Here is a 118,196-nt window from a genome sequence, read left to right as displayed (position 1 = left end):
CAGTGGACTTCACTGCACCATCTCCAGCCAATGGAAGCCCACCCAGTGCAGTAATTAGTGGCGTCCAGGCCTCAGGCCTCAGGCATCACAGCAGGAAACGGAAAGTGAGCGTGTTCCGGACTGCGATGAGCTGGCAGTGGCAGTAATGTGAAGAGTTCATGGCGGTGCTTCTAAATGGTGAATGGGGTCAACGGGAACCCCACCCCATCCCACCTTGCGGTGGGACCTCTCAGGTATGGGGTCGAGCCGCTACGGCACCATCGCACAGGGAGGGGTCGTGTGCAGCCACCTGGAAGCCTCGTCGCGTGCCACCCCTCGCCCCGGAGCGTGATGAGGACAGACAGCGCCCTTACTCAGTCACTGCAGCTCATTATATAATTAAAATTATTGACAGCGGCTTTTCAAAAACAAAAAGGAGAGAAAAAGCTACAGGCTTGTGCAAACAACTATGTTCAACAGGCGTGTCGCCGAGAACCACAACACTATGATATAATTAAAATGTTAAAGGTAATGCTGAAATATTTTAGCCATAGTGACCTACCTAGCTTATAGCTGCATATTTTATACGCTCTCTAGCCTATAATATTATTATTCTGTTGCTTAGCTGCAGATTCCTTCCCAAGCACTTTGCTCATATATGTAGCTGCGTATATATAGACGTAATATATTTTTAGGTATATTAGGTAACTTTTTGAAGGGTACATCAGCAACCTCCCCTTGCAGTTGGGTTTGAACTGGGGATAATCACGGTGCAAGTCCCCTCCTTTAACCAGAGCGCCACCTGCAGGGAGACCCAGTAGGAAACAGCAGAGAGCTGTGGTTCCAACACCTGAGTGTAATCTGGGCTCTCCTTCGGTTCCAGATAAGCACTGGGGGGTGCAGTGAGCCTTTGTCGTTTGGCTTTCCTCGTTACTGGGGAGTCCACCATGAAGGAGAGTCTCTCTTTCTCTCTCTCTCTCACACACACATATACACACACACATTTGTATTGATATCTTTGTGGGGGACCGTCCATTAATTTCTATGGGCAAAAACCCTATGCCAGCAATGGCAACCATAACCCCCCCACCCAGCCTTGACCTGTAAGTATCCACAAAACACAAGACTTTTGTGAGAATTTTAGTTTTCTGATTGCAGCTACAGATTTTTATAAAAATAAGTTCTCCCCCCGAAAAAAGTGGTCCCCGCAACGTCAAAATAACAGGTTTTTATCATTCTGTGGAGCTATGTGGTCCCCACCCTCTTCACCCCCCCCCCCCCCCACACACACCAGACCATAACATAAGTTGGATTGCTCTTTGATTTTCACTACATTTAATGACATTCCTTTATTCCAGAATTTTCCAGACGACCCCACCCCCAAAAGGGTGGAATGTCATACAAGCCTGAAGTGCTCATATAGGTCTGGTCTGGCTGGCAGTCACTCAGCACAATGCAGGCCCACCCCATACACACCAACCCTGCAGAACACAGGCCTATGTGGTCTCACGCTGTGCACAAACCCTCCTCCTCCCCCATGTTCTGTGTAGTTCTCAAGCTCAGAGCCAGTGGGGGGGGGCTTTGGGATCCACAGATCCTGCGAACACATGCATCAGTCAGAGGGATCTGCCACTATATGCTGCAAGGGTCGTCTCCACGCTGCACGACTGCTCCCGACAATCTAGGGTCATCTTTTTATTTACGTGTCTAAGGTTTGTGAACCTTTGTCAGCCTGTCACGTCCTGTAAGACACCGGCTCACGCAAGCAGTGACAGTTGTAGGTGCCGGCAAATAAAGGATCCCAATGGCTGGCTGTCTTAATCCTGTTGTCATGTTTATCAGGTTCGGGGGATGTAGTTCGTCAGCCGGGCCGCCTTGGATGGCGTTGGTACGGTAATGAGTAACATAATCGGCTGCTGACTTCAACGTCAGATGCCCGCCCACTCCATCCATCCATCCATCCATCCATCCATCCATCGTCCTGTCACTTCTGCCCCCATTCATTTCCTATCCCTGGCTCGAACCCCAAAAAACAACTGTAATATGCCGCTGGTTTAAGTGAAAGGAAAAAACACAAATTAAACGGAAAAAAAAGAGAAAAAAAAAATCAGTTGTGGGGTAAAAGGCTTTGCATGAGGAGAGATTAAAGGAAGGCTCAGCCTGGGATTTGTTTAACTTTCTGTGGCGAGTTTAAAAAGAAGTGAAATAAAAAAAAATGTAAGCGGAGTGGGGAGAGAAGTTTTAGTGAAAGTCGTACGGTGGAGAGACGTATGGCAGGACTCTCTACTGAAGTGCGTGTCTTTTCTGATAAGTCACATGAATAAATTGTTGAAGCATGTCCACCCCCTCTCTCTCTCTCTCTCTCTCTCTCTCATTGCTTCACGATCTTCATCCTAACAGGAAGTTGTGCTTTTATTTTTCGACGCTAGGCAAACGGGAATGCGGCGCTGATTGGGGCACGCCGGCTGGAGGCAGTGGGTCGCGTGTGCAGATGCCCCGGTGCAGACTGCCTGCCCTCCAACCCCCCCCCACCCCCCCACCGCAGCAAGCCGGTCTGTTCCATTTGTTCGGTCGTCCTCACGCTATGTAGCGTGTCATGAGATAGCAAGCCAGAAAAACAACAAAGTCGGGCACTTTTCGGAGTACTTACTACTTACTTACTTACTTTCATATAAATGTTCCGTTTCTCATTTCTACTCAAGGTCATTTGTTTTTATTGATCACAAGTTTAGCGACCGCTGCTATGGGGTTCCTGTTTGAAGCAACAATAAAAGGCCAATGGGCATCCCCTCTAAATGTCCAGGCCACCCCCCCCCCCCCCCCAATCCACTGAACATGTCCTCCTCTGTGTTTGTGATCGAGTGTCTGACGCTTAGGCTTCCCGCACCCTGACATCTGTGACCCGAAGCGCTGGGCCATTTCACACGCCTCACCTTTTTCACAGACGTACAGCTGATGCCATCTTAAAAGCCCTAAGTCCCCCCCCCCCCCACTGCGGTGTAACAGCTGGTATCCTCCCTGAAATTCAAACCTGCTGTCGCTGGGTCACAATTAAAGTTTCGTTAAGCCACCTGGTTCTGAACCAGCCGCTGCTGTTCTCCCCATTCATCCTCTTACCTTTCGCTACACGCAGGTCACACACGCGCCACTCGCACACGCGGCACTCGCACACGCGGGCACTCGCACACGCGGGCACTCGCACACGCGGGCACTCGCACACACAGGCGGCACTCGCGCCACACACGCGGGCACTCGCACACACGCGGGCACGCACAAAGCTCTGTAGTCACACACACACTCTCGCTATTCTCCTGCATCTCTGTATTCTGCTCTCTTGTACTTCACGATGAGCACAGAAGCTGGTAAATCTCCAGATCCACCCCAATACCGGATGGTGTGGAATCAATGTGGCTCTCAGCTCACCATGATCTGACACACAACACACACACACACACACACACAGCAACGATATATCAGCTAAGCCCAGGTATCTCATAAGAATCCACTCCCCCGACAATTTTCTTCACTATTTCCCGACATTGGCAAACCCCCGGCTCCAAAAAAAAATTTGTCAGGCATCTGGGATCTGCGGGCTTCGGAACGCCGGACCCCCCCTTTATTCTGGTATTCTGTGGCCCACTGGTTCCCGGCACTCGGACCCGCTGCCGTTACGACATGGGCAAAGTCGACAGCTTTGTTTTACTGTGGCCTCAAACTTTCCGTCCCGAGAGCCCACCCCCCACCCACCCCCCCGCCCCCCTTGCCTGCGGATTTACTTTTTCCAGCCCCCGCTGTCATCGCTGCCCCTCAGCCAAAGACTGTCTTACCTGTGATGTCCGGAAGTTGCCGGATCACACTGGCTAGCCTGTGCAAACGCGGAAAGAACTGGACCATTTTCTAATAAAAAAAAATAAAAAATCCAGAAAAAGCTTTGTGATTCCTGCCACCAGTCTTACGAAGGGAGCTCCTGGTGTTTTTTTTTTGGGGGGGTGGAGGGGGAGCGGTCAGAAATGTAATGCTGTGCTGTACACCAATGATTCTCTGTTGTGGTTAAATAAGCCCCAACCCCCCGTATCTCTGAGAGGCACCATGTGGACAAAGCTCTTGCTGCGATGTTTCAACTGCCATGCCCAACCCTCCCACCCCTGCCCCTCCCACCCCTGCCCCTCCCACACCTCCAGCCAGACACCTCTGGTTGGCGTCCCACGGGGGGAATCGTCGTGTGGCAGAACAATGGCAGCCCAGGGGCACCGCAGTGGCAGCCGGGCGGAGGGCGCGCTCTCTGCATGGGGTGGGGGGTATTGGTGCAGCAATGCATGCTGGGAGTACCAGCCTCTGGTGCAGATGGGGAGCGGCAGAGCCCCTGCTCTTGTGGTCTACCTCATTCAGGGGCTCCTTGGGTCCTGTTGCTACTCTTGCTCCTATAAGCAAACATCACACTCTACCAACCATGCATTTTCCAAATCTTTTCTGTATTCCCACTTTCCAAACTGCTTACAGTGCCTGTTTCAGCCTGGTTTGTACCCCCGTCGCTATTTGACCTACAGCCCCCCCCCCCACCCCCCGCCCCCCCACCTTTCCACTCTGCCTCCAGGGCTTCTGCAGCAGAGGGGAAGTGAAAAGCTTCAACACCCACACAGCTGTTACCAATGCTTTCGTCCCCATTGCTCGGCAACAGAGAACAAAAACACAAGCCCTCCCACCCCCCCTTCCTCCAAACAGACATACACACGCGCCCACCCCCCCCCCCCCCCCCCCCCCGCCTTGTACCCTCTCCCCTTCCCACAATCCGACATCTCGCAAACTCCCAAAAACTCTATGGCTTTCATCCCCCAACAAGGGGCAAATCGCACGGACACGTTGTACGGATATTTCCAGAAATAAATACGACCCGAACATCTGCTGGGCACCGAGAAAGGCCTGTGGGGGGGGCCAGCCCTCTCCTCAATCAGCCCCATCGTGCAAGACTGCCGACACCTCCGTCTTCCATTTGTCCCCAGTTACCCTTAATCCATTATGTGGATCTCAGTCTGACACAGTCTCTCTCGCCCAACATAGCGAAGCTAACAGCCGCTGTACTGAGAGTAACTAAGCACACACCTGGAGCAGCAGAAATATCACCGCGGCATGCGCCTACACCAGATCTCACTGTCTAGCCTTTTATAAAAATGTTTTAAAACAGACCAAAATAAACAGGGTCGGCGGTAGCCACGGAGACGAAGTTCCGGCAAGCAGACAGCCAGCCAGAGAGGGTTTCACCGGGGAATCTGCCACTGCAGCCTCTTCCAGCTCATACATACATGACTGCGTCGAGAGAGGAAATATTTTGCCCTGTGGTTGCAGTGTGGTCACAGGATAGGGGGGGGGGGGCTTTGTCACAGCTCTCCACCTACAAGAACCAACAACCTAGAAGTTTAAAATTTTTGTAGAAGAAGCTTTAATCTGAACAGAATCACACAACACGGAAATACTCACTATATATGCAGGTAATTTACTGACACTACGCAGGGATATAATTGCGCATATGAGATGAGCTACGCTGATTAAGAACTTGCAGTTATTATGCCTGATATTTGGAAATGCAATTAAAAAAATTTGCCACGTTCAGGCTTAACCACTACTCACCTACTGGCTCTCTAGTGGAACTGCAATAGAGCAGTTAAACCCTAAGAACGTTTAAAAAGTCAGCAAAGATGACTTTAAGAATATGACAGGAAAATGAGAAATATAATGAATTTTAAACAAAAGCAGCGTTTCTGGGGGATGGAGCCGTTTATACAGCCTTTAAATAGTGCAGGGTTGCTGTTCTGTCACCCTCACAGGCCTGACCTAGTGTCTGAAGACAGGAACCCAAGTGCCCTTCGAATGGTGGTGGTGGAGGGAGGGGGGTAGCATTTACAGGATTGGTACTCGGCTCAGAGGGTTGCCGGGAACAACCGGAGGCTGTGGAGGGCAGGTGGGCTTCTGGCCACGAAAGTGTGTGTGTGTGTGTGTGTGTGGGGGGGGGGGGCTTTCCAAGTCCTCATTAACATACACATCCAGCGTTAACACAGACCGGTACATGCTGAACCCACAAGGCACCAGAACCCCCCCCCCCTTTTCACCCAAAACATCTCTCCTGTTCATCAGAAATCAGTTCACTAGCAGCTCGGGCGTAAACAGAGATGCTGGACCCCTGACATAACGTCGACTCGGGCCCCCTGCAGTAGAATTGACCGACGGGGGAGAGGGGGTTTAATGTCTTAATGTATAAAATATGTGCTCCTGTATTTCCTGTAGAGCATTGTGATAAGGTCATGGGTTCAAATCCTAGGAAGCAGACATAACGGTAACGGGCCCCTGTCAGCCTGGCCCTCACCGCCCGCTGGGGGGTGCTGGTAGGGGAGGGGATCAGGTCAGCACTGGCCTATATCAGATTTGATTGTGGGTGAAGGCCAGTTACTGTTTCACAGTGGTTTAGAGTTACCCTTTAACCATCAATGACACGTGGGTCTCCTTCATTAAAGGCTGCCAGCCCTAACGCTCCACACTGGCTACCTCCGCTCCGGCTCCTTCAGCCCTGCCAGCGCCGCCATCCGTGGTGTGCTCTCGGATCATTACATCAGCACCTGGCCACCACACCGGAGACACAGACGGCGTGTCAAACTCCCACCTCTGTCAACGTGCACAAAGCTGCGGAGATACGTCCTTTCCACCCTCAACAGGCGGTGACAATCCTGGGCAACCCTACGAAGGTTCCTGTCCTGTCCGCACGGGAGACCCGTTAAGGGGCAGAGGAGCACGAAAAGACAAAAAAAATCACATCCTTCCATACTGCACAGGGCCACGGAGGACCTGGGGCACATCCAGGCCCGACAGGGAACGCGGCTTGGTGCCAGTGGTTGGATGCTGTGGAACAGAAGTTTTCGGTAAATATTGCAAATAAAAGTTACAAAAAAAAATAAAAACTCAATCCTTGTTTTGGCAGTGATTTGTCCAATGGGACCTACAGCTATCAAGTCGACATAAAAAAAGAGCTTTATTTTGACAAATCACAGGCATTTACACCCTCCGCAGGTAGTGGTGACACACCATCTCTGGAAGAACAGCTTGATGCTTTGAGCCCGGGCTGGTTAGCCTTTTAATTTAGGTAATAGTCACTCCAGCTGACATTTGCGTCTTTCCAACTGAACGGTAATAATCTTATATCGTTTTAATCAGTGCAAACCACTGACCGGAGCTTTTTTCCACTCCTTAACCCCAACAAAGTCAACACCTCTGTTCCATTTTTATAATGGAAAAAAAAAAAAAAATCATACACCCAGCCCTGCTTGGCACAATAGTGCAACAGGAAAACACCCGCATGCGAGTCAGAGGATGCAAATTCCATCAATTAAGATGGACATTCAAAAATAATTAATTGCCGTAGAGACCATTGTAGCTGGTAAAAACTCTCTCAACCTTTGTGGCTGAGATGGACATGGAGATGGTCACCGAGACGGACATCTGCCACACTCCGTCAGTGCCAGTCATCTTCATGGCTGCAGAAAAAAAAAATACTGAAGAATAATGACATCACAGCCGCTAAATCAGTGGTTCTCAAACCCAGTCCTCGGGCCCACTGCCCTGCTTGTTTTCCTGCTATCCCTCCCCCTCACACAAGTCCCAGCTGTCTTTCAGCTTCTGATTACCTGGATCAGGTGTGTTCAGTCAATCAGCAGTGTGTGGGGCAGGGATAGCTGGGAAACAAGCAGGGCAGTGGGTCCCGAGGACCGAGAACCACTGCGCTAAATGAACCCAAGTCCTTCACCAGCCCTGTTTCCCATGAGGGTAATGCCCCCCCCACTCTTACCTGCCAGGCCACTCTCAGGTCTGCTCAAATACTACAAGCCACACCCCTTCCCATTAAAAAAAAAAATAAATAAAAAAATAAAAAAAACGGCCATCAGTGGTCAACTGAGGCCATAACCCGAGCACCAACACTGAGGATACAAGCCACTCCCACTCGATTCCCATCAGCCAATCAGAGCGTGGGTCAGCGAGAGGGGAGTTCCCGGAGACAGCGGGGCTGATGAAACATGGAGCAAGTAGGCCATCAGAGAAACAACAGTCTGAGCTCACTCTCTCACGCCCCCTGAGAGCGAGGGGGGCGCGAGCACGCCCCACCACCCCCCCCCACCACCCCCCGACGCCCACCCAAACTGTCAACGGCTAAAGGCGCAGAAAACAACCTAAGGGGAGACTCGATTTATTCCACCTTCAGGGGGCTCTGTCTGGTCTGGCGTCGCAGGCAGCCAGAGATACAGGGAGAGACATTCATTGTCTGCCATGACTAGCCGACCTGCAGGGCATAATGAAGTCTAGACGCGTGTGCGGCTTTGTATCTGCCAGGATCGGGGACGCGGGCAGGAACAAACTCCACGACACCTTAACGTCCTAATGGCCGTGATAAATAGCAGGTTCCGCTAATCACCCCCCCCCCCCACACACACACACACATCGCCACCGTCATCACCACCCTGAGGACGAATTACTACAGAGGGAGGGGCTTAGCCACTAAGCCACCCGAGCCATCTTCCCAAGGCTCCCTGATTTACATGTTTAATTTGATTTTAAAAATCCACAAGGGCCCCCCCAAGACATTATTAGCACAGACACACAACCTGAAATGAAATGGCAGCAATAAAACTCAAATATACTGCAGCCACCCGAAAGTTCCAAATTAGAGAGATCCGTCACGGCGGGTTGAGTTTACGCCACGCTAACGCCATCCAATTAATATGGGGAGCAACATAAACTGGGCTCCCTGGTGATCCAGACACCGTCATCTGCTGGGAAATCGAAGGAAATATATCCGGCTTCCTATCCGACACAAAATAAAAGCTGAAAACGTCCTGCGTTATTCGCTAGGCTTCTTCCCCACTTCAATCTCCTTCTGCGTGCTGAGATTAAATCACACGCGGTACCTCAACTACATTATCCGAGCGCAGACTGAGTAATCGCCCCGCTCTACAGCCGGTCTCTGACAGGGGGCGCTGCCATACATCTCCTTAATTAAGCATCCTGTTGCGGGTGACCCAAAAATCCACACCGCCCCATTAAATCGACTCAAAACGGTGAAGAATAACCAACAGCGACTGCTACTCTTTCACACAAAGAGGGCGGGATGATTCAGCTCCTCGGAAAGGAGTAGGTGGTCACAGAAAATGCCCCGGCCTGTCCCCAGTGGCACATCTACTGTTGTGTGCTGGAGCACTTTGAAGGCATCACGGGAGGATTCATCTCCAGCATCTACTCAGGATTCCGATTCACTGATCAAGTACTGCTTCTTTTTTCGTGAAGGAAAACCAGCCATGTGAGGAATCGTAGAGACATGTGTTACCATGGGCTGGTCTCTTTCCCATCTTACCTGGTGGCCGGGACCCTGGTCACACTGCTGGTGACTGTGGAGTGTGTTGGGGCAGCAGACCACACCCTCATAACCCCAACCTCAGTCCCTGGGGAGGCCTGCAACGCTCACAAACCCTTCAGCTGGATTAACTGTGAAATCAGATGCACCTGCCTTATCCTGCAGCATGGATCCTGAAAGTGCCCCTTTGATCCATCATATGGAGGGGGGGGGGGGGGGGAAGCATCAGTGTGGTCTTTGGCACCACTGTGTTCAGAGACAACAGAGTGCAACAGGTTTGATTGTAAATTCAACTTTACTTTAAACAAAAGCAACTGACCAAAAATCCAACCATGGAAACCTGGTCCATAGCATCCACAGCCGACACCTCCAACTACGCGGAGCCTTGTTGGGAATTATATTCCCAGTAACGGACAGCAGCTCCAGTCTGGGGTAACTGACAGGGGCCCCTGTGGGAGGAGGGAAAAAGTGCCCTGGATCCTACCACAACACAGACACGATGGAGAGCCTGTTCGCAACACACAGAACCTAACAGTCTATCTCAACTTTTAACTCGCCTGGAGCGACAGTAGTACAAGACCAGCAAAGGAAAAACGATTTCATTATTGCGAGAAACCACAGCCTTACAAAACTCTGTTATATAATAGTACTACAGCAAATGTGTCCTGTTTTCACGAGTAAGGGGTGGGAAACATGCTACCGTGCAGACCGAGATGACATGCATGGCACCAGAAGACCAGTAATATCGCTTTATATTGGTTTAAACCTATATTTCAGGCCAGCCTAATAATATACACATACATACAGTTTAAGTGCACTTGCGATCTCTGTTACATAAAGCTTTAATGACAGCGTTTGTGAGCATTAACGACTTGTCTAAACATTACTGCTGAAGTTACATCAAAATCCACTCCGACTTAAATTTTAAATACAGTAGACTGACCTGCGACTTTTTAAAAACAGTCACACGAACAAACATGGTGCCCCCCCGTACCGTACCCTCCCGTCCCGTTGTAATTCCTTGACCCAAATCGGAATCAGACAAGACCGGGATGATGCCCTCGTAGATCGCAGGCTTTAGTTACTCACCCTTTCAGAGGGACGGTCCAGTGTGAATGCGACGCAATTAAAAATAACTCATTTAAAAGAGAGCAAACAAAAATACCACGCAGCGCTCGCAAAGTGGCACGGAAATATGATCCTCTTCGATGTCCTGCTGTATGTAACCGCTGGCCACGTTTTTTTTTTTTTTTTTACATTAAAAGCACTTCGATCGGACCCCTTTCATTCGCACCCCTCCACACGGCGTAACAAGTCTTGGCGATCGTACGCTGCCCTGGAAGAGGCACTGGCACCGCCAGCAGAAACGCAGCCAGCAAGCCCAGGGCATTTTAACTTGATTGATCGTTCGGGCGACGAATCGGATCGCTGTGTCTCCGCATTGGGTCTCGCCCACATCGCGCTCAGGGTCCAATGGGATCCCACCGTGATGGAGCGTCTCTTAATTCCGACAGCCTATCCAACTCCGCTCTAAAAAGGCTGCTTCTTTCTCCCTGCTGTAATTTAAAACGTACAGTAACAACGCCGATCACCCTCTTGTATTGTACTGTACCGAGCGCACTGAATTTATGATAAAGATTATAATATATTACAAAAACAACAGACCCCCTTCTGTCCTTCAGTTGAGGGTTAAGAACGAAAAACACAATGAACGCTTTCAACTAGCTATGCGAACATTTAATTATATTAAAAACGAATGTTTTACTGTTTTAATAAAGGAACCCGAAACTATTCATTTATAAGCTAAATTGGGCGCACATTTTATAGGCTAAATTTACACACAACTAGTGCCTGATGTAAGTTCATGTAAGGTTCATACTGTCAATTGGTTATTTTAAGCATCTTACCCAACCAGCTGAAAATACAGTATGAGTTTTAGACTTGCTGCATTAAAAGCACAGTATGACACTCTTCCTGTAAGCGCAAGATGTGTAGCCACTTGTCTTGTTTACACGCACTTGGTTCCTGAACTTTGCCCTCTGGAAATTTCTATTTTTATCCGCATTGTGTACTTCCTCCTTTTAACCGAAAGTATAAAGCTTGATTTGTCTGTGCTTTGTGCGATTTCCAAATTACATTTTGAGACAGCCTGAATACTACAAATGGTTGTTTATTTAAATCACAATCTTGTCTTTCTCGCACGAGCGCTTGAGTCGCACCGGATACTCCCCGTCATGATTTTGCCTGCCGATCTCAGTAAACTGAGAGGTTACAGGCGATCGCGCATTTTTATAACCCGACCAGCGATCGCCGTCGCACGGTGCACAGCTGTCAGGGTACCGGCTGCAGATACACAGTTACCGAGCACAATGCACACGACCGTTAGACGCTCCGGCGACAGAAGAAAGAAAGTGGCGTACTGTGGCACGGTGCCCGCTGAGAGCCTGGCTCCGGCTCTTTTGTCCGTAGTTAAATCTGTGCACCAAACAGGACACGTATCGCTCAGATTCCACTAGAAAACCGAGAATTTTAAATAACAGTGACGGAAAAGGTGTAGAGAGATGTTTTTTTAAACTACACACACAAGATCAATTCAAGTTATACAAAGGGGGATAAAGTTTTCTGTTTTGGTCCACTCATCGACTAGTGTAAGCAGGACCCAAGCATGTGCTGGAGGAAGAGCGTCAGACAGCTGACAGGGGACTGGCTACGTTTTAGGGGACGGTAGGAAATCAGGAATACCTCTTTGGCAGCTGACTTTGCTGCCCCGCTCCATGGCGCCATGCTAGTCGCTATTTGCGGCGCACGCTACTTGAATGCAGTGGTTAATTTGTGGAAAAACTTGTAGGTTCGTCTAGCCGAAGAATTCCTGGCTATCGTCACTGTCAGCAGAATCGAGACTAATTCTATATGAAAACCATGGAATTAAAGTCAAGTTTAAATGTTTATCTTTGTAGAATGAACTTAATGTCTTATAAAAAAACAACGCAACAAGTACATTAAATAATAAATACAATACAATAACATGATTCAGAATTCGATTTCACCAAATATGTCTTCGATATATCGAAATAAAAACGAACAAATATCCGTGTGTAGTTCAAGCAAAGACAAAATAAAATGGACTTTATTACCTCTTCAAAAACTATTTTGTTATATCTATTAATGCCGGTTAATACAGGGACAATTGAATACCACCTGCAGTAATTAAATATTGTTGTGTTGTTCGAGCATTTGTGGTGTATCATTCGGTTGGAACATTTCTATACAATTTTATTGGGCTAATTTGCCCGTGCCAACAATAATGTAATCTCGCATGAAAGCCTAAAAAACGAATCGTTCATTCTTAGCAACTACCGCCGCCCAGTGTTTATGAAACGCACAACAAGCTTAAAATTTCCCGTTATGTCCAATTCTCAAACCAGGGAGGGCAGAATTGTCGCGCAACTTGAGAAATCGACTAATTCACTTTCACTGTCGATTTTCTCCAGAAAGTTAAAAAGGAAAAAAAATCTTTTTCGTTAAATAAATTGTTAATGTAGCCTAGGGTACCATGTAGCCTAGTTAGGGGATGCCGATTTAGAAAAGCAATTTTACTGTAATGGAAATACAACATTTAATAAATGTGTTACGTACATTTGTTTAAATTTCATATTGTAATTTTTTAAAGAAACACCAAGCCATTGTTACCAAAGCATTCGCAACACTGTCGATCAAATCAAAAAGTCTGTAATATTTAGATTTCGCACAAAGGACTCGTGAGCAATAGTTTTACACAATGTAAAGATACTGCATCTATATAAAATATCTAAAGTCTATAGATACACTGCTACTCAACCACTTAGATGTGTATTTCTGGTTGCACAAAATGCCATTTGATGTGGTCGAATATGGAAACAAGTTTTGAAATTTAGAGCAAGGGAGCACCGCTGATTTGCCGTATTAAGGAATAAGGGACCTAACGGGGGGCAATTTTTCGTCCTGTTGCATCAGAGCGTTGAGAGTGGCCAGAAGTGTGCGCATGCGTAGCGCGCTACATCCAGCACTCGTCTCAGGGACATTTGGTTTTTGACGGGGAAAATTAGGCAGAGATACGGAAACACGCTTCTCGCTCCCATTTCAATCTTTTTTATGCCCATTGCCATTTGCGAGTAAAATGGAGAGGAAGAACGAAATCAATGGCCATGCCATATCTGAATGCGCCGAACCGGTCATCACGGGTGCAGCCAAGGGTGATCCAAAATCTTTTAAAGATAATTCGCGGTATTTTTGAAGAGGAATCTGTTGGTAATACTTACGGTGTACTGGTGTGCTGGTGGGTGTTGGGTTTGGCATGATGGTCCGCAGCATGCAGCTCACTCGGGCAGAGATGACTTACTTCGCCTTCCCCGGGGAAATGTTGCTGCGGATGCTGAAGATGATCATCCTTCCCTTGGTGGTGTGCAGTCTGATCTCAGGCGCGGCCAGCCTGGACACCCGGTCCCTCGGCAAATTGGGCGGAATTGCGATCGGGTACTTTTTTGTGACCACTCTCTGGCTTCTGCGATCGGCGTGGCCCTGGCCTTCATCATCAAACCCGGCGTCGGCGCCAGTGCCCTCAACACCAACAGCTTGGGACTCCAAAGCGTCTCTACCAGCAAGGAGACCACCGACTCCTTTTTAGATCTTGCCAGGTAACAAACACTGACAAAGTCCTGTCTGTTAGAGAGCTGAACGTATATATGACAATCAGGAGGAATATAAGCCGCTATTACCGGCTAAAGTAGACTTAGTGAAACGTTTAGTTGTACTGTCAATGACTATTTAAAAAACCTATATATTACTGTTTTCAGCAGGAGAAAAATCGTGTTTTATACTTTCTAAGTTCCAATAACAGTTATTAATATTTGTTTATAACGAAATAACGCCACTATTACCTTTTTCATGCATGAAAAGTATCTTCATTAAACAGAGGAAAGTGTATTGTGACTTATAATAAGGAAGGAAGTTCCGATTATTTGAACACATATAAGAACGTGTGTGGTTGCAGCATTAATAGGCTACGTAATAATAATAATAATAATAATAATAATAATAATAATAATAATTGTGCCGGTAGTTTCCTACACGTAAAATAGGGTATTTATTATACCGTGGGAGAAAAGTATATATTTAAACAGACCGGGACCCGGCGTGTCCTTCCCAGCTGAGGGAAGCCCAGCAGCTGTTAAAACACGGAGCCGCTGTGTCCGTTGGAGCCATGACCCAAGATAGCGGCCGGCCGGCCGGTCGGCCGGGGGGCGGGGGCATCGCCTCGTGGGCCGGACAGGCGCGACTGAGAAATAAGCACGTGCACACGTTACCTAGTCCCCTCAACAATAAATGCTGTGAACTATAGCTTTGTGGGAAATTTCATAATCAGTTGATAATCATGTTGTTGAATAATACACCATGAATCATTTTCTGCATTTTAACGGCTAAGCCACGTAATGTTCCATTGAAACAGCGTTAAATTGGGTAATTAGTTACAAAAGACATAGTTTTACATTAGTAACTGCTTAGTATGGACCTCTTGGAAAAAATGTTTCCTGGACCCACCATGTGTGAGGAGCTGAATGGAATTCCATTTCTTAGTCATGTCATGTGAGTGGATATCAGATAGTTAGCCAATGGGTATGGGGAGGGGGGGTGTATGCCCACACATGGCTTATAAGAGGGAATTCATGCAGTGGGGGGGCCCCCGTCCCATATGTACATGATGTAACTCAGTTTTCCCTTACACCGGCAGCATGTATGTACCAAACAGCAGAGATTACACATCACATCATGCGTTTACACAAGGAATTTTTACATTCCTCCAGTGCTGTTATGAAGATTGCCCTTTCCAAATACACTTAACTCTGACGCCGAGTGAGGGAAATACGACCACAGCTGTCTTCCCTCCCACGGCTGTGTGAGTGGTCGGGGTGCCTCACTGACCTGTTAGGTTTGCCTCATGTGTGCTTATTCGCTGGGGCATCCAGAATTCGTTCTGGTGCCAGTGAACACGTGACTTTAAGGACAAGAGGCTTCAGTAAGACTAAGAATGTGGGTGTTATCATAAACCTCTTCAGTACAACAATAATGCACTTGTTTATTGGCATATTTGTCTCCTGCCTTAGGAACCTGTTTCCAGCTAATCTAGTGGCTGCTGCCTTCCGCACGGTAAGACACCAGCTTTCCGATTCTTCCGCGCCGGGGTACGGTCGGCCCGAAATGGGTTGCTGGCCTAGGGGGTCCTTTGCACCTCCTGTTTGCTGCCTCATTCACTGCCTGTCAGATAAATCAGCGGCTGATTTTTTTTCTCCCGTTCGATCCTGGCTCCTCTTTACCTGCCGCGTGCCGCTTGGGAGGTATCCTGTTGCCGTGGCAATCTGATTCCTCCGTGCTTGTCTGGCCTCTGATGTGCCGGCTCGCTGCCCTCCCTCAGCGCCTGTGACAGTGTGAGCTTGGTTGAAGAGTTGTGAATGGACCAGAGGGCCTGCCATGTGACCAGCATGTGTCTGCACACTGTCTACTGACAGATTCACTGCCCTCCGGCAGGAAGCTTGCCTCACTGCTAATATCTAACCGGACAGTGACAAGTCTCAGCATTTCAGCCCCTCTGTGTTTGACAATCACTGTCAGGTATTTTAATGTTTGAGGGAGGAAAGACTGAAAAACAGCGGTCTGTCCTAGAGATGTGTCCGACAATCGGAGAATAGTGAAAAAAGGGTCTTAAGGTTTCAAGCCGCCTCTCTTCAGAGATCTATGCAGCAATACCAGAATGCTAATGATCCGATCAACCCCCCCCCCCCCCACCCCAGGATTCCGGAGCGCTGGGATTTCTGCAGAAAGCTGACCCACCGATGATACATTACAGGACAAGTGACCGTAGTTTTTTAAATCTTGCTGAGAACAGCAGATGCCTGGCGTAATCGCAAGCGTAAATCTGGGGAGTCACGTCCGATCCCGGGACGGCGGTAGTTCCATTTTCTTTTTCACAGGAGTCAGTAATGGGGACAAAAAATGTGTCATTAGACTCAGTGCAACGTTAGGAAAGAAGCTTTGGGAAGTAAGAGGAACAGCTCAACAAGAGATACTACATTTTTTATGAAAGGTGCAAAAACAGACTGATTATCTCCCCCATTCTTTCCTTGTTATTGTAAAAGCGGTTCGTAGCAACTGCTCAGTGTAGCTGAAATGCTAAGATCTACAGCTGTAGTAGGAGTCATTCCTGGTAGTAGTTGTAAAGTTGGCATAATTAACCAGAATTCAGCTGCTAGTTGTAGCTCACCTGCTTGGGTTATTAATAGAGTTGCTACGGCCACCCAAGTGTCTTTTGGGGGGGGGGGGGGGGGGGGGGGGGCTTGTTGGATGCTTTTGTTTCTTGCAACTTATTTTGCCTCTATGGGTGAATTTCATGGGGTCCCACACAAATGCATGGTTTGAGTGGTAACAAATGCTGCCATGGAATGTGTTCCAAGTCATCTTAAAATTATTATCTATGGAAGAGTTTCCCAGACATTATTAGAACAGCGTTTAGTTGCACTTGCTGTGCTGAAGTTTTAGCTAATATCCAGCCAATGTTGGGCTAACATTAAAGTCCATGTTGGTTTTAAGCGCCCATAGATCTCACCTTTCCCTCTGAATCAAAAGAAAACAAAGCCAGGGTAGCTTTAGGGTCGAAACATCTCCAGTTCCACAGTCAGCATGGCCCACGTTGGTTGGTAAGTCAAACATAGGGACACTGGAGCAGACCACTGCAGCAGGGGGTGGGTATCACACTGCAGGGAGGCTGTCGAAGAGAGTTCAGCTTTCAGAGGGGAGAAACTGGAATCGGACTGCCCTCATCCAATGGTCTCCCGCACCATTCCCTCAACCCGCTTCCAGTAAGTTCAGTCACAAATGGGTCTCTGTTCCCAGTCTGGCCTGGAGCCACTAAAGGAAAGACCTCCATCACTTGAAAAGAAACGAAATGAAACGAAAGAAGAGAAGAGCACCGGTGATTCCAAACTCAGTTAAAAATGTGGAATGTAAGAAGCCAAGGTGGAGAAAAGCCACAAGTAAACAACGGGAAAATCGTAACAAATGGCTGCATTTGAATTTCACTCCCCATAACCCTTCTTCCCCTCTCTGTCGGTCGTCTGCAGTATGCGACTGATTACAAGATGGTCGCTGTGGGAAACGACACCAACGGAACGGTTATCTACCAGAAGGTGAGAAGAGCACCACCCCCCCCCCCCACACCCCCCACTGGCGCTACAAACTCCCCATTACATTCAAGGATATGAAAATAGGAGTGCTGGATTGCTGATGCCTTCTGGGGTGGATATGAGAGATGCAGGAACGAGGCATGTGGAGCTGGATAGCAGAGTGGGATGGGTCACTTGGGGTCAAGGGTGGTGGCCTGCCGCGGAATTTCTCGGGTCCGTATCAGGGTTGAGTGTTGCAATATCGCTGTCATTACTGATTGCAAACGAACCCTGACATCTCTGTCCAGCTGTGACGGCTATAGACTTTGACAGCATATGATCATGCAACCTGCCATGCTGAGAGCGACAATAAGCTCTGGGGTTTTTGTTCACTTCCGGATGTTTCCATAGCGAGTGTAGGGCCCTGTTTTCTCAGCTTACGCAGTGTTCCTGCATTTTGTCCCAGGTTGTCGCCGTTGTTAAGCAGGCGTTCTGTCCGTTTGTATTGGGACTGTGTTGGCAGGTCAGCATGTTCTGGAACAATCGGGCGGCTGGCAGTGACGTGGGACCACAGGGTTTTCCTTACTGCGCCTTTCGGAACTCCCGCTGTTTCCAAACAGACCTCTAGAGTCCGCTGTGTTTCTCGGCTGAATGCCGTATGTGGAACGACTCCAGGAGATGCTGAGAGCTCCCATCGCAGTGGAGCCCTGAATAACAGAGGGATTTCACTGTAAAAACTACACTGGCGCCTGCAGTTTTCATCACGCCTGTTGCGTTCGGCACCTTGATACGCACCGACGGCTGCTAATTCCCCAGCCTCGGGTTTTAATGGATGACTGACCCAGACTCCACATGTATGGGGGGGGGTGGTGGCCAGTACACTCACTGTACATCACTGACTTTCAGTACTGAATATAGAATTGTTGGTGCTCTTTAAAGTATCGGCAATGAAACTGACACTCTGGAAAAACGACGTTTTCTGCCACGTCCTGGCGGAGCGCAGGGGTACCGTTTGGCATGGAGTCGGATGGCATGAACATCCTAGGCCTGGTTCTCTTCGCCATGGTGTTTGGGGTGGCGCTGAAGAAGCTGGGGGCCGAGGGCGAGGAGCTCATCCGATTCTTTAACGCCTTCAACGAAGCGACTATGGTGTTGGTCTCCTGGATCATGTGGTGAGTTGGCCAGCAGGTTCAGTCACCTCAAAGATGGCGGTCTGTTTTAAGTCTGTTGGTGATACTAGGAGTGATCCTGTTGTGCCTGAGTGGTCTTGTGCTCCAAAGCCGATGCACCAATCTAGTGCTGCAAATGAATGCGCTCACGACACTCACTGCCACATCAAAAACACTTCCGTGTTGGTCGTTTCCCCCTGTGGCACTTAGATGTAAGCCATGCACTAAGTAGGTCTCTCGCATTGACCTTTGACCCCTTGTAAGGCACTATATATCCATGTCGTCACTGCGTCACTGTCGCCCGGCAGGTACGTGCCTGTGGGCATCATGTTCCTGGTGGGCAGCAAGATCGTTGAGATGGAGGACGTGGTGCTCCTGGTCACCAGCCTGGGGAAGTACATCTTTGCCTCCATCCTGGGCCACATCATCCACGGGGGCGTCGTGCTGCCCCTCATCTACGCCTTCACCCGCAAGAACCCCTACAGCTTCCTGTCCGGCCTGATCACCCCCTTCACCACCGCCTTTGCCACCTGTTCCAGGTGGGCGCGATTGTACATGGGGCAACTATAGAACACCCACTTCCCTGAGGGATGCTGGGTAATGATGCGATGCTATTTGCTCAGGAGACAACGGGCGTTTCGCAATGCTACCAAGAACGCAAAGACTTGTGTTTTTGGTAAGAGCCTTCTTGCTAACTTGCCTCCCAAGAACGAACTTGGGACGCAGTGAATCATGGGATTGTTCTCATTGGCGAGGATGCAGCTGATGCATCCTTGGCATTGGTGCGGGACAAGAGTGGCATTCGGGGATTTTACCCATCCTCCGTACTTCTCTTCTTGAGCATTGGAGCTGTACTTCAATAAGTGATGTCAAGCGGGTATGAGAGAACAGTCAATTAAATATACCGATACACACCCAATGACTTCTAATTTAATTTGTATTAATTGCCTCCACTCTGAAAAACAAATAATTCAACATGATCCACACTGTCAATATTTACCAGTTCCTTCGGGTCACATTTTTTGAGTCCTTGTCTTCCTCCTTTCCAGCTCCCCTGACGTTAATTAAGCCAGTCTTGTGCTGACAGCACCTGACATCCTTACGGTGGTGGAAAGAGAGTGCAGGATACCCCACAGAGATGTGGTAGAGGAACAATGCTGAGGGATTCTGATGAGACAGCTTGTCTCGGGGCTCAGTGTGGCTTTGGAAATTCAGGGCTCCTGCTGAAGGTTCACCGCTCTCGTTAGAGTTGTTTTTTTTTTTTTTTTTTTCTGCCCCGGCAGCTCGGCCACGCTGCCATCCATGATGAAGTGCGTGGAGGAGAACAACGGTGTGGACAAGCATATCAGCCGCTTTATCCTGCCTATTGGGGCCACCGTCAACATGGACGGGGCGGCCATCTTCCAGTGCGTCGCAGCCGTCTTCATCGCGCAGCTGAACAATTCGGAGCTCAACGCAGGGACAGATATTCACCATCCTGTACGTGAGTTGAACTGCAGCTGGAGCGTAGGTTCCCCCTAGTGGCCGTTCGTGATAAGTTGATCCAGGACTCATTACATTGTGTTTAGCAACCTAGTTGATGCAAAATTAAAGCTTTTATAATGTTTATACAGCCAGATATTTTACTGAGGTAATTCAGGTTAAATATATCGCTCAAAATAACTTATGGATCCTTGCTGGATTTGAACTACCAACCTTCAAGTAATGAAAGCGTTTTCTGAACTATGGCGCCATCTGCTGTGTAACTAAAGTTTTTCAAGAGGTTACAGTTCGGAGGACCTCAGTACATGCATGTTTGGTACACTGGTGTTATCAGGAGAAAAGAGCCTTAAATACCTGTGTGCAGAAACCAGCTGCTACCTGGTTTAACCTCATAAGACCCAAGGACACGTTGAATAGAAAGGGTTTGGAACTACTTAGGTCAGTAATTTTCAAAGCTGTGTGTCTCAGTACCAGTAAGTTCTGTAACCGAACTTAGATACCAGTCTCTCTGGTTTCCTGTTAACAATACTCACCACCACCCACACACAATACTCACCACCACCCACACACAATACTCACCACCACCCACACACAATACTTACAACCACCCACACACAATACTCACCACCACCCACACACAATACTTACAACCACCCACACACAATACTCACCACCACCGACACACAATATTCACCACCACCCATACACAATACTCAGCACCACCCACAATCATGCAATTAAACGCAGCCTGAATGCACGTTCCTCCACCCCAACCCCCCCCCCCCCCCCCAAAAAAAAAAAAAAACAAAACAGTGAGGCAGCAGGTGACATATTAATTACAGAGCGAAACTGCCAAGTTCAAATCCAAGGATAATCAAGTCATGGAATTGGCTCAGTAAAAGTGCAGTAAAATGTACGCTTTGCTGAAAAGCTCGCTGGTAGTATGTGTGGATGAGGTTAGGGACTGTGTGGATGAGGTTAGGGACTGTGTGGATGAGGTTAGGGACTGCATAGATGAGGTTAGGGACTGTGTGGATGAGGTTAGGGACTGTGTGGATGAGATTAGGGACTGTGTGGATGAGGTTAGAGACTGTGTGGATGAGGTTAAGGACTGTGTGGATGAGGTTAAGGACTGTGTGGATGAGATTAGAGACTGTGTGGATGAGGTTAGGGACTGTGTGGATGAGATTAGGGACTGTGTGGATGAGATTAGGGACTGTGTTGATGAGGTTAGGGACTGTGTGGATGAGATTAGGGACTGTGTGGATGAGATTAGGGACTGTGTGCATGAGGTTAGGGACTGTGTGGATGAGGTTAGGGACTGTGTGGATGAGATTACGGACTGTGTGGATGAGATTAGGGACTGTGTGGATGAGGTTAGGGACTGTGTGGATGAGATTAGGGACTGTGTGGATGAGATTAGGGACTGTGTTGATGAGGTTAGGGACTGTGTGGATGAGATTAGGGACTGTGTGAATGAGGTTAGGGACTGTGTGGATGAGGTTAGGGACTGTGTGGATGAGATTAGGGACTGTGTGGATGAGATTAGGGACTGTGTGGATGAGATTAGGGACTGTGTTGATGAGGTTAGGGACTGTGTGGATGAGGTTAGGGACTATGTGGGTGAGATTAGGGACTGTGTGGATGAGATTAGGGACTGTGTTGATGAGGTTAGGGACTGTGTGGATGAGGTTAGGGACTGTGTGGGTGAGATTAGGGACTGTGTGGATGAGATTAGGGACTGTGTGGATGAGATTAGGGACTGTGTGAATGAGGTTAGGGACTGTGTGGATGAGATTAGGGACTGTGTGGATGAGGTTAGGGACTATGTGGGTGAGATTAGGGACTGTGTGGATGAGATTAGGGACTGTGTTGATGAGGTTAGGGACTGTGTGGGTGAGATTAGGGACTGTGTGGATGAGATTAGGGACTGTGTGGAGGTTAGTGCCCCGCTGAGTGCTGTCTTGTGCTCACAGGGTGACAGCCACTGCATCCAGCGTGGGGGCGGCTGGCATCCCCGCCGGGGGCATCATCACCATTGCCATCATACTGGAAGCCATAGGGCTGCCCACCAATGATCTGTCGCTCATGCTCGCCGTTGATTGGATCGTGTAAGTGACCTCATGCTGCAAAGGCAGCATGTCTGATGTTTATGTGGATGGTTATAAACTAATGTACTACCAGCTACCGCGAGGGGCTCTTACACTATAAGGTGTCTTATTGGTTCGCAGGGACCGCACAACCACTGTGGTGAATATGGAGGGGGATGCCCTCGGGGCGGGAATCCTGCACCACATCAACCAGGAGGACATCAGGAAGAGGAAACAGGGTCGGCAGGAAGGGAAGTGGGAGGGGGAGCTGGCAGAGGTACGGGTGCAGGCTGAGGAGGAGACATCCCCACTCGTCACCATCCAGGGGCAGGCGGCCTTGCCGGGTCGTTCGGAGGAGAAGGGGAACATTCAATCGGTTTGCTGAACTGCAACCGGAAAAGGCAATTATGGGGGGTAGTCGATTTCAAAATGAAAGACTTACCTGTGATGTGGGAGGAGGCTACCCTGATAAAGCGGTCGCTGGGAAGGAGGTGACATTTGTCATAGATTTGTATTGTCGTTAGGAACACGCAAAGTAGCCTGAGTCATTTCCGTAACGGAGGCTGCTTCTTTTAACCTTTTCTGCATCCATCAAAATGGTCCTTTTCACCTTCAAGTAATGAATGATTAATTTTTTTTAAATAAGAGGATTGCCTTTAGCCAGTAGCCATGAGGCTGTGGGGGGGGGGGGGGGTCACACAGGCTTAAATTATTAACAGGCTTCCTCTTTACTGCTGTTGGTCTGTGCTTATCAAGCATTAACTCTTTCGGAGAGGGGGGGGGACGTAGCTTAGGGTGCCTTGCCGGTTTGATGTCCGGCGTGGGATTGTGGCAGCTGCTGTGGACTGGAAGGATCTTCATTTCAGTCCCCCCATGTCACATTGGAGCGATGTTTCCAAAACCAGGAAGAGAATGCGGGGCGTGTTGACACCGTTTTCCCCTGATGGCGGGACCGTGCACCGAGTCAGAACCGGCTCCATGCTTCTCGTGCCAAGCTACAGCGAGAACACAGCAGCCATGTTGGTCTGTTAATAACAGCCTTGAACTTTATTTTTTAATAGAATGTCATGTGGTCCAAAGTGTGAATATCTGGCCCAGATTAAACCAATTGCATTCATTCTTAACTTTGACATATTTACATGTTACCATTTTTATTACTTACTCACTATGTGTAGTTTATACACTGCCAAACAATGTGTTTTATAAATAATCGTATGGTTACCGTGCGCATTTTAAATCACTTTATCTAAGCAATGCCAACATTGGCATCTGTTTTTCACATAGCAGTTAAAAAAATAAAATCTAAATCTTTATTTTTGTTTTACCCTTTCCCAGATAGAAAAGAACGTGCACGTGATCTTTGGTTCATTTTGAACGGACACTGAAACTTTTATCATACTGAGAAAACCAGCTGCAAATAAACAAATCAAACAGCACCGGGCTATCAGAATTTGCCAAAATCACTTCTGATTGGCTGACCTGAGATGATTGTCAACAATGGAAAAAGTTATTTTTATGTTTAAGTTTTTAAAATTTATTACAAATTTATTGTCAGTATATATTTCTTTTCATTAACAGCAACTCTTCTTTCTTTCTTTCTTTTTTTTTTTTAAAAAAAGAATATCTAGTACTCTCCACCAGGAAGTCATATAATATAGAGTGGAAGGAAGGATGTTCGGGTTTTAATATGAGAATTTGTATTTTTTTAGTCTTTAGACACAGTCCTGTCACAAAACGTCATTTTAGGTATTATGAAATTAAAAATGTCTGTTGTCTACAAACCTTTTGCTACGTGTGGTTTTGTGGTGAAATACACATTATGATGATGATGATTATGATGCTAAAGGAGTTTGATGGTAATATTAAGTTGACTGTAGCTGGAATGATTTGACATTGATTGTTGTAGTCAGTAGACTACATGTCGATTAGACGATATTTTAATTGCACGTTTAAAAGGAATCTAATCTGTGCCCAATATATATTTCTATGAGCCAGTGGACCTTCCGATATATAAAATTTCATGTTCAAACAAAACAAAGTTCATGTTTGTGAAGAATGCTTGTCTTCCTTCTGAATAATCATTTTGTTTTCATTTTGTTGTTTGTTTGTACTTCTATTGTGAGTTATCCCATTCACAATAGAATTAATGTAAATTAATTTAACAAGCGTCAGCGCCTGGCATGGTGCAATCAAATAGGCCAGACCTAAGGATGATCCGCACCATAGAAACTGAAATTGCAAATATTTGTACGCTGTTGACAGCTATATGTTTTACTGTAGCAACTGAGGTGCAGCGTTAAGGTGTCAGTGTGAAACAGACACGCATCCCATCTATACAACCGTGGACCTCAGTTAAAAGGATACGGAATCTGAGTTAACGTCGTACAGCAAGCGGCGTTATGTGCAGGATGTCGCAGGTTTGAGGTTTTAGGGGTCTCGATCCCTTCTTCCAGGGGTGGAGGGGGGTAGGGAACAGGCGTCTGCAAAACGGGCCTCCCGCAGTTGGCAGTTTCACCGCGGCGTCGCCAGAGGGGATCGGGGGCTGGAGCTCGGAGGCTTTTCCGGCCGCTTCAGTGCGTCGGTAAGGTCGGTACCTCCTACCGGGCGACGACGGGGGCAGACCCGGCTTTGTGTCTCATCGATCCGCCCTGAGATCGTGCATGGTCGGGGAAAGAAGCGGGCTTTGGGTCCCCGAGCAGAACTGAAAGGACGGAGGTATTAATTTCCCTGGGAAGGCGGAAAAAACACGATGCAATGTAACAATGATTTACTTTGTTTAGAATTTCACTCAAAAAAGAGGCGTAGGCTGTGTAGCCCGATATTGCGATTAAGGTTCGCGTTTTTCGCTCTTGCTGAATTTTATATTATTCTATGCTATACTGTAAAGATTTCTTGTTTAGCTATGCTAGCCGATGCATCTGGACGCCACGTTTAATAATACTTCCACTTCCGCAGTGTGCAGATTTATACGAACAAAAAACATGCATCTACATGAGGACTTTCTAATTCTAATTTTTCATATAGTACGAATGGCGTTAAACTTCAGTCAAATCGCCCTGATTTCTTAATTTCTAAGGGAAATGCTGCATCGTGTGTTTCGTTTTCTATGGGAAATGCTACACAGACCGATTAAACATTGGATTCCGCGATTCAACATGTGCGAAATGTAACGGGCCGGACCGATAAAAGCTCGTTTATGTGGTTAATTGGAGGTCGGGGGGTCCGATCGCGGAATCTGAGTTATAAGATGCTTCCTCGTCATCTGTACATGTGTGCAAGGCTGTGCAACAAGTAGCACCTCTGACGTTTCGGTAGCGCCCAGCTCCCGTAACATCACCGCTTTGCTGTGTGCAGCGGGACATAGGCGCCCTTCAGCCGCCGCACACTGGACAGTATTTATGAAGATCGGCCCTCATCAGTTATTAATTTTCTGTTACAGTTTATTTTTGAATGCGGTTTTTACCGCGAAAACTGCTCCAACGCGGCTTGAGTTAAATCTCCCTTTTAGAAGAAGTACGATAAAGTTGGCGCGGGTAAGTAGGTCCGCCTGTATTTATTCTTGTTTAAGCGGATCTGTTCACATAGGACAAAGAGTATTCGCAATACCTGCCTACTCTGTCATATTGTAGTATATATTTATTCACTTTCGAATGTAAATTTCCTTTTGATATTGGTGTACATCCTATGAATTTTTCTCACCAAGACAGGGTCGTATGTATGGTAATATATTAACTGCGAGGTTATTTATAGCACATTAGACTTTATGTTTATGTTTAGTGACACAATACTAACTTCTTTCAAGAAGATTATGACCTCAGTTTTTCCGATATTATACCTGTGATACCCTGCCCACCTGTTGCCATAGTGCTGATATTTACGAGACATCATAGTAACTTTGAAAACAATGAACCAGCCGTAGCTTTTTTTATTGGGTTCATGAGACAGATTATCAAAGCATTTAAGCATTTATGGAGCATACACCTGTTTAACTTGCCTTCGCTCCCCCCATTTCATGGCCGTGGCTGATGGACTTACCTTAGTCTACATTATACAGATGTTTAATATCACAGGTCTGTTTGATTCTGGCTACACCTGACTGCCATGTTTGTAGCCCGTGGGGGTTGTAATGGTCTGTGTAATGCAGTGGTCGGCTTACACTGGGATAGAGGTCCACTCAAAGGCCAGATTGTCACAACTTTACACAGGTAGCGACTTCCGCTGTTTCTTAGCTTAGCTCCTTAGCATCTCGCTACCACCACGTCACGTCCTTGGGTGACCGGCGTGCAGTCGTTCTGTTCGGAAAGGAATCTTTCAGTGCGGCAAAGAAGACAGGACTCGGCACTGCCATGTGACGCTTGTGCTTCGAGAGCCAGGAGGCTTTGAGAGCTGAAGCTGATTTTTTTGCTTAAATGTTGGGTTCATGGCACAGGGCAAAGTGGCAAGCAGGTAGGGTGTAGTCTTACAGCGTGACACGGCGCTTTCGTTACCTGCAGTTGCCGGTACTTAGTGGACCTGGGCCAGACTGTGGATGGTCCAGCTTAGCTTGAAGATCACTGTCATGGTGGATAGGAAGGAGTCTAATTTTACATACTTATAACAGAATTACTTTCCTAATGTTTGGTTTATTTTTCCTTTACGCACATAAACCACGGATCAGTCACCAAAACAAAGCCCTTGTCTGGGGGTCCATGTTTATCAGGTTCTATGTTATGAGTATTCTGAAGGCACCTTCCTCTGTTGTCATGGAAACAGAGGATGGTTTAGATAGCCCATCATAATATAATAGAAGTGCTGTGATGGGAAGCCCTTGTAGAAAGAGATTCGCAGACATTGTGGGTCAGCAGTGTTTGTACATGGACACAGAGAGCTGTTGGCCGACTGATGTGTAGCGTTAGTTACATCTGATGTGTATCTATGTAGCTACATGGATTGGAAATAGTAAAAAAAATGTGTACATTTATATATCACCAATAGAGGGCAGACTTTCACTTACATTGAGGATTTAAATGCTTCTCAGCGCTTTGAATGACAGCTCATGCTATCCAGTTGAAATATGACGACAAAACATAACTCCATACCTACAATTTAAAACAAAACCCAATGACTTTTTGTTTTTTTCTCTTGCTTTTCTCGCTGATCCCTTCTGGAGATTCGTGGTGCATCATGGTCATTGTTGTTCCAAACAGCCCTCTCTGGTGTCCTTTTGAAGGAAGGTTTTTGTTTTCTCCTGGGAAACAGTAGAGGCTGCTCTGTCCGCATGTGGACGCTGCTGTAGGTTCTCTGGGACACTTCTGTTAGGGAATAGGGTATATGGGGGGAGGGGGCTGGCAATGGGTGAAATCTCTGGTGCAGTGAGGGGGGTTGTAGGAGGATGTGGTTCCTGTGGTCCAGTGGGGAGGGGTGGGTTATTGGACAAAAAACTGTGGTCTCTAGGTTGGTGAAGAAGCCTGAACAAGCTCTATTAGTGACATTACAGAATTTAAATGGATTTGTCATCACAACCATAGAGTGAATGTGCTGTATTTCTGTCCCTAAATCTAATCTGACTCCGTTGGGTAGCAGTTATTGTTTTGTTGTTCACCATAGAAATAGTCTAACTAGAACAATATTTTTTAAAATAGCTTTTTCCAGAAAGCACATATAATTTGTTATTATCCGCAGTAGCCCATGGCTTTCTGGCTGCATGCTTTTGATGACAAACTTCAACACTTACGAAGAGTGTTATGTGGTTCACATGTGGGTTTTTTTTAGTGTGATCCATTGGGGTGTAACAGTAACTGCTCATGATTATAAACAGGATTCAACTGGAACAATCCGGATATGTGGAAACGAATGTTTGACATCCTTGGTTTGCAGTGACGACTTTTGGGCTGGTGATGTGCGGTGGCTCCTGGCCGTGTCGCTATGGCTCTGGATGTTGATGGGAAGCTTCCAGACCTGACCCCCCACATGGAACTCCAGGCTTATGGAAGGCAACAGAGGGGGATAATGGGAGTTATACGTGATGGGGCCACCAGACCAACTTCCCGTCCCTGGGCCCCCAGACAGGGGGCAATAACGACCCGGTTCCTACCGGCTAAAGATCGGGACCAAGAGAAGAGCAGTCACAAGAAGACCGTCACCATGGCACCAAGATCCAGGTATCTCACGAGTCAGAGCCAATACTGCGTCAGGAAGCCGCTGTTTGTCACCGAGTGTCACGTTTCAATCCTGAAGAAGCCCGGCCTCCCTGAGCAATCCGAGCAGGTAAGATGACACGTGGAAAATAGACTCCAGCTCTGAATTACGCTTGATGGAAAATGTTCAGCTGTTGTCTTCGTCTCTTAGGTGGAGCAACCCAACAGACCATGTGAGCTCCCTTCTGAGGAAGTGGAGCTACCATCCAGCCCTCTAGGAGAGGAGACCTTGGGTATCAGCAACCTCTTGAGGTCGGATGCTTCTGCTCCCCCTGCTGGTGGGGAGGACTGTTCCCTTCCACTGACTGTGGCAGAGCTATGTGACTGGTCTTCCTATGAGGAGCCCGGCACGGGTTCCGACTTTAGTGCTGGAGGCTCCCACCACCGCAGCCTCTCCAGCCCACCGCTGGACATCTGCAGCCTAACGGTGCCCCTACACCCTAGATGGTCTTCTGCTCAGAGGTCCCATTCTCTGGATGCCCTTGGTCTGTCATCACGGCCCTTCTGGAGGGGTGCTGCCTCAGACCCTGGGTCTTTGCTAGTCAGTAGCCAGTGCCGGCCGCCCGCCCTCCGCCAGATGTCCCCTCATCAGGCTCGGTACTGGGCGTGTGCCATCCCCAGCACAAAGCCACCATGCCCAGACAGGACATCACCTAGCTGGGACCCCAATAAAGAGTATCAGGCTCTCCTGGATTACACCTACCCCCTACGGCCTAACCTGCCATCTTCTCAAGACTCCATAGAGCCTGGGTCACTGTTGTGGGCCGACCCACTGGTAGAGGACTCTGGCATTGAGATGGACCGCTTCTGTAGCTCCACCACTCTTTCATATGGTGAGCTTCCTCCTGCAGGTGGGAGCAGGGATGCTTCGAGCAAAGTGCCGAACGACCAGGAGCACCAGGACCAGCCCCTTAGAGACAACTTGCAGCCCAAGTCCCCAGATTCTAAACTGTCCAGTAGTTGGCAGTCCTTAGTGGACCAAGTTGGGTTCTCAGCAGACAGCCTGCTGGACAGCGATGGGTCACGGGCCTCCCACTGGATGCACAATAGCAAGCCGGGTCTCTATTCCTCCTCCAGCACAGCTGCCACCTTCAATCGGAGTGCTTGTATCTTGCCCCCTGCTGGGGCACCTTGGGACGGGGAGGAGGAGTTTCACCCCTTGCCTGGCCGGCTGAGGGAGTTGGAGGTGCTCTCGCAGCATCTCCGTGAGCTCTCCCTAAAGGCTAGCTCAGAGTCTCTGCTGGAGGACCAATCCCACGCAAGAGCAACACCGCCACCTGTGGAGGACAGGAGGCAACTGCCAGTGAGGGAAGAGTGCACCTCTGGACCAAGTGTTATTGCTGGAGAAGAGTCTGTCTCCAGAGCCTCCTGTAGCCCAGAGGTTTTGGCAGCGAGGGCTGTGGGCCTGGCAACAAGTTTGGAGAACCTTAGCAGGGAGGTGGGCAGGGAGAGCCTGGAAGCTGCAGCTTCTTACATGGATCACCCAAGTGAGACTAAGCTCCCAGAGTTCCACAGGAGAACCAAAACAGGCCCGGAGGAGGCTGAGACCAAAGAATCCCTAGTACAGCACATCCAGGTAACTGGTGTCAATAGGGTTGCTATAAATGACCAGAGATATTAAAATTTCAGAAGGCATCGTCAGAGAGAAATACAGTAAGGTGCTATTATTCTGGACAAAGGCATGTTCTTCTAACCCTGGTCATGGTGACCTTGGTATATGCAGTTCTGAGATCTTAATTGACCTTGATCTGAACTGTTGGTGGAATGTGTTGAACAGCTGTAATGCATCTTTTGGAGACTCTCCATGTTTGGGTAACTCCATTCTTTCACCTACAGGTGTTCTGCTCCAACCTCGAGGAGCTCATTTTGTGGCTGTACCGGGTGGTAGACGGGATACAGAATCTAACGCCAGCCGCGCCAGACATCAGGAGCGTCAGGTCCTGCCTTGCCAGTTACAAGGTCTGCCATCACATCCAGGATTCTGTGGGTGGGGAGCTTGTGTTATGAGGAATTACTCGGATGATTGAGGGAACGCACTTGCAGGTGTTTCAGCTTTCTGTCTTACCTGCCATCTTTTCTTTCTGCCAGAGTTTCCAGAAGGACATTAGTGCACGGCAGCCCCTCACCACAGCAGTATTGAAGACCGGAGATGCCCTACTGAGCTATTTGAACTCCACCTCTCCTGGTAGCGACTCCCCTCTCCTGTGTTTGACCAGAAAGAGTTCATGAAGAGGGTTCACAGTGTTGGGGGCTGAATGACCTGAAGGTTTCATGAGGGGGCTGGTTGGGAAACACTAGTTCTGATGTTCATTGGAGAGCTTTGCAAGCCCACATGGTTGCTGCACATCCCACCAAATCTCCCCGTTTGACTCTTCCTACTGGAGTTATAGGCCAAAGTGACTCATAGGCAGTGGTGTGGTTTGGACCTTCCAAAGTCTAGGCCTGTCCAACAAACGCTTCACCTGCGTCTGCCTCCACACACCAAGGCTTTGTGTCGAGTTTGGGCACATAGTCGCCTTCTTTTTGCGTGGCCCTGAAGTGGTTGAAATCACACTTCTGACACACATGACTTCTGTGTCAAATATCAGCATTTTAGAAGCTCCTGTAAACCTGTGTAACTGTACACGGGCCTACCTGCCCCCCCCCAGGTAACAGGAGACGACGGGTTGGACAATGCAGTCAGGCATGAGTGATTGGGGGCAAGGAGATCATCTTCCCAGATTCGGAGAGGCTAGCTTTTCTGTAACCTTAATTACACTCCTTAATTGACTCCAATTGATGAGCTGAATGTCCATGCAAACACTAAATGAACCTCCTCTGGTGTCTTTAAAGGGCCACTTGTGACATTAATTTTACATGTAAAGGCTGGAGATTAACGTGACTGGTGGGAGTAATTCAGTTAGTTTAGATTATTCCTTATGGTTTGTAAGTCAACAAGTATAAATGAGCTTACATTTAAAAATAGTCGTGTTGTAATGGGGGTCAGACAAAGAGATAGTCCAAACGCTGCTTCTCCCAGCATCTGCGGCATTAGCTAGCTTGCACCAAGTGACTTGTGCCCTGTGCTGATCCACCCACAGTTTTAAGAGACACCCTGGCACTGATCGAGAAGCAGTCGGAAGCACTGGAGACCCACACAGATCACTTCTTCTCTTCCATCTTGTTGGCTATGGACAGTCTGATCGATCCACAAGACCCAAAGGCTGGGGCTGCTGTCCAAAGGTAATTTAAATGGCGGTTGAGGTGACCACTGGGTCCAATCTGTACCTGACAAAACCAGGGCTTTGGGATAATCTTTGTTGAATGTGTTTTTCCACACCTAAAAAGTCATTAGTCCTTTTTTAGACTTACGGTTAGTTCTTTAATTAGAAAGGAACTTGGGTAAACGGGTCCTATTAAGATTCAGTGTTTCCAGAGGGCATTTTCTTATCCAGGCTGCGAGGGAAGCTCTGTGATCTTTGGATTTGAAAGTGCTCCCTCTAGTGGGTTAAATATGCCTTGCACCAAAACTGTGAATTCAGTTCTCCCTGGAGGCAGAGTGTCAGAAGGGGTTTCTCTGGCCTATTTGGAAGGCTTATAGAAGATCTGTATCAGAACTGCTCTAGTTTTCATTGAATCGCTGAATGTGGATTTGTGCCGAGAAGCGCAAAATAACCTTCTTTGTCTTTCAGAACCAAGACCTGACCGGCGGAGAGGGAGTGCCCACACCCACATGTGCTTGGCGGGAACGCGCCTGACGTCTCCAGTGGGCAGGTGGATTTTCGCCTTGGTGCTCTGAGTAAAGCCGCTTTTATTCCGGGTGCCACTGGAGGCCCGACACCAATGACATCCTCCGTGTCTATTTTGATACTGACACCTTGTAACCTGTGCGTTTGCTGCAGATCTATATATATATATATTTTTTTTTGGTTTCCTGTAACCCATCAAAACATGTGGTTTTCTCACCTGGACTCCAAAACAACCCAACGTCCTTCCTATACAGGAAGGCACTGCTGAACATATGAACAGAGCGACACTGATCTGTGTTCATCAATGCAGCCAGAGTTGAAGCTCACGGCCTCCCATCTGAGAAAGACGCTGTCATTACTGTATTTTATTCCTATTCCAGGGTGACCCTCCAATGTCTTACATCACGCAGCCTGAAGCAAAAAAAATAAAACATTTAGAAACTTTTGGAGCAAAAGCCCTCGTAGATATATCCATATAGAAATCCTCATTTGATGGACCAGCACAAATCTTCTCTTGCGTCACGAAACTATGTACTTTGTACCGTATAACCTCATTGCTGTCACCCTGCTGAATAAGCATGAGTACATGACTAAGGGCACAGTTTGGGCTCAGCTGTCCAAACGGGATAAGCACATTTTTATTAACGTTTTCAAAAGCAAGCATTTTGAAAACCAGACTGCCGTCGCATGTCGGATTCCCACTCATCACACGAATCACGTGTCAGAGTTACGTTGGTACAGACACCTCCGTATAAACAGCAGGGTTACAAGTCCGTGGGCGTCCTGAAGGCACATCTTTTGCAGGTAATTTTAGGAAGCAATATAACGGCAGAGCTTGCAAAGAGCACAGTGACATCTTCCAAGCACATGCTAGAGAAACAGCAGTTTCTCTAAACAGCTCGTTTTCCCCACTTTGGTGCTGCAGCAGTCAGCAAACCCAGGCATCAGTTATGATTGGGCGACACATTTTACCAGCCTGCATGAACCAGGAAATGCATTATGCCGAACCCACATGTAATGCTTATCACAGCACTGCGATTGTGATTATGCTACAGAGTGAATAAACTGTATGAAAACACAGCTGGTTTGCATTGTGTCACCTGTAGCGCTGAGTCACCTTTGGCAGGCAACTTGTGCAAAACAGAATGATGATGCATTTGGAAATTTGTAGCCGAGTCACACAAAGCAGAAGTAGCACAAATCATACATTTCCAAAGTAAGCTGACGTTCCGGCATGTAACTGTTAATTCCACAGGTGTGTGACACAGCCAAGGCTACAAGTGGGTTGTTTCCATTTGGCATGAGGTTCAATGACCCAGTTCCTAGACTGCTGGGATGTCCTTGAAGACACCATCTTTACAGGGCAGATTAAACACATTATACAGATGCTTTGCTCTCAGTTTCACCCACTTGTATAGCAGCATAAGATGTCTTCTGATTCACAAAACCACACTAATACCATCATACAAGCCAAGGAGCTTGAGCTGAACAGTAATCTACTGCATGATGGGAATCTAGCGTCGCGTCTATTGAAAAATCTAGCGTCGCGTCTATTGAAAAACAGACTTACCCAGCTAATTTTAAAACTGAATCCAGTTGCCTTTATTATGAAAAAGAACATAGTGTTTCATTTATGCAACTCTAACACTGCCACTTGCAAATCAGGTATTCCACAGGTAATGGCCAAGTTCCAAACAGATTCTAAAGTACTGGTACAATGCATCTGCCATATAAATGTAGAATAAATAATTAAAACACGCACAAAATGATTCTACATATGCCACTAAGGATTGCAGACAGTTTTTATATCGTACAGTCTGGTGGTACAATATTTATTGAACATTTCCTCTGGTTTGTTACATATTATGCAACAAAATTACAATAGTCTGCAGCCACAAATTATATCCAGAGATGATCAAGTAACTATTCATCAGATAATGTAATTCTTTTACTCTACAGGACTTGCCAATCAGGTCTTATATATACATAATATATATAATGTTACATATATATTACATATATACCTTGCTTGAACTAGACATTTGACACAGGACAGTGGGAACGTCGTGCTCCGAGCTGGTATGTGCTGCTGACAGCTCAGCGTCAGAGACAAACAGAACTCCTATACATGCTCATGTAAGTAGCAAAGTAATCAAAATCCTGGTAAAGGGGGACTGGGGGGGGGAGAAAGATACTCTGACCACAGACCAGCCCTGCAGTAGGAATGCAGTGAGATTTGCACACATTATTCTTATTTATAAACCTGCACACAGAGAGGGTGGGTACGGCAAATGGGAGGATGAAATCTGCCTTTGGGGTTGGAATCTGGGGGGGAGGGGGGGGGACCGTTTGTTAGTTTCATGCCGTTTTCCGTTTGCATGGATTCTGAACTTTTTCTGGAAAGTGCAGCTATATACAGAACATCTCGGGGAAACTTTTAATAATTTCTCTGGCTCTCGGTGTGGCCCTCCCTGACTGTCAGGCATGTTACATTACAGACTCTGGGGAAAGGTTTGGTGTGTGTTTAGGGTGGGGGGGGGGGGTGGGGGGTCAGTGAGAAGGCCTCAGCAGCAGCCCCCAGATGAGGGCTTGACCGGAGTGCTCTGGATCTTCACGTTGGACTTCTCGGCCCCGCCGGCGGTGGCCCCGGGGCCCATTCTCTTCTTGATCTCAGCCGCCATAGTCATGAAGGCCTGCTCCACGTTGGTAGCATTCTTGGCGCTGGTCTCCAGGAAGGGAATGCCCAAGGAGTCTGCGAATTCCTGGAAGAGCGAGCGATGCGTTAGGGCCGCGTGGCGACTTTCCCGATGCTTGGAATGACCAGGTAAACACTGCCAAGAGGAAATACTCGAGAGAGGCCCTTCCTACGCCTGTCAGAAATCTTTCAGACTCGTATTACTTTTGTACCCTGTATGGGGCTCCGATGTCCCACAGCTTCCTGAATGCCTAAGGCAGGATATGTGCGCTTTTGATACACGCTCTGCCAGGTGGGCGGCCCACTTTACACATTCCAGCTGCCGGAACGCCTGAAGGGGCGTGTGCTATTCAAGCCCCACCCCCTGCATGACCCAGCACTGCAAAGCCCAATTTTCCGTGAACACTGGTCTCCTTGCCTTTGCTGTTGTGTAGTCCACCACCTTCTTCGTTGTCAGATCACACTTGTTCCCGACCAACAACTTGTTCACATTTTCACTGGCGTAGCGGTCGATCTCCTGTAGCCACTGTTTGACGTTGTTGAAAGACTCCTGTAGGGGAAAAGGACCAATAAAAAGCACGAAAAATGGGGAAAAGCAACAGGGCAGATAAACTTTGACATGTAAATAGCTTTAAATTTAATTTTAAATTTGTGAAAAACAGCAAGGCAAGCTACTCACTTGGTCTGTAACATCGTAAACTACAATAATGCCATGGGCCCCCCCTGTAGTAGCTGGACGTGATTGTGCGAAACCTCTCCTGGCCCGCTGTGTCCCACTGTGAAAAAAAGAACATTTCCCATTGGACATCAGGCTCTGAATGGACAAAAGGTCAGGCGCCCATGTCCAATAAGCACCAGATTCACTTGGAACATAAAAAAACCTGTGACTGCAGGAGAGAGATTAGACTAAAGCCCCAGATATTGTCTGAAATACTTATAACCGTTAGCAACCCCTTGACTACCAGGGTGAGGGGGTGGGAAACCCAGTGTGAACTGTATGAATTTACTTCTGCCTTTGTTACGAAAGAACAGTGCCTTTGTTAAAGTATGCGCGCACACACACACACACACACACACACACACACAGCTCCAAACCATGCATGCCAAGTGAAACAACAGTACAGGAACCACCTTAAAAAAAAATAAGTAAATAAAATGCACACAATCCCTAAGTAAGACGAGGAGATACTCACAATCTGAAGTTTGATCGTTTTCCCATCTAATTCGATAGTTCTTATTTTGAAGTCCACGCCGATGGTGCTAATGTAGCTTTCTGTGTATGTGTCGTCCTGAAGAGGGAGCATAACGCAAGCACATTTTTACAGACATCCTGGAGCTTGCGGTTACATCCTGTTCAAAGTGCAACGCAAACGAAAGACACACACACACACACACACACACACACACACACACACACACACACACACACACACACACACAGTTAAGCAAGCTAGCTATGTCTTCTTAACGGTAGTCTTCAAGAGGCATCATTCAAATATCCATGTAACAAACATACAAAATGCATTCATAAGTTTATATACATAAAACATAACCCCCCCTCCCCCCCGCCACACCCCCCCCCCCACTATTACGCAAATAAAAAAAAACCCTGAAAAACACAAGGTAGAGTTTTAGCTTCCTTTCAATGACAGGGGAGGTGGCAGACTAGATCCCTTCTGCCAGGAGAAAGAGAAAATGAGTCGTCATCTTTTAAGGGGGCTGCCATTAATGAGACCCCACCAGGTAGTGGGAGACGGAAGACACTCACTGCAAATCGGAGGAGAAGGCAAGACTTTCCAACCCCGGAATCACCGATCAGAAGGAGCTTGAATAAATAATCACTGAAAGGGAGAAAATTGTTAAAAAATAAATAAATACGTTTTAAAAATTGAAAATCTGCTTCCTTATCTTCTTCAGTCAGATTTCGGCAGTTCCTAAGCAACACAAATACATATGAGCAAACATCCCATAGCTGATGAATACTACAAGAGCAAGCTAGCATACATATATATTTAGCATCGAATTATGCAGCTTGAGTGTCTTGTTTGACCCCATCAAAAGTTAAGCAGACATTAACATACATAAACTGAAAGTTACTGTAGTTAGCCTGTTCGACTGACTTGCCTGTGCATGTGATAAGCACCCAGATCTTGGTCACAAGGTCAGCAAGCTTTATTCAATCTAAATTATATTAATTACCATGGGTGTCTCACAACTGACAGACAATTTTCTAAATAACGCTCGGTCAAATGGTACTTTTAAAATGTTAAGTATTTAAATATTTATTGTTTGAAATACAGAAGCAGCAGTCATTGGTATCCCCTAAATAAATGACATCAAATGAAGTAGCAGACAAGCCATTGGTTTAGGAACCAACCAATAACTCTAATTGTTCTATGATTATCGACTTCTGAGAATAGGCATCTACTGTGTCTGTATGTAAGACTTATTATTATTGGCTCCCAAAATTTCATCCATGTTGAATACAGAGCGTGCTTTTCTCCCCTTTCTGGGGATACTCTGACTTAGCAGGGGCTTAGCATGACAGGAGGAATAACTGGGGGGCCTTCCTGAAAAATTCACCCAACTGATATTCCGGATGCACACAAGAGTCCACCGTTCAGCCCTCATGAGGAGGAACAAAGGAATACCACCCTGACAGACACACAACCACAGGCGGGTGTCCATTTGCCCAAGAACAAGACAATGCAACAGTCCTACAAACGCCTCATGCGGTGTGCGGCAGGCTTGAGTTTCTAAAGGTCTCCCAGGCCCCTTCTGAACTGGCATACTTTTCACAAGTGCTGCAGAAGTCAAACACTAAATTATTAAAGTGCCAGTGGTTAAGGCTTTTCCCACTGATGTAACCATTTCACATGGGCACCAGTGTTACCAACATGATATGAAAACTGTAACCGATTTCTAGCTTAACAGGCAGTGATCAGGGAAGCTCCCTCTGTCACGAGGAATTCAAACACGAGACTCAAAGCTTCTCAATGGCTTTTATTGTCCCAAGAGATGCCAATTTATCAAACTCACCTGTAACGCAAAGTTCACTGCCAGCAATAATGAACAGGCCAATTGATTGAGAATTTGGCCAAACAGGTGAAAATTCACATAGCCACTCTATCCCGATAGGGCTACTAAGACTGCTTCATGAAATGAACAGAGGAGATATCAATCTCACTTTCATGCGCAATGTAGAGCATGTCAATGTAGAAAAAGTGGACTATATGGGCAGAGAGAGAAACCGGTGATAGTCTGTAGCTTTCACTGCTACCTAGTAATTTTCAGTGACACACACGAGTTTCCAAAGCTGAATGGATGACCTGAGACACTGGGTGTTTTCTGGTGCAAAATCTGACTAAATAAAGAGCAAGCCTCTGCACTTATACCTGATAACGGTTAGGGGAGTTTTTATTTTAAAACAATTAATTTAACAAATAAGTAGTTCATTACGCAATTACATTTCAGCTTAGACACTTCCAATGCATGTTCTGTAGAAGTATGGGGATGTTAAAATAATCCCATTTATAATGGAAAAAAATACTGGTTTTACACTTCCATAAGAGTAAGGTATGCAATCCAATTTCTTTTTTACATTATCAAAAATATCTAAAACATTATTACAAACATTTTTCATAATGAATGAGACTTGCAGTAATAAACATGCATGGTACAGTAACGAATGTCACCCTAGTCAACAGTTTTAATTTCCCCTCTTCTGGGGTGCATGACACACTAAGCACCAGCAAGGCTGAGACGTTTCTCCCCCAGAGGAGGTCCCACCCATGACAGAAAACGACTGACAGCTGCTCCACAGAAAAACATGACGTCCCACTTTGACACACAACACACGCTTCAGGGCTGATGACACACCTTCAGAAACCGCAGATCACAAGACCCTTCACTAGCGATGACTCAGTAACTCCTCCCCAGATTCGACGATGAACATTCATACTGCCAGAGGAAGGACTAAGCATTGAGGCTGGGATAAGGTGCATTTCACTGCTGTGTTCACCGAGCACAAATGAATCTGTTACCTTTAAGGTTCATTCCAAACATCATGCATACTTACAACAAAAAGCTCCAAGTATGACAATTCACAGCTAAGGGAATGCTGTAAGACAGGCCATTTTAGATACTGAGATTACGGTTAATAACATTTTAAGGAAGCTGGATCGTCGAGATATTCGGTAAAAACCATCAGATACTTTCCCCCTGGCCAGCTTAGAAAAATTCAAAGAATTTTTACAGGCTAGTAAAATAACTCAAATACTACAGCAAACACTGGCTGGTTCCATCTTAGCGGCTAGAGCAGTGGTTCTCAAACCCGGTCCTCGGGCCCCACTGCCCTGCTTGTTTTCCAGCTATCCCTGCCCCACACACCGCTGATTACCTGGATCAGGTGTGTTCAGCCAATCAGAAGCTGAAAGACAGCTGGGACTTGCGTGTAGGGCAGGGATAGCAGGAAAACAAGCAGGGCAGTGGGGCCCGAGGACAGAGTTTGAGAACCACTGGACTAGAGAATGACAAAAACAAATAGACAAGGTAATTTGGTAATTTTTTCCCCACATAATTCTGGCTGAGAATGCTCTGAACAGTTGACCCAGGGACACAACCTTAGTGGAGGCTGATCCCTTATTAGGCAAACACAGAAACACACATCAGACAAGGCTGTAAGATGCTGATTTACATGTTGCAACAAGCTTACAGCATGCACCCAAAGTCAGACGTTAAAGCTGGGGCAAATTGACAGTGAGATTACTGAACTCACAGCTGGGAACTGTACACACCAGATGCTGTTACGCGGGTATGTATACACACAGTGGAATGCAGGTAACTTAAATGCCACTCATATTTCTAACATACAACACTAAAAACAACACTGACTCAGAACACGGTGGATGGCGTTTTCACTCTCGTACCCCAAATAACAGTTAGTGGGCTCTTCAAGAGCCACCTGGGGGAGGATCCTGAAAGGGGCCAATTCATGCCACAGGTTGTCATGGGAATGTTGAAAAGGCCAATGTCAGAGTTGACAGACACGAACTTCGAGATGCCATGAAGCATGCAGCGTCTAAGGAAGATGTGCGGATTTACAAATTACGACACCGACACTGAGCCTGCAATTACTCTTCACATCATCTTTCCAAACAAAGCAACGGTAAACAGCTTCAGCTGCCTATCACAAGCTCCAACACAGTCATACCAGTTGCCAACCAAGAGGAGAGAAATAACTCAGACAAAGAGGCACGCTGTAAGAAGAGAGCTAACCATTGAGACGTCAGCGCAATGTTAAATTACGGCATGCGTAGGCTGAGTAGTATTAAAAGTGCTCCAATCGACTCACTTGCTGTAGGGGGTAGGCAACCTAGTACATGCATTTAAAAAAAAAAAAAAAAAAAATAGCTACCAAACAGGAGTAAATATACAAGCTGGCAGGGAAGCAGCAAGCGAGCTTTCCGAGCCTCAAACACGCGCCGCAAGCCAAACGGACAGCAGGGGGTGGGGACCAGAACATAAGCAACAAATCTGAAATTTTACATTTTTTATATCCGTCTTAAGGTCTGGAAAATCCACTTTTAAGTTCCATAACGTGCTGATTTATGCGTTTTCTTCCCCCAAGAGTTTAAAGTTTAAAATAACACCATGCAGCAGTCAGATAACAGAAGAGTCGTAAGGCTTTTGACTCTGTCATTTGCCTACATAGAAGTTTGCCATTTTACACCAAGCTTCAGATAATGCTTCAGTGAGTGTGTGTGCGTGTGTGTTTGCGTGTGCGTGTGTGTTTGCGTGTGCGTGTGTGTTTGCGTGTGCGTTTGCGTGTGCGTGTGCGTTTGTGCGAGTGCACGCAGATACACAAATCAGCCTTGCAGATTAGGCTTTCTGTACTCCAAAAGTCCCCTGGCACCATGTGTGGTGTGTGTGGTGTGTGTGGTGTGTGTGTGGGTACACATTAGCGCATTCTGCCTTAATGAAAGAGCCTCAAGGTAGCCCAGGACCCAGCAACACAAAATCCATTTCGCAAAGAGAAAAAAAAAGATTTTGCTACCTAACAGTATTATTACCAGAAACAAAGACTGACGATATGCCAGTAGCACAAAACAAATTCAACATACATTTACTAAACACCATGATGTTTTAGTGCATTGTTTGGATGTATTTATCAACAGTAAACTATGAACAATTTTTATTATGCTTTTTTTTGTTGGGGAAAATGGCAAATTTTTAACAATCATTTGTCTAACCAACAGAGCAATGATTAAGGCCAGGAAAAAAAGAGTACATTTCTAAACAGCCCTTTTAACATAGATCCGTAGACAAATTTGAATTTGTCACTCACCAAATAATGCTGGAAATAATGTAGTGTGCTGTGATACCTCATTGTCATGAACTGCATGTGAAGCATCATCTGACAGCACACATAAACCTGCTGGCATGAGGGGACACATGCATAACGTACTGCCAGAACGGGAACGTGGCTGACTGAGCCATCCTCCTACGACGGAAACTGCAATCCCCACCAGCCTCCTACCCCTCCTCCACTGCTTCCACAGGAAGGTTGGACGTGGTTCATCTTCATTCAGATGGCTGGATCACTGACTCCATTCTGCGTGTTGCTACAAACTCTAGCAATTCTACAACCGAAAAAGCATTTTGGCCTGCTGTAAGTGTTTCAAGGCCTGTCTACTGAGCCCTCTCACTCAAGGTATAATTCTGCAATAAGCTATCCTTAATGTATATTCCAAAGTCCGCCTCCAAATCCCAGTTCAAAACCCAAGGGTCACACACGGCTGTGCACGCCTACCGCTCACTCCACACCAGCGCACACTGAGTAGTAATGCGATTTCTACTTCTCCTCAAAGTTCACCGCGGATCTCATGCGGCTGCGGTGGTCGACCGGGAGATGAGCTTGGCTACCTGCATACGAAGTACACACAGGAGCTAGTGACACACTACCTAAAAAGGTGGGTGCCACAGGCTAACAGAATCAGAACATCAACTGCCGTGTGTCTCACGAGATGAGAAAAAACACAGGGTGTCTTTTCGTACTATTCATGCACCAACTTACAAAGATGAGAGAGCACGGCTTGGTTCCCAGACAAGAGAGAAGCAGGGAAGGTCACTGAGAATTCGGATTTGTGACTAAATAAAACTCAAAGCTCTAAAAGGAGTCATTTATGTGTACTTTGACAGAGCTGCAAACACAGAGTGTGAAAGTAAATGACACCAATGTATTTCGATAAAACTGCAGTAACGAAAACGTTTGCCAGCACTGAAAATGTCACTGTTTTTAATTGATACAGAGAGAAACCACAGGAAATTAAACCGAATGCTTACAAGTTTGTAACAGGGTACCGAATGATTAATCAAAATTGAATCTAAAATTTGTAGAAACACGGCAGGGTGCCGGTATGCCCGTCAACAAATACACCCACCCTAATCTCCCAATAAGCAATGAGCCAGGCTGACGCTCTGAAGTACTTTTGAGACCAATACTGCCAACGAGGCAACATCGTCTTCACTATCCCTGCAAATTACAGTAGGCTGGAGAAAAAAAAACACTTAAATCGGGCTCGATGTGCGATATGAACGAGGCCAAAGGGAGGACCAACCTTCTCGGCACGCCTGCAAAATGCGCCCCACCCCCGGCTCCGGTGATGCCGGGCTGGCTTGCAGGAAAGGCGGCACGCTTGGAAAGGGGACGCCGGTTGCCCAACACCCGGGCAGGCAGGCAGGCAGGCAACGGCGCAGGAGGACATGTGACGCGCACATGACTAACGTAAGGACAGGATGGGTGTCTCCCAAAGCCGAACTCTCACTTGTTGATTCATAGAAATGCAGCTCAACAGCTGACAAGATCAACACCGATGCAAGATTTACACTACAGCCGTATGTAGACAGTTTCAGTCCTTTTGACCGCGTTCACACTAGATACTTGCTCATCTCAAACGTGCACAGTTTATAAAATCTGACTAGAATTTCCAACATGACGAGTCCCGGTACTCCATGTTTGCCTATTCGATTTCACAGACACGCGTCCTGAATAATTTATACTTCCTTAACTACCCTACCTCCTTGACCATAAACGCAATTGTGTTTTTATGTTACAACGGCAAAATAAACCGAGAACTTTTGACCAATGTTCCCCTGTCAAGGACAGATGTAATATGTATCAAAAACACTGACCCTGAAACAAAGTTCCCAATCAGACCAACTGAAAACCCAGACGGCCGATATAATACCAGATCTCGCCATCAGCCCGAAGTAACGCAGCCTGGGTCCATCAACTGCATATCTGGATAGGCAAGACATCTCATTGTCACCTTTATCAGGACCTTCAAACCTCATAACGCCGATTACCAAAACAGAATAACCATTGTGTACTGTAATTGTCGTCCGCATTAACTTCATAATAAACGTATTAAACGGTCGAACGATTTGAGAAATTATATAGAGCACGGCGTTGGCTAACACAACAGGAGAGCAAGTTCACAGCGGTGGTCAGCCTGCTACCGACGGATGGATGAATGGATGGACGGCCAGTCGGGACACCGGCTACTTTCACACCCTGTGACTTCACGTACCTAACTAATACCAGTCAAGGATTTTCGTTTTGAGATTGTAAACTAATCGTCTCAATGGGCTTCCAACTGTCACGGTAGAAAAGCACTCGGGGAAAGCTAGCCGTTACATTCGCTGCTAAAAGGCAGCCACTTTGTACCCGGTGTTCTTTTGTTTAGCCATTTGCTACCAACTTCTTATTTGCTAGCTAGCTAAACTATCAACAGCTAACATCCGAGCACTCGCCATTGTGTCAAAGAGAGACTGTTTTTTTACTTACTACTCGGGATTCATTGTTGACATTTCACAGCAAACCCCTTCTTCGTATAAAAATGCGTCCCCCTTCGCGTTGGAGAAATCGACACAGTCACCGTTTTGTCAAATAAAAAGTAACTAGCAGGCTAGCTACTTCCCCCACAGACCCAGAGGCTTTTCGACTTGAACCCAAAATGGCTGCCAGTCTAACCAGGAAATAGCTACTCCTCAAACAGATGAAGTCTACACGCGCATAGGTATAGCTTCACCGGCTTCTCGGAAGTTGTAGTTTAACTCAAAAAGTACCGGTATGGCTCTGTGGGCTCCAAAGAAATACTATTAACTACAACACCCAAATAACACTGCGCACTTGACGCATGCGCATAAGAACACATTTAGCTACACTAGGTGGCGACCACTAGCGCAACCTTTTTGCTTAACGTAAAAAAAAAGGATTACGTCATCAATGAAACGTGGCACAACATCGGGCACTACTGGAGCAAAGTAGCGGTATGAGGTCTAAGTGATACATAAGTGGAAGGAGTTTATTTGATGATAAAAACGTTCACTCTTCCTTAATTTTTTAATGGAAAAACAAATCAAATTTGAAATTAAATTTTGTTGACTGAATGATCCATATTTAATAAGTGAGTTGACTTAGAAAACGAAATCACATTCGTTTTTACAGGTCCATTCAGTTGACAAGTGTTAGAAATGAGCAACGTGCAGTCCATCGCTTATGACGTGGTGTCAGTTATATCACTCAGCTTCGATATATTACTTCCCTGGGTATTTTTTCACATGATCTGTGTAGGTAATTCAGCACAGGAAGCCTCTGAGAATGAATCAGCGATGTCATTTTTGACACAAACGTGGCCTCGTATTGTTGCAATGTTGAAACAGTAATGGACCAGCACATCCTATATTATGAGCTTCCAGTTACATATTCATGGTGGGTCTACCATTTTAATGATGCATAAATATAACTTTAAAGCATATGACTGACTGCAGAAGTCAGAGTTCTGGGTTACTTGTGGAGGACACAGAGCAATTGAGCACTGCAATAGTTAATTTCTGGTAGTGAAACTGGGGGTATTTCTCATTTACATCCATGCATTTAATCATAATTAATAGTCTAATCAAAATAAATATGAACTGCTGCCATTAGTCGACTCCCCCGTTATCCATGAAATGCTGAGGCTGAAAATAAAGTATTCGGCGCCCAAAGCAATATCAGCAATTCACATATTTCTCATATCTGCAAACTCCCTAATTGGTCTTAAGGTCCAACCCCCTCCTAGCATCCATAATGAAAAGGCAAGCTTTGTTCATAACAGCTTTAGAAAATACATAAATGAGATTTACTTCTAAAATGAGACCAAAGTATTGATGGCCATTCAAGCATATGGAACTGAAGTCAGACCATGCAACGAACGTAGTCTAAGACTGCAGGCATTAAAAGGTACCATTCAGTGATGTAGCCAAATGATATTCATGAACTTAAAGGGACAGTGCGCAGACAACCAAAGGGTCAAGTCAAAACTCCCAACAGAGTGTCCCCAAAAGGTGTTGATATCACTCCTGCATGGTATTGGTGAGTTAGCACACCAAGGGGGTGATGCAACTTGCCTCGGTACCTCCCATACCGAGTGATCAAGGACAGATCGGCTATTAGACTTAGACTTGACTTCATTGATCACCTTGTGGGTGACAATTTCATTTGTTCCAGCAGCAGGTATACAGACATAAAGTTGATAAGAAAAGATTCAGCAAGGGAAAAGGTACATAATGTATTAAATAAAAGAAATATGTACTATATAAGGAATATTAAAAGTTTACGGCAGACATGTATGATCATTTTTTGCAATGTTTTGTGTAATCCTCAAAAAAGGCAGTGTAAATGTATACTGTACAACCATACTAGACAGTTTTTCTGCATTATGAATATCACATGGATCAAATACTATCCTGTTTCCAAAAAAGTTGGGACACTGTGTAAAATGTAAATAAAAAGAGCAATGATTTGCAAATCATAATCAACCCATATTTAATTGAAAATAGAACAAAAACACCACGTCAGCTGTTGAAACAGAAATGTTATTGCTTTATGACAAATATATGCTCAATTTGAATTGAAACATTAAACATGTTTAAATGCACATAGAGCAGGAGTGCAACAGAAGCTGTGTATCATTCAGTTGGTCAATAGGATCATATTTCCGGCACTCCAAGAATTCCAAGAAGAGAAACGCATGGTAAGGGGAAGAAGACTCAGAGACTTTATGTGAGGCTCAAGAAAAATGGTGGGGGGGGGGGGGAACAACTGACAGCTGTTTCAGAATTAATACCAGGAGAATCAATACTTCAAGTGCTACAATGAGCCATTGTCTTAGGCAGAGTTCCTCTTTATGAGAGAAAGCACAGCTCAATCTCATATGACTGGGAATAAGGCAAAGGGGCCATGAATGAACAGCACGGGGTGGCTGGACCAGGACAGTCACACCCCCAGCTTAAATCAAGATAAAATAGTGTCAGTCAGTGTTTTGCACAACCTCATTAATGTCTGGCAGGAGACTTGCATGTACAATAAGATTAACTACCTAATCCGTAACATAGCATCAGTTTTTAAGTTTCACTTAAGGCTTGTCATCATAGTTCTGGGAATTGGACCCCTTTCGCGTAAAGGAAAGTGAAACTAAATGGAGGACTATGGGTTAGTTTCCTTATAAAATATCATTTATAGACGTATAATCACACAGTGTTAAATGTACGAATGTGCAAAGCTAGACGAGTCACTGTTGTTGATTTGCAGAAAGACTGACCCAGGTCACTGGATTCTGAATGCATTTCTCCACGGAAGCCATCCCGAAGTTCCAGAATGTGTATGGGAATTCCAACGAGGAGGCTGCTCCCACTTCCCCCTGCAAAAAGGCCAGACATGCACCCTGGTGTCAAGGCTGGGGACGCTTTCCCCCCCCACCTCTCAGCTCCATCCGGAGGACACCCAACCAAGAAACAAGGAAACATCTGAAGGTGGGCAGTGTGCTGCATGTGGGCATGTGATGAACGTCAAACACTGCATGAGTCATGTACTGTGTCATGCGCAAAAAGTCATTTTTGTAAATTGGTCTCAGTGTTCAAGTATATAAAACAACCACAAATCTAAGTTGGTTTGAGAATGGAATGGGTCTATCTAAAGGTCTTGGCAATGAGTCCTACCATATACATATACCATCTGTTAGCCCTGGCCTCCTCAGGATTCTCCTCCTCCCCCAGCTCCCCTTTGGGTCAATCGAGGCCCCCAGCCGGCTGGTAGCCCCCGAAGGACCCCCAGCAGGCTTGCCGTCGCCTACCATCTGCATGGCTTTCTCCAAGCCAAGTAGCCACAGACGGCCAAGAACTGGGTGATAGCCTCATGGTGTGCCTGTCACTGAGTGACAAAGGGAGAGGAATTCTTCCCTAACACCAGCTAAAACCTACCCAGCTGGTACCAAGAAACTGATCACTAAGGGTTACGGACCCAAAAAGGGCCCAATCCTCAACTCACTTCAACGAAAATACAAGCCAATAGCCAGTTGATGAAGGAGCAGAGTGAGTACCTTCATGTTCATGGCCACCAGGCCAATCTCGAAGCCTTCATCTGTGCCGAGTCTCTGAGCGATGTCCCTGAGGACAGCCTCACAGGCCTCTGCAGGTGCCCGGCCCTGTGGGCCCAGAGAGCACGTAAGCACCTGGCCACAGTAATGGTGCCTTACAGAGTCTGCCGGCTTCTGTGAAGTTCATTTACCAGCAACATACCTCCCCCATGCAGAGGGATAAAAAGGTCAAGCAAAACCTCAACCAATCATAAGCCTAGTTTCTTTCAATTTATTTTGAATTATTCCTATTTGATTATCCTATCCTACCAGTTGGTCAATAGTACCTTCCTTTCTCTTAGCGAGGCTTAGCGCTTAGCAGCGCTGGGGTGCACTTATGGAGACTGTCACACGCCAGTAGGGGTGTTACCTGCTTCATCAGCTGCACAGCATGGAAACTCGGGCAGTAGGACAGGATTTGATCCCCGTCACCTGTGGCTAATTGTGAAGGAGTAATATTAGGACAGTTAAACAAACAGAAGCCTGCTCATTCTTGTCTTTTACCTAACAAACGTAAACCAATAAGCGAGCTAGGATCAACTGGGATCAACTGGGATCAACTGGTTAAGGAATCCAATAGAGGGACTGAGAGAATCCTCCCCACTGCCTGCACTGGCTGATTTCGGTGCGAGCGACACGGGCAGCCGTGCAGTGTGCCACCTTTCCAGTGACTGCATAAAAAAGAAAATCAGAATGGTGACATTTGAGCAATCAGTTTTATATCGCTCATTTGCACGTCACGTCAATGGTATGATGTCACCGTGTGGGTCAGTGAACCTTGTGGTAGTGAGGGCCCTGACTCAAGTTTCTGAGCTAGGCTGGCTACCACTCAGAAGTATGAGATAGGCAGGGGGGAGGGGACAGATTGACCTCAGGTCGGCCCACTGGAATCCCGAGATAGGGGGAGCGGGAGGAATCAATTAAACAGCACATCTCTAACTCTGTACAGTATCAGTGCAATTAGTAAAATTAGATTTAGATTTGTATTGTTCCAAATGTCTTAATAAAAATTACAGGGCTGAAGAGTGCTTTTCTTTGTTGGCAGGGGAGTAGGCTGGGAGATAGACGTACAATTTTTGCAGGGGGGAGAGCGTGCACTGAAGGAGGAGCTCACCCAGGATACAAGCTAGAACCACCACTGATTGGCTGCTACCTGATTGGGACACGCCCTCAAGGAAGGATGTCATTGGACAGCAAGAGAGTCAAACGACAGCCATATCCACCAACCTGCTGCAGCTCCCACCTGAAACAGACAATGTGCAACTTTTAAAGCAGGACTCAGTCATCATGTGTACTACCAGTTACACACACACACACACACACACACTTATTTTGTCCTGAGATGCATATGTAGTTAGTTCTGCTGTCCCTTCTGTGCATTTTTAATTTGCTTCCAAGTTTCAAGGCTGTGAATTCAAATCAGCTGCGGGTTGTTTCTAGGTTACAGGAACAGCTCCACTAAGACCGCACTTTTTAAAAAAAATTTTGCAAGCAATTACACGTGAATGGATTTGAGAAGCTGAAATGAGTTGTTGTTTTGCCAGTACAGTGCTAATTCAGGTCTTATCAGTCTTCGTATGCATTTGATCTGTCTCTCTGCAGCTTTTCACACTTATCACCTCTCATTACGTATTTAAGAGCAGAAACCAATTACCCCTCAGATGCTATTTTTACACCATGCATGCAAGTATCATGGTAAATACACAACAGCATAAATGATGTATCATGCGCCTCATACATATATGTATTTTAATCACATACTGTCATCCTATGAAGTTATCTTCACAGTTCGTGAAATGTTCTGCAAATTTTTTTTTTGGGGGGGGGGGAAGGAATGCAAAGATAATTTTCGGGTGGGGGTGTGTGTTCACTTGCCCTTTGGTCTGCATATAGACCACAGCCTGGCAGTGGAGAGTCGCCCACCCTCCCAGGGGCCTTGAAGGGCATCCCAGAACTGGACACACCTGCAGAGCAGTATGAGGGATGTAAGATCCAGAGAGCTCTTCGAAAAATAAATGTCGGGTAGCTTCGGGGGGGGCTAACTCACCCACAGTGATGTTTCCCTTCAGATCTAGTGCAATGAGCCCTAGGATACAATAAAGGGGTGGGGGGGGTGTCAAAAAAAAGCACTTTCATCAAATGCACCGAAACAAAGTTCCTGTGCAGAACGGTGAATACCGTCTGACAGACCCGCATGGAACATTCCGGCACATACCCTGACTGGAAGAGAACAGTGGACAAATGCACTGACCGAAACTCCAAAAGGAACTACTGAAATGAACTATAGCTATGTCTTCGGCAGGAGGTTAGAAACCACCGTACGTTCTAAAATTCTGCTTCCTGTGGTTCAGAGAAGAAGAAATAAAACGTGTGAAAAGAGGATCAAATGAAACTCTTGCAAAAAAAAAGCTGTCAGGTCATTCAACTTCCCCTAAATTAATACTATTCCACTTATAAAGGTCTTAATTAGCCTTAGGAAACCAAAGCATATGATAAGTATCAGGATGTTAATGTAGCCTACCTAGTTAATACAGCATTGCTAGACATATTGGGCCCCACAGTACAGACCAATCCAGTTATTTTCTAAATTTTCTAGGCCCCCTGTCACCCAGGGGCCCTTGGAATCGTTCTAACTTTCCCCCGCCTGTGACTCACACATCACTACAACGATGGCGAGCAAGCAGAAGCCGGCTTCTGAGATGCACGCAGCGCCCTCGTGTGAAAAACAGGCTTCACCGCACGTGCACTCATTCAGTTACGTCCGGCTGTGAAAAACTGCATGTGACAGACACGTCCAGGACAAGAAGGAACACACGCAGTTATACGGATTACATTCTCACCCAGAGTGTCATGTCCAGGGACGCTTTTCCGCTTTTGAAGAAATTCCTAGAAGCAATAAAAATCAGAGGCTCTGTTTCATACAACTATGTAATATATACTTCTTTATTCTCTGCAAACTGACAACCTTCTGTCCGAGTCTTTATTACCTTTCTCACACCGCATAAACTGTATTCGGAAGTTAGAAAATACTTTATTAAATGTTGCTGCGTGAAAATGAATTATTAGTGCCTATTAAAAGCACATTTAACGAGGACCCAAAACATTGCACAGTCTCATAACCGATTTTCATCCTTTATTATTTCCTCATGTGGAAACGAGTAAAACACCAGGTTAAAAACAAAAGCACGTAGGGAATTTTACTGCAACAGATACATGGCATCGTTCAACCCGAGAAATTGTATACAAATTAGTCAACCCATTGAATGTGTTGGTAGAAAACTTGAATGGAAGTGGGTTCATGTCTGGGAATATCAGGAGAGGTCTTGGTGTTGCTTTTATGTCATTATTAATTATGTTACGATGATGTGTAAACTGGCAATAGTAACGCACCAGGTAAGCAGCGGCCGTGGGCGCGCTCAGCATGTGACTGTCAGGCTCCAGGGAAAATCCTCGTTCCTGGGCGAATGCAGAGGCTCCCTCCCCGACCAGCATGCTGTGCAGGCTGCCATCCAACACCCGGCGTGCCACGCGGATGGGGGTCCCCACTCTGGTGCGCGCACACACGAGACGATCGTCACCACTCGAGGACGCTCGTTCACATTCCTGGAAATTACTGCTAAAGAACCCTTTACCAAAACCAAATTTGCTTTTTAAAAACTTCTAGCTGCATAAATGGGCCAGGTGTTAACTTGTGAACTATTTAATTAATTGACTTACATGGATATTACACATAATAGCCTAATGAGTTTTCATAATAATCATCTGACAAAAATATTTTCTACTCGTGTGAAACAATTAACAAGAAATATAAGAATGTTAATGAGCCTAGAAATAATGCATATGCACGATGTTTTACCCTCGTAAAGCCGCGACTGCACCAAAACGCCCAGGCTGGCCCTCCATGATTGCCGCGTCGCACTCCAACACGCCGGCACTGTTCGGGAAGCCACCCCGTCCCACGACGAAGCGCCCGGTCTCCAGGTCATCCTCCACCTCTGGCCGAAAACGTTTTTGCTATATCAAGACTATTTGCTATATAACTTTACCCATGCCGTAGCTGGCGTGGTCAGGATCCCACCCGTTCCCATGCTTAAAACTTAGCGATACGAAACCCCAGAAAAGTAGCTTTACCATGCAGTATGGCCGCACCGTGAAGGGAGGGCTTCGACCCACCTGCCATAGCCTCTTCTACAGCGTCGGTGGCATGCTCTCCGGCCGATATCATCCGCTGCATCTTCTCCACCGCAGACTGAGAGAAAGCCCACGTACCTATCGCTGCCATCCCTTCTGTATATCGTTATTATAAACGATTAAAGGAGTCCATTAATTACCGTGCAGAAATATTTCTGCAACGGTATTGGTTTAAGTTAAAGAATCATGTTAGGTTATGGCAAGGCAATTACTTTAAAAGACATAAAAATGATTCGGACTTTTTAATTTTAATAAAATGTGTAGAGTTCAAATTTATAAAATCTAATTTCAAAGCAAATTTCCAAATAAATATATACGTAGATTTCTAAGCTTGGGGCATTGCATATTGCTAACTGACTGCAGGGCCTATGTATAATGTGTATGAAATAACACAAATGAGTATGTACAATGCTTTATGAATAATCTTGGGATTGAAGCACCTTCACCAATGCACTTAAATGGTTTTTAAGATATTGTGGATAAAAGAGTCACATTCGATGAAGCTCGAATAACAGCTATTAAGCATAATAAAGGGCTGACCTGGAACGAAAATCATAATTTATAATGTTAAAGACTGAAAACGAATACTGTAAATCACATCAAAGTGCAATAAGCATCACTGTTTAAAGAACAAATGTGGCAAAACACACAACACGATTCTTTAAAAGCTCCAATAATATCCAGCGTATACCCCAAACTTCCCCAACTAGACACCTACCTATATATTTTTTGCTCATTCAAAGAAAGCACGTCGGATAACTTGAGGCCCACGTTATGATTGGATTATTCTGGGTGTCATTCAAATCGCGTGTCAAATGAAAGGCGCCGCTATAAACGTGACCTGTGTGCGTGACGACTGATTGGGGGATGCTTTACTTCCGTGCGCCTCTGTATAGGTGGGATATAATGGCGTAGGTGAGATCACGTTTCATACATACCGGAAGAAACCCTTTGCGGGAGCTGTAGCGGCGATTTCCGGCTTGCCGAAGAAAGTTAAGCAGGAGTGGTCTTCAGGTTCTGGGTTTTGAAAAATGGACAATAAGGGAAGGAAAGTGGTGGTTTGTGACAATGGAACCGGGGTATGTCTAAGGCCAAATTGCATTCTGTCATAGATTTTTGTTCATCGGAGTTGTAAACCTTCAAGAACATATTGCGAGAATAGATTAGCCTGAAACAGGAAGTAAAAAGTGCCTAAATGGGTGGGCAGGCAAAGGAATGTGTGTCTGTCAGCTTGTCATATTCTCCAAAGGCATTAAGTATATTACGTGGATCTAGAGCTCGGAATTCATGATATTTAGGAAAACCGTAATACAGTTTCCATCGCGCGGCAATCCAGTGAATCCACTGCTTTCTTGCAGCACCAGTTCGCGCTCGCACTCTGCATTCTCTTCTAGTGTAGTCATTGCTTACAAAGCTCTGCGCAGCCAGCACCTTCTGACAGAGCTCCACGTTAGCAGGTAAAAGGAAACAAAAGAAATTTGGTGCCTCAGAATGATCAGTAACTTTGCAGCACCTAGCGTGCTTCTTTCATTACTAGACATATTCCACAACTGAAAAACTTTACTCGGTTGAATGGGGGAAAAGAAGTAATACATACCGAACAGCTTGTCGATCAGGACAGTGCATCGGATGGTAGTAAGGATCCGCCCAGCCGTCAACATCTGTGCAGGCGCTCAGTTTAAAATCCTGCAACGACACTGGCTGACGTGTGGGTTATTTTCTTTTTGCTGTTGTAGTCTATTATTATCTTCCGATGTTTAAAGTGCTTTTAATATTTAAAGATATAACGATCGTAGCGGTTGACCGTATTGCATTAAAGTGCATATACTATTTTACCAACTGTTTCCGCCATTGAGCTTGTTCTTGACGTTTGTTTTAGCTTCCTTGTTGTTAGAATATACTGAACTGTCAGCATAAATGGATGGAGGTATTGCCGTGTTGGCTGTCTTTAGACCGATCCTGCCTGAAATTACGTCAGTAGAGCACATAGTTCTTGTTTGTCATGTCTGAGATGAATCCCTATCTTTAACCTTAACTTTACTTTCAGCAGCTAGGTAAGGCCTTTCTGGTCATTATCAAAGTTTAAATGTTTCTGTGTTTAGGCTAAAACGGATAAACGGATTACAGCGAGGTCCGTGAAGGTGATATGTTTGAGGCCTTTCTTGAGGCCTATGTTCGTTCTTCTGCGGTTGCCCCACGGTGGTTATCCTTAACGCCTAGGCCTCCCAGATGCATGTCCAGGTGTTTGTGCTCTATTTCCTGTTAACACCAATGCCCACTGCCACCCCCGTCTGTCCCTCTCCTCAGTTTGTGAAGTGTGGCTATGCTGGCTCCAATTTCCCCGAGCACATCTTCCCAGCGCTGGTGGGACGGCCGATCATCCGCTCTACCGCCAAAGTGGGCAACATCGAGATTAAGGTACAGCGCCCCCTACAAGTAGTCGCTTGCTACTTGCCTCGGCTACTTCTTTTTCTTTGGTATTTTTTATTTTTTTCCTTTCATGTGGCAAAACCACAACTTCCAGAATGTTCCTCCAGAACTCAAGTATTGCCATGAGATATTGTTAGAGCTTCACTTTGGTGACTTGACTGTGAATGACACGTTCATTTGTAATGCATGCAACTGCAAATGACTACTGTGCCATAATTTTTTGGCTGTAGGGTTTAAAAAATGAAAGCAGAGAATCTGCACTCCGTTAAACAAGACTGCGGCCTATAAGAAGGGCTTTAATCTAAGCGGGTCATTCAGAAGGTGTTTTTTTTTTTTTGTAACTCCATAGCGTAGAAATGGGTAATTGACTGAATCAGGCAGGTTTTCACACCCAGCTTCATTATATCAAAGCTGAACTGGGTGTGGGAAGAAGAATGAGAAGGAAATAGGTTAACAAACAGGAAAAAAAAGTATGTAGTGTAGCAACATTATCAGGTAACTGCCAGGTCTCGGCTTCAAACAGGGCCGGCTGCCCAATAAGCCAAGGAGCCGAGCTTCCTTTTGCGTTCCCATCTGAGGAACAGTTACCAAGCCGACCGGCTCTAGGGAAAAGGGAATCGCCGAAAAACAAACCTTAAGGTTCGGCATTGGGAGGTACCTGCGTAGGGATTTCATATCATTGTTGCGTTTGTCTTCAGTCCGCCGCTCTTTATCTTAATGGCTTCTCTCAGGTAGGCCTTTCCAAAACATTCCGGATTATTAAACGTCCCTTTTTTTTTTTCGGTGTCGCACCTCCGATTTTAAAGAGACTTGGGCAGACAAGTATGGTGCTTCTGTGAATAATGAGTTCCAGTGACGGAGAGGAATACAAAATTCCCATACTTGTGTTATTTGTGTTTCCAGTCACTTTTATCTCAAAACGACTTACACGGCTTTTGAAAAGACCCATATGTACAGCTGTGTGACTGATATTACACGATACAGCAGACGTTTCTGTTGTGGGATTCTAAGCCAGGATGTGCTGGGTCACATCATCGCTTGGTTTCCCACTCTCCCTACCCCGTCCGTGACATCCCTGTTCCTCTTCTCCTTCTCTGTCTCCCGTCGGCCGTTTGAGGTAGAATAGCAAAAAGATGGTAAGTGTGAATTGTTCTGTGTGTGTGTGTATGGTCTCCACCCTCGCCCCTGTCTGCGTGGGGACAGGAACCTGCCTGGCTTTAATAAGACCTCCACTTCTGTTTTCCTTTTATTATAACGATGCCTTTATTTTACCGTGTGCAAAATTTGTCTTGACTAGAGAATGCCATCTGTCCCTGAGTGTCAAACTGTATTTTGGGTTTTGCAGCGTTATTTTTTTGGGCCTGGCTGAACTTTACTTAACCCTGGACTTGTGGGAAGATTGACACTCGATTGGGGTGGGGCAAGGCGGGGGGGGGGGGCACAACCAGCAGTGGCATAGGCCTTGTATCCGGGGAGAAGAGACATGTCAGGGTTACACGATCCCTTATTCGGTGCCTTAATTTGGCTTTGTGGAAGCCGAGACGAGTGTGGAAGTTGATGATCGAGGGAAGGTATGCAAATAATAATAGCAGCGGCAGATCTGCCTTGCATCCAGTACTGCGACAGACGAGGATGTTCAATATGGATGGATTATTAAGGGTATCGTTAATCATGTAGCGTCTTAAGGGACTGTAATGTTTCAGATGCTGTGAGTCTTAGAAATACAGGTTGGAAAGGTTGAGGGAAAATGAAGTAGTGAAATGTAAGGTGACTCAAAAGCCATCTTAATAAATTGTGTTAAAATCGATTAAAATTTTGGTATGTAAGCTCATTCTATAGTGCCCTTCTGATAAAATGTCTTCGGAGATGAACTAGTGCTCTGGGCAGTAAAAACCAATAACCATATAACAAAAACCATTATAAGGCTGGATCGATGTCCTCTAGTTTCTTTTTATCAACGATCGACTGCATTTTAAACAAGTTGAATTAATTTGGTTAATATAATCTGGTGTCTTTGCCTAGATAGGTACTGAAGTCCAGGCTAAATTTGATAAAGTACATGAGTATTTTCATCTTTATCACACAGACAGGAAAAGGCCGAATTTGAAGTATGTTCATTGTGAAAAGATGATTCTTTTAACTCCTGTGTTAGTAGTTGCTGATGTTAGTCATTTATAACTTGAAGACGGACATCCAGGTGCGGATTTCCTGCGTCATAGTCGCTATGCAGTGAGACTACTCAGGGTGCAGAGCTTCGGCTTTGAAAGTAACCATCGCGAGTTAGCAGATGAGTCCGTTCCCTGCATTCCTGAGCGCAGAAGAGCTTGGCAATTAGTCAGCAAGTCAGATCGTGCGTGTAAATGTTTGGACAGAACAAAAATGTGGAATATCTTTTGTTGGGGTGCTTTGAAAACCACTGACACAGTCAGTGATACATTTCAGACACAAGAGGCGGTCGTGGAGTGTTTTTTAAGGTACAACTGGATGTGAAATTTGTAAGTGGAGTACAACTGCTGTCAGACGCACCCATATATGTGCCATTTGTGTATGGTGGGGGGGGGGGGGGGGGGGGGGGGGGGGAATTAACTGCATCCCAAAATTGCAAAGGAGTGGCTTAACGTTTTGGAGACTAAATCTAACAGTGTACAGGCACCCTCTGCCTGTATGCATGCTGGGTAGGGTGATCTGCTCTTGTCCGCCTTCGTTAGCGGCCTGGGATAGTCCTGTTGTCACCTCAGCAGAGAGCGGGCAAAGAGCGTGACTGGGGCACAGCGAAGTACCTGTCCTGCCAGCCAGTCCTATTACCAAGCAATTTGGCACAAGTGATGGCCACTGGCAGTGTGGACTGCTACGCTGTGTACATCTCTGTCGAGTAAACGTTTACCGTATTTGATATGGGTCGACTGTATGTGTCTGCCGTGACCTCAGAGGGAGAAAAACAACAGTTTCTGCATATTATGGTAGCCATACTGCTCACGCCTCCATTTGTAATATGCAAACATTCCTGGTTGGACAGTTTACTTCTCACCAGTGTCGCCTTCAACAATGCAACAAGGTAACTGCTCTTACGAATGAAAGCATGACTCCATCCCCCCCATTGTCATCCTCTAACAGTCACTGACAGCTTGTCCAGAGTAGTCAAGCTGTGGCTGGTTACTGGTAAACAGTGACCTGTGTTTGCTCTTCAGTGACGATGGGTGAGCATGTGAAATGGCCGTTTAACAGAGATCAAGAACGTCTTTGAAATTTCACTGGACTTGCTCCTTGTGAAATGACAGTCTTCGCGTTTCCCATCTTGCTCTTCTGTGGCATATTGAGACCATTTGTCTGGTGGTCTTGGAGCAGTTGGGGTTAAGTGGATTGCTCAGGGTAACATATGACCTCTGGTGTCCCAGGACTTGATGGTGGGGGAAGAGGCAAGTGAGCTGCGGTCCATGCTGGAGGTGAACTACCCCCATGGAGAACGGCATCGTGCGGAACTGGGACGACATGAAGCACCTGTGGGACTACACATTCGGGCCCGAGAAGCTCAACATTGACTCGCGCAACTGCAAGATCCTCCTCACAGAGCCGCCCATGAAACCCCACCAAGAACAGGGAGAAGATCATTGAGGTGAGTCCTACCTGTATGAAAAATGAGGATTACGTTTTGTAGCTCTATAACAGCAGAGTTCAGCTGAATACCTTAGAGGTCAACATGGTTAAAGGCGATGAGAGCTGCAGTGTTTCCATGCATGTGAGTAGTGTTGAAAGACAATGTCAGGAGGTTCTAATATTTGCATCCATGTACATCTCCTGGTCTCCTGGTCTTGTGTCCTCTTCCCCCTACCGTGCTGGTAGGGTCTCCAACCATGTCTGATGGCGAGACATAATTTCCCGTTCATTTATTTCCTGGTTGGGTTTCTGCATCTAACTCGCATCACCCATGTGACAAGCCAGTCTTTCACTTGCGCCCCACACACACTTCTGAATGATTGATAATGGTTTTGGGGAGGAGTGGGGGGAAGGGTGCGACTCTCTTTGCACTCCTGGTGTGTCCTTCTCGGCCATCTTTGTTAGGGGCGCCTCGGAGACCAAATTGCATCATGGTAAACGGAAGTAACCTGCTACTTTCGTGTGCCATTTGCTTAGCTGTCTACCCCCCCCCCCCCCAATTTTCTCCCAGGTCATGTTTGAGACCTATCAGTTCTCAGGGGTTTACATTGCAATCCAGGCAGTGCTGACGCTCTATGCGCAAGGTGAGTAACCTGACGTCATCCTCACCAACCATGTTGATTTCCTGCTGACAAACTTTCTCCTTGCGGTGATTTGATTAAATTAATTTCACTTGCAGCATTTCATGTTTTATACAAGTTTAAAGGTGCTGTTAGACTGATGCTCTAATTATTTCTCATTTTACTTTATTTTTTCTGCAGTGCACTGTTTACAAGTCACTGCAGCACGTCAGCGTAGGAGCAGGTGAAGTTCACCTAGCATAAAATCTATCTGAAACAAAATACATATTATGTAGCCAAATGGACTCTTTGTGTGGATGGTTCCATTTGACAAACCCGGACAGTTTCATAGTAGTTCACTAACATGGCAGGTTTGGTTAAGCTCAATCGGCGTCACTGAGATGCGTCAAGGCCGAAGCATCTCTCTGATATGGACGCGTGCGGTGGGTTGAGATGCCCTGTGTTGTTGTCGTGGTTTTGGCTCAACTGTCGAGCACAAAAAGCTGATAATTTGGTGCAGATGGCTAAGTGAGCTGTCTTTGGGAACATGCTGACCTGCCATGTGGTCAGTAATGGTCGAGGAGCAGGGGGTGCTGGCGGGGAGGTCTGGCTAGTGGGGGCTGCCCTGCGGTGCTTCAGCGTGCCATCGTCCCATTTCCAGGTCTACTGACCGGTGTGGTTGTGGACTCCGGCGATGGTGTAACTCACATCTGCCCCGTTTACGAGGGCTTCTCCCTGCCTCACTTGACCCGGCGGCTGGGACATCGCTGGAAGGGATAACCCGCTACTTGATCAAGGTGCCCGTTCTCTCCTCCTCCTCCTGTACTCGTCCGTCCTGCCCGCCAACCATCTCGTCTGGCGTGGAATCTCTCCGAAGCGGCCGTCGAAGCTCACCCCTCTCTCCTTCGTAGCTGTTGTTGCTGAGGGGCTACGCCTTCAACCACTCGGCCGACTTTGAGACGGTGCGCATGATGAAGGAGAAGCTCTGCTACGTGGGCTACAACATCGAGCAAGAGCAGAAGCTGGCGCTGGAGACCACAGTGCTGGTGGAATCTTACACGGTTGGTCTAGAACAACGTCCATCCCCAACAGCATGCAGAAAATCTTTTAAATAAACTGAGTGGAGGATCCGTTTCATAACCTTCTTAAGCTTGTGTGTAGGGTACAGTTCTAATGATTTCGGAATCCCCACCTCCCATTGGGTGTGGCTTGACCTTTGACAGCCAGTGACCCCGTGACCCCTCCTCAGTGTGCTTTTCTTTCCAAGGTGGGGAAAAAAGGGTCCAACAAGGGCAGCCCTATAGCAGGCAGGCAGGCTAAGCGGCACGTCGCATCATTTCCTGCACGCCCGCAGTCCTGCATGCCCTGACCCCGATTTCAGTTTCCGACCCCGGACTTCAGACGTCCAGCCGTCAATGGGCTCTTTATGCCCTCCCACGCCATGTTTCCGGCACTTTCTTCGGTGTGCGTTCAGTCATTATCGTCGTTGCTGGCCAAAAGACCTAGTGGTTTCACGCCACAGAGAGAGCATTATGAGGCCTGCACAGTTATTGACTTGTGCAAAATACACACTTTTTATCTGTTCGTACAGTGAGTTATTGGTGAAAGAATACAGATTAATAAACTTCTAAAGAATGCAACAGTAGAGTCTTTTGTCGGATTTGATCTTTTTAGCTTGGACCTAAATTTGGGCCTTTAATTACTATGACCCCAACTGGGCACACTTGGTCCGTTTCGTTGAGTAATGAGCCCTTGGTTTCCGTTCCCTGAGGCCCTGTAATGTGAGCTCGGTTATCGAATTCGTGTTGCATAACGAGCTCCTCTACACTGATCTCCCTGCACTCTCCTTCATGTGATCCGTTTGCTCTGCTACCCCCTAAGCTCCCTGACGGGAGGGTCATCAAGGTCGGCGGCGAGAGGTTCGAGGCGCCCGAGGCCCTCTTCCAGCCCCACCTCATCAACGTAGAGGGTGTGGGTGTGGCCGAGTTGCTCTTCAACACCATCCAGGCGGCGGACATCGACACCAGGTGATTTCCCCCCCCCCCCCCCCCCCCCTCTTGTGGTTCACTGGGACATTGTCTGTTACCCAGTTAGCTGTGTGTGGGCCTGTGTGCTTGTGAAGTTGTGTTTGTGTTTCGGCAGCCCGTGTGTGTAAGATTGCACTATGTAAGAGGGTGACCATGTCTCCCACCTCCTCTCTCACTTGCAGGGCGGAGTTCTACAAACACATCGTGCTGTCAGGTGGCTCCACTATGTACCCTGGACTTCCTTCACGGCTGGAGCGTGAGCTAAAGCAGCTCTACTTGGAGCGCGTGCTGAAGGGTGACGTGGACAAGCTGTCGGTGAGTTAGGCCTCTCTGCCGACATACAGTGGAGTTTAGCGTGTCGGCAAGCTGCAGTGTGGACCTCTGGCCAGCAGATGGAGACAAAGTTTTGGCAGTCTGGTATAGAGAAAAGAACAACCCTGTTGCTTTACGCACATGTGCTCCGCAGGCGTACAAGGATCTGGCATGAATTTAAAGCGTGCTGGGGCGCACGTGTTGCGTGGGGGGAGGACAGTCCCATGTCTCTGTACCCAAAATCTGGCCAGGGGGACCTCACATTAGCCTTGGTGCCTGGGTCCTTTGAATTGTTAGAAACTGCTGTATTAATGGGAAATTAATGCGTATTAATGTCGAGGAACTTGAATGCTAAGTGACTAATCGGTGCCTTGTTTAAGCCAGTAGAAGCCCTGTGGGCGTCGGGCTAAAAGGCCTTTTGAGGAATGGCTGTCCCTGTTATATTTGCACTGGATAATCCAACCTTTTGGCCAGTTTGACTTTTTATTTGGGCAAACCTAAGGGGTATTTAAAGCTTCTTTGAGATCAGACACTGTAAAATTGCAGAATTGCCCTCTTTGTTGACAGAATAATATGGTGTCTTTTAATCGCCGTTTTCCTCTGGCGTTATCGTGGGACTTGGATAAATCTTTTTCCATTGTGTCCATGCCACTCTCTCCCCCCCCCCACCCTGCCCCCGCACTCGGCACGTGTGCGCTTGTGTATTCGCGTGCCCACCCCACCCCCCCTTACAGAAATTCAAGATCCGAATCGAGGACCCCCCTCGCCGCAAGCACATGGTGTTCTTGGGGGGAGCGGTACTGGCTGACATCATGAAGGACAAGGACAACTTCTGGCTCACACGAGAGGAGTACCAGGAGAAGGGCGTGCGGGTGCTGGAGAAGCTGGGAGTCACGGTCAGATAAGCCCTGACCTGCTCCCTCACACCCCCCCCCCCCCCCCCCCCCCCCCCCCACACACACAGAGACACACACGCACACATACGACACCACCAATGGTACACCCGTCTGTTTGTGTTCAATTACTTTTTTTATATATATATATATATATATATAAACTGCTTTTTTTTTATCGCCTATAGAATCACTCGTCTGTCAGTTTGAGGTAGTGAGGCCCGGGGGGGGGTTGGATGAGTTTGGTTCTGTGGGGGTGGAGGGGTGGAGTCCTTGTGAAGGTTTTCCTGGGAAAGTTTCTATTTTCTGCCACATAGCCATTTCTGAATTCGACCGCCAAACATTTCACCATCATTATTCCTGGCCTTGCCTGGTCTGAACTGGGCACGCTCGTCATTCGGCCCCACCCTGCCGTGTGTGTGTGTGCGCGCGTGTGTGTGTGTGCACGTGCGTGTTTTTAAGTCCCAGTCAAGACTTTGACTGTCTCACTATTATCATCGTCATCAGTCTCCCACTGAGTTCATGGCAGCCGAGAGTGTAGCAGGGGGCTCGTTATGAGGGGGGACACACACAACTTAATCATTTAAATGAAGCCAAATTAAATAACGGTAGGGGTACACGTGCCCTCCTGCTCCTCCTGCCTCCTATAGCACTGGCGGCTGCAGGAGGTGTGCATACTCCACATGGCCATCAATGAGTGGGTGGGCAAGGCTTCGCTGGGGATTGGGTTTACTTGGCATTTGGGGTCTGGGGTGTGTGGGTTGCAGGTAGATTGTGTTTGGGTGGTTGTGGTCAGAGTTAAGGCCGACGCTCACTGGAATCAACTGGAACCTTTTGGTTTAAAAAAAAAAAAAAAATCCCAATTTCCACTCAGGTTAAAAAAAAGTGTCGATCAATTGCTGTGAGGACAGTTACTTTTCGTGAAAAGTTTATTTTTTAATAGGTGGTGTGGGGAGGGGGGTTTTTTTTTTTTTGGTCAAATTTTTATTTTATCATTCTGAATAATCTGGAGTAGACCTCTAGGATGTGTCAGTCTGTATTGTCGTCACCACCATTTCCACGTGGAGGTTCGCACTGCCGTTTCTAAATGATAATAAAGAGGATTCGGAAAAAAGGGGGGGGGGTGTGAGGGGGGTGGGCACTCTGCCTTTATTCTCCACCCCCTCTGAGGTTAATCATAGGGCCTTGGGGGTGTAATGAGCTTAGTGCCATTGGACGTGGAGAGGTTGTGTAAGCTGGTATTTACGTTTGGCTCTGATACACACAGAAGGCCTACATGTGCGGTATATATAATCATTTTTTATTTCCCTCCACCCCCCCCCCCCCCCCCCCCGAACATAAATGTTCATCCAGTACCAAGGGCAGTTGTTTTCACTGGAGGTTTTATTTTCCCCCCTCCCTTCCCTGTCATACCATAACTGCCTACCACTGATTTAAATAAAGCAAAGTGATTTATAACGCTGCGTCTGATTATTGAGTGGGTTGGGTCCTGCTGTGATTCGCGTTACAGGTGAGGGTCTCGCGGTTGTATTTCGAGTGCGAGCACTAGCCACAGTGGGTGAAACAAACGTTGACGTCTCATGATTTAAATTTTTATTTATTTATTTATTTATTTTACCTTGAAGAGAGTTACAATAGCCCTTGTTATGTGTCAGTCAAAGCGGCTGTGTCCTGCAGAGAGGATTTGGCGATGTGGTCCACAGACCGCTGACTTGGCTAACCTTCTGTCGGACGGGCGAGACGCCCTCCCCTCAGCGTGGTAGAGTGACACCTACAGGACCACGCATGGAACTGAAGAGGCTGTCTACCTAGCGTGATGTGTGGCTTTACATAGCCTACAGCGTGTAAGAGAAGTGGACTTCATCCCTTTCAAGTTTGTGTGGGATTATTAGCCATTGCGAATGGAGAAAATAAGGGATGTTTTTCCTTCTCACTGATTTTGGGTCTTTATTCCTGTGCTGGGAGGTGAAAGGCTGTTTTCATGTCTATCCTGCCAGATGCTCTCAACTGATAGTAATTCTACAGCGAAAATGCAATTAGAATATAGCATAGTAGCGAAGTGCATTCACTTGTTTATTATGGGAATGCTGTTAATGTATCTCTTTTTCAAAATGGCTCCAGCTCTTTCTTACAAGTACCCCGGCCTCCTCCCACCATCCAAAGGTATGTTCTTTAGTGTGTGTGGTGGACAGGGCCTGAGCCTGAGCCCTGTTCTCCCTGGGATCGGCCCCAGATTGTCGCCATGCTAGTCAGACGGATGGCGATGAGTGGTGGATAGAACATTCAGATGCAGGTGTCCTCCTTTAAAGATGGATTGTACTTACGAGCAGCACCTTTAATGTGCGGTAGAAGGAAGCAGGAGGCCTGTTTCTGCCAGCCTCTGAGTTCATCCTCTGGTGCTAATTAATGCGCACCTGCTAAAGGAAGCACTGCATTCAGGTCTGTCTCAGGGCCAAAGAAAAATGCGCAAATTGTGCCTATACCAGGGAAACTGAGGGTTTCAACACTGGAATTTTAATCCAAACATTGCTTGAAATATTAATACATCAATTTCCATGTGTCATTATGACTGAATTAGTATTTAATAGAGGTTTTAATACCGTAGACATTACGTTTAAAAACAAACTGGCCCCAAGGAGCAATGTTGATTATTTACCTCGTCTGTCCTCTGATAAAATTTATTCAGGCTGTGTAAATTTGCATATGCTGGCTGAAAACGGTCGGCTCTTATTGTATTGAACAGAAGCTCACGATAGAGTCAGGCACCTGCTGTCAGCAAGTCATTGTTAATGCAGCCTGGGCTGGGAAGCTGTTATGCAGTGGTCTGTTTAGGACCCCCCCCCCGCTGATATAACTTTGAGAAAGGTTCTTCACCTGAATTGCTTTAATAAAAATATCCAGGTATATACATGGGTACAGTTGAATGCTATGTACCTTTAAATGATTAAAATCTGCTAAAGGAATACAAGAAAATGATGATGGCCGTGTGTTAAATCAAAGTGGCCAAGCAGCGTAAGAATGTGAAATTGTAGATTGTGAAAGCAGATGCGAGATGTCCACAGGAGCGATTTGGATTCTGAGTGACACAATGCTAACAGTGTCTTGAACATGGCCTTCACTGTGGAGCCCAAAAAAAAAAGAAAATCCCTTTGTGACTTGCCCCGTCTCCATAGCAACAGCACAAATGGAATCATTGCTTGCGAGGACCCTTGAGGCTGCCCACCTGAGCTGCCTGTCTTAACTTTTTTTTTTTTTTTTTAACATTGTCGAACATATACATCGATGCGATGCCTTTCCCTCCATGAGCTGATGTGCATGGGCTGCTAATTTGTGGAGCCACGAGCCACAGGACGGCCAGTCTTATCCACAAAGGGCCAGCGTGTATGAAGGTTTTTGGGATAACCTTCAGGTCAGCTGTAAAAACCAGGTGTAAAGACTCTTCTGTCAATCAATCCTCTAATTAGGAAGTTGCAGCGAAAACCCGCAAACACACCGGCCCTTTCTGGATAAGATTGGCCTTATGAGGAGGGATGTGATCAGTTGGGTGGAAGAGAAAGCAGAGGGGTGACACTGGCCCAGATGTATAATGGGGGTGGGGTGGGGGGCATCTTCGAAGCCCACTGGGACGCCATAAAATGCTTAGCGGACGGGCACACTTGGACACATTCGTTGGCACTTAAGCAGCCTTGCTTTCCAGTTGTTCTTGGATTTTCTGCCTTGTGCCCCGTGGGATGCTGGGAGATTCCAGGCGAGGCCCCAATTCCAGCGTTAACTCCACTCTCACTGCATTAATCCAGGGCCGAGCACGATGCTTTTTCTGTCTGTTATACACATGGGTGCGGTGACCCATGCCAGGCCGGGTAACAGGGCCAGGGAGACACCGGGCATAGAGCAGGCCTCGGGCTGGACGTCACGGCTTAGTCAGACGATAACCACAGCTGGGGGAAGCTGAGAGACTCTCGCATCCAAGAATCATCGGAGAATGTCTGTGGATTAAAAATAGCTGTTGGTGAGGGAGCCGCGGCTTCCAGGCTGCCGTTGCTCTTGGCCCAATGGCGGCTGTGTATTTTAACAGCCCCGTCTGTCGGACCGCGGCCACTTCTCCAATATCACTATCAGCGTGGGAGTTGTGTGCGTAAGTACGTGTGTAGTATATTGTGGGGACCAAATGTCCCCAAAATGTGATAAAAAAACCTGCTACTGTGATGTTGTGGGGACCATATTTTCAGTTCCAAAAAGGGGAAACTTGATTTTCTAAAAATCTGTGACTGCAAACAAAAAACTAAAAATGCCAGGAGTTTGGTTACTTATGGTTATGGTTAGGGCTGGGTAGGGGTTAAGGTCGTCATGTTGGGATTAGAGCTTTCCCGTTAGAAATGAATGGAATTTCCCCAAAAAGATATGAGTACAGGTGTGTGTGTGTGTGTCCAGCATCACAAGGACAAATTTTAGGGTAGTGCTCCAGCAACAATAATGAAAAAATAAACGAAAAATGCCACAGAACAAATTATATATATTTTTTTTACCACTTAACTAAAGCTGTAAACTTTTTTCTTATCAACGTTGAACTTCATTTTGAAGAGGAATGAGGGTTGAGGATCATTAATTACGTTAAACTGGGAAGTCCTTACAGATAAAATCACAAATGTCTTTCTGTGTTTTCTTGAATTTGTGTGTGTGTGTGGGGGCTGAGTAGGTACTGCCCCACCCAGGAAGCCACCATAGACACACAGTCCTGAAGAAGGACTGCAATTACATGGGAGATTTTTAAGTGCACACCCCCTCCCCCCACTGCCGCCCTTAGGGGGTCTGGTTGTAAAGGAAGGAAGGAAGTCATTTTGAAGTATAAACAGCCGGCCTCAGGGAAGGAGGGGGAGGGAGAGAAGGTGGAGAACAAAAAAAACTCCTGCAGATGGTTTTAGAGCGAGGAAAAGGAGAAGAGGAGATTGTGGAAACACTGGACCTGCTTCAGGAAGGAATCTTATCTGATGTGACCCAGAACTGAAAATAGTCGCCGTTCTGCAGCCGTCACCTGACTCGGGACGTGCGAAAGGACGACTCTGGAAGTTTCCAAAGCGCCAGAAAATGTCCTCCCATTCCTGTGAAATCCTGCCGGGAATCCTCCTCGAAGCGGCGCACCGCCGGCTTCACCGTCATCCGTGGTTCTGCCGGCGACGCGGACCCATCCAAACCAGTCCCTGCACAGAACCTCGCTGCCTGCCAAGGCCCAAAATGAGAGCAGACGCCCGTTTACAGTAAATTCGAGGCCAGCGGAGATGATTGATGCCGTCTGGCCTTCGAGGGACCGGCTGATAAAATATGGAGATTAAAATTAAAAAAAGAGAAGCCAAAAGGGTTAGAGGTGGGTGGAAAGGAAAAGAAAAGGCCACCTGATGTTGGCGTGCAACAGTCTGGCCAACAGCAGATCATTACGTTTTCAAGAGTGGCAGTACTGAGAGAGGGAGGGAGAAATTAGCAAGAAAGGGAGACCGTAAAAAAACACTGGTATAAAATGGGCTCAGTTACCTTTGCTTTCCCCACAGGACTGGAGGAGGAGGGGTGGGAAGGAGAGTGTCGTCCAATGAGTGGCAGGCCTGACAGGCAAACAACCAATCACATCAACCCCTAATCAAATGCTCTGAATAATTATTTAGTGTTTTACTAATTACAGTACACTATATTTCCTTAGCAGACACTTTTATCCAAAAAGACGCACAAATGAGTAGGCAGCGTCACCAGTCACTAAAGCGTTTTCGGGGTTAAGCACCTAGCACGGGCCCAAAGGTGCGATCACTCTGGCAACCCCGGGATTTGAACCGACAACCTTCCTATCATAAACACACTGTTTCTAAAGCTAAGGGGAGAACGGCTTCGTGTTTCCAGGTCTCGAGTCTGAGAACGCTGCCGCTCTCCTGAGGGCGGGTTTTGGAAGAGCGTGAGGAAACTGAGAAAGACGCAAGAACAGCGAGCGTGTTAATAAGCTCTCACATACACACGTGTGTCTTCATATGTGTATGAGGGCCGTCCATTAGGGGGAAAAACCTAATCCCAAAACCAAAGTAAGTAACCAAACGTAATACTTTTCACGTTTTTAATTTTTTGATTGCAGTCATAGATTTTTATAAAATTGAGTTTCCCCTTGTGAGAACCGAAGAAATGGTCCGACATCAAAATAACAGATTTTAACCACATTGTGGGGACATTTGGTCCCCACAATGTAACACATACGCACAGCGGTTCTTCACTGGAGTCTCACTTTAATGCACTTAATGACTCCTAACCACACCCAGTCAAACCTGGGAAACACATGAAAGTCGAGAAGGAGACATTTTGGCACTTCAAGGTCAGGCGAAGGCTTCTTTCCCTTTTCGAGATGGTTGCTATCTTTGAGGGAAGCTGGCACTTGGGCCGCCCCTGGGGCTGCCATGGCGACAGGCAGATGCCCGCAGACACTGCCAGATACCCTTCGCCCGCGGCGAGGTCAGAGGTGATGCCAGTGGCTGGCCAACTGGGTACCTCTGAAGGGGTGAGGGGCCCCCGATGTGGCTGAAGGCACCCCACCCCCACATCCGGCTTCCTGGGGGCCGGCAGTCAGGTTTTATACTCCAGTAATTTTATACAGAGCTGCTAATATCGACGTGCCGAAAACACCAGTATGACATTTAAAACGCCATCTTCCTGTCTGCCAGCGCCGCTCCCATCGACGCGGATCGACTTCGTTTCTGGCAGGTAAAACGTTACCGTGGGGCCTGAAACTCACGCAAGCCTCCGGTGAGCGGGAAACGCTGGGTCCTTAAATCGTCTCATTTCGAGAGGGAGATGAGCAGATCCCCCCCCCCCCCCCCCACCCCCACACACACACTCACTTATACTAAAGGACAGTGCTGGCAGACACCTGGCACAACTTCGCCAGCCGTGCAACTTGAGAAATGGTTTTTTTTCCTCCGTTCGTCATAAAACTGCAGTCAAAATGTCCTAAATAATTAGTTTAGGACAGATTTCTTAGGTCGTGTTGATGGGGGGAAAGTTAAACCTCGGGTGGAGCCTGCGTCTTGTGCTGTAGTGGGCCTGACGAAGGGGGAGAGTCTCAGACTATTCTGGAAACGCGTGGGCTGTCTGGCATTAGCTGGTTTCCTCTCCTTCAAAAGGTGGTGGGGGGGGGGGGGGGGAGGGGGTGGCGGTTACCTCATTAGAAACGCCTTAAATGTTTGCACATGTGCAGTTTGATACTATTTGCAGCCACCGAGCCGTACAGCTTGCGGATGCTCAGGGGAGCTTTTACTTTTCAGAATCAGACAGACAATCTTCCGCACGTTTCCCTACAACGGTTAGTACCGAATTAGGCCTGCGGGAGGCCTCCACTTGCCTGGGCCAGCTCGCCGGGAGCTGGGGTCCCGATGGGGGCGGGGGGGGGGGGATGTTTCAGTAAGCCAGAGAGAGTGTGTGACAGTGAATTCAACCAACGGTCCATGATTTCTGTCAAATTTTTTTTATATTGTGTGGTGATCATTGTGGTGGGGGGCAATGTACCGCGAGTCAAGGAGGAGACACACAGTGGATTTATCTCCTTTTTACTTGGAGCCTGTTTGCTGCTGGAAAATGAAGAACATGAAGCGACACTTCCTGGGGAAGGACATGCCCCCCCCGCCCTTTACAACAATAACATATCGGTATTATTTACACAGTCCTTTTATCTGTCCAAGCAAGAGCTACATTATTCATACATATAAGAAACAATAAAAAAAAAAAAATAACTAAAATGTACATCATACACTTGTAATATATAATTTTTTGCCTTTTTTACAGAGGTAAAAATGCTGATTGTAAAAAAACAAAACTAATTAAAAAACAGGATTTATTTCGTTGGGGATTTTTGTGCTCAGGCACTTTGATAGTTACGCGTAACGCGGTAGCTAAACTGTACAAAACGGACGGAAGGCTTCTGGCTCGATGCTCCTTACCACAGATAGAAAAATAAAACTTCGGTTTATGTCGAAACAACGGGCGAAGCTACCTCGGTGCGGCGTGTGTATGAGCGCACGTCTGGGTGTGAGGGCCGCCAAACCCGACCGGCTGCGTGGGACCCGTCTTCCAGCACAAATTTCAGTCCCACCGTGTTTCTGGTTGGTCCGTCTCACCGATACGGTTCCTTGGACGACACCGATTTCGAGGCTGGTTTGCGTTCAGATCTGCGGCACTGCAAGCCGGCTCTGCTCTCTGACTGGTCCACCTCGGCCGACGCTGGCCAATCCTCGTCGCCGAATGGCCGGTGACGTCGTGCAAACGGCCCGAGCCAAACTGCTGCAGCATTCTGTGGGCGGGGTTTAGCAAACAGCTAGTGCTGTCCTTGCTGCCCCAAATGATTGTGCGATGCTTTTAATTGTAATTGCTTTTGTTTTTTTGTGTTCTCTCGCTTCTGGGTTGAAAGTTATTACCAACCGACGGTCACACTGGTACATTATAAAAATACATCATCTCTCCTATATTCCGAGCTCAGAACGCACAGTGTCTCCTAGGGGCCACTGAAGGAGCCATTCCTTAGGACACTCGGTAAGGCTTATGGCTGCCAATCACAGCTTCCCATTTTTTAAACGAAGGACTGAAAATAAGGATTGAAACAGGCGAGTCATTTGGCAAACTGGTTGTCAGCTGCAGACCCAATACTACTTTCGTAATTTCCATAATCCGTAATACGTAAAAAACATAATTCCGTTTGTATAATTATCTCGCACAGCAGTTTTTCAGAGGTTTGGTTTGGTGGCGTCACGTCATAACGATGAAACGGAGTTTTGCAGCATCTTCACCCATCATCCACAACTCAGACGCAAATGCGTGATAAAAACACAGAGCACCTTCAACTCTGGAGTTGGCAAAGCGAAGAAGCCACCTGCGTCCAGATCATAGATGAGACCCAGGGCTGTGCTTTTTCATAAACCTCCCCCCACCCCCCTCCTATCACCCCACATCCCTTTGGTTGGTGATTCAACAGAGTTGGAAAATAAATAAAAAGTAAATCTTTGGATACGAAACATCAAAACGCAAACCTCACCACAAAAAAAAAAATCTTTCTTTTACGAGCTCATGCAGCACTAGCCGCGGTCACTTAGTGTTGGTACCGTGGTAACACTCCCATGCTGTTGACGTCTCTTTTCCACACCTTCTGCAGGCCGTGGTGACACACTTATGGGCTGGTGTGCAAGCACACACACATAAGGACACGTCCAACACACACACACACACACACACACACACACACACACACACACACACACACACACACACACACACACACACACACCCTGGCAGGTTTAGCGTCTCTGGTGGAATAAAGAGCAGAGAAGAATTTGCCAGTTGACTTAAGTGCCTTTGTTGGCAAGACGGATCCAGCTTAATCTTCCTTTGGCAAACGGGGGTGGGGGGGGGCCTTGAAAACAGGAACAGGGATGAAAACCAGGACGTCGGCTAGAACCGCGGGGATTCCCAGACTCTGCATGTGGACAGCGACCAGATACACCCGTGTAAAGCGTGACTGCACGCACCCGAGGCTGGAGAGGCCGTGTGGGACCCAAAGATAAGTGTAAAAAAAAATAATAATTAAAAATAAACAATAATAATAATAAAATAATAAGAATAATAATAATAAATTTCAAGCCACTCAACCCCCACTGGAGGTCTGTCTGTCAAAGTCAGAGGGCCGCCCCCCCGCCATGGCCGGCTCACCTGACGGCCTTGTGCTTCCCGCCGCAGCAGTGACATGCGACGGCGGCTCGATGACAAGCCCGTAGCGGCGCATAACAGCACATGCAGGGCACCAGTAGCGAGAGGCCGGCCAGCGCCATCCAGCGCAGGCAGAAGCGCTCGTCGCCAGGCTCGCAGGAGCACGGGTCCGAATAGTCACCCTCGGGGTCTGACAGGCAGTGGTACAGCAGACTGTCAGCGCACCACAGGCAGCTGGCCCGGCGGATGCAGGCCCGCACGGGGTCCGGGGCGTCTGGGCAGTGTCCGCGCCGGTTCTCCCCGCGCTCGAAGGCCTCGCGGCAGTACACGCAGCGCAGCAGCTCGCCGTCGGCCTTGGCGCACGGCTGGGTGCCCACCACCACAGTGTGCCCGTCGCCCTTGCGGCCTGGCCCGGGGGGCATAGGGGTAGCTGTAGTCGTGCTTGTGGCTGTCGGCCTTGTCGAAGTGCACATAGGCGTCGCCGCCGTCGTCAGCTCGGCCGGGCCGGTCCCGCGGGATGGCCGTGTGCCGGTAGTCCTCGTACCCCGTCGCCAGCCAGCGGCGCTCCCGCGGGTTGATGCGAACGATTTCCTCGTCGTCGTCGTCCCGGATCCAGACGCGCCGGGGGAACCTCGGGAGGGGCTGATGGGGGACAGAGAGAGGAAAAAAAAGAAAAGAAAATCATGGTAAATCAGGGATTTACCCTGCAGAATGCTGGAGGGTGGGGGCAGCTTAATTTCCAAAAATAAGTATTTTCAAAAATATATTTGAAAAATATTGGAAGCAACTACAAACAGCTTAGTTCGGGGCCGAAGATCGATCTGCCCCCCCCGTACAGACCTGATCGGGGAAGTAGTGGTCCGAGGGACGGTGCTGCTCGTGCAGGTGGCCCAGGAGGCAGTGGTGCCGGCTCGGCTCGCAGCTGTAGGACGTCGTCAGTGGCTGCGTGTAGCTCTCCTTGCGCTGGGACGAGTTGGACGAGCTGTCCGTGGCATTCTGAGGGAAGCGAGCGAGAAGAGAGAGCAGGCGTGTCACATTAAGTCAACAGGCTTCAACGGCAAAGGTGTTTTGCACACTAATAGGGCACAGAAAAGTCTCCAGTTCACAACTGAGACTGGTGCAGCCAGGGGGGCACCATAAGGGGGGGGGGACCCTTAGGACAATTCCAAAAAATGTAGATGGATGATGGAATGATATTTTGGAGGTACAATGCATATTCACAGAAGTCAAAGACTCCTAAAAAGAATAATGAAACACAAACTATTCGCAACCCCCCCTCCGTATATAAATATACGGGATAATCAGTCCAGGATCAGACCCCTAAAACAAAAAAACAAAAAAAAGTTTGAAAGCCCAATGACACCAGCAGAAAAAGTTTCCCTGCGTATCTATGCCGATGAGGACGCTGCCTTTTTTGGACAGTGTGGCGGGGGGGGGGGGGGGGGGGGGGGGGGGGGGGTCCTGAAGGTGCGCTGGGTAACCGCACACATTCTGGCAGTGTACCTGTGCAGGACCTCAGCACCAGAAAAGAACAAAAAAAATGATTTCCCCCTTTTTGTGGCATATAAAATATATACGAGGATAACGTCACAAGATAGATTTTTGCCCCCCCCCGACACACACACACAGGCAGAATCCCCCCCTCCCTGCCCTTTGTCCAGGATCACCCCAGCGTGAGGGGCAGCCTTGGGATCACAGGCCACACCCACCACCCCGGCACGGCGTTCTCCCCCTCGTGCGTCTGCCCGGACCTCAGGAAGCCCGGCCAAAAATAATACAGAGGTCCCTCTGCCAGGAGAGCGAGCCAGCAGGACTTAAAATACGTGCAGGATGACGGCCCGGTCCTGCCAGCCCAAGATAATTAAAAACACAGAACCTTTCAGATGTTTATGCTATTGGCGTATAAGAAAATACTCAAATCTGGATGGAGGACCAGCACTAGTGGTGGTTGGCGGGGGGGGGGGGTGGGGAACGACCCCTGAAAATGCAATCAGGCACCTTATCAAAAGCTGGGAACTTTAAGGCGCAGAGATAAACAGGCACAAACAGTCAGATTGGGGGGGCGCATACCTTAGAAAAGATCGCTGCTCAAAAGGCTTGCAATCAGCTCCTTAGTTGGGGGGGTGGGGGCTCAAATTAAGATATTGACTGAAGAAAGCTCCACAAATTGGGGGGGGGGGGCAGCTTTTCAGACCGATAAGCTTTTTGAGTAACAGCACAAGGTGGGGAGGGGGGGCTTGATTAGAATTGTAGTGACAGGGAGGGAGCAGGACAATGCTGGGTGATGGTGTGGCGTATCCCAGAATGCACTAGGGGACGCATATTGCTCAGATTGCCGCTAAAACCCAACCCTGGTAATGGACAGTGACCTCGTCTGAACTCATTTGCTTTAAACAAACCAGCACCACTGATACCAAAAAAGGGGGCCAATCTCCACCCCCCACCCCCCCCCAACCCAAATCCACCCTATGGTCAGAGACACTCCCGGGAGCAGGAACGGGGAGGGGGACGGGGGTATACATGGGTTAAGGGTAGCTGCAGTCACACCAATTATCAGCATTATTTTGGCCACCAGACCAGACAAGAATGCAAGCTCTCAGCAGCTGATGGGACTAAAAGCAGCGTGAGTGTGTGTGTGTGTGTGTGTGTGTGTGTGAGTGTGAGCGAGGCAGGGCACGCGCGTGTCTGAGAACGCGGCCTCCCTGCGCAGGCCATAACCCTGACTGAGGAAGGTCGTGTCGGATAAAGGGGTCCCAGTGGGGCCCTGTGGGGGTGGGACGGCCCTGAGCAGACAGGAAGTCTGGGGGCAGATACAGGGCAGATGGGGCCACTGAGGGCAAGCCGTTTGGCAGATATGGAGCAGACGGTGAGGGCGGAGGGGGGCAGATACAGGGAGCATGGGGCACATGGAGAACACCGGCCTGGACCTGGGGGCGGCACGTAGGCACCATCCCCGGAATGGGAGAAGTGCTTCCGCGCCGCTGAACCGTTTAAAAATAAAAACGCAGCGAACAACCGGGAATTCAGTGAGGCACAAACGGCCCTTCTTCTGCCACCCCCACCACCCCCCCACCCCCCCCCAGCCCCCCGCCTGACCAGCTATGTAAACACCACAGCAGCAATAGATTAATGTCAATCCTGTTCTCAAGATTGAATATCCTGTGGAAATTACAAGCCAGACCTTCCACTCTAAACCGGATGGGGGTGGAATTAAGGAAAACAGGGGAGGAAAGGGGCCAGTGTGCCAGTGGGGAGGGACGGGACGAGCGTGGTGAGCTGTGTGGATGGTTGAGGAGGCCGGCCCCCCCTCTTTAGTGTGTTTGGTTTGTCGGTCCTAACCCCCCCTCCAGAGTATTTGGTCTACCCCCATTTTCTTTACTCACCCCCCAGCCACCCCAGTCCCCGCAGCTCCCACACCGGAAGTTGTCAATCAGTGTCACCCCACCCTGCTTCTCAAACAACACCATGTTTACAATCCGAGTCAAGGCAGAGGGACATGGCGACGTTGTGTGTGTGTGTGTGTGTGCCTATGGAGGGAGGGTAAACACACATGTTTCAGCTTTGTGCATTAGGCATACCTCTACACACCCACGCAGATAATCGCACACAACCGTTCAGCCTAAAGCGGAACCATACATGCTCACCCGCACGTGTAATTACACGCAGACACAGGCGAACGGGCACACTGAGATCACAGGGTCACGTGCAAGAGGCACGGCCTCAGTGAGCAACACACACACACACACACACACACACACACACACACACACACACACACACACACACACACACACACACACACAGCACACACACACACACACACGCGCTCACACAAAACCCAACCACTGAAAACACTGAACTGCTTTCTAGAAAATTCCTGCTCCCCATAAGGATAAAGGCCGGAGTGTGTTCGGGGAGTCCAAGGCAGATGCCTGACTAATAAATCTAAGAGGACCCCCGTGCTTCTGCAGACCAGAACCTGCTCCTGTGTGCGGCGGCTGCATCATCTGGCTGAGTGACCATTTAGGGACGAGGCCATGTGGGCTCCATCCAATGAGATTATTTATCGTGGCTGTACATTTGGGGAGGCGGGGCACGCCCCCTCATCCCCGAGCAAAATCAGCTGTCTGCCGATCCGAGTTCTGCGATCTGATTTGTGGATGGCCCGATTGGATGCCTTACGCCAGTCGGCAGAGTGGATCTGAGGGTATGGTTCAGCCTCGGGGGTATCCCTGCGTTGGGCTGGTTTCTGGCTCCCTCTGTGCCTCCCAACCCACACCGCCAGCCATGACTAGGCAGCTCCTGTGTCAGTCATTATCCCTGCACTGTAAACAACCCAGAACTAACTTCTCATAGTGACTATTTTCAGGTCATTGGTCTCTGTGTCCACATCCACTACAGTACTTATAACATACCCTGAATCCGCCAGCGACAATTCCCCGGCGTACCTCTGGCCCTGGCTCCTACATTTGAGTGCACCCCCACCCCCACAAGCCCCCCACTGTGGTAGTAAATCAACATGGCAGTTAGCTAGGAAGCAGCTGCTAATGATGGCTTTACAGCGAGTGGGGGGGCTCAGGAAGCAACCCCTCGACCTCGCGCGCTGCTCCTCATCGCCTGTAACTGTGACTAAAGGACAAGGAACCCAGCGAATGCCAAGTTGTCGGGCGAGTCTGGTCACAACACCACAGGAAACCGCCCCCCCTTTCCCGATGTTAGCCATATACACCAGACAAAAGCTCGTCTCCAGCACTCCAGCTTCCAGCACTCAAAAACTCCCTCTGCCCCCAGCCCCACCATTTCTGGGAATCCTCACATGTACCTTAAAACATGGGGGGGGGGTGCTGAGGGGTGCTGATCCATTAGAGCTGGAAAGAACAGAAGGAGGTAAAATCATGATAGGAGTAGGCAAAGCCCTTGGGGGGGGGGGGGGGGGGTGCGTGCAGACGTGACCGTGGGCCCAGGGCGGACCTCCGCGGTGCAGCTAGGCCCGGTGACGACTTGGCTACACGCCAGGGCCACAAGGCTCTGCCTCAGACCGATGGGAACATGGTGAGAAGCGGGAGACGGTGCAGCACTAACCGTGAAAACATCGTCGTCGCCCAGGTCTGCTTCATTATGGAGCGTGGAAGAGGAAGTAGTGGATCCTGCAAGAAAACAACATGGACGCAAGTCAACGATCAGTGCGTAACCCATCGAGCTGCTCGCCATTCATCACTCAGCCCCACAGCACTGTTTTGGGTCCAGCAATAGTGTCAAACCAGACTTCAGACAGATCTGTTAAGTGGGTTTTAGGCAGTGTCTTGGCTGGGAGAGGTACGCACTGACAGTTACCATCTGCCAAGTCCTCCATGGCTTTCCGCACTCCCCGGTCAAAGGCCCGGGCGTCGGCTGGGCTCTGGAATGTCAGGCCGAATTTCCTGTTGTTCACCTTCCAGTGGTGAAATGTGGGCGTGGCCTTGATGTAGACGAGGTCTTTCTTCAGAATGCATTCCAGGATCACCTGCCAGCACGGATATTTGTGAATCACAGGGTCACAAGAGCCGTGGCGGCGAACCGCAACTGGGTGCGTGCACACTGCGGATTAATGGCGTGATGAAATGACACTGGCAGAGAGAGACCAGGGCAACTGAAGGAAACCCGCACATCACAGGAAGAACGTGCAACCCCACACACACACACACACACACACACACACACACACACACACACACACACACACAAGTGGGAAGGGATTCAAACCCTGGTGCCCACTGAGCTACCATGCTGCCCTACAAATATATCTGCTACAGAAATTCACAGCAGATCTTAAAATATCCTTCCGTACATCTCTACTCACTATGACACTGTGCATCACCCTAACCCCTTAATGGTCACATAGTTATGGAAGATGGATGGAGGACTGTCTGTAGGAAGCCCCACAGCAAAGGAGAACATCACATACAATAATAATATCATTTTATAGGTCCGCCACTAAATCGATCAGACATCATATACCAGTTCGTTTGGAAAGGAAAAAAATTAAGGTGCTCTGAAAGGACGCAGAGCAGAAACTGCTGCAGCAGAAGCTGTTGGACACGCCTGTGACCATCACTCCAGGGTCCCAGCTTTGGTCGGTACCCAAAAACAAGCTTTGCCTGAGGGGCGAAAACCACAAAGATCCCCTCTTCTGAGGAAGATGCATGATTCTTTTAATAGCCCCGCCCACTGTGTGGGCTGACGTTTGGTTCTGTGGGCAGGGATGCTGTGCCTGTGCTTGGAAGGTCGGTGGTACAAATCCATTGGTTGTCAGGGTGATTTCACTGTCGGGCCCTTCAGAAAGACCATTAATCCCAGTTGCTCCAGGAACTGGCTCACCCTGCCTTCTCAAATGTACATCGCTTTAGATAAAAAAGCCTCTGCTAAATAAATAACTGTAAATTTAGAAAATTGCAACATGCATTACATTACGGGACAGGTCACATGACCTATGTCTATAACATCCCTGGTAAATACTATACTCTGTGGACCTCCCTGGACAGAGATAGACATCCATTCATAGAACAGTCTGCACACTGGTCCGAGTGACTTGGAGCGATGTCATCGTCATGCTCCTGTTGCTCCTGCTGATTACCCGCCCATGCAGGATGGTCGGGGCCCTCACCTGCTTGTCTTTCAGCCGCTCTCCTCGGATGAGGAAGTCACTCTGGCCGGGCAGCTCAGCAGGCAGCACCTTGTAGACCCCCACCCGGCTGAGGCCGCCGCCCTCCTGGGCCAGCCAACCACCACTAGAGTCGTCTCGGGTCATTACCACCCCTTTGACGCGCACAATGTAGGTGTCACTGCATGGGGGAGAGGGGAAAAACAATGGTGAGAGATAGAGCGTGTGAGAAAAAAGGGCCACCCCCCCCACCATATAATTACGAACATCTGCTTCAACTGACGCTGTAAATCAAAAGAGCTCAACAAAGCCTGGTATCAAAACCACTTCGAAGTGCATTTGAAACAAGACAAACAGCAACGCCCTGAAGAGGGGTTACCCAGCTAAGCTATGTGAAGCATCGCTGACATCCCCAGCGACAAGCTGTGGAAGGACTAGGAAGGATTTAGGTCTTTCTGGCAACAGGCAAAGATTGGATGAAGACAGTCCACAGCTCTGCAGACTGAGTCATCAGACCTTGGAGACCAGGAGTTACCACCAGCACCAAATCCCAAGGTGTCATTCCATCAACATAAATCCTGAGTGTACATGGACCGAAGAAATAGATCACCTTGCGTCATTGCTATGAATTATAAACACGTCTCCAGGAGACCTTTAGAACCTCATGAGAGAGGAACGCAGTAGAAAGTCTGCCCCAGAAACACCTGAGCCCAGCTACAAACCACCTTAGCTTAGCTTTTCCTACCAAGCCGAAATTCGGCCGTATGAGGTAACCTGACTTTGCTTTTTAATTATTAACATGGGGGGAGAGAGAGAACATTTAAGGGAAAAAAAAGAGAGAACTTTAACAGCCCCACCCAATAATCCACAGTCATCTCTCCATCTCAACCTTTCAGCACTCCCAGTACCTCTCCAACCAAAATGCGTCATCTCTTTCTTTATCTTCACGAGTACAACCAATTCCTCTCCTGACCTCCACTGTAGGATCACCCTACGATGGAAAATATCCCAACATCGCAACCAATAGCTGTGGGGTTAGAATGAGTGCCCTGGACTTAATGTAGATGTTAGCACCCAGGAGGAGCATGGTCTACTCAGCAAGGCTGAGAACTTCCATCAACTTGTCTCCTTCACTTTCCCCCTGAGGGAGGTAGACTCAGGTATTCCACATTTCAGGTGTAGACTGTTCCCTGAGCCAGTGTCTGGCCAGTCTGGTGCAAGACCATGGCCAGAAGGTGATCGTGAATGAAGTTAGCCTGAAGGCTATGCCGTAACCTTCAGCTAGGCTTAGGTGCTGTCACTGTGTGTACCTCGGTATTTCTGGTACAATATGGTTGGTATTTTTGGTTGGTGAATTTTACCATGGGGGCTCAATGAATTGCCAAGATTTCATTCTGAATTAGTGTTGCTATTGGAAATGTTATCAAAGTGCCGCATACTGCAATGCAATGGAGGGTATGACGGTATGAACTGGCCAAGCTTACTGTCAGCAACATAAGGACAGATCGGGGACAGTATCCTGGACGCCTAAGGGCGGATCGGGGAGAGTATCCTGGACGCCTAAGGACGGATCGGGGAGAGTGTCCTGGACGCCTAAGGACGGATCGGGGAGAGTGTCCTGGACGCCTAAGGACGGATCGGGGAGAGTGTCCTGGACGCCTAAGGACGGATCGGGGAGAGTATCCTGGACGCCTAAGGACGGATCGGGGAGAGTGTCCTGGACGCCTAAGGACGGATCGGGGAGAGTATCCTGGACGCCTAAGGACGGATCGGGGAGAGTATCCTGGACGCCTAAGGACGGATCGGGGACAGTATCCTGGACGCCTAAGGACGGATCGGGGACAGTATCCTGGACGCCTAAGGACGGATCGGGGACAGTATCCTGGACACATCAGGCCAGGCACTTCATTCCTGAACTGGAATAAACCCGGCCCCAAATCCAGCGGGAGGAAGCAAATTCCCCAAACACAAAGTCAAAGCACATCCTACAGCTGACTGTGTGATTCATCCTGTCTGGGCGAAGGAGGTTCAGGAGTAGGAACACCAGTCAAACCAGTTATACCAAGTGCCTATTGTGAGCTCACTAGGCCCGCATCAACTGGGCTACACCCGGGTGAGAGGCTGGTCTTTAAAAACAACAACAAACAACAACAACAACAGCAGCAGCAGCAGCAGCAGCAGCAGCGCACACACACACACACACACACACACACACACACACACACACACACACACACGCAGGGTATACCTATCCTTATAGGGCCCGCTCATTCACTTCTATCGGAAAAATGCTAACGCTAACTATGACAACCTTAACCCCCACCCTGCCCTAACCATAACCATAAGTAGCCAAGCAAAATACAAGAGTTTTTACATTTTGATTTTTTTCATAGCAGTCACTGATTTTTATAAAATAGAGTTTTCCCTTATGGGGACCAGGAAACCGGTCCCCATAAAGGATAGGAATACCCGCTCGTGCACGCACACACATCTTATTCTGCTGTTTGTGAGGCGCCGTGCACCAGTCCCATGATAAAAACAGATCTTTGACACTAGTCTGACCTGGGTGAGTCAACAGAAACAGGATGCCTCTGGGTTATCCATATTCCCAGGTAAATATGAATTACAGAGTCCGTAAACAATGCAGGATAAGCTCCGAGACCGGAACAGGGAGTGCCGAGCGGAACGAACACACACGTCGCAAAGGGGGGCGCCCGCAGCCCACGCCGGAGCCAGATGCTGATTACCACCACGGATCAAAGCCACTGACTTGGACTAGGCTATAAAGGTTATGCAAACAGTTAGCAGGGGAGGATTCTGGGAGACGGCAGCGCCCTCTTCCAGGCCAGTCTTATATCCGCTGCTTCTACTTTCATGGAAAATCCATTGACAAACTCATGTTGCGGATGTACATGCTAACCGGTAGAACCAGCCCTGCCAGAAACGGAACCCAACCGACAGGCTGGCGGTCCGACTCCTGCCGAGCGCATACCACTCTGCAGGCAGCAGGCGGTGACCACAATCCCCCCCTGACCCCCCTCCCACCTCTTCCCTCGATGTAGAAACCCAGCCATCTGGTTAGTGCAGGAAAAGGATGACTGACTGGGATACAAGCGTGGACAAATGCGGATTCAACGAGTAACAGAATGTTCGAGGGCGTCCCTGGCCATGGCTCTCGGAGACGTCAGCCTCGCCGCGGACCGTCTTCCTATCTGTACTTCAGACAGTCATACCTCCGGACCCCACACAGGTTCATATCCTGTCGACTGGTTTCGATTTTGCCCGTGGTGGGGGGTGGGGGGGGCATCATCCCCTGGAGGCTGAATTCTTCCAGGAAATGCCCGTAACCTAAAAATGCAAAACCGAGCGGCAATCCATCCGCGTCTCCTGTTTGCGAGAGAGCACTTGCTGAAAGACTGAATAATGCAACGTGTTGTAACCAGAGTCTGGGCAGATGCGCCCTGCATGTCAGCGACGGCGCTCATCCGAGGCCCAGCTGCGCTGGACATGCCAGTGCCCTCCTCCGACGGCGCCCATTCAAAGCCGTCTGTCCCCACCATACCCCTGGCCACCTTCCGGACTGCACCATTTCTACATTTGTCTTCTCTGCAATGACAGTTTTTGGGAATTATTGCAAAAGATAAAATAAGGGTCCACAAAAAGGCATGACTATTAACCGATGGGATACAGATTACAAAATGAAATCGATTATTAATCGATTTTTAGTTGAGGTGACCTCAGATTAAGATTATACATCTTAAGATAGTTGGTGTTTGTGCATTTTCTAATTGTAGAAACTATTTGTATCTCTATTGTGTCTTAATGCTACGCCTTGCTAAGACTAGCAACTGATTAGGTATTTCGGGAGATTCTTCAGCTTCATCCTGGCCACGCCAAAGCAGCCGCCTGCGGCGAGGAAGACTGCCATGCGAAACACCGCGCCCCGTGCTGCAGGACGTGCTAGACGCCTGGGCTGTTCATCCTCATCGTGATGCAGTGACGTCTGGTGCTGGACGGACATCCACGAGGGCGTGGGAGGAACTGTGCTCCCCTCCAGGAGTGTCCCACAGCTCGGTGAAGCTGGCCTGACTGAGGGCTGCCATGACCTCGTCCCCTAAACCGGCATGAGTTTTAGGTGCAGAGAAGAGATCTACTAATTGGACAGTGAGAAAATGGGGGGTTTTGTCTTTTGATGCTTTTCAATTCGACAAAATTTTTTTTTTTTTTAGCTATGCCACTATATTACAAGCAGCTCCAGACTACGATGGAAAGAAAACAACATTCTGGCCTAGTTCCTGCTTTAGACAATCAAATAAAAACAGGGGGTGTCAAATATGACTCCTTGAGGGCCAGAGGTCATGCTTGTGTTAAGACTATTAGCCTGTTCCCACTGACGGTGCTCTTAATTCAATGCTGGGAGTAACTGGAGCATGAGAAACACTGGATATGAATTACCATGTGCTGGCAATCACCTATAAAGTAACCAATAGGAAATGGGCTAAATGAGCCAATGACATTATAACCTCATCTAGTGTGGGTTTCAAAGCCTTTGCATGAATAACACAGTTAATCAATGATTACTTTGTCTTCTTAGCCCCACGACAATTAAGTAGCTATACATAATTGATCACTCTGAGGTTGCATACTAATTTATTCCATTTCTAGTTTCACAAAGAACTTAACAGTATATTGTGAGAAGGAACTATTATTGGACAATGTTTTGGAGTGCGGTTAAATACGGTTTAATGCGGATGGACTGTTATGAAGTCTTTCAGTAACTGGCACAAAAAAACGACCAAATGTGGTCAACACGTCTAATCAAGAGAAGGTTAATTAAGAGCCCAGCTATGATATTAACGATTTAACGTCGTTGCTGTAACGGCGTGGCAAACTGCCACATCTAGCAGTTAGAAGCAAAGTTCTGTAAACCGTTTTACAAGAAAAAAATGAAAGGAGTTGCAATTTTGGGTGGAAGAGAATATCATGAGAATAAAAACAAAAAATACATTCATCTTACCCCCCCCCCCCACCCTCTTTTCTGGCCCGATCGGTCTACCCTTAACTCCTGAAACCGGACATGACCGACCCCCTTGTTCGTGACACGAAGCGGTCATGTGAGATGGGAGAACCACTAAGTGGCGGCCATATGACACCCCCCACCTGACAATGACCTCCAAAGGTTCACCCGCGAGGGTACACCGTGCCATTTAAAATGGGTCGATTGTCCTTGCTGGGCCAGCGGGCCCCCGATGGGTTACTGCTGCAAGGTAATACAAGATGGCCTTGTGGGATACCGCGACTGGGCAGGGATCAGTGTGGCTGACCGGATGGTCGGCGGCCGGGGGGGGGGGGGAGGGAATAGACCAGGAACCACGCATCCTGTGTTTCTAAAAGGTACACAGAAAGCTATTTGGAGAAGAGGACACCGGGGAACAAGGGGGCAAAGTCAACAGAAACCTCTGCTTTCACAGGAAATCTTTCTACTGTCCCTGCAGAATGCGAGACCTTAAAGGGGCCCGTTTCCATCTCCCAGGCCGCACGGGAGTCCCAGCCAATCCGGTGCCTCTCCTGTACCTGTCTTCCAATGACAAATCAGGCAGGCATGGTGTCCCCAGGCAAAGCCATCACTGAATAATCGCCAGTCACAAGCCAGAACTCTGACTAGCCTCATTTGTTATTGTAGTATTATTTGTTTTTGCAAATGACTGCTATATAACTAGTCCTGTAGAACCAAAGCTGCAATAAAATTGAAGTAGAAAAGAAAAACTATTTGAATCCTGTACCCATGCAAATAAAACCCAGATGGGCTAGTGGGCTGAGATCCAATCACAGAGCCTGCATTTTTATGGGGAGGATCGCTATTGGTGCATATGTGATGGGTAACATGCCAGGTAAACTGAGTGTTTCATACAGCTTCCCCTTTTATTTGTCAAAAATTTTTTTTTTAATAAAATATTTTTTAATCATGTCTGTGTGAAATCCCCTTTCAATACTAATTTGGGCGATTTCAGTACAGGGTGAGTTTACCAGCTGCAGATATATCTGTGTTCGTTTTATGGTCACTGAATTCGCACGAAACGTCGAGCAGCATTTATCGAATAATTGAACCTGGTACACAAAGCAACCCAGAAGTAACCCCTAAACAACCAGACAGGTGGGTGGAACGTTCGCAAAACACCCACCCCAATCAAGACTATTCATGTTGGGTCAAAGATGTACAATGAAGTAAATAATCAGCATTTGCCTGGCAATTACGGAGCAAATGTGTATGATATAGTCCTATATGCACCAGTAATACCGGTTCTTCACAAGAAAAACACACACACACACACACACACACACACACACACACACAATGCCAGGTGTACGTTGCTAGCATTGGCTTGGTTCAAATGTACTTAAAGAAATTCTGCTTAATTAAGTGCCTTTTGTATTAAGCTAATGATTTAAAACCACACTATCAATAGAAGTTCACTCAGCTCAAGATTAAAAATAGCGGAAAACGAGAAACATTTCGGTTTAAGCAATTTATAAAACTCCTGAGAAAAGTGCCTCGTTGTCACAAACAGTTATTAATGATAAGAGTTACACTGAGGAGTGTTGCTGCACATTCTTTAGAAACCCCAGGGCATGCACTGCAGGGCCTCTCAGACAGCACTGCATTTCAGAATAAAAACATAACAGAGCTCATCCCCCCCCCCCACTATGCCACCTGAGGGACTTCAGCAGAAAATGCCAAACTGCCCACATTAATTCTGATGTTTTGGTAACATGTAGAGAGGTCAGCGAAATCCTTGGGGTCTGCTTTTCGTATGATAACCAAACTCTGACAAACACTTTGTCACCTGCTTAAAAATTTATGATCGGTCAGGCCCCTGAGAACTGGCCAGGATGTAATATTTAAAAAGTCAAAAGGTGGTATCTTTAATGCAAAAGTATAAAATCAATGACGGCTCTTCGATACAGAAGTACCTCTTCCCAATAGTAGAGATCAACGGGAGATGATTTGGTGATCGACAGTGCCAGTGATCAACAGGAGATCTACAGAGTCCTCCCACTCGTCATCTGTGAAAGCAGCAACACCTACACAATCATGCACGTATAAACTGCTAGCAAACGTTTGACAAGACTGCAGTGAGTACAGTCATGCATTTTAACTGCAATGACTCGTCGCAACGCCTTAGATGGCTGAAACCGGAGAAACATCAACTGAAAACCGATTGACATCATCGTACAAAGATAACCGAGACAGTAAATGGTCTTTAAATCCAAGTCGATATCATGACTAACCCCGAGTTAAGTGTATTTTTACGATCCCCTCCTAATAGGAGTGGCGAAAATAATCAGGGTTTTATGACATGTTAAAATAACACAAGGATGAGGTGGAGGAACCGCGGCAAAGACAAATGCAGTCTCACGCACAAACGTAGTCGCCGTCGTTTGAAATTGATGAGTCTAGACCCGTAGACTTAATCTGTGAATAGTGTCCGCTATTTCTCACTGATGCCTATAAATGCCACAAACAACTTTCAAAAAAACACAACATAAAAATACATGCAGGTAACAGCAAACACTAAATGTGGGAGTGAAAAAAACCTTCATTGGTTTATTGTGTTCCTTCCGCCCTTAAGGGCAGGCGAGAAGAACAGTTGGAACCAAGGCTTTGATAAGACCAAGCGATAAGCCTAGATTCAGGTCTGTCTACTCCTCACCATCACCTGCCCAAACCTCAAAGAGAAACAGAGAACTACACACACACCCATGTGCAGAGAAACATTCATTCCTACTAAGTGCGTATCTTATGCCCATGGGGGGGGGGGGCATTTTAGCCTCACTCTTCCAGGGCTGGAGGTCTGAGCCTCACCTCTATGTGTGGAAGGTGCACGCTCTCTCCCAGTGGAGGACATGACTTTCCTTCCACAGCCCCGTAACATGCCGTTAGGCCAAGCAGAGTCTCCAAATGGCCCGTAGCGTATAACCGCGTTTGTTCGTGCATGTGCTTTGTGATTAACTGACATCCTGTGCATGGATGCGCCCCAGCTTTGTGTCCTGTGCTGCCAGGGAAGGGATCCAGGCAACAGTGACCAGGATAAGCAGTAGGAAAATACGTGGCTGATTTTAAGGGAGAACAACCAAGTCCACAGTTCTCACAGTAATAGGACCTGCAGTGCTTGGCATTTGACTGTGATCTGGGGCAATTTGTATGGGACGTGAGAGACTTGAAGTAGCCCGAATGTACATTTAGGACTGCAGGCAGCTTTATGTATTTTGTTTTTGCATCTACTTATCATGTTATTTGTATGTTAAAACCGTGGAATAGTATCACACACTAAATACTGTCCAGATGTGCAATTTCTCATCTCTAAAACTAATGATTTGTTTTATCCTTAATGCTGATTGAACTTGGCCAAGCAAACTCAAACTCAGAGGTATAAAAATGGTGTCACTCACAAGGTTACAAAGTGAAAAAAGGTGAAAATTCTGTAGTCCCGCCCCTTGCAGTCACCCACAATTGCAATGGCACCGTTACCGGCTTCCCTAAATAAATAAATGAGAAAGATAGAAGAAGCTCTCCTGTGCGGAGGAGGATAGAAACTTTGCCCGTTAGCATCCCTGCGAGTGCATTTAGCAGCCCGCCGGGACACACCCTGTTGGATGCCACTGGAGGGGGGGGGGGGGGGGGGGGAGACCACTGCGAGGCTGCCGGAGATAGGCCACACATGGGGGCCTGCTGGGGTATTTTCAGTCTGGCCTTTAAGGCGAGACGGGGAGCACGCCTGCAAAGCCAGCCACCGGAGGCCTATTTGTGGCCGACCGAATCCTATAGAAGGCCGAAAGCCAGAAAGAGTGCGGTGCGCGCCGACATGGCACCATTCTTCCTGAGACGAGACGAGCTTTTTTTATTATACGGCGTCTGGCATACAAGACCACGGCAATAAAAAAAAAAAGCAAACATACTAACTTCATTTTCTCCAAATAATCATTTTGAATGGTACATCCTTACTCCCAAAAAACCCCACAACCTTTTCCATGCAACACACGGAGAGTGTCACAGTTCCACATCACACCCATCTGCATCTGGAGGTCTCTGTGGAAACAGTCAGACATGGGCAAGACTTTCAAGGTCAAATAAGGACCAGACAAGCCCCAGATAAGAGATCGGTGGGGTGAATCCCAATGGTGGGTGAGAAGAGGAGCTGGGCGATAGCACATCGATATTATATCGCGAATGCGCGATAATCACCAGGGCTTCAGATGACGGGCGAAACATTTGGCCGGACGCCAGCTACTCAATACTATATTGATGTTTATTTACACCCACAATTTGTTTAGCAGATTAAAAGTGCGCCTAAAATATCAATGAGGTGTGTTTTGTGACACCCAACAGTTAGTAATCTGCATAAACTTGGCGTATCTTTATGTTTATTAAATTCGGTTAGCGGACTATACCACATAATATTTTTTTGGTATACTATGGTTTGGTATACTTCAGTATGATATGCACCACAGCAGGGCGCACCACATAATACTCTTTTGGTATACTATGGTTTGGTATACTTCAGTGTGTGATATGCACTGCAGCAGGGTGCACCACATAATACTCTTTTGGTATACTATGGTTTGGTATACTTCAGTGTGTGATATGCACTGCACAAGGGTGCACCTTATAATACTCTTTTGGTATACTATGGTATGGTATACTTCAGTGTGTGATATGCACTGCACCAGGGTGCACCACATAATACTCTTTTGGTATACTATGGTTTGGTATACTTCAGTGTGTGATATGCACTGCAGAAGGGTGCACCACATAATACTCTTTTGGTATACTATGGTTTGGTATACTTCAGTGTGTGATATGCACTGCAGCAGGGTGCACCACATAATACTCTTTTGGTATACTATGGTTTGGTATACTTCAGTGTGTGATATGCACTGCAGCAGGGTGCACCACATAATACTCTTTTGGTATACTATGGTTTGGTATACTTCAAGGTGTGATATGCACTGCAGTGGTGGTGAACAAAGGAACGCCTCAGCAGCCACGACATCTTTTAGACGAGTTTATCGACAAGATTTCCAAGATGCTGGTGGAGTGGTAGCACTTTTGACACTTCAAAGTCAGACACATTTATCAAACATAAAGATATGCCGTTATTACCGAGTTATTATTAACTTTTGGGCATTAGAAAATGCCTCATTAATATTTTAGGGCACTACTAATACAAAATTGTAGGTGTAAATCAATGTCTGTATAGTACCGAAAAGCTGGCATTCAGCCAAATGCTTCACCCATCTTCTGAAGCCCTGCTGATCATTGTACATGTGTGATATAATATCCATGTGATATTGCCCAGCCCAAGTCAGGAGACACCATTAATGCACCATTAAGTCTGGAACCTGCAACCTGGTGGTTCCCAAAGCAAAGCACGGGAGCAGAGCTGAAGACTGATCGACAAAGCAGAGCTCCACCACGCTGGAGGTCACCAGGCCTGAACAACCAAGGGTGTGTCACTCTGCAAAAGCCTGAGAAAAACAATCCGTCATCGGTGGAGGATGGGGGAGGGGGGCTGGGGGAGGGGCGGCTAGGCTCAGGTATCGAAGCCAGGGCCCCGTTGACTCACGGGCTCGTTTTTCAGATGCCCCCGCTGCCTAAGCAAGAAAAACGGAGGACGACCTGAGATCGATTCTCGCAGACGGGTCTGGGGTGGCTGCAGACGACCTTCATCCGGCTCCACCGAGCCGAATCCCTCCGAGAGAGCGGGGCGAGGCGGCTCTAGCGACACCGATACGCCAATCGATTCCGCCGAGCTACCGTTTAGTGCCAGGCACCTCCAGGATCCCATCGGTTTCACAGACTCTCTCGTGTTTGCCGGTAAGCACCTTGGAACCGTGGAAACGTTCCCTTGGTCACCAAAAAAAAAAAAATTGTAATAACCAGACCACAGGGAAGTCGTGCACCTCACTGCATACTGAATGTTACCAAAACAGAAAAGACAAAGAAAATCGGGGCTTTACCATAATTCTGAAATGTCTATGAACGACATCGAAAAATAAAAAGACACAGATGATTAGCTAGCTAATTTCATTCATCTAGCTTGAACGATTACATTAGTCACATCTGAACAAGCTTCATGATGTTACAACCATTCGTAGTTTTTTTCCGGATGTCGAGAGACCTCAGCCTTCGCTAAACTCTAGAGGAGCCTGGTTTACCTGCAGGCAACACTGAAGAAATGTTTTCAAGCATTGGAAGGCAATTCGGAAAGCAGGTGACTTCACTAACAGAAACAATATAGAAATACAAAATTATTATTTTTACGATGCATCAAATAGCCTTTTTAAAAAAAAAAAAAAGCTATTGTCATCACAGGACTGAAGAACACGGAAATGTGCTACATGTAAAAAATCTGACAAAATAATAAGGGACGTCGAAACTCGAGATGCTGAAATAAACTTCAGATTCAGAGTCCCTATAGTGCTGTTTGAGCAGAGGAATGCTGGAATTGTTGCAGCTGTGAAAATAAGGAAAAGTCACTTTGGACCAAAGCACCAGCCAAGTCACTAATTCCAAAATATACACAACATCTAAAACACAGAGAAACTTTTACCGTTTTGCAGTGAAACGCTGGTGAATCCCAGTATGATGGCAGCTGAACAGGGTGTGCAGAAGATACTAACCCCCCCCCCCCCCCCCCCCCCCCGCAAAAGGGATATTTTTTTGTATTTTAACATAAACAAAATTTACCCCTATGGATGGAAACGGAATCAAACTAGGTTGTCAAACTAAAAATAGACCGCCAAAAAAACTAAAATAAAAATAGCAACCGTATTTCACAAAATTAAATGTAATATACGAACAATTTAAGCATGCCGCTTTAGCTGGAGTAGGTTGGATTTAGAAGGTGTTGTGGTGGAGACACACAAAAAAAGATAAAACAGGATTCCTGGTAATAACCGCTATCACTTTCTTCATAGGATTACAGTTGTACGGCCTCTTCGGTGGTGTGACCACATTATCTTCTGCTACAATCTGACTGGTTATATAAAAAAAATTGTAAATTAGGCATCGCTATCAGCGCCTTTAAATTTGTTTCTTTCAGCTGTCCTGAGACCTCAGCAACACAATTAGCTTTAGTCTGTTAGTCTTTCAAGACCAACAAAGTAGCCAGCTAAGAAAAGAACTCTATTTTGCTCATTTGGCAATGTCGATGGATATTAAACCAAATGTAACCCCTCAGGACTATCACAGAATTTCTTTGTTAAAATGCATTTACATTTAAACTGTGAGAAGATACACACGCTGATGGAGTAAGATAAAGTACTTTGTATTCCTTCAATACATGAAATACATTTTCTGCCACACATACTTGTGTAAATTACCAATACAGGCCAGTCTAATTTTAAAGAAGGAAGTCTGTTCTGTTTCGGGCTTATAAATATATGGAAACGGCACAATAATATAACACAGAAATGACCTTTGAAAGAGAGCAGAGTGCACAGTGATTAAAGTCATTTCATTCTGTATCTTTGGAGTTCATTGTGTGTGTGTTACAGGTAAGAAAATTGCAAGCCTATTATCTTTACTGTTGGGAGTGAGGAAATAACTATTGTGAAATTACCTGTCACATTCTTTCATTTTTGTCGTGTTTTTATATACACTGCATTTATTCAAACCACTTCACCTTTTATGTTGCAACCTTAGGCTAAGAACATTTAAATAAATTTTTTTCTCTTTATTTTATCTACACACAATATCCCACAATGACAATGAGCAAAAACTAGCTTTTCGAAATTTTTTTGTCATATTTATTAGAAGTAAAAAAGTAACAAACATCACATTGACATAAGTATTCAGACCCGTTATTCTGTCCTTTTCGAAGTTCTTCCGGCTGTGCTTAGAGCTTTGAGTCTTCTTGGGTATGACAAGACAAGCGTCTCGCAACTCGATCTCAACCTCTCAAGCTCTGTCAGGTTGGATGGGGACTGTCGGTAGACAGTTATTTTCAGGTCTCTCCAGAAAAAGTTTGACTGGGTTCAAGTCCGGGGTCCGGCTGTGCCATTCAAGGACATTCAGAATTTCTGCATTGTCTTTGCTCTGTACTTAGGGTCACTGCCCTGTTGAAAGGTTAACCTCCAGCACAGTCAGGGTTCCGGAGTATTATGGAGTAGGTTTTCATTAAGTATATATTCCTGTACTGTGTTCTGTTCACCATTCCCTTGACTGTGACTAGTCTCTCAGTTCCTGCTTACGAAAAATATGCCCACAGCATGATCCTCAATCGTACTGCACCACTGGGGTGGCACTGTGTAGCAATGAGCTTCCCCAGATTTCCTCCAGACATTCAGTTAGCATTGAGGCCAAACGGTTCACGGGTTCCACCAGACCAGAGAATTCTTTTCCTCACAGTCTGAGAGTCCTTCAGACGCCTTTTTGCAAAGTCCGAGCGGCCTTTCATTGGTCTTTACCTAAGAATCGGCTTCAGTCCCTGTACTTGACCATAAAGCCCCAATTAGCAGGGACCGTTGTCCTTATGGAAGGTTTCCTAATCGGCATACAGGACTTTTTTAGCTCTGCCAGAGTGACCATCAGGTTCTTGGTCACCACACTTACTAAAGGCCCTTCTCCACGGACCGCTCAGCGTGGGCAGACGGCCACGTCTTGGAAGGGGCTTGACTGGGGGGCACCATAAAAGGGGGGAGAGAAAGTTTAGATGACTTCAAGAGCCCCTGAGATGGGGGCCGTAAAAAGATTGATCATGATTGGATTGTCTGGGTTTGGGGGTCCAATACGATATGCGGTCGTGGGGCCCAAAATCTATAGAGGGGCCCCTGGTCTTGATTGTTACAAAATTCTTCCATTTAAAAATGGGGGCCACAGTATTCTTGGGAAACTTCAATGTAACAGAAAGTTTTGTAACCTTCCTCAGACCCGTACCTCAACACAATCCTGTCTGAGTCCTTCAATCTCATGGCTTGGTTTTTGCTCTGATATACATTGCTAGCTGGGGGAAAAGTACTTTTCCAAATCATGTCCAGATCAATTGAACTAGCCAAAGTGCCCAAGTGGACTCCGAACAAGTTTCGAAACATCTCAAGTTGGACCAATAAAAACGGGCCGTACCTGAGCTAAATTTAAAAGCGTAATGGCTTAACTTTTATTTTTAGTAATTTGCCAGCGTTTCTAAATCCAGTTTCCACTTTGTCATTATGCCGGATTGAGTGTATATTGATACCGGGGAGGAAATGAATTCAAACATTTTAGCATGAGGCTGCAACATAAAATGTAAAGGCATCGCGACTCTTTCTGATGGCACCGCAGCCGATACGTGTCAGTTTTAATTAATGAGTTCGGATTGAAACTTTTAATGGTAAATATAAATACTTCAAAGCAGCCTGTAATATCCTATTGAATTTCGCAGTGCTGCTTGAGTAATCTGTGTACACAGCAGGGTGTGAGACTAGGCTGCGGCGCGGTTTCCTGCACACATGAACCCTGCTTCGAGATACCTACATTTATCTCAGATCACAACTGTAAAAATGAAAATGACTGATGAAAATGAGAGCGATTATTCTAAGCTTGCCCAAAAAAAAAAGTGATTTCTGTTCCCTTTCTGTTCCCTGACCAGTCAAACCTCACTATGAGTTAGATAGCGACGCCTGTGTGGCGTATTAATGTTAATCTAAACACATGATATCTGGTGTCGTAATCGCATAGGAATAGACATCCTATTATTATTCGGACATATACCCCGTTGCATTTTTTTTTGTCTATGACCCATTTGCCCAAAATGCCCCACTTTAAAGCCCTTTAGGTCAGGCAGCCTGGTTTAAGTTTATGAATGGACCGGCGTTATGGGACTATTCCCTTCTTCACAATTCAGCATTTTGTGTCACACATCGCACGCATTTGCTCCATTATGCGAGCCGCCTGCCAAGCACACGGGCAATGCGATTATTGCAACGCCAATATAATGTATTTTCGCTAGTCTGCAACGCTCTATTTATACCGATAAGGCCGACTGACGTTATTTAAAGACATAATTTAAGAGATCGCCGGTGCGCTACCTCCCCAGATATAGCTAGATATTTATTCAAGACCATGTGTTTGCGTTGCAAAATTAGACAAACCGCTCCGTGTCTCGACCGATCGGCGGTGTTTCGGCCGCGCATATCAGTTTACACAAACCCATTTATAATAGGAAAATAATATAATCCGATTGCCAAATAAATGATATCGGGTATGCAGGTCCCTAAGATGCAAACACCGGGTCTCACCCGATTGGTGTTTTTTTATGAATGAAGTGCGGTATGCAAATTAGAGCGATTCAAGAAAAGAAATGGCGGATGTTACATATCAGACGGTCCGGCCGCACGGCGACTTTCTCGGCGCCCAGGAGCCTGCGGTCCACGGAAAAGCCATCATCCTTCCACGCTGTGACTCGCCATTAGCGTTAAACGCCGGAAGGGAGGGATCGTGCGCGTTTTTACCTTTAAAAGCCGTGTCACTGGAGAGTTTTTCTGTGTTTTTGAATGGCCTATTCAGTTGTAAATCCCTTTTAGAAAATGTTTCCGATCCACCCCACCCCCGTCCCTCCTTCTCTTCCCTTCCTCGAGACTGAATCGGTGAGGGGGGGCATTCTTCCACCCCCCTTTTCTCCGTGCACTGTCAACACATATTGCCCCATTGCTTTACAACTCGGAAAACAGTGCGGCAACTTGGTCGAACTTCATAATAACGCGAATCCCCCCACCACTTGCAGAAAAAGAAAGTATATACACAGGCAGCCAAATATAAAAGCACAAGCGGATAACCGAGTGCAATTTAAAGCATGAAAGACAAAAATCCTCTTTTGATGTACTTACTCGTCTGGGTGTGTTTCTTCGGTCATTTTTTTTTCCGTTTCACCTACAGCAGTTTCCCACAGTGAGCATTCGCTCCGTGCTCTTCATTTTCCTTGCTGTCTTCGCTGCAACCCCCCTTCATATCACAGAGGATCCGCTTTTATCCGCGCCCGCTTTGGTCTTCGCTCCCCTTCGCCTCGGTACCTTTACTTCTTCTCGCTTGCGGGTAATTGATCACGGACGCGCAATACCACCGAATGCGCATATCCAGCCCCCACCCTCCCTCCCAGGTTAACGTCTTCCGACCTCCCCCCCTTTTCTTCGCTTCTCAGCCTGTAATTATTATTACGATAATTATTATTATTATTGTTGTTATTAATATTACCGAGATCCGCCGGCTTTGGCTTTGCGCTGATGTCGCGGAAGGTGGCCCCGTACGAGCCCCATCTCCAGTTACTCCATGTTGGATTCTGTAGGCAGCGGCCAGCGCTGAGGAGGAGGGAGGGAGGGAGGGATAATGTGTGTGTGTGTGTGTGTGTGCGTGAGAGAGAGACAGAGAGAGAGAGAGAGAGAGAGAGAGAGAAGGAGCGCAGCCGGAAGCCATGACGTCAGCGCAGCAGCCCCTAACTGGCTGACGAAGATCCCCAAACGCGTGCCTGCCTTCCGTGACGGGGAATTACCCCGGCATTTTCTATAACCAACACTCATTTGCATCCATAGTCATCATAACTAACATAAACGATTCAAGCGTATTTTCCAATGCAATTAGCACTTCCGTTGCTTAAGGCATTAACGAAACTAGTGCGTGTGCTGTGGGAATTGCATACAGCTATTATTATACTGGCCGACTGACTTTGGGCTCTGGAAAGGAGTCAGCGAATGGATATACTGCACTGTAACATGTTTTATTACTCCACGCAATTATTTTATTACAAGAATATAACTATAAATAACCAAAAACAAATCCAACAAAAACTATACATATTAGTTGAAGGATAGATCTGGCATATTTAGCTGTTATCTATTATAAATAGGCCTACATCATTTAGTGATATTATTAGGAAGATTTTATGAGCGAACTCATCATTTTATTGATTATTTTTCCGGGAACATAAGAATAACTCAGGTTGATTAATTGTCATGTGAGAAGCCGAAATAAGGATTTCCTTCTTAAAAACAGTTAATGGTCTTTCGCAGAATGGTTGCAGGTAATATACGGTAAACGAATTGGATATATTATGCTATTTTAAGCTTTAAAATGTAGACAGACAAATGTAATTAGTTAATTAGGCATTAGTTATTTAGTTAATTGGTTGTTTTGTTTGTAAAAATGCGTAAAAATATTCCTAAGAATGGGCAGACGTTCCGGGGGAATCCCTAGCCTAGTGCCTTATGCTGCTTGGCAGAAACTCCAGGCAACTAAAGGACTTCACACCAATATGAATTACAAAAGTTTGTTTTGCCCGCACTTTTTTGTCTTATTTATTGCGTTAATATACAAGCACATTTTTATGTCACACATATAAAAAACAAATTTCCGTAACAGTGTTCTGACCTTATATTCTTGGAATATTAATTAAATAAGCTAAGGGAGAGAGAAAACATGATTGATGAACACGTTTAAGTTTATGTAATGTATCTGTTGTAGAGAACTTGTTAAAACTTTTGTTTGAGAACCGCACTGATAATGTTAATATAGTTGTTCATTTCGTAGGACTGGATACGTGGCTGATAGCGCTTGGAGTTTAGTTTTATGGTTTGTAGCGTCATCTGGTGGTGAAATATGGCCAAGCCGATTAAGGCTTTAAGGCTTTCCCGAACTGGTGAGCGACCATTTATAACCCCATTATATATATATATATATATATATATATATATATATATATATATATATATATATATATATATACAAGGAGATAGGGCGAGAGAGAGAGAGTATTTTATAATGCCCATCTATTAATTGTGGCAGAAATGTCACCGTAATATACGGAAAATCCCATAAAGTCCCATAAAAATCCCTTAGTATGTATTACAAAAGGTTCAACTAAAACTGAAAGAAAAAAATCCCAAGACAAGATTCGCTTGTATCAGGTGAGGGACAATGACACGACTGGGACTTTATTTATGCATTTAATTATTAGTCATTTTATTAATGAATTATTTATGCTCTAGGAAAGCAGATTTAAAACCTTGTCCACACCATATATATTTTATCACAGCCAACAACATTCCCATCCAGTTTTAAGTCTCAGTCCAGTATCAGTAAAGTCTTTACTTTCTCTTTTCTCCCTAGATTTCCTCATGACTTCAGCCACACACGCATACATCTTGTAATGAGTCACTTTTGTGTTGTTTGTAAAAAACTGCTGAAGTAAAAGGAAATGAAAAGGGAAGTTTTGATCATGCACCTAAAGTCTGGGGTTTAATATTTTGGAAGAAATGAAAAGAAAAGAAAAAAAAGTCATTTTTTATTTTACCCAGATGAAACAGACCTTACTGAAGCTGAATTTGTTTGTTTTTGGTTTACGTTTTTGGCCAAGGAGTCCAAGAGTCACAGTGTAATGCAGTGGTTAAGAACAAGAACATAAATCACTGTAAGGTTGTTGCTGGAAAAGCGAATATTTTTGTGGAATCAATGTAAAACACCATAAAAGAAAATTTCAGGGAAAATCCTATTTTTAAGGCCTTAGAATTGTAATTATTTTTTGATACTCTAGTTTTTATATTATTTTTTATTTACTAGATACTTTATAACAATATACAACTCAGGATCATACAGTGTGTGTGAGGTAGTTGGAGGTTAAGGGCTTGGCTCAAGAGCCCAGTAGCCATATGGTAAAACTGCTGGCCATGGGACTTGAACCCATAACCTTCTGAGCAGGGGCTCAGACTCTAACTCACTAAGCTATTGTACACCCCTATAATTATGAGTGGGTGAGAAAATATGTCAATAGGGCAGTGTCAAAGTGACATTGCAACTATGGCCGGACTGTTTACGCTCTAACCTCAATGTTTTCGAGTGAAATCTGCGGCATGTTGCTGACAGGCAGGGATTGGCGGGGGGGGGGGGGGTGCGGGACAGAGCAGCGAGACACAAGGCTTCTTTACACAAGACAGAAGCTGAAGAGTAATTCTGTCCTTTAACCTTGTAGGAACCCACAGGCCTGCCCTGGTCTTTAAGATGCACCCGGAACACACACACAACTGTTTTAAAAGACAGAGCAGGCACAGCAGAAAATGAATGGGGGGGGGGCAAATTGAAATGCAGAGCAGGGGCAGTGACCCAAAAACATTACGCACGCAGCTTTAGAATTGTCTATCAAATGCACAATAACCAACAATGTTTGCTGACATAAAGGAGCTATCTACCTGAAATCCTGCAGGAACGATGTTCATCTCGGAGTCCACTAAACTCAACACAACCCAAGGAGCTTACGCTACGTTAAGTAGCTACGTTTGAAAACGTAGGCCAGATTGTGACTCCGGATTTGCCAATTATGTATTAGTATTTTCAAATGAAAATAAATAAAAATAAAGTTAGACCTTAATCTTCACTGAGGGGTGGTGGGATAGTTCACTTGAGGGGGGGTGACAACCCCTTATGCCCCCCTGTGGCGCCGGGCCTATTTAAAGAGTTCCCATGGATCCAGATATTTTCCGTAGGGAGCCCCAAGGTCAAAGGTCATTGTGAAAAATCAGCAAATGACAGAGGGGAAGGTAAATATGTAAAGCATGCAGCCATTTAAATTGCTTTTAGCCAAAATGGAAAAGTGCACAGAGTAAACTGGACTTTGATTTGAAGAAAGATAAATCACGGTGACCCCTGACCTCAGCCCGGATCGAGGCCAGTGGATTTGCAGAGCTGAGATGACACACTTTAAGGATGCAGTGATTTTTCTCTCTCTTTTTAGCTTATGACCTTTGCAAATGGGGCACTGAAACAGAGAACACAAACAATTTCAACTAAATTTCTTTTTTTTTTTTTGGGGGAGGGGGGGGAATCAGTTCCCTTGATTAGCACTATGTTTAGAAAAAACAGAAATTTGGTCTTGCCAAAATCAAACCGCCAAGATGGCAGCAGTAGACAGTGAAGTGACAGTTTAAAGTAACAATTAAACAACATTCTTCACCAAACTAAATTTAAAGGAAGTTTCATAAGCTGTGGTACAATAGCAAAGGTCATGGTTCTACAGGTGACTGCAGTTAGTATAGCTGTTAGGGGGCTGCAAACTTTTTTAGTGGCTTTATTGGACACATGACCAGCCTGAATTGCTTCTTTAAGGCCTTTGGTACCACGGTGCCGGCTGGGCTTACTGGGTTTTACATTATGGCAGAAGTGGACTGACTGAAAGGTGGAAAAAAAGAGTTCGATCTTGTTTTTCAGGCAGCTGCTCACAGACGCATGGGCTTTGGGTCTGTCTTTGCCGATTCGGCCATCGGTCAATGCGAAGGTTCCAAAGCATGATGGGAATATTGTGGGAACCGTCCCATTTTCATTATTAACCAATGGCAGAGGAGCTGTAATGTGGCCGCTTGTGAGTCTCTACTTCTTCTCTATTACTTCTCTATTCTGGTTGTGCCCTGTGAGGGCGGCACTCACACATAGCATCAAACCAGCTCCTATGGGACTGTAATCTCCATGCCACTAACCGCCCAGACCAGCTGATGTCAGCAGGACCCCCCTCCTCTCTGAAGGCCCCGCCCATTACCTTTAAGTGCACAGTGGGGGTTACAGAAAGAGCTTCAAAATGGCATCAGATATTAATTTTGATCTTGTTTATCTGGGATGTTTAGCCGAACAATTAGCAAAGTTGACAGACTTCGCAAGTTCGAAGACTGGTGTGGCTACCTTGTGTTAACGGAAATGGGGGACCCTGCTTTGGACCCTGCTTTGGGACCCTGCTTTGGACCCTGCTTTGGACCCTGACACCAAACCTACACCGTTCAGTCTTTGCTTATTGGCAGGTTCTTTTAACTGCTGTGTAAACTATATCTAGACCAGGGGTGTCGAACTCCAGACCTGGGGGGCGGGAGTCCTGTGCAGCTTAGTTCTTTCCCTGTTTCACCACAAATGATTCCGCTCAAGTGTGGTAATTAGCACAAGGACCTGAATCAGGTGTGTTAAACGAAGGGAAACTAAAAACTGTGCAGAGCTCCAGCCCTGCAGAACTGGAGTCCGACACCCGTGATCTTAGACTTTTAAAAGGTGCAACACCCTCATATGTCAATAGGGGGAGTCAAAGATCCTTTTCTTGGTCACAAAAGTGGCACTAATAGAAAAAGTGTCTGCTTACTTTGACTCCTAATCGAGCCTGATTGACCTTACAGGGAATCAATCCCCCCCACGGCCCTGGGGGGGGGGGGGGGGGCAGCGAGTCCCTTTTGTGCTTGCGGGGGCTTTGGCTGGATGAACGTGCACGCCATGCATAAGGGGCGTACCTGAGCCCTCAGAACAGCAAGTAAAGGGCAAACAAAGGTTAACGACTACAGAAGACACTCAGTATCAGTTTTCTACCCATAATTCCTCACCTCAGGCAGGCATTTTCAACTGTTTTGACTTGTAATTGTATTTAATTGCTAGTGGAAAGCAATTTTCCCCGCCAACCAGGTATAAACATGGTGATGTCTGGACGTTTCGCTCTCAAATCAATTCCTCGTTCTGGTTTTAATTAGCATTCCGAGCATTTCCTTGTACTCGCCCCTAGACCAATAATCAAGTAACATTTGCAACAGTCCCACTCTGTTACGGACGCACCATATAATTCATCATATTTAGGAAACGGTAACCTATCAAGGTTTAGATCTTGAGAGCCCTGGAAAGCAAGATCAAAGAGCAGTAACAATGAAAGCCCATGCAATTTGCTTTTGTGATTGGATGGTGTGATTTGGGGGTGGCATGGTGGTGCAGTGGTTAACACTGCTACCTCCCACCTCTGGGACCCGGGTTCGAGTCTCCGCCTGGGTTACATGTGTGTGGAGTTTGCATGTTCTCCCCATATTGTCGTGGGGTTTCCTCCGGGTACTGCAGTTTCCCCCCCCCATAATCCAAAAGCATGCTGAGACTAATTGGAGTTACCAAATTGCCCATAGGAGTGATTGTGAGCCCCCCCATCCTGGGTTGTTCCCTGCCTTGTGCCCATATCTTCTGGGATAGGCTCCGGACTCCCTGCAACCCGGAAGGATAAGCAGTTTGGAAGATGGATGGCTGGATGGATGGTTTGGTTAGTGCAGTAGCTTCATGTCTCCCAGCATTAGGGATTTTAATCCCACCTCTGCATCTCTCTGTGTGGGGTTTGGATCTTCCTGGAATAGATCCTGGCCTCACTTTGATCCAGTACTGGGTGAGCAGTTTTGTTTGGTGGAATGACGGTCACATGACTAGACCGTGGTTACTCTTGGGTTCTCCAAGAATACGATGAATTCTTGCACTCTGCCCAGCTTTTCCACTTCATTTTTTCCTCAGCGGAGGATTGTCTTTATTCCACGTAATTAATCGGTTGGCGAAGCCACCTTGGACGACATGGTCCGAACGGTAGAGATGCAGAGGTTGAAATCTTCGTGACCCACGTGGTGTCTGCTTCCTCATAGGTTCAGATCCAGGCTTCCAAAGCCGTGATTTGTGGGATTCCTGGCTTCTGTCACTCATTGATTAAAATAACCTCTTTCCAATGGAGTGTTACACCGGGCAGTGACTGGTAGGGGCACGGATAGCCCACCCACTATGCCATCTGCACCACATTAGCCAGCAACGTTACTGATGCTGTATCGGATGATCCCCATCTTTCTAAAACTAAATTTTTGAGCAGCCATCAGTGATTTTATCAGTTTTAAATTATATTGATATGCCGAGCAGATACCGCAAAGTAATATGTTTGTGAGCCTCGGAAGAAGATAAATCAGAGTTGGGACTCGGATGTATGTGATATCGGTCAGAGTCCCTAGACAATGATCTTTTTCTGGCTCTGAAAGGTTAGGCTTCTGGGCTGGGTATGGATGTTTATACGTACCTTAAAGGGTCCCCTTTACTCTCCCGAGGTGGTCCTCTCCGAGTTATGCTTTGTTTGGTGTGAGACACTGTTTTACAGTTTTGAAATAGACAACCAACAGGCATGTTTTCATTATTCTGTCAGTTTCATTTTTAGATGTTATTTAGTTAGCAGACACTTTCATCCAAGGTGACATACTATTGAGGATGTAGCGGCATGAAGCACTCGTGGTTAAGAATCTTGCTCCAGTTGTGAAATTGCTTTGCTGATTATGGGACTCGAACCAGCAATCTTCTGATCAAGGCCACAGCACGCTTTGAACACCCTACACATAATGCTAACTCATTTAGCCACACCTCACACTGCCCTTACTGACCCCCCTCCCTTGTCACACCAGTCCTACATGCGAAAGATTCGCCACACACGACAGAAATAGTAACTTCTTTGTCTGGCTTTCCATGCCTATCTCTGTGTTTCTGCCACTCGCACACACACGCATGCACACGCATGCACACGCACGTGCAGTCAGGCAGAACGCGGAGAGGGAGCTGTTCTGAGCGCGCTAACAGACGCCCCTGAGATACGCCGACGAAATCGGCGAACCGCGCCAGCGCCCCTCAGAACCCCCCCCCCCTTTCATCTGAGCTCGCCTCAGAAGAACGCGCTCCACCTCTGGCGGTCTCATCAGCGAAGATCAGGAGATCTTTCTGTTTCCACTTCTGACTCTCTTCTGCTTGTTGGGCCTGCCACTCTGCTCCTCTCATCTTCCATCACGCGCTCGTAAGACAATCCCGACGAGAAAAATTAGGTTCTCCGTAAGTTCCCCTTCCTCATAATTCCCCTCAAGCGGAAAATAATAATTCATATTCTCTACTCTCACTTATGTTTTCAATCTTCATCATCTGCGCTATTTTTTGCGAGAGGAAACGTCAGCCAGAAATGGCCCCCTCCTCCCAGTTTTATTCTCTTATTTTCTTAGACAACAAGATTGTGGGCCTAGAATCTGTTCAGCAGAAAGACAATGCGTGTGAGAACAATTGAGGAGACCCCGAAAGGGCCCTCCACGGTCTGTTGGACATCAGCGCTTTGGATTATTACAAGAGACTCGTGTCCATTAACTGTGAATTGGCGAACGAGTCCTTCATCACGGCCCTGTCAGATAACCTCTGCTGGCTTCTCACCCCCCAGGGATCGATAGGATAGATAGAAAGACTGAGAAGCTCTTTATCCTAATCTCCTACGGAGAGTGTTTCTGGCCCAAACCTCAGGGGTGTGATTTGCTCTTGCCGGATCGGAACCAGTATTCTCCATTGGTTCCATATAATGTGATTCGAACAATCCCCTTTTCTTCATTGTTGAGGTTCTGTGGGGGATAGATTTTGATAATATGTCCACCAGCGTTTCCTGAGCTGACAAGCCCTGCTGCTGTTCAAAAATGCTTTGCCGGCTAATTTCTATATTTCAACTAGAGTGTACTGTACCCTCTCACCTCCAGGGTTTTGGGTTCGAGTCCATCCACAGGTATTTCTGTCAGTTCGTGTGAGTGCGTGCCCTTTGATTGACTGGCACCAGTGAATAGGCTACACCCTGCCTCGTACCCTGTGCCGCCTTGGGTTTGAGGCAGGCTTGCAGTCACTCTGTACTGGATGAACAATCATGAAAGATCGACTGAAATCTGAAGAGCGGGACTGTAAAATCTGCCGCCCTCCGTATATCAAACTTTAATAACTAAGCAGCCTGTTTATTGATGTGGGAGCAATGTTCAGGAAGGCAGTAGAGTGTCGAAGAGTACTTAACACAGGTTAGTGTTTAGGTACTTTGGGAACAAGAAAGTTCTAGTTAGTAGGTTCATAACATGATTCCTTGGTGTTGGATCACTTGGTCATGTGTGTTGTGGTCGGATACTGCATGTTAGTCTACTCACCTTCAGACGTTTGAGGAGGGAAAACCAAGTTCTGTAGATGTGTTTTGCTCTCATTTCTGGCAAAGATGGTTCACTACTCTGTTTTAGAGGAGAAGTAGAGCCCTTTCCCAGAATCCCCAAAGGAATCGGCTTGGTTTACAAAGAGCAGCTCCTGAAGTCGCAGAGTAAACTGAGGGCTCGTCCCATGGACCTTCACGGCTTGCTGGAGAGCCGCTGTGGGCACCTGGGGTCGAGAGGCAGGCAGCCCATGATGGGATGTGGGGCAGGAGCCCAGGCAGCATCGCTCCAGGTCAGAGACACCGGGGGGGGGGGGGATGGGGGGGGGGGGCGTGTTTTGTTTAGTCTGCTGCTGGTCAAACTGCTTTGATTTATGGGGCAGCCTTTATATGGAGATGTAACCACGGGGAGAAACAACTAGCCTTCCGTTCTCAAATACACAGTAAACCCAGCAAACCATTTTCAGTGTATGGTCACATGTGCATGTGTTTGTGTGGGTAGGTGGGTTATGTATACATCACAGTGTGGCAGTGGTTCTCAAAGTCGGTCCTTGGGCCCCACTGCCCTGCTTGTTTTCCTGCTATCCCTGCCCCACACACAAGTCCCAGCTGTCTTTCAGCTTCTGATTGACTGAACACACCTGATCCAGGTAATCAGCAGTGTGTGGGGCAGGGATAGCTGGGAAACAAGCAGGTCAGTGGGGCCCAAGGATCGAGTTTGAGAACCACTGCAGTATGGGGACAAAATGTCCCCACAGTGTGATTAAAAACCTGTCATTCTGAAGACCACCTTTTCAGTTCCCCCCACAAGGGAAAACTACAAAATACAAGCAAAATACAAGAGCTTTTGCATTTTTAGTTTTTTCATAGCAGTCACTGATTTTTATAAAATAGAGTTTTCCCTTGTGGGGACCAGAACCGGTTCCCATAATGGAAAAAAAAAACTGATATTTATCACGTTATGGGGACATTGTGTCTCCATAAGGATAGGTATACCCGCTCACACACACACACACACACACACACACACACACACGCGCGCACACACACACACACACACACACACACACACACACACACACACACACGCACACACACACACCCCTCCAGTAGCTACATCGCTTTTTGTTTCCACCACACACATTTCACCATAATAACTCAAATACTTTTAAGTCTAGGAGCAAATTTTTTTGCCTGTAATAACATCCATTACAGGAACTTTCCGGCATCCTCAGGTTTCGTGTCTGGGACGGTCATGAAATATGACTTTATTTTTTACGGAGAAATAAGAGTTTGTGCTACTTGACTCACTGACTCACTAAATTTAGCCGCCAGCAGAGCAATATGTTCACTTTGCATCGTTAAATGCTGGAAAATGAAGACAGAAAGACTTAATATAATAACATAACAAAGGCTTGTGAGGACTGTATTCTTCTCCTTTAAAAAGCTGCAGCCATACATGTATCTGTATTATTTAATACTCAGTGTGCCAGGACATTCCTGGACTGTGTGGAAAGGAAAAAAAAGACCTGAAGGGGGAAAAAAATCTAGTTGTTGTCATGCCAATTGTTAATCATGCAGAAAATGCGGAACTTAAATCTGCTTTTGGCTTAATTTGTAATGGGGTCTCTAGGGAGGAGCCTGTGTAGGAGGGGTGGTGGGCTGGCTGCAAGGCAGAACCGAAATCAAGGAGCATATGCATGCATGCCCCCCCTCCCCCCATACACACACACACACACACACACACACACACACACAGAACCAGAACTGTAAACTGCATATCCGGTAAAATCAGTGTTTTCCAATCCGGTAGGGAGCAAAAATGTGGACTGTCTGGCAGGGAGCTGAGAGGGAGCAAAACATGGACCGCCTGGGGGGGTCCCCAAGGACCGGATTGGGAAACAGTGCGATAAATGAATGCACTATACAGGCTGTCAGGGTATTCTGTGGTGAACAGGCCTCGACTCCGGTGCCAGATTTATGTATCGCGGTCGGATTCTCAGCTGCCACGTTCCTTTGTCCAGGTCACAGCCGGATACCCACCTCCGAGCGGCCAAGTTAAAAATATATCTGCCCAAGAGGAAGTGATGTAACGAGGGTCATGGCGTCTCCTGTCATCACGCTAAAAGACATGCTTTTTTTGGAGGGGTGGGGTGTGATCGTAAACATGAGGCACACTGCGCTCCACTTCATTCGGTGTTTTTTTGACTTGCCTGTGGACGACCATAATGGGCTGCGGGGTCTGGAGACTAAACGTGGGTCAGCTTTGTTACCCTGATGCTCAGATTTGGACATCAGTCCTAGGGTTAAGGAAGCAGTAGCAGAAAGAGCTTGTAAAGGGCTAACAGGGACGTGACCCTTGGCCCTCGAGCAGCGTTTCCCAGTCCGGTCCTCGCGGACCCACAGCCAGTCCATGATTCTGCTCCCTTCACACTCCCAGCCAGGGAGAAAAACAGTTTAATTTCACAAGAGCGGAAGTCTGTAAGAAGAACGCTATCGCTTTTAAAAAGCAACCTCCGGTGATCACATTACAATAAGCGTATTAAACAAAAACGTTCCAATAAACGAGTGTATTATTTGGGGGGGGGGGGGTAGATATTCATTATTACAAATGCCAGCCCCCTAGAGGCTGCAGAATGTTTTCAGTGCAGCAGACCAACAAAAAGAGCACAGGAAACGCATCGTGGTTAGTGGCTGAAACCTTTTAATACATGGATATGGCAGCTCTTTTAAGCACTTGGAAGTCGCTCTCGTTATTAACAGCCACAATTGGTTTATTACTAGCAGTGACAGACAGGGAAGCCAACAATTTACTCAGCTAATTATACGGTTATGACATTTACCTTTAACACAAATACATAAAACATACGTATTAATTTACACTATTTAGAGATGCACATGGTGCGCTGCAAAGCATGCTGGTACTGCATAATTAGTCCTGCTGACCAACCCCACGGCATCACATTTATGTCAGCCAATCGTGGACAGTGGGCGGGATTTCGCGCGAACGAAAAACGTCGGGGGCCCTGCTCAGGCAGTGCGGCGAAACGGTCATACGATGTAATACCACTAAAACGACGTTGATTCTTTCGATTACGTTTCAAGTTTACGGCCGGGGCGCAGATAATTTACACCATCTTCTGTTGTATGTGCATAATGACATTTAAATTCTAGATGTGTTTTTCTCTTTTTTTGGGCCATTACAGATTTTTTTTCAGATTTAATTCCAGATATTATACCAGTGTGTTAGCATGGTTTTATACATTTTGCAATGGGGGGGGGGGGGGGGGGGGGTGAGTGGGAACAGGAATGTGTTTTGGTTCCAGAAAAAAAAGTATTACATAATTAAATACACAACAGTAGAGTGGTGTAAACTCCACCCAGCCAGAAGCCGTATGCATCCCGGCAGGTGTGCTGCTGTAGGCATTCGCTGTCCCATGATGCACTGCAGCCAGATTCTGCAGGAAGTTCCTTCCAGGTGGTGTATGACATTGACTGTGATATCGGTCCATGTTTGAGACCAGGCCTCTGTTAAAGTACAGTGTAGGGTGTTTGCCAACTGAACGGACATTGTCATATTGGGGGATAGGTTTGTGGGGGGGGGGGGGTTATAGTGCCAATATGACCTGCTATTCAGGCTTGGGGGGGACAAGTGTTGGTGCTAAGAGAACTTGTGGGGGGGCTGCAGAGTGCGATCCTGCGGTCTGGCCCGCTGACAGTGCCACTCCGACCCACTTTAAATTACTCTTTTCACCGTTAATTGGCAATTACAGGATCACCCCCCCCCCCCCCCCCCCCCCGCCATGCCTGATGGAAGTGGAACTGGCCTGCTTTTTAAGGCAGGAAGAGACATCACAGAAATCCTGCTTGGGTGGCTGTCGTCTTACATGGGGAGGGAATTGGCTGTTAATTAGCCGGCTGATCCCGCGGGAAACACTGCGGTCCTGGGTGTGAATGCGAGGGGGTGGGTGCTGCTGGCATGGCCCACTTATCATGTGGCACCCCCCACCCCCCGCTGCCGTTTCGGAGTCTCACAGGGAGTGTCATCCCTTATGGTGGGCAGTGCCCCTCCCCTTCTGCCTATGGAGATAATTGCTTTGAACCACAGTGTGTGTTGGATGCTGCAACTCTTGCGGACACGTTGGGGTTCCCATCTTGGCATCCGCTGCCCCGCCGTAGGCTGGTGACCGGGGCTACGACCGACCCCAGACCCTAGTTTTGTTGTTTTTTTAACTCGGTCGTTACATCACCGCTCACTCCACACACCGAGACTCTTGTCTCTTCAGCATGGTTGCCCAGCCAGCAGAGCTCGTGCCACCCAGAGTGTTTTTGTAAATATCGCCGCGTTCCGTTTACATGAAAGGTTGGACCTGGGAATTCGGAAATAAAAGTGCAGGTTTCACTGACGCCGATGAAGGGCGCAGTCATCTTGAATTCTGAGGTCAATGTTGCAGAAGTGCCTCCAGCTTTCTGAGTCGCAGTTGCGTGCTGGTTGAAATTTCGGACTCGGAGGTCGGAGATCCCGACCCTGCTGTCCAAACGGAGAGCAGCATAAGGGCAGCTGCGCAGGGGAGAGAATGGCTACTGATTACCCAGGTGATGAGTAGAGGACTCGGTTGCCATCCCAATGTTCAAAATTTGAGTTGACAGGTTAAATGGGAATGTATATCATGATTACCTCCATACTTTTAAGTGTGTGGCGGGGGTTCTTTAATAAAAAAACTCCCCAGTGTAAGCACAAATGACCTGCTAAATAAAATGCAAGCTCACCATTGCCCCAAGTTACCCCAGTTAGACAAACTAGGTGAGTCGGTGCCCAACTTAAAGCAAAATAAACAGTTGAATTGAAGTGTTTGTGAATGAGAACCCTCCCCACCCCCCCATCCTGAGAAACGTGGTGGGGGGGGCAGGGTGGGAATGATCGGGCAGAGGTTTGCAGACGTCGTCTCGCATCCCCCATCCATGGTCATGTGACACCTTGTATGCCGAAGGTGAAATGCATAAAGAGGTCAACTTGTACCGGAGACGGCTGTGACATCCAGGAGGCAATACCTGGGTGTCTACTGCCCCCCCCCCCACCCCTGACAGCATGGGGGGGGGTCGCTTTCGTCTTTTGACACTAATTCATTCAGGTCTCTCTCCTGTTGCCTCTTTGAAATCATCATAATTATTAACATATAAAAACCACCTTTCGGTAAACTATTTGTTCTCCTTAGACCATTGTCCTTAAAAGTCATCAGAGCTGTTTTATTTCTCCTTTTGCCAGATGAATCTTTAATGTGCTGCATCTAATCCCATTCGCTTAAGGCTTTTTCACAATGTATTTCTCTCTCATTTCTCTGCCTCCTTCAGCTCTCTCTCTCTCTCTCTCTCTCTCACACACACACACAAACACACACATCCAAATCTGTGTTGTGCAGATACCCCTTCCCTGGACATCCGATCATGCAATATCCCGCTTGCTAACGAGGCTCAGCGCTCGCTAACGAGGACTCCCTCCAGTGGCAAAACTGCCTGTTGCCCCAGCTGCACCTTCTAATAGTGGAGATGGAGTCGCTGTGGGGAGGCCAAGCCAGTTGGGGAGCTGAGGCCTAGCGTGTGGGGCTCAGGGGGCTGGGATACTGTGGCTATGATCAGCTGATGGCTGGTTCAAATTGCAGGGAGGGTAACTTTGCAATTGGAATGCCATTTTCAATGATGTTATCAAAGATGTTACGCGAGGACCAGGAACATAGATGCTTCAGACCAGGAAATGGTAAAAGCCCATGGCTGTGGTCATCTCGGTGGGTGGGATTGGGTACATCTATGTTCTTCACATCCTTCAAGTCAGTTGAACCAACCGGCTGTTTCATTGGTAACCACACTCACAGACAGACGTTCCCATATCAGTCTTTCTTCAGCTATGTTCTCTTGTTTGTCCCAAAACTAAATGTATTTCAGTACTATGTGGCTCTGCTATGATGACTTTGTGGCTGGAGCATCTAACGTCCACGCTAAGCCACCTGGGGTGTTACCAGGTTAAAGGGCAACTACTAGGATGCTGATGCCCCTCAAAGAGAATTTTTGGTTCCCCACAGTGGTTTAGTAAGCAAACCTCCCTGAGGTCAGTTCTCTCCTCCGCTGACAGTCCTCGCTACCAAAGTCATGACAGAACATGCTCACATTTTACCTTTTATACAGCGTCACATTGTGTGTTTATTGTCTCTTGCCTTTTCTGTTCCAATAACAAAGAGGCGAGAGGGGGATTAGCTGTGTGTGTTCATGAAGGCATCTTGACGGTTGGTTGTGGAGGTTATGGGCTTGCTGCCAAAGCCTCCTCTTCTGCTCCAGAGCCCTCGGTTGATGCTGGTAGGGAGATAGGTGCCAGACAGGCCCAGATTCGGGGCTCACATCCCCAGCTTGTCATTATGTTATGAACCAGAGTGAAAGATACCTGTAGGACAGGGTGTGGAATCGGGCCACACGCACTGGAGAAGGTGCATACCATCACAATCCAGGGGGGTCTGGGTGAGATCAGGTCTCATCTGGAATATTACAGTGAACATATTGGGCCGGGGGGGGGGGGGGGGGGGGGGCTGAGACACGATGGGTTCTTTTCCACGGCGTCTCTCTCTCTTTCTCTCTCTCTCTCCTGCCTCCTAAACAATGGCAAAGTATTTTTACTGACACCTTTAGCTGTGTGATTCATGGGTCCGTAGGAATGCATGTGAGAGTGAATGGTGTGTGAGTGAGCCCTGCGATGGGCTGGCCCCCCTTCCTGGGTTGTTCCCATTGCTTCCGGGATAGGCTCCGGACCCCCCGCGACCCAGTAGGACAAGCGGTTTGGAAAATGGATGGATGGATGGATGGATATATATATATATATATATATATATATATATATATATATATATATCCATCCATCCATTTTCCAAACCGCTTATCCTATTGGGTCGCGGGGGGTCCGGAGCCTATCCCGGAAGCAATGGGCACGAGGCAGGGAACAACCCAGGATGGGAGGCCAGCCCATCGCAGGGCACACTCACACACCATTCACTCACACATGCATACCTATGGGCAATTTTAGCGACTCCAATTAGCCTCAGCATGTTTTTGGACTGTGGGGGGAAACCGGAGTACCCGGAGGAAACCCCACGACGACATGGGGAGAACATGCAAACTCCACACACATGTGACCCAGGGTGGGACCCGAACCCGGGTCCCAGAGGTGTGAGGCAACAGTGCTAACCACTGCACCACCATGCCGCCCCTATATATATATATATATATATATATATATATATATATATTATATTTAAAAAAGCTAGACCGTTTCAAAAACCCAAATGGAGAGTGTTATGGAAAGAACAGCCTGACTGATGGTTAGTTAATAGCCACTTTTGTGTTGAATGAATTGTAATCAGCACTAAATGGATGTAAGTCAGTATGAAAGGTTTACGTTTGTCTATTCAAATTAGGTACCTGTTTTAGGAGTCAACATAAAGACCACAAAGATTTGGAAAGAGCACGATGGTTAAGATTATGCACTTGCGACCTTTAGATACCTTCTGTGGCACTTTTGAGAAAGCAACTTATTTCGTTATTGCAGCTGTTTGAACTGGTTGCTGTTTACAAGCATCGACTCAGCGTTAAAATAATAATGTTGCGTCATTTTTTCGTTGACATGTTTCCTTGGGAGCCTTATCCTCTATTCTCAAACACAGCCCAAGAGTCAAAAGTGGGCAGTAGGAACCAAACTAGTTTCTGATAGTTTCTTGTCTTATACAGCGTGAGCAAGTTCAAGCGCTCTTCCGCTGGGTTGTAATGTTCCAGGCGGCCACTGGAGGGCAGTGTCTCACCGAAAGTGAAGCTGGCAGGGACCCTCTCCTCGATCCGCGAGGGCGTCCGAAAGTTACTCGGGGTTGAGGAACTTGCTGTTAGAGTTCCACCGGGCAGATGGCGGGTGTCAGTGTCAGGTACCCGTCCGGACAGGTGTCCGGGGCTGGAAGTCCGGGACGTGGGCGCGGAGCTAATGCCGCGGCGGCAGACGCCTGGCAGCCCTGTGGCGGCGTCCGGGAATAAAGTTTCCGAATTTTTTTGGCTCATATTTAATAGATACTTTTAAAGTCTGAATAATCTGAGTTGTCATTTTTTAACTTTATGTTTTTAAATATCTATTCATCTGTTTAATTATGCATTTCCTCATGAAATCCTTTGTTTCTCTGGGAATATTACATATATGGGGAAATTATATGGGATGATATTACATATATTATTCATGACGGCCTAATATAGATATAAAACAATGATTTGTACTGTAATATACAGGTAATCTGGTCTGTCACTGTGTTATAAAAAGCAAAAACAATGACAATATGGAGGTGACTGTTGAAGATGAACGTGACATTACAGTCCCATCTTTGCCAGACTATTTTCACCATTTATCTTAGAAAGGCAAAAAAAAATCTTCTGAAGGGTGTGTGTTGGGGGGAGGGGGAAGCTGATGCAGAAGATGTGGGGAATTTTGGGGGGAGTGTAAGGTAGATTGGATAAGGTTTTGGGTGAGGGGGGAGGCCAACATTTGCGTTGTGCAGCAGCCCAGACTAGCCCCACCTGGGAGTTGGGGGTCGGGGGGGGGGGGGGGGGCAGGCATGCCAGGGAATGGAATGAATGAAAAATGAGTGGCAGCTCACTGGAAATGCTGGAGATACACTGACATTATTGTATTGCATAGAGGTGTGTGGTCCAGATGTTTACCTCCTTGGTTTAAATAATCCTTGAAATGGCTGCATCTCTTGAGAGATTTAAGGCAATTTAAGAGATACGTTAATTTTTTAAATTGTTGTTACTTTTGGTCTAATTCCTGTGATTGTCATATGACTGGCTGTCAGACCTGCTGTAGGCGGGCCGACAAGCAAGACCATGTGATTCGGAGATGGGAGGACAGAATGGGGACGTTTTAACGTATGGGGGGGGGGGGGGGGGGGGGGGAGGAGGTGGATGAAAACAAAAGACGGCCATTATGGATTCGACGTGATGGAAAAGGGGCTGTGGGTCTCGGGAAGGGTGTAGAACCGGGTGCCGGGCTGTGGAGGCATCTTCTGGAAGCCCAGAGGCAAAGAGCCAGTTCGACTTTAACAGTAATAAGGGGCTGCTGAATGATTGAAAAAGCCTGTCACCCAGTTTTGCCCCACCCTGGGAGATCCACCCCCACCCCCCAATACTGATCCTGCTGAAGCTGATTTAAAATAGAGTAACTTACTGAGACAAACTGGGGTGATTTATGTCTGTCTGTTTAAATACATTTTCACATCAGGTGGTTCATCAGCAGTCAGGAACCTCGACTCACTATTCTTGAAAATGCCCCCCCCCCCACCGCCATGAACACCATGCGACCAAGCTCAGGGCTAGCAGTTATGACTTTGTCTTTCACTGAAACTGTGGGAGACAGGGGCAGGAGAGGACGCAGAGTCACACGTCTCGAGGGTGCTCCACGCACGGGGTGGGGGCAGCTGTCGGATGTCTCGGCTTGCCCTGGGTGGGGGTCACATCACTACGGTGGTGAACCGTGTTCCGTTCCATGGGAGACCCTCTGGTGTTTAACTGTGGCGCACTGATCCTGTGACCACTGTCTTTGTGGAGATCTATCGTCTCCATATTCCAGTGGGAAGAATCTCAACCTTCTGGACGGCGAATAGATCCGCAGGATACAGGGTTTGGAATATGAAGTGGTGTGATTCTATTAATGTTCCTGGGATGAGATGGGTAGCTTACAGGGCAACTTACATAATATTTTATTCTCTAACTGTTACGTTCAAATTCAATGACACCCTCTTATTTTACATTATATGCATCAATTTTAACATCTTCAGAAATATTAAAATGAAAAGTATTTTTCCAAATTGTGCCCGCTGTTTAAAGTGTACATTTTAATCATTTTGGTTTTCCCAAAATACAAAAGATAACCATGCACTTATTCCCATAATTCAAACACGCAGTTCTAACAATAAAAGTGAACGTGCCATTTGTACAGGAGATGTTAGTGCTTTGCCAAGATATGAAATGAGAAAAATCAGAAAACAGGCAATAGCCTGCCTATTGTCTCTGGACTCTCTCTAGCACAGCAAACCTGCTTTGTACTTGTGGAATATCACTTACAGGTGGACAGCAGCTCTTGTACTCTGACCTCCTGCATCACATACTGGTTTTGTGTGGATAGCGCCCCAGATACCGTTACCATGTCATTAACGCCCCCCCACAACTCCATACCCACCAGATAAAATGCTATAAAAGAAAAAGGTTTGATTCTTAACTTCTCTCCTGCCCCAAGAAGACCAAAACCAGCAACTTTTGACCCCCTTCCTGACCACTCCGGGTACAAAGGAGACCCCTCCGCCCTGCTTTGTCGGGTACTTAATTTTTTTGGGGGTGGGGGCACGAGATGGGTTGTCACACTGCCAAAAGTGTCATCCCAGAGGACAGTTAGCCAGCTAACGCGGTTAGCCCGCTTTGTGAAACGGCCCCGTGAGGCTCCCCATGGGGGTGTGCTGAACGATGATGAAATAGCGATGCAGTGGGGGTGGCAGGGAGGGCGGGGGGGGGGTTCAAAAAGCAGATCAAGCACTTCACTATCCAGCCCCTGTCCTTATACTCTGATTGGACTTCAGAAGCGGGCTGGGTTCAGTGTCGTCTGTCATGCAAGATTATCTGCTTGGTGTTTTGTCTTCTCCTCGGAGGTCAAAGTTCAGAAATTCACAGAAGACAAAACCCTCCCGCCTTCAAGACGGGGAGGGGTACTGGGCGGGAATCTCAGGGAAGGATACACTTTGTAACGTCTGTCGTGTAGAGATCTGTTCCTCAAAAAATGATTCTCTGCCCCGGGTTTCAGTAGAACGACTCCAAGCTGCTGTCAATGGTGTGGACAGATGAAGGTCCTTCTACGCCGGGGTCCAGGGTCCATAAGCTCTGGGCGGACGGAGCAGCCAGGGATGCCCAGTGTTTCGAAAACAAAATCTGTGCCTATATAAGGTTGTATGTGTGTTTGCCTGTATGGCTGTGGGCATGAGTGTGTGTGGGTTTGCGTGTGTGTATGACAGCTGAGTAGTGTTTGACACCAGAACCAAGACAAAGGCAGTGATGCCATTCGGCTGCAAAGCAAGGGGGCTGGGGTCACGTGGGGGGGGGGGGGGTAGTTTACCTCCTGAGGTTCTGCCCTTCCTGCCATCACCAGTAAATGTATTCCTTCCCACCTGTCTTGCTGTAACAGTCCGGATTCACAGCCGGGGGGGGGGGCGGGGGGGATTGGGGGGGGGGGCACGGATGGTGTGACCCTTCTCCACGGAGACTGAGCCCCCGCGTCCTTGCCTTCTGGGCACTGTCCCTACCCCGGAGAAGCTGCCCGACCCATGGTGGGTAAAAGGAGTCGTTCCCTGTTTCTCTAGTCTGCTGTGGTGAGAGACGCTTACAGTTCATTCATTCCTCCAATGTAGGGAAACCTATAAATATTATTGCTCAGGAAACATGAGGGTGAGGAGCAGTGAGGGGGGTGGCACAAGGCCAGGGCTTGGTTTTGACATCGGCCCCCCCCTGCCTATTATTCACCTCCCTGCTGGACCTTCACTCCTGTTTTGGTGAGATTGCTGGTTCTCTCTCTCTCTCTCTCTCTCTCACCCCAGCACAAACCCGGCCACACCCAGTCCCAAGGCAGCCAATCAGAGGCCAGGACTCGGAACAGAACGTATGGAATGGGTATTTGGAAGAGGCGGAGAGGTCTACAAATGCGGTTGGCACTGCAGACCCCTAACCCCCCCACATCCCTTTCCTGACAGGTTGCTTTAAGAATAAAGTCACATCAAGAATAAAGTAACACATAAAGTAACACAGAAAATGATGAAATTTTAACTGGGAAACAAAAGCAATGTCACGCCGTGAGACTATTCCGAATGTATCGAGTGGGTGGGAAGTCGGAGACGCGCTGGCGGCGCGGGGAAGTGTGAACAGGAAAAACACATCAGGGAGGGTCTGGACCCAAATTGGGGGCGGTGATGTCTTGGAAAAAGCCGTCTTAGAAAGACAGGCCGTGAAATAATGGCTTCCCAAAATGAGTGGGGGCTTTTTTCAAAGTGTCCAATTCCCACATTTATATGTAAAAATAAAGCATCAGCTACATGCTAATTTTGTTTTCAAGGAATGAAACTTGTTGGGGGGGGGGGGGGGTAAAGCCGAAAGCAGGTGGGATTTGGGGGGGGGGGTCGGTCACCAGAGGACATCCTTCCCCCTCCGGCGTGTGCCCCCTCCTCACTTACCCCTCCCCCCATTTATCAAGTTTGGTGTTTGTTTCAGACATCTCCAGGTCCTCTGCCATCGGGGGGGTTAGGCTGGAAAAGCAGGGAATTGCTTAAGTTAATTAAATATCTCAGGGATGTCGCTCCGCACCTACCTGCCCCCGAACGCTGCAGCGAGGTATTCTAATTTCCGCTCGGAAGTCTCCTGGAAGACGCGTGCCGGATAAACAGGGAGTTGGTACCCTCTAACCATGGCGGGCACGGAAGCAAACAGCCCCGGTCCTGCGTGGGGGCTGCGTGGGGGGACTGAGACAGGCTCCCCAGGCTTCCCGAGCCCAGATGCTCGGCGGAGTCTCTCATCGATGAACTCGCCAGATCCCCCCCGCTTGTCGCCGCGGTGACGGGGCCGCAGGGTACATCTGCAGGTGTTCTGGGCATTCCTGCGGCCCCACTGAAGCTCTTCCCACAGTCTAGTTTATCAAGCCGTGCAAAAGCCTCTGATTTAATTTAAGTTTCATTGTGCATTTCGAGTTAAATGAGAAAGCTGCCCTCCCCTTTCCGTTTAAACACTCCTGCAAGCGCAGGTAGGAGATGGATGGATGGGCGGATGAGATGAATCCTTTGTAATCAGGGTCCCCCCCCACCAGCTATAGGCAGGGTGGGCCGATGTCTAAGGCCGTTGCATTACCTGCATTGTGGTAGAAGCAACGTTTACATTGGACATATTTAGCAGACGCTTTTGTCCAAAGCAACATACAACTGCAGCATTTTACAAACATGCTGTGAAGGAGTCAGAGAGGCATAAGTGCAGCTAGGCTGAGCTTCCAGTGAAAGCCCAGGTACGAGTGTGAGCAGGACTGGAGCAGGAGCTACACAACTACAAGTAACAAAGCAGGAACCTAATAAGATTATTTAAGGACCAGAAGTTCATGAAGCGTTTCTTGATGGTGAAGAAGAAGTCTGGTTAGTGGACGTGGTTTGGCAGTTTGTTTCACCAAGTTTTCTTGATCAGGAGGTGGGGGGGGGGGGGGGGTGCCTAAAGCCTAGGGCCCCGAAAAGGCAGAGGCATCCCTGAGCGAGACCCTTTGCAGCGTTCAGTCCTTACAGTTAGTGTCTGAGCATTAAGGTAATATCTCTTACTCTTCACATAATGCCTCCCCAGGAGGGGGGAGAGGTGCTGGGAAGCTGACTTACAGTTTCATTTGCAAACCTGCAGTCCCACCCCCCTGCCCCCCCCCGATTAATGAGCCTGTGTGACAAAAACAAGAGCTTTGCAGGCTTTGAAGATGTTAATTTTTAATAACTCTGGTATGGTAGCACTCCCCTGTGCATGTGGCCGAGCCCCCACCCTGCAGAAAACTGCTGACCGCTTTCAGGTTGCCGTTTTTCATGGCGTCCATTGCAAGCTGGGGGAGGGGGGTGCAAATTAGGGCAATAAATTGAGCCACTTTTCGCAGTTAGATTTTAATTATTAAAAGGGAGGGGCAGCTGGATGCTTATAGCGCGAGTGTGTCTTGTGAGCGGTTGAGTGTGTATGTTTTGCATGTCGTGGCATGGAAATGCACAGTCAGCCGGACGAGACCAGTTACCCCCCCCAGAACCCCCAAGTCCCAGGATCAATTTAAATAAGGCAAGACCAGAAATTCAGGCGTCCATCAGCAGCTATACTGCGATTAACATTAAAGGTCTTTGCTCCATGGATGCTTTTCTTTGTGTAACTATTCCTCATCTTTCAGGGTTCAGTTCTGCCATTTTATTACGAGGGGTAAAGATTTCAAATTATGCCCAGTAGTTGAATAGTGGGAGACACGTCCAACTGCAGGGTTTAATGCCCCAAGGGCAGTCCTGCCCCTCCACCGGGGAACATGGATAATGACTAATTGCCTCATCCCCATGAGGACGCCATCCCCAGACCCTTGACCCCCCCCCCCCTCTGAGTACCTTGTAACAGTTCCCGACATTAGTCAGGCGGTGATGTCGATTTGTCGCACGATGCAGTAATCTGACTCGCGAAGGCAGTGGCTGGCGGTGGACTAACGGCTTTTCTCAGCGCCCGCCGTGATACTACCCCCGAATTTAAAACTGATCTTCCATCGCAACGGAGCCATGCTATTGGGTCAGTCCATCAGAGGTGTATACAGGAGGCGGGGCCACTGGCCCCAGCTGAAAGCTGATTGGCTGCCAAAATCACTCACCGATTCAAAGCGTATCATTGGTTAAGGATAAGGTTGGTCCCTATATATGAATTATGCCCCCTACAAAGCCCCTTATTGGTGTGTTGTTTCAAGTCTCTTCTTCCTTCAGTATCACCCCGGTTTTGAATGAGTGAGAACAGACACTGCAATGTGGTCTCTGTCGAAGGTCCAGTGCATGACGAGTAACGGTGCTGCAGTGCTCTCCTGTCATGGCCCCCCCACCCAACACAGACCATCACCACTGCACCTTCCGCCACTCACTCCCGGCACAGTCTGTCCCAAGTGGGTGACAGCGGGAGTCATATTTATGCAAAGTGAAGGGCTTATGAATTATTTCTGACAGTGAGAGAGCATTGCGCCACACGGGAGGGGGGGGGGGGGTCAGTTGTGGTTGTAAACGGGGCGATGGCACCCTAGCATGACCCAGCTGCCGTCTCATTTCAGTTATTTTTTATAACCATTGTTTGGATCGTGCAAATGCGATGCCCTATTATTCCGTTTCCGTCCTCACAGTCTGGCCCGTTATCCAAAATGCCGGTGAGTGAGAAGCTGGCCAACGGGGGCCTGGAAACACGGCAGCTTGTCGGACCAGCCGATCTCCGTCTCCGTGCCGTGAAGGGGTTTATCGAGGGCCGAGTCTGGGATTTTTAAGGTGAGAGGACATAACAGGAGCCATAATTCATGCAGAGGGGCCAACTTGATTATTGGCCAATGATATGTTTGGGACTGGGTGAGTGACAGGGGAAGGGACACTCCTGGGACCAATCAGCTTTCAGTTGGAGCCAGTAACCCCACCCCTGCATAGATCCCTGCAGCTCTGGATGGGGGTAAGCGTCTGGCGTCTCCAAGCTGGAGCAGGATCTTGCATCTTGGCAGGGAACCTACTGCGAACCCCATGGAGATCTCCACTATCATCAAGCGGCGTCATGCAGGACTGTCCCATGTCGCAATATCCGGGCATCCCGGCTCCATAACTCCACAACTATGACTTCCACAACTAACTCCACAAACTTTTTTTGGCACAGATTAATTATGGCACCAGCCTGTAATGTTGCTAGAGTAACTAAAATATTTAATAATGATCCCACAGCTAACAATTAGCTTCTCATGTTCCTGAAACAGAAAGGAGGGGATTGCGACACCTGGCCCAGAAACCCCTACCCAGTTGCCCAGAAACCCCTACCCAGTTCGCCCAGAAACCCCTA

General features: G+C 47.2%; 6 protein-coding genes across 13 annotated transcripts; 3 read left to right on the top strand and 3 right to left on the bottom strand.

The window, feature by feature from the left end:
- The first annotated feature begins 13,381 nt into the window (after nucleotides 1–13,381).
- Nucleotides 13,382–24,093, top strand: slc1a4 (solute carrier family 1 member 4). The gene is given in 12 exon segments (XM_049006799.1): nucleotides 13,382–13,623; nucleotides 13,626–13,669; nucleotides 13,671–13,899; nucleotides 13,902–14,040; nucleotides 15,508–15,550; nucleotides 17,518–17,585; nucleotides 18,567–18,731; nucleotides 19,037–19,267; nucleotides 20,012–20,186; nucleotides 20,188–20,207; nucleotides 22,187–22,321; nucleotides 22,442–24,093. Coding segments are annotated over 12 exon segments (1,593 nt in total). The 5' UTR covers nucleotides 13,382–13,523; the 3' UTR covers nucleotides 22,686–24,093.
- Nucleotides 24,094–24,388: 295 nt separating this feature from the next.
- cep68 (centrosomal protein 68) lies at nucleotides 24,389–33,284 on the top strand. Of its 7 annotated transcripts, none has more exons than XM_049006795.1 (8): nucleotides 24,389–24,881; nucleotides 25,740–25,833; nucleotides 28,157–28,546; nucleotides 28,628–30,052; nucleotides 30,313–30,435; nucleotides 30,565–30,661; nucleotides 31,557–31,698; nucleotides 32,148–33,284. In XM_049006795.1, exons 3-8 carry the CDS (start codon nucleotides 28,205–28,207, stop codon nucleotides 32,158–32,160), a joined length of 2,142 nt encoding a protein of 713 aa, XP_048862752.1. In that variant the 5' UTR covers nucleotides 24,389–24,881; nucleotides 25,740–25,833; nucleotides 28,157–28,204; the 3' UTR covers nucleotides 32,161–33,284. The 7 variants fall into 7 exon arrangements, with proteins under 7 accessions (XP_048862752.1, XP_048862751.1, XP_048862749.1 ...); XM_049006794.1 differs by having other exon boundaries at nucleotides 24,389–24,886; XM_049006792.1 differs by having other exon boundaries at nucleotides 24,389–25,015.
- A 495-nt stretch (nucleotides 33,285–33,779) lies between these two features.
- On the bottom strand, nucleotides 33,780–43,950 carry LOC125738133 (ras-related protein Rab-1A-like). The gene is given in 7 exon segments (XM_049006801.1): nucleotides 33,780–34,966; nucleotides 35,318–35,449; nucleotides 35,579–35,620; nucleotides 35,622–35,675; nucleotides 36,093–36,188; nucleotides 36,668–36,740; nucleotides 43,748–43,950. Coding segments are annotated over 7 exon segments (618 nt in total). The 5' UTR covers nucleotides 43,771–43,950; the 3' UTR covers nucleotides 33,780–34,768.
- A 1,802-nt stretch (nucleotides 43,951–45,752) lies between these two features.
- Nucleotides 45,753–52,615, bottom strand: zgc:153169 (uncharacterized protein LOC767799 homolog). Of its 2 annotated transcripts, none has more exons than XM_049008100.1 (11): nucleotides 52,487–52,615; nucleotides 51,531–51,644; nucleotides 51,214–51,352; nucleotides 50,748–50,904; nucleotides 50,198–50,243; nucleotides 49,405–49,443; nucleotides 49,233–49,321; nucleotides 48,585–48,600; nucleotides 47,728–47,795; nucleotides 47,322–47,426; nucleotides 45,753–46,643 (listed from the first exon to the last, which is right to left on the bottom strand). In XM_049008100.1, exons 2-11 carry the CDS (start codon nucleotides 51,637–51,639, stop codon nucleotides 46,515–46,517), a joined length of 897 nt encoding a protein of 298 aa, XP_048864057.1. In that variant the 5' UTR covers nucleotides 51,640–51,644; nucleotides 52,487–52,615; the 3' UTR covers nucleotides 45,753–46,514. The 2 variants fall into 2 exon arrangements, with proteins under 2 accessions (XP_048864057.1, XP_048864056.1); XM_049008099.1 differs by lacking the exon at nucleotides 52,487–52,615 and adding an exon at nucleotides 52,267–52,461.
- LOC125738779 (actin-related protein 2-A-like) lies at nucleotides 52,491–62,882 on the top strand. Its single transcript, XM_049008097.1, is given in 14 exon segments — nucleotides 52,491–52,627; nucleotides 53,856–53,966; nucleotides 55,100–55,114; nucleotides 57,374–57,430; nucleotides 57,432–57,557; nucleotides 57,559–57,591; nucleotides 58,144–58,216; nucleotides 58,854–58,951; nucleotides 58,953–58,969; nucleotides 58,971–58,989; nucleotides 59,104–59,253; nucleotides 60,074–60,219; nucleotides 60,402–60,534; nucleotides 61,266–62,882. Coding segments are annotated over 14 exon segments (1,197 nt in total). The 5' UTR covers nucleotides 52,491–52,579; the 3' UTR covers nucleotides 61,437–62,882.
- A 6,015-nt stretch (nucleotides 62,883–68,897) lies between these two features.
- Nucleotides 68,898–93,915, bottom strand: LOC125739021 (sprouty-related, EVH1 domain-containing protein 2-like). The gene is given in 7 exon segments (XM_049008636.1): nucleotides 68,898–71,555; nucleotides 71,557–71,783; nucleotides 71,982–72,137; nucleotides 76,224–76,288; nucleotides 76,476–76,644; nucleotides 77,785–77,962; nucleotides 93,649–93,915. Coding segments are annotated over 7 exon segments (1,236 nt in total). The 5' UTR covers nucleotides 93,675–93,915; the 3' UTR covers nucleotides 68,898–71,140.
- Between the last annotated feature and the right edge of the window lie 24,281 nt (nucleotides 93,916–118,196).

Source organism: Brienomyrus brachyistius, chromosome 3 (genome assembly GCF_023856365.1).
Source record: "Brienomyrus brachyistius isolate T26 chromosome 3, BBRACH_0.4, whole genome shotgun sequence".
NCBI classification, from domain to species: Eukaryota; Metazoa; Chordata; class Actinopteri; order Osteoglossiformes; family Mormyridae; genus Brienomyrus; species Brienomyrus brachyistius.
This window is presented reverse-complemented; position numbering and strand designations above follow the sequence as displayed.

What these genes read in the sequence shown, in the direction of transcription:
- cep68 (XM_049006797.1), top strand. Translation starts at nt 28,205, where the DNA reads ATGGCTCTGGATGTTGATGGGAAGCTTCCAGACCTGACCCCCCACATG. An exon ending in TCCCTGAGCAATCCGAGCAG is followed by an intron (nt 28,547 to 28,627) that starts GTAAGATGACAC and finishes TTCGTCTCTTAG; the next exon opens with GTGGAGCAACCCAACAGACC. An exon ending in TTTGAACTCCACCTCTCCTG is followed by an intron (nt 30,662 to 31,556) that starts GTAGCGACTCCC and finishes ATCCACCCACAG; the next exon opens with TTTTAAGAGACACCCTGGCA.
- zgc:153169 (XM_049008099.1), bottom strand. An exon ending in TGTAGAAGAGGCTATGGCAG is followed by an intron (nt 51,353 to 51,530) that starts GTGGGTCGAAGC and finishes GTTTTCGGCCAG; the next exon opens with AGGTGGAGGATGACCTGGAG. An exon ending in CCCTGGACATGACACTCTGG is followed by an intron (nt 49,444 to 50,197) that starts GTGAGAATGTAA and finishes ATTGTATCCTAG; the next exon opens with GGCTCATTGCACTAGATCTG.